We start from the raw sequence: 143527 nt of genomic DNA on the forward strand, positions 1-143527 counted from the left end.
TAATGCACACAGGTTTAAAACAACACGAGGATGAGTAAATGATGAAAGAATTTTCATTGAACTATCTCTTTAAGTTGTGCCTTCAGTTGTGTAAAGGATGTTTAAGTCGTCATCATATCAGCTCTGCAAGCCTGTAAAGCAAAAAATGAAATAAATTGCCATTGACTTCCATAGTAGGAAAAAAATATTTTGGAAGTATCTTGATAAATGATGAAGAAAATATTTTGAAAAATTATAATTAGATTATAATTAGCACACAGTTGATGGTACCTATAAAATTCCATCATTTTTTATTCCTACTATGGGAGTCAATGGTTACTATCTGCTGTGGTTTTACCATCATTCCTCAAAATATTTTCTTTTGTGTTAATCAGAAAAAAAACTAATGCATACAGGTTTAAAACAACACGAGGATGAGTAAATCATGAAAGAATTTTCATTGAACTATCTCTTTAAGTTGTGCCTTCAGATGTGTTTAGGATGTTTAAGTCATCATCATATCAGCTCTGCAAGCCTGTAAATCAACTAATGAAATAAATTACCATTGACTTCCATAGTAGGAAAAAAATATTTTAGAAGTATCTTTATAAATGATGAAGAAAATATTTAAAAAAATTATAATTAGCACACAGTTGATTGTACCTATAAAATTCCAGCATTTTTTTATTCCTACTATGGGAGTCAATGGTCACTATCTGCTGTGGGTTTACCAGCATTCCTCAAAATATTTTCTTTCGTGTTAATCAGGAAAAAACTAATGCACACAGGTTTAAAACAACACGAGGATGAGTAAATGATGAAAGAATTTTCATTGAACTATCTCTTTAAGTTGTGCCTTCAGTTGTGTAAAGGATGTTTAAGTCCTCATCATATCAGCTCTGCAAGCCTGTAAAGCAAATAATGAAATCAATTACCATTGACTTCCATATTAGCAAAAAAATATTTTGGAAGTATCTTGATAAATGATGAAGAAAATATTTTGAAAAATTATAATTAGCACACAGTTGATTGTACCTATAAAATTCCAGCATTTTTTTATTCCTACTATGGGAGTCAATGGTCACTATCTGCTGTGGGTTTACCATCATTCCTCAAAATATTTTCTTTCGTGTTAATCAGAAAAAAACTAATGCACACAGGTTTAAAACAACAAGAGGATGAGTAAATGATGAAAGAATTATCATTGAACTATCTTTTTAAGTTGTGCCTTCAGTTGTGTAAAGGATGTTTAAGTTGTCATCATATCAGCTCTGCAAGCCTGTAAAGCAAATAATGAAATAAATTACCATTGACTTCCATAGTAGGAAAAAAATATTTTGGAAGTATCTTTATAAATGATGAAGAAAATATTTTGAAAAATCATAATTAGATTATAATTAGCACACAGTTGATGGTACCTATAAAATTCCATCATTTTTTTATTCCTACTATGGGAGTCAATGGTCACTATCTGCTGTGGGTTTACCATCATTCCTCAAAATATTTTCTTTTGTGTTAATCAGAAAAAAACTAATGCATACAGGTTTAAAACAACACGAGGATGAGTAAATGATGAAAGAATTTTCATTTAACTATCTCTTTAAGTTGTGCCTTCAGATGTGTTTAGGATGTTTAAGTCATCATCATATCAGCTCTGCAAGCCTGTAAATCAAATATTGAAATAAATTACCATTGACTTCCATAGTAGCAAAAAAATATTGTAGAAGTATCTTGATAAATGATGAAGAAAATATTTTAAAAAATTATAATTAGCACACAGTTAATTGTACCTATAAAATTGCATAATTTTTTTATTCCTACTATGGGAGTCAATGGTCACTATCTGCTGTGGGTTTACCATCATTCCTCAAAATATTTTCTTTCATGTTAATCAGGAAAAAACTAATGCACACAGGTTTAAAACAACACGAGGATGAGTAAATGATGAAAGGATTTCCATTGAACTATCTCTTTAAGTTGTGCCTTCAGTTGTGTAAAGGATGTTTAAGTCGTCATCATATCAGCTCTGCAAACCTGTAAAGCAAATAATGAAATAAATTGCCATTGACTTCCATAGTAGGAAAATAATATTTTGGAAGTATCTTGATAAATGATGAAGAAAATATTTTGAAAACTTATAATTAGATTATAATTAGCACACAGTTGATGGTACCTATAAAATTCCATCATTTTTTTAATCCTACTATGGGAGTCAATGGTCACTATCTGCTGTGGGTTTACCATCATTCCTCAAAATATTTTCTTTTGTGTTAATCAGAAAAAAACTAATGCACACAGATTTAAAACAACACGAGGATGAGTAAATCATGAAAGAATTTTAATTGAACTATCTCTTTAAGTTGTGGTTCAGTTGTGTAAAGGATGTTTAAGTCGTCATCATATCAGCTCTGCAAGCCTGTAAAGCAAATAATGAAATAAATTGCCATTGACTTCCATAGTAGGAAAAAATATTTTGGAAGTATCTTGATAAATGATGAAGAAAATATTTTGAAAAATTATAATTAGATTATAATTAGCACACAGTTGATGGTACCTATAAAATTCCATCATTTTTTATTCCTACTATGGGAGTCAATGGTCACCATCTGCTGTGGTTTTACCATCATTCCTCAAAATATTTTCTTTTGTGTTAATCAGAATAAAAACTAATGCATACAGGTTTAAAACAACACGAGGATGAGTAAATGATGAAAGAATTTTCATTGAACTATCTCTTTAAGTGGTGCCTTCAGATGTGTTGAGGATGTTTAAGTCGTCATCATATCAGCTCTGCAAGCCTGTAAAGCAAATAATGAAATAAATTACCATTGACTTCCATAGTAGGAAAAAAATATTTTAGAAGTATCTTTATAAATGATGAAGAAAATATTTTAAAAAATTATAATTAGCACACAGTTGATTGTACCTATAAAATTCCAGCATTTTTTTATTCCTACTATGGGAGTCAATGGTCACTATCTGCTGTGGGTTTACCAGCATTCTTCAAAATATTTTCTTTCGTGTTAATCAGGAAAAAACTAATGCACACAGGTTTAAAACAACACGAGGATGAGTAAATGATGAAAGAATTTTCATTGAACTATCTCTTTAAGTTGTGCCTTCAGTTGTGTAAAGGATGTTTAAGTCATCATCATATCAGCTCTGCAAGCCTGTAAAGCAAATAATGAAATCAATTACCATTGACTTCCATATTAGCAAAAAAATATTTTGGAAGTATCTTGATAAATGATGAAGAAAATATTTTGAAAAATTATAATTAGCACACAGTTGATTGTACCTATAAAATTCCAGCATTTTTTTATTCCTACTATGGGAGTCAATGGTCACTATCTGCTGTGGGTTTACCATCATTCCTCAAAATATTTTCTTTCGTGTTAATCAGAAAAAAACTAATGCACACAGGTTTAAAACAACACGAGGATGAGTAAATGATGAAAGAATTATCCATTGAACTATCTTTTTAAGTTGTGCCTTCAGTTGTGTAAAGGATGTTTAAGTCGTCATCATATCAGCTCTGCAAGCCTGTAAAGCAAATAATGAAATAAATTACCATTGATTTCCATAGTAGGAAAAAAATATTTTGGAAGTATCTTTATAAATGATGAAGAAAATATTTTGAAAAATCATAATTAGATTATAATTAGCACACAGTTGATGGTACCTATAAAATTCCATCATTTTTTTATTCCTACTATGGGAGTCAATGGTCACTATCTGCTGTGGGTTTACCATCATTCCTCAAAATATTTTCTTTTGTGTTAATCAGAAAAAAACTAATGCATACAGGTTTAAAAAACAACACGAGGATGAGTAAATGATGAAAGAATTTTCATTGAACTATCTCTTTAAGTTGTGCCTTCAGATGTGTTTAGGATGTTTAAGTCATCATCATATCAGCTCTGCAAGCCTGTAAATCAAATATTGAAATAAATTACCATTGACTTCCATAGTAGGAAAAAAAATATTTTAGAAGTATCTTGATAAATGATGAAGAAAATATTTTAAAAAATTATAATTAGCACACAGTTAATTGTACCTATAAAATTGCATAATTTTTTTATTCCTACTATGGGAGTCAATGGTCACTATCTGCTGTGGGTTTACCATCATTCCTCAAAATATTTTCTTTCTTGTTAATCAGGAAAAAACTTATGCACACAGGTTTAAAACAACACGAGGATGAGTAAATGATGAAAGGATTTCCATTGAACTATCTCTTTAAGTTGTCCCTTCAGTTGTGTAAAGGATGTTTAAGTCATCATCATATCAGCTCTGCAAGCCTGTAAAGCAAATAATGAAATCAATTACCATTGACTTCCATATTAGCAAAAAATATTTTGGAAGTATCTTGATAAATGATGAAGAAAATATTTTGAAAAATTATAATTAGCACACAGTTGATTGTACCTATAAAATTCCAGCATTTTTTTATTCCTACTATGGGAGTCAATGGTCACTATCTGCTGTGGGTTTACCATCATTCCTCAAAATATTTTCTTTCGTGTTAATCAGAAAAAAACTAATGCACACAGGTTTAAAACAACACGAGGATGAGTAAATGATGAAAGAATTATCATTGAACTATCTTTTTAAGTTGTGCCTTCAGTTGTGTAAAGGATGTTTAAGTCGTCATCACATCAGCTCTGCAAGCCTGTAAAGCAAATAATGAAATAAATTACCATTGACTTCCATAGTAGGAAAAAAATATTTTGGAAGTATCTTTATAAATGATGAAGAAAATATTTTGAAAAATCATAATTAGATTATAATTAGCACACAGTTGATGGTACCTATAAAATTCCATCATTTTTTTATTCCTACTATGGGAGTCAATGGTCACTATCTGCTGTGGGTTTACCATCATTCCTCAAAATATTTTCTTTTGTGTTAATCAGAAAAAAACTAATGCATACAGGTTTAAAACAACACGAGGATGAGTAAATGATGAAAGAATTTTCATTGAACTATCTCTTTAAGTTGTGCCTTCAGATGTGTTTAGGATGTTTAAGTCATCATCATATCAGCTCTGCAAGCCTGTAAATCAAATATTGAAATAAATTACCATTGACTTCCATAGTAGGAAAAAAATATTTTAGAAGTATCTTGATAAATGATGAAGAAAATATTTTAAAAAATTATAATTAGCACACAGTTAATTGTACCTATAAAATTGCATAATTTTTTTATTCCTACTATGGGAGTCAATGGTCACTATCTGCTGTGGGTTTACCATCATTCCTCAAAATATTTTCTTTCATGTTAATCAGGAAAAAACTAATGCACACAGGTTTAAAACAACACGAGGATGAGTAAATGATGAAAGGATTTCCATTGAACTATCTCTTTAAGTTGTGCCTTCAGTTGTGTAAAGGATGTTTAAGTCGTCATCATATCAGCTCTGCAAACCTGTAAAGCAAATAATGAAATAAATTGCCATTGACTTCCATAGTAGGAAAATAATATTTTGGAAGTATCTTGATAAATGATGAAGAAAATATTTTGAAAACTTATAATTAGATTATAATTAGCACACAGTTGATGGTACCTATAAAATTCCATCATTTTTTTATTCCTACTATGGGAGTCAATGGTCACTATCTGCTGTGGGTTTACCATCATTCCTCAAAATATTTTCTTTTGTGTTAATCAGAAAAAAACTAATGCACACAGGTTTAAAACAACACGAGGATGAGTAAATGATGAAAGAATTTTCATTGAACTATCTCTTTAAGTTGTGCCTTCAGTTGTGTAAAGGATGTTTAAGTCATCATCATATCAGCTCTGCAAGCCTGTAAAGCAAATAATGAAATCAATTACCATTGACTTCCATATTAGCAAAAAAATATTTTGGAAGTATCTTGATAAATGATGAAGAAAATATTTTGAAAAATTATAATTAGCACACAGTTGATTGTACCTATAAAATTCCAGCATTTTTTTATTCCTACTATGGGAGTCAATGGTCACTATCTGCTGTGGGTTTACCATCATTCCTCAAAATATTTTCTTTCGTGTTAATCAGAAAAAAACTAATGCACACAGGTTTAAAACAACACGAGGATGAGTAAATGATGAAAGAATTATCCATTGAACTATCTTTTTAAGTTGTGCCTTCAGTTGTGTAAAGGATGTTTAAGTCGTCATCATATCAGCTCTGCAAGCCTGTAAAGCAAATAATGAAATAAATTACCATTGATTTCCATAGTAGGAAAAAAATATTTTGGAAGTATCTTTATAAATGATGAAGAAAATATTTTGAAAAATCATAATTAGATTATAATTAGCACACAGTTGATGGTACCTATAAAATTCCATCATTTTTTTATTCCTACTATGGGAGTCAATGGTCACTATCTGCTGTGGGTTTACCATCATTCCTCAAAATATTTTCTTTTGTGTTAATCAGAAAAAAACTAATGCATACAGGTTTAAAAAACAACACGAGGATGAGTAAATGATGAAAGAATTTTCATTGAACTATCTCTTTAAGTTGTGCCTTCAGATGTGTTTAGGATGTTTAAGTCATCATCATATCAGCTCTGCAAGCCTGTAAATCAAATATTGAAATAAATTACCATTGACTTCCATAGTAGGAAAAAAAATATTTTAGAAGTATCTTGATAAATGATGAAGAAAATATTTTAAAAAATTATAATTAGCACACAGTTAATTGTACCTATAAAATTGCATAATTTTTTTATTCCTACTATGGGAGTCAATGGTCACTATCTGCTGTGGGTTTACCATCATTCCTCAAAATATTTTCTTTCTTGTTAATCAGGAAAAAACTTATGCACACAGGTTTAAAACAACACGAGGATGAGTAAATGATGAAAGGATTTCCATTGAACTATCTCTTTAAGTTGTCCCTTCAGTTGTGTAAAGGATGTTTAAGTCATCATCATATCAGCTCTGCAAGCCTGTAAAGCAAATAATGAAATCAATTACCATTGACTTCCATATTAGCAAAAAATATTTTGGAAGTATCTTGATAAATGATGAAGAAAATATTTTGAAAAATTATAATTAGCACACAGTTGATTGTACCTATAAAATTCCAGCATTTTTTTATTCCTACTATGGGAGTCAATGGTCACTATCTGCTGTGGGTTTACCATCATTCCTCAAAATATTTTCTTTCGTGTTAATCAGAAAAAAACTAATGCACACAGGTTTAAAACAACACGAGGATGAGTAAATGATGAAAGAATTATCATTGAACTATCTTTTTAAGTTGTGCCTTCAGTTGTGTAAAGGATGTTTAAGTCGTCATCACATCAGCTCTGCAAGCCTGTAAAGCAAATAATGAAATAAATTACCATTGACTTCCATAGTAGGAAAAAAATATTTTGGAAGTATCTTTATAAATGATGAAGAAAATATTTTGAAAAATCATAATTAGATTATAATTAGCACACAGTTGATGGTACCTATAAAATTCCATCATTTTTTTATTCCTACTATGGGAGTCAATGGTCACTATCTGCTGTGGGTTTACCATCATTCCTCAAAATATTTTCTTTTGTGTTAATCAGAAAAAAACTAATGCATACAGGTTTAAAACAACACGAGGATGAGTAAATGATGAAAGAATTTTCATTGAACTATCTCTTTAAGTTGTGCCTTCAGATGTGTTTAGGATGTTTAAGTCATCATCATATCAGCTCTGCAAGCCTGTAAATCAAATATTGAAATAAATTACCATTGACTTCCATAGTAGGAAAAAAATATTTTAGAAGTATCTTGATAAATGATGAAGAAAATATTTTAAAAAATTATAATTAGCACACAGTTAATTGTACCTATAAAATTGCATAATTTTTTTATTCCTACTATGGGAGTCAATGGTCACTATCTGCTGTGGGTTTACCATCATTCCTCAAAATATTTTCTTTCATGTTAATCAGGAAAAAACTAATGCACACAGGTTTAAAACAACACGAGGATGAGTAAATGATGAAAGGATTTCCATTGAACTATCTCTTTAAGTTGTGCCTTCAGTTGTGTAAAGGATGTTTAAGTCGTCATCATATCAGCTCTGCAAACCTGTAAAGCAAATAATGAAATAAATTGCCATTGACTTCCATAGTAGGAAAATAATATTTTGGAAGTATCTTGATAAATGATGAAGAAAATATTTTGAAAACTTATAATTAGATTATAATTAGCACACAGTTGATGGTACCTATAAAATTCCATCATTTTTTTATTCCTACTATGGGAGTCAATGGTCACTATCTGCTGTGGGTTTACCATCATTCCTCAAAATATTTTCTTTTGTGTTAATCAGAAAAAAACTAATGCACACAGATTTATAACAACACGAGGATGAGTAAATCATGAAAGAATTTTAATTGAACTATCTCTTTAAGTTGTGGTTCAGTTGTGTAAAGGATGTTTAAGTCGTCATCATATCAGCTCTGCAAGCCTGTAAAGCAAATAATGAAATAAATTGCCATTGACTTCCATAGTAGGAAAAAATATTTTGGAAGTATCTTGATAAATGATGAAGAAAATATTTTGAAAAATTATAATTAGATTATAATTAGCACACAGTTGATGGTACCTATAAAATTCCATCATTTTTTATTCCTACTATGGGAGTCAATGGTCACTATCTGCTGTGGTTTTACCATCATTCCTCAAAATATTTTCTTTTGTGTTAATCAGAATAAAAACTAATGCATACAGGTTTAAAACAACACGAGGATGAGTAAATGATGAAAGAATTTTCATTGAACTATCTCTTTAAGTGGTGCCTTCAGATGTGTTGAGGATGTTTAAGTCGTCATCATATCAGCTCTGCAAGCCTGTAAAGCAAATAATGAAATAAATTACCATTGACTTCCATAGTAGGAAAAAAATATTTTAGAAGTATCTTTATAAATGATGAAGAAAATATTTTAAAAAATTATAATTAGCACACAGTTGATTGTACCTATAAAATTCCAGCATTTTTTTATTCCTACTATGGGAGTCAATGGTCACTATCTGCTGTGGGTTTACCAGCATTCCTCAAAATATTTTCTTTCGTGTTAATCAGGAAAAAACTAATGCACACAGGTTTAAAACAACACGAGGATGAGTAAATGATGAAAGAATTTTCATTGAACTATCTTTTTAAGTTGTGCCTTCAGTTGTGTAAAGGATGTTTAAGTCGTCATCATATCAGCTCTGCAAGCCTGTAAAGCAAATAATGAAATAAATTACCATTGACTTCCATAGTAGGAAAAAAATATTTTGGAAGTATCTTTATAAATGATGAAGAAAATATTTTGAAAAATCATAATTAGATTATAATTAGCACACAGTTGATGGTACCTATAAAATTCCATCATTTTTTTTATTCCTACTATGGGAGTCAATGGTCACTATCTGCTGTGGGTTTACCATCATTCCTCAAAATATTTTCTTTTGTGTTAATCAGAAAAAAACTAATGCATACAGGTTTAAAACAACACGAGGATGAGTAAATGATGAAAGAATTTTCATTGAACTATCTCTTTAAGTTGTGCCTTCAGATGTGTTTAGGATGTTTAAGTCATCATCATATCAGCTCTGCAAGCCTGTAAATCAAATATTGAAATAAATTACCATTGACTTCCATAGTAGGAAAAAATATTTTAGAAGTATCTTGATAAATGATGAAGAAAATATTTTAAAAAATTATAATTAGCACACAGTTAATTGTACCCATAAAATTGCATAATTTTTTTATTCCTACTATGGGAGTCAATGGTCACTATCTGCTGTGGGTTTACCATCATTCCTCAAAATATTTTCTTTCATGTTAATCAGGAAAAAACTAATGCACACAGGTTTAAAACAACACAAGGATGAGTAAATGATGAAAGGATTTCCATTGAACTATCTCTTTAAGTTGTGCCTTCAGTTGTGTAAAGGATGTTTAAGTCGTCATCATATCAGCTCTGCAAACCTGTAAAGCAAATAATGAAATAAATTGCCATTGACTTCCATAGTAGGAAAATAATATTTTGGAAGTATCTTGATAAATGATGAAGAAAATATTTTGAAAACTTATAATTAGATTATAATTAGCACACAGTTGATGGTACCTATAAAATTCCATCATTTTTTTATTCCTACTATGGGAGTCAATGGTCACTATCTGCTGTGGGTTTACCATCATTCCTCAAAATATTTTCTTTTGTGTTAATCAGAAAAAAACTAATGCACACAGATTTAAAACAACACGAGGATGAGTAAATCATGAAAGAATTTTAATTGAACTATCTCTTTAAGTTGTGGTTCAGTTGTGTAAAGGATGTTTAAGTCGTCATCATATCAGCTCTGCAAGCCTGTAAAGCAAATAATGAAATAAATTGCCATTGACTTCCATAGTAGGAAAAAATATTTTGGAAGTATCTTGATAAATGATGAAGAAAATATTTTGAAAAATTATAATTAGATTATAATTAGCACACAGTTGATGGTACCTATAAAATTCCATTATTTTTTATTCCTACTATGGGAGTCAATGGTCACTATCTGCTGTGGTTTTACCATCATTCCTCAAAATATTTTCTTTTGTGTTAATCAGAATAAAAACTAATGCATACAGGTTTAAAACAACACGAGGATGAGTAAATGATGAAAGAATTTTCATTGAACTATCTCTTTAAGTGGTGCCTTCAGATGTGTTGAGGATGTTTAAGTCGTCATCATATCAGCTCTGCAAGCCTGTAAAGCAAATAATGAAATAAATTACCATTGACTTCCATAGTAGGAAAAAAATATTTTAGAAGTATCTTGATAAATGATGAAGAAAATATTTTAAAAAATTATAATTAGCACACAGTTAATTGTACCTATAAAATTGCATAATTTTTTTATTCCTACTATGGGAGTCAATGGTCACTATCTGCTGTGGGTTTACCATCATTCCTCAAAATATTTTCTTTCGTGTTAATCAGAAAAAAACTAATGCATACAGGTTTAAAACAACACGAGGATGAGTAAATGATGAAAGAATTTTCATTGAACTATCTCTTTAAGTTGTGCCTTCAGATGTGTTTAGGATGTTTAAGTCATCATCATATCAGCTCTGCAAGCCTGTAAATCAAATATTGAAATAAATTACCATTGACTTCCATAGTAGGAAAAAAATATTTTAGAAGTATCTTGATAAATGATGAAGAAAATATTTTAAAAAATTATAATTAGCACACAGTTAATTGTACCTATAAAATTGCATAATTTTTTTATTCCTACTATGGGAGTCAATGGTCACTATCTGCTGTGGGTTTACCATCATTCCTCAAAATATTTTCTTTCATGTTAATCAGGAAAAAACTAATGCACACAGGTTTAAAACAACACGAGGATGAGTAAATGATGAAAGGATTTCCATTGAACTATCTCTTTAAGTTGTGCCTTCAGTTGTGTAAAGGATGTTTAAGTCGTCATCATATCAGCTCTGCAAACCTGTAAAGCAAATAATGAAATAAATTGCCATTGACTTCCATAGTAGGAAAATAATATTTTGGAAGTATCTTGATAAATGATGAAGAAAATATTTTGAAAACTTATAATTAGATTATAATTAGCACACAGTTGATGGTACCTATAAAATTCCATCATTTTTTTATTCCTACTATGGGAGTCAATGGTCACTATCTGCTGTGGGTTTACCATCATTCCTCATAATATTTTCTTTTGTTTTAATCAGAAGAAAACTAATGCATACAGGTTTAAAACAACACGAGGATGAGCAATTACCGATGTTATGGCTTTGCCACATTAGACTTGAAGTGTCTCTCGAATCGAGTTAGCACTCGCTTACGGCCACACCACCCTGAGCACGCCCGCTCTCGTCTGATCTTGTAAGCCAAGCAGGGTCGGGCCCGGTTTGTACTTGGAGGGGAGACCGCCTGGGAATACCAGGTGCTGTAAGCTTTTAATTAAATAATTATTTATTTATGTAATTTTTTGTAAATGCATCCTTTCTGTACGCATAGGCTGATGGCATGGCGTTGCCACATTAGTCTTGAAGTGTCTCTCGAATCGAGTCAGCATTTGCTTACGGCCACACCACCCTGAGCACGCCCGCTCTCGTCTGATCTCGGAAGCCAAGCAGGGTTGGGCCTGGTTAGTACTTGGATGGGAGACCGCCTGGGAATACCAGGTGCTGTAAGCATTTAATTAATTACTTATTTATGTCATTTTTTCCCATGAACGCGTCCTTTCTGTAAGCGTTCTCCCATGGCATGGCGTTGCCACATTAGTTTTGAAGTGTCTCTCGAATCGAGTCAGCACTCGCTTACGGCCACACCACCCTGAGCACGCCCGCTCTCGTCTGATCTCGGAAGCCAAGCAGGGTTGGGCCTGGTTAGTACTTGGATGGGAGACCGCCTGGGAATACCAGGTGCTGTAAGCATTTAATTAATAATTTATTTATTTATGTCATTTTTTCCCATAATTACGTCCTTTTTGTAAGCATTTACCGATGTCATTGCGTTGCCAAATTAGTCTTGAAGTGTCTCTCGAATCGTGTCAGCACTCGTTTACGGCCACACCACCCTGAGGGCGCTATTGAGCAATCAGGAAGTGAGTTGGCTGCAGTAGAGAGAGGAAGGCTCTCTCATGGTTTATGTTTGTTAGTGTTTGTAGTTTTTATTTTTATATCGATTGAGTTTTGTTTGTTAGTGATTTTTTTGTTTTGTTTAAACCACCTAACAGCAGCTTTTGGCTGGCTGGAGGGTGGTTAAATCGTGATTTTTCGTGGTTTTGTTTGTTTGTTTTTGTTTTTCGTGTTTGTTTTTCATTTGAAATGGATGGACCTACGGCTAATGACCTGGAAATGGCGGCGGAGAAACGGAACGGCAATGACACTGGACCTGAACATCGACCACGAGCTGGAAACCAAAAGGATACAGGTGTTAGGAATTTTGAGCAAAGGAAATACATGAAGGAAGCAACAGTGATTGTAAATGTGGACAATGCTAATGGAGTAAAGGCGGAGGATATAATTAAAGTGATAGCAGAGAAAATTGGAGAAGGAAACGTTCTGGCAGTAAGACCAAGACAAATTAAGGAATATGAACTGACCCTGGAGAAGGAGGAAATGTGTGATGAGTTAATGGATGGACTAATGATAAAAGGAACAAACTGTGAGGTGAGGAGATTACAAATCAGAGAATATGTCGTTTCCTTCATGCATTTGCCGGTTTACCTGGAGGATAACGAAATTTTAGAAAAATTGCAAGGTTGGGGCGTTTTGCCAATATCAAAAATTAAAAGAAGGCTGTATCCGGGCATTGGAATCGAGGACGGGACAAGGTTTGCGAGAGTGAGGTTCCCCAAGGAAGTGGTTTCACTCCCATACAGCACGAAGCTGGAAACAGCGGAAGGGCCGCAATATTTTAGGGTGATGCACAGCCATCAGTTGAAAACCTGTCGGCTGTGCATGAGCCCAGACCATCTAATGAAAGATTGCCCTGATTTTAAGTGCTACAAATGTGAGGAGAGGGGACATTTCGCAAGGGACTGTAACACTGTTAAGTGCCCGGACTGCCAAGACTATTTAAATAAATGTGAGTGTTGGATGGATGGAGGAGAAGGAGGATCACAAAAACAGGTGGACAGTCAAATGCATGAAGGGAACGATGGAGATAAAAAATGAAAATGAAGAACAACAACACACTGATGGAGCAAATGAAATGGAAAAGATAATAACCATAGAGGAACAGACAACAGAGGACATAGAAGTGGAAAATGAGAAGGACAATTCACAAGGAGATGATGGTACATGGACACCAATTGATATTTCTGCAAGTTTTACAAGTCTTTTAGATACGATGGACAAAGAAGGACAAAATGAGATAGTAGAGAGCAGCGGGATTGACAATAAAGAAATGGAAGAAGCAGCAGTATTGGAGAAAAGCAGAGACGGAAGAGCACAAACAAGAAGAAGAGCATTAAAGGTAACACCAAATGTACAGTTTGCTAGGAAAAAAGTGATGAAAAAAGGACAAAAGAAATGTGTAAATAGGTATGAAGTTTTAAAGGGCCTGGAGGAGATGAAGTGAGACAATGGTTTTTAGGTATTTAATTTTTCTTTTAATGGTTTTAAGTTGTGTGACTTTTAATGCAAGAGGACTGCTGGACATGAGAAAATTTGAAAAAGTAATTGAAAGATGTAAACATGAAGATATCATTGCACTACAAGAAACGAACTGGAAAGAGAATGTGATGAAGGATTTTCAAAGGAGATGGGCTGGAGGAATTTTATATAACAATGGTAATGGAAGATTTGGAAGAGGAGTTGCTTTTTTAATGAAAGAGGAGGTTTTTAAAAAAAGCAAAATTGTATATAAAGACAATATAGGAAAATGTATGATTGTAGAGACAAAATATGACGAAAAGGAAATGGTTATAGTAAATGTACATGCACCAACAGAAGAGAAGGAAAAAAAAGATTTTTTTATGTTTTAAGAGGTTTTTTAAAGAAATATAAAGAAATTGTAATAATGGGGGATTTTAATACAGTTTTTAGTAAACAAGATATGGCAGAGGGAATGGTTTTTAAAAGTGATGCGGGGAGAAAAGAATTAAAGTTTTTAATGGAAGAAAATAAAATGATTGATGTATGGAGAGAAAGGAACGAAACTAAAAAAGAGTTTTCAAGACGAAATAAGTGGGACAGTTTGTGTGCAAAACAAGAATTGATTTTATTTTATGTAATAGGAATGTGGAAAATGTTATTGAAAAGATTAAGTATGAAGAAACAAGTTTAAGTGATCATAAGTTCTTATTTTTTAAAATTGATTGGGACAAAATACAAAGAGGGCCAGGGGTATGGGTTTTAAATACAGAGATTCTTAAAAATAAAGATTATGTTTCAGAAATCAAACAAATTATAGAAAGAGAAAAGGAAAGTAAAATGTATGAAGAGAGTAAGACAATATGGTGGGAAAACGTAAAGTTTTTAATAAAAAAATTCTCAATTAAATACTGTAGTCTAATACAAAAATGTAAGAGATATAAGAAAAAAGAAATGAAAACAGACTTAGAAAAAGAACTAGCTAAAGAAAACAAAGACATACAAAAGATAAGAGAAATTGAGGAAAGATTAAAGGAAATAGAGGAAAAAGAATATGAAGGAGCAAAATTAAGAAGTAAAGCAAAATATATGGTGGAGGGTGAGAAATGTACAAAGTTTTATTTTGACCTAGAGAAAAAGAAAGGAAAAGCAGAGATTGTAAAGGAGATAAGAGGGAAAAATGGGGAAATCGTACAAGGAAATGAAAATATTCTAAAAGAAATAAAGGCCTTTTATGAGGACCTTTTCAGTACTCAAGGTGAAGAGGAGAAAGAAAAAAAACAATTATTAAATCTAATAAAAGCAAAATTAAGTAAAGAAGATAAAGATGTATGTGACCATGATTTCAGAGAAGAAGAGATTGAACAAGCAATAGATCAACTAAACAGAAAGAAGAGTCCGGGAATAGATGGTTTGGGGAGTGAATTTTACAAATGTTTTAAAGGGGTTTTAACAAAGATTTTAAAGGAGGTTTTTAAGGAAATTTTTGAAAAAGAGGAAGTAAATGAAAGGATGAGAATAGGTTTGATGAAAATTATATATAAAAGGAAAGGGGAGAGGGTAGACTTAAAGAACTATAGACCAATTTCAATGTTGAACACAGATTTTAAAATTATAGCAAAGGTTTTAGCAAATAGACTGAAGGAAGTGATGCCAACTATAATAAAAACAAATCAAGCATATGCAGTCAAAGGAAGAGACATAGCTGACATAACAATGAGTATAAGGGACATGATATGGTACATAAAACAAGAAAATAAGGATGGGTACATAATCAGTTTAGATTTTGAAAAAGCTTTTGATAGGGTGGAACATGGTTTCTTATTTGATGTTTTAAAGAGTTTTGGTTTTGGGAAGAATTTTATCAAATGGATTAAAATCTTATACAAGGGGGCTTTGACAAAAATTAAATGCAATGGGTTTTTAACTGAATGTTTTAAAATTACGAGATCAATACGGCAAGGTTGTCCACTCTCGGCACTGTTATATTCACTTGTATCAGAACCACTGGGATTAGCTATAAAGGAAAATACAAAAATAACAGGAATTGAGATTGAGGGAATAATGTCTGAAGGGAAAGTTTTTCAGTATGCAGATGACACAACAATAATTGTAAATAGGAAAGAAAGTGTACAAGAGGCCATGAATGTTGTCAAGAAATTTTGTAAAGCATCAGGAGGTAAAGTTAATGAGGATAAAACAGTGTACATGAGGTTTGGCAAAGCTGTGCTTTTAAATGATTATTTTAATTTTAAAGAGGTAGAAGAAATTAACATTTTAGGACTTTTATTGGGGAAAAATGAGAAAAAAACAAGAGATGAAATGTGGGAACAACTGATATCAGGAATAGAAAGAAAAATAAACTTTTGGAAATTAAGAACTTTAAGCTTGAAGGGGAAGGTTTTAACTTTGAATGTTTTAATGGTTTCTAAATTGTGGTATGTTTTATACTTATCTGAAATGCCAATATGGATAGAAAAGAGGTTGAAGAAATGTTTTCTTGATTTTATTTGGAACGGCAAACTGCCAAGAATAGCTTACAACACGATTTTAGGGGATATAGAAAAAGGCGGTCTAGGATTAATGGATGTAGAACAAAGGAAAAACAGTCTAAGAGTAAAATTAGTTAAAAAGTATTTACAAGAAGAAAACAAGGCAGAATGGAAGAAAACAATGAAATATTTGTTAAACAGATGTGAAAATTTTAACATGAGGATGGAATTTTATGGATGAAAACGAAAAATTGGATGACAGAGAGAATACCTGGATTTAATAGAGAATTGCTTAGTGCTTGGGGGAAGATTTTAACAAATATTGAATATGACCCACGAGGAAGAGAAAACATTTTAAATCAACTTCTGTTCTTGAACAACAAGGTTTTAAAACAAGACAAAGTCATTTATTTTAAGAAATGGATGGAAGTGGGAATAACTTAAGTAAAAGATGTAATGTATGAAGTGAAAGAGGGTTTCTTACCTGTACAATGTGTGTATGATGCAATGGATGAGGCAAAAGAGGAATACAGCAAACAAGAAATTATAATCAAGTATGAAGTAATTAAACAAGCTATACCCAAAGAGTGGATTAAAAGAATAGAAAATATGGAAAAGGAAAAAGAACAGAAAGACATTCAAGTGATTTTGGGTGAAAAAGTATACACTCTCAAAGAATGCAGTATTAAGATGTTTTATTGCTTTTTCAGAGACAGTGTTTTTAAAGAACCTATTGTAAATCGCTTCTGGCTACATAAATTTGTGAATTTAAAACAGGAAGATATATGGAGAAACATGAGGGGGAAGATGTGTAGAAACAAGACTGGAGTCCTTGGAGTACACAATAAGACATAAAGTGGTATTTACTGATGTGATTTTAAACAAAATAGGAATGGAACAAAGTGCGATGTGTAAAGTATGTCACGAAAGAGAAGAAGGAATTGTACATTTGTTTTTGAACTGCAAAGAATTGGACTCTTTTTTAAACAAATGTAAGGACATAATCAAAGAATTGGACGAACAATGGAATGAGAATGAAATGGAATGGAATAGATTGGTGATGTTTGGTTGGAAAAGGAAAAGTCAAAACATGAAATTTATTAATTTATGTGTAATGTTAATGAAAAGTGCAATATGGGAACGACGAACTGCAGCAAAAAAAGAAAAAATTGTAATTGATGTATGGACTGTTTTTAAAAGAAAAACTGAAATGTACATGGAAAGATTGTATGCCTATTTTAAACATGAGAATATGTTAGAAGCTTTTTACAATGTTTTTACGCCCAAGGTTTGCAGTATTTTAGAGGGTTTAAAGTGGAGATTGCCAGATGTTACGGGACACATTTTTAAATAATTTTAAAGGTTTTCTTTCTCATTGTTCTTTTATGTAACTATTTAACTTCATGGTAGTGTATATTTGATGTTTTTTTGTGTAAAACAAATGGTTTTGTATGAAATGCTTTCTAATTGTTAGAAAAATTATTCAATAAAAAAAAAAAGCAAAAAAGCACTCCCGCTCTCGTCTGATCTCGGAAGCCAAGCAGGGTCGGGCCTGGTTAGTACTTGGATGGGAGACCGCCTGGGAATACTAGGTGCTGTAAGCATTTAATTAATTATTTATTTATGTCATTTTTTTCCCATGAATGCGTTCTTTCTGTAAGCGTTCACTGATGTCATGGCGTTGCCACATAAGTCTTGAAGTGTCTATCGAATCGAGTCAGCACTCGCTTACGGCCACACCACCCTGAGCACACCCGCTCTCGTCTGATCTTGGAAGCCAAGCAGGGTCGGGTCTGGTTAGTACTTGAATGGGAGACCGCCTGGGAATGCTAGGTGCTGTAAGCATAGAATTAATTAATTATTTATTTATGTCATTTTTTCCCATGAATGCGTCCTTTCTGTAAGCGTTCTCCCATGGCATGGCGTTGCCACATTAGTTTTGAAGTGTCTCTCGAATCGAGTTCGTACTCGCTTACGGCTACACCACCCTGAGCACGCCCGCTCTCGTCTGATCTCGGAAGCCAAGCAGGGTCGGGCCTGGTTAGGACTTGGATGGGAGACTGCCTGGGAATACCAGGTGCTGTAAGCTTTTAATAAATTTTTTATTTATTTATGTAATTTTTTGTAAATGCATCCTTTCTGTAAGCGTAGGCTGATGGCATGGCGTTGCCACATTAGTCTTGAAGTGTCTCTCGAATCGAGTCAGCACTCGCTTACGGCCACACCACCCTGAGCACGCCCGCTCTCGTCTGATCTCGGAAGCCAAGCAGGGTCGGGCCTGGGTAGTACTTGGATGGGAGACCGCCTGGGAATATCAGGTGCTGTAAGCTTTTAATTAATTAATTATTTATTTATGTAATTTTTGTAAATGCATCCTTTCTGTAAGCATAGGCTGATGGCATGGCGTTGCGACATTAGTCTTGAAGTGTCTCTCGAATCGAGTCAACAATTGCTTACGGCCACACCACCTTGAGCACGCCCGCTCTCGTCTGATCTCGGAAGCCAAGCAGGGTCGGGCCTGGTTAGTACTTGGATGGGAGACCGCCTGGGAATACCAGGTGCTGTAAGCAATTAATTAATTAATTAATTAATTATAAAAATAAAAAAAAGCACGCCCGCTCTCGTCTGATCTCGGAAGCCAAGCAGGGTCGGGCCTGGTTATTACTTGGATGGGAGACCGCCTGGGAATACCAGGTGCTGTAAGCTTTTAATTAATTAAATATTTATTTATGTCATTTTTTCCCATGAATGCGTTCTTTCTGTAAGCGTTCACTGATGTCATGGCGTTGCCACATAAGTCTTGAAGTGTCTATCGAATCGAGTCAACACTCGCTTACGGCCACACCACCCTGAGAACACCCGCTCTCGTCTGATCTTGGAAGCCAAGCAGGGTCGGGTCTGGTTAGTACCTGAATGGGAGACCGCCTGGGAATGCTAGGTGCTGTAAGCATAGAATTAATTAATTATTTATTTATGTCATTTTTTCCCATGAATGCATCCTTTCTGTAAGCGTTCTCCCATGGCATGGCGTTGCCACATTAGTTTTGAAGTGTCTCTCGAATCGAGTTCGTACTCGCTTACGGCTACACCACCCTGAGCACGCCCGCTCTCGTCTGATCTCGGAAGCCAAGCAGGGTTGGGCCTGGTTAGTACTTGGATGGGAGACCGCCTGGGAATACCAGGTGCTGTAAGCTTTTAATTAATTAATTATTTATTTATGTAATTTTTTGTAAATGCATCCTTTCTGTAAGCATAGGCTGATGGCATGGCGTTGCGACATTAGTCTTGAAGTGTCTCTCGAATCGAGTCAACATTTGCTTACGGCCACACCACCTTGAGCACGCCCGCTCTCGTCTGATCTCGGAAGCCAAGCAGGGTTGGGCCTGGTTATTACTTGGATGGGAGACTTCCTGGGAATACCAGGTGCTGTAAGCATTTAATTAAATATTTATTTATGTCATTTTTTCCTATGAATGCGTTCTTTCTGTAAGCGTTCACTGATGTCATGGCGTTGCCACATAAGTCTTGAACTGTCTATCGAATTGAGTCGGCACTCGCTTACGGCCACACCACCCTGAGCACGCCCGCTCTCGTCTGATCTCGGAAGCCAAGCAGGGTCGGGCCTGGTTAGTACTTGGATGGGAGACCGCCTGGGAATACCAGGTGCTGTAAGCTTTTAATTAATTAAATATTCATTTATGTCATTTTTTCCCACGAATGCGTCCTTTCTGTAAGACTTCTCCCATGGCATGGCTTTGCCACATTAGTTTTGAAGTGTCTCTCGAATCGAGTCTGCGCTCGCTTACGGCCACACCACCCTGAGCACGCCCGCTCCCGTCTGATCTCGGAAGCCAAGCAGGGTCGGGCCTGGTTAGTACTTGAATGGGAGACCACCTGGAATACCAGGTGCTGTAAGCATTTAATTAATAATTTATTTATTTATGTCATTTTTTCCCATAATTACGTCCTTTTTGTAAGCATTTACCGATGTCATTGCGTTACCACATTAGTCTTGAAGTGTCTCTCGAATCGAGTCTGCGCTCGCTTACGGCCACACCACCCTGAGCACGCCTGCTCTTGTCTGATCTCGGAAGCCAAGCAGGGTTGGACCTGGTTAGTACTTGGATGGGAGACCGCCTGGGAATACCAGGTGCTGTAAGCTTTTAATTAGTTATTTATTTATTTATGTAATTTTTTGTAAATGCATCCTTTCTGTAAGCGTAGGCTGATGGCATGTCGTTGCCACATTAGTCTTGAAGTGTCTCTCGAATCGAGTCAACACTCGCTTATGGCCACACCACCCTGAGCACGCCCGCTCTCGTCTGATCTCGGAATCCAAGCAGGGTCAGGCCTGGTTAGTACTTGGATGGGAAACTGCCTGGGAATACCAGTTGCTGTACGCATTTAATTATTTATTTATTTATTTATGTCATTTTTTCCCATGAAACATTTTCCCTTTTTGTAAACATTCACGATGTCATGGCGTTGCCACATTAGTCTTGAAGTGTCTCTCGAATCGAGTCAGCACTAGCTTACGGCCACACCACCCTGAGCATGCCCGCTCTCGTCTGATCTCGGAAGCCAAGCATGGTCGGGCCATGTTAGTACTTGAATGGGAGACCGCCTGGGAATACCAGGTGCTGTAAGCTTTTAATTAATTATTTATTTATTTATGTAATTTTTTGTAAATGCATCCTTTCTGTAAGCGTAGGCTGATGGCATGGCGTTGCCACATTAGTCTTGAAGTGTTTCTCGAATCGTGTCAGCACTCGCTTACGGCCACACCACCCTGAGCACGCCCGCTCTCTTCTGATCTCGGAAGCCAATCAGGGTCGGCCCTGGTTAGTACTTGGATGGGAGACCGCCTGGGAATTCCAGGTGTTGTAAGCATTTAATTAATTATTTATTTATGTCATTTTTTCCCATGAAAGTGTCCCTCTGTAAGCGTTCTCCCATAGCATGGCGTTGCCACATTAGTTTTGAAGTGTGTCTCGAATCGAGTCACCACTCGCTTACGGCCACACCACCCTGAGCACGCCTGCTCTTGTCTGATCTCGGAAGCCAAGCAGGGTCGGGCCTGGTTAGTACTTGGATGGGAGACCGCCTGGGAATACCAGGTGATGTGAGCATTGAATTAATTAATTATTTATTTATGTCATTTTTTCCCATGAATGCGTCCTTTCTGTAAGGGTTCACCAATGGTATGGCGTTGCCACATTTGTCTTGAAGTGTCTCTTGAATCGAGTCAGCACTCGTTCACGGCCACACCACCCTGAGAGCGCTAGAGAGCAACAAGGAAGTGTTTGGCTACAGTAGGGAGGGAAAGACTCTCCCAACAGTTTGCTTTATTCGGTTTATTTTCAAAATAAGTTTTCTGTTTGTCCTTAAATATAGTTGCATATTTCTTTTTGTTTGAAAAGATTTGTTACAGCAGCTCTGAGCTTAGCTCAGAAGCTGACTAAAAAGGCACTTTTGTGCACAATGGATGGACTACCTGGCAAAGACTTGAACATGGAGGAAGAGAAACGTATGGAGAAAGAACAAGGAACAAACAAAGGACTAAGTGAATTTCAGAATGGCCAACACAGTGAAGATGAAGGTTTGAGGATGCATGGATTTGGATTCAAAAAATATTCCAAGGAAGCAACATTGATTGTCAATGCGGCTCAGGTGAAAGAAGTTAAAGCTGAAGATGTCATCAATTCTTTGAAAGAAAAAAATGGAGTTACAAACATTTTAGCTGTGAGACCAAGAGCAAACAAGGAATATGAAATGACACTGGAAAATGAGGAAGTATGTGAAATTCTTAAAGAAGGTCTTATTATCAAAGAAATTTTGTGTGAAGTAAGAACCTTACAAACAAAGGAATGCATTGTTTCCTTCATGCACCTGCCTGCTTATATTTCTGATGAGACTATGGCGAGTAAGCTATATTTATGGGGAGTAACACCAAATTCAATAATCAAAAGGAGATATTATCCAGGAACACAGATCACAGACGGCACCCGTTATGTGAAAGTAAAGTTTCCTAAAGAAGTGCCATCACTCCCTTACAGTACACGATTTGAAACAGCAGAAGGGGAGCAGTATTTCAGGGTAATACATGATCGTCAGATAAAACTCTGCAGATTGTGTATGGGACCTGGACATATAATGAAGGACTGTCCGGAGTATAAATGTCATAACTGTGGAGAGACGGGGCACTTCGCCAGGGAATGTGATGCAGTGCGCTGCCCAGATTGTAAAAAGGTGCTAGTGAAATGTGAATGTTGGTGGAAACAAGAAAATGAAGCAGGAAAAGAGGCGGAGGATACTAAGGATGTCCAAAATGATGATGAATACGAGGAGGAATATACAGAAGCAATGGAAGAGGAGTTGGAGGAGGAGGGAGAACAAAAGGGAGATACAGTGGAAGAGGATGTGGACAATGAAAATGAGGATGAAGGATTAAAGAGTAAAGAAGCCGAACAAGAACTATCAAAAATACAAGAGGAAGAAGATGAGATGGACAGAGATGAAAGAAGTGACATTACAAAAGACTGGGAAGAGGTGACAAGAAGAAGAAGACAGATAAGGGTAAGCCCAAATATTGAAAAGACTAAAAGAAGACACTTAATGAGAATAAAAGTTAAAGAAAAAGAAATTAATAGAAGAGGACAAAATGAGAACAGCTTTGAAGTGTTGGACTATGAGAAATTTGAAAAGTTAAAAGAATTTTGTAAAGGGCAAATATCTTAATGATTCAAGAGACAAATTGGAAGGAAGAAGTAATGAATAATTTTAAAAAGAAATGGAAAGGGGAGATCTTTTACAACAATGGGGATGGGAGAAAAGGGAGAGGGGTAGCAATATTAACTAGAAAATGCATTTCGGGACGAACTGCAAAAGTGTGCTTGCTCTGGTGTGGTCACTAACGTGATTTGTGAAATGTAAAATTTTAGAATATTTTTTTATCTTGTGCATCCTTGTATTGGAAATCAAATCCTCGCATTGTGAAAGCATTGCTGAGACACACACACACACACACACACACACACACACACACACACACACACACACAAATGTACACAGGCTTGTAACCAGGGGCGTTTCCAGCATTGAAGGACATCCGGGGCTTAGCCCAGACCATTTTATGTAAATACAGGGATCAGTAGCCTACATCACCTGCTCTAGCTAGCCTAGAACCAATTATAATGGCTGTGCTGCACATGTTCAGTGTTTTCTTATAAAAATAAATTAGAATTGAAATTTAAATAATTTTAATTTTGGGTGAACAATCCCTTTAAAGTGCTCTATTTTCACACACTAGTTTTGTACATAATATACCAAAAATTCTTCTTTAGTACTTAAAGCTCCACTGTGTACTTTTTTTTTTTTTTTGAGTTAATTCTTAGCAAAAACCCATGTTTTCTTTCAAAAGTATGTGCTCATTTATGTGTAATTATTTCCACCCACTAATCAAAGTATTCTCGCAAGTGTAGAATCTTGTATTTAAAATACATACGGTCGAGTCGCTCGACTGGCTGAATCCATGTTGTGCTCAGTTCACAGCTCACCCCTTGCTTTTGAAATGCATAGAGAAGCTACGGTAGCCACCACCAGACAAACATGTCATGATTGGAGACAACGTAATAAAAAAGTTTGTCCGTTAAGACTGTAGAAACATGGTGGCACAAAATGGCGACTTCCATGGAGGGGGACCCTTGGTGTATGTACATAAAAGCGTCTCATTCTAAAGTAATAAAAACATAACGGTTCATTATGAAAGGTCTTTATACACCCCTGATAATATAGTTTTGTATATTATTTTGCATTTCTGTCAAGAGATCCTTCTAAAAATTACACACTGCACCTTTAATGTAGGCCAGAGTTCACGTCACCAAAAGCAGCAGATAAAAGCTGCATTTTATTGATCATAAGCTCATTTTTAAAATAAGCGATAGGAAAGAGCGACAGCAGCACTGATAGCCTAATATCATTGCATTTCTTTACTATTTATGAATATGATTGTGTGTTGAGCGTCTAAGACAGGGCTGTTCAATAGTGTGTCATGGGGGCCAGAGTTATATCAGTGATGATGACTACATATACATTTAAACATACTCATGTTGTATTTTGAAACTGCATAACAACAAAATCAGTGCATTGTACAATATACTTTTTCTACAAACATGTATTTTCAAACTGCATACAACAAAACTTGTTGTATGACCAAGTAGGCTTTATCTACATCCAGACATGTTCGTATTTTGTATTTTAAAACCGCATAACAACATAAGTGCATTGTAAGATACCCGAGTAAGCTTTATTCTACATTTAAAGGGGTAAATAAGAGCCATATCACACTCATTGAGAATTTAATTTATTTACTCACAAGCACACATAACCAAAAGTTTATAATATGGAACATAACATTGTTTTATGCAGTTTTTTGTCAATGCAATTATTTCACGACCTCTATTTAAACTACAACCGCCATCTTAATAACTGGCAAACATTAAGCTAGCTTCTAATAAGAGAAATTATACTTTTAGATTTCGTCAGGGCAGTTAAATCAGGTGTATGTTTGTCAGCGCGATACGCATACAGTGGTGCAGGTGCTGGGCTGTGAGCAATAGGCGATTAACTTACTCATTTAAATTGCACTCTTGTGTGAGAACAATGACTCACATAATATTTGAGCCTTCTGGAGCCTTTGTCTGCTTTGAACTTCGGAGAAACGCCAGCTAGTTCACAAAAATCGTTTCCTTTATTAAGACGTCTAATGTCATTGTGGATAAGCAAGTGTGGGATTTTTACGTTGTTTTATTAATCAGTATGTCATGTTATAATTGATATGTGCCATTATGCTTTCTGTGCTGAGATATGTGAGAGACTGTCTGTGTGTAAAGTTGAGAGGCTGTGGTTTCGGTTGGGGGAGAAACCAGCAAACGCTGATAACAAAGCCCTGAAGGGAAAACACGCAGAACAGATGGTTTCAATAAACAAGTTGTTTGCTTTATAACTATGTTATATTTAGAGAAAGTGAAAATTAGTATGTTTAAAGCAACACTATGTAGTTTCCATGTAAAAATGACTTACAGCTCCCCCATGTGGTTGAAAAGCGCAACAGTGCCTGGTATCAGACACTCTTCTGCAGGCAGGGGGAGTGGCGAGGCTGTGTTTCCTACCCTCCACGGCCACTTTCAGAGTGTGCTTGTAGCAGCTAGGAGGCTGCTCAGGTTGCAGCAACAGTACAATTTGTCCAGTTAAAAGTTGTTCTATCACTGAAATTATTTTAGAGACATTATTTAAAGGTAAAAAAACTACATAGTGTTGCTTTAACCAATGAATGCATTTAACTAATTCATGAACAATGGAGTACTGTTGTGTTGTTGAATAATTATGTTTTACATATTTACTGCCTACATTTCATGCTGATTGCTAGAAGTGTTAAAGTTACAAAGATGTCCAAATAAGGACTGTGGAAATTGATTTTGTTCCATTTTATATTTCTTTAATTAATCATTTTATTCTATAAACATTGTGTGTTTCATATATGCACTGAGCTATTATGTAAAAATGAGGTGTTTATGTTTGAGAGTGGAAAGTTACCAGCTTTTGTGTGTGTGTAAGAAGCTGCAAGGAGGATTAGCGAGGAATTTACGTCTGGAAATTGTTAAGATAAGAGAGAGGCCTGAGGGGGAAAAGTAAACAGGCAACTATGTTATTAACCAATGCTTTAATATTCACAGGATAAAATATGCCATGTATTTCTTACTTAATCAGTATTAATCATTGAATAATTGATGTAATAAATATAAGATGTTGTCTTTGATAAATTTGTATTAACCAATGAAATGAAGGTTGCATACAGAATAACTTAATGGGGGCATGGCAGCTCAACCTTGAAGAACAGAATCTCCTGTGCTTGTTCTGTGTGTGTGTGTGTGTGTGTGTGTGTGTGTGTGTGTGTGTGTGTGTGTGTGTGTGTGTGTTGGTCTTTGTGATTTATGAGGACATTTCATATGAATACACGCCACATTATAAGGACATTTTGGATTACAAGGACATGGCCTGTGTCCTCATAATTCGGGCAATGTAGAAGTCCTCCAACAGCTAGGTGGAGCTGAAATCCAAATTTTCTCCACATGTCTTTATAATTCACATAAACCTGAATTTGTGTATGACGTGTGTATCGGAAGTGCGCCTCTGTAGGCCGGACTTGGTACTGCGCCTCCTCATTGATTATTAATACGTGTGTATGAAATCGCGGCTTCTGATTGGCTGACCGCCAGAAGTCTTCATAATGTCGGAATTTGTCAACCTCAAGCGATGTAAACACTGATCTACGACAACGACGGTATTGGAAATATAATCCAAGTATAAAATAATAGCCATATGTTACATTTACAAAGTTATATATAAAAAGCACTGCACACTGAACCCTTTTCTCCCATCTGACCGATGAATTTTCTCCGTGGATGTCAGACGACGACGATATCACTCATCGCTGTAAGGTAAGTTTAATGATAAGCATAAAGCTACTCTTTATGTTAAAATCTGTTTTAGTTTATAACGATTTAAGTTATTGTCGTTCAAGATCACATTATTCTATAGACAGTGGTTGAGAGGAGTTCCAGGCTATTTTATTCAAAAACATCGAAGTGATTAGTTTGTGTTTAATACTGACGATGCTGTGTAATTAGTTATATCAACAAAAAGATATGTTAACTGATGATTTTTTCCGTGAGTAAGCTTTTTAGTGATTATAAATTTACCTAGATTGTCTGGTAGCTTGTTTACAGTAACGTATACCAAGTCACCCATACCAACTACAACTATCATTGTGATAAGCATATGTGAACTGTAATAAGGCTAATAGATTTACTGTTGTGTGATGGGTTTTGTTCAGTGTGTTTTTATCTTATTTTGGTGACTTGGTTGTAAACAACTTCAAAAATATTCCAGTAAATAAGTTAAATAGTTTAAAAGAAGAAAATGTTGGTCCATTTAGTCAGTTTTTTCATTGAACCAAAGAGAAATAATGAGCATATGGTACAGTCTTCATGCTACACTAATAATAGTAGTAAGGTTTTCTTCTGTTTAACATTACATGTCCTTTATATGTAAAATTTGGCTGTATTATTTGTGTCCCCTTCAAAAATTGCCCTCAAGAAATGTTATGTTTATGTTTATAACTGTATGATTACTTTAATGTTGTAATTTTACTTAGTTTGAGCCTATAGATCACTATGGGTTATTAATTATGTTCTTAAGGTTTCAGGTCTTTAATGTTTCAGCTTCATATATAACCCTCTCTGTTTTCACAGAATGTTTCTTTCATTATGTAATATGTAAGATGATTGTATGTATAAAACAATAAATCACAAAAAAAAATGACTTGCTTTTCTGGACCTTTGTAGAAAATGGCAGGAATAAGGCCCAGGAGATGTAAAAAAAAACCAGAAGAGGAGGCAGTATATTATGCATCAATGTGTAAAGACAATGCTGGATTTGTAGCAAAATATATCAATTCATTCAAAGGTAAGTAACACAGACCTATGGTTAAGTCATGGATTTTCAACCATGCTCTAAATCTTTAGTTAAAACTTTTCTGTGACTAATCAGACTAATTCTTTGTTAGGTCGGGGAGTGTTCACCACTTCTCACTTTCATAGAGGAGATTTTCTCCTTGAATACCGAGGAGAGGTCATAAAAAAAGAGGAATATGAAAGAAGACTCAAATTATATGACAGTTCACTCGAAGTGTTTTTATTTGAATTCCGTTTTAATGGAAAACAATTATGGTATGTATATGGTTTTATTTAATGTACAATGTCTTACGAATATACTGTTATAAGTCAAACTGTATTACTGCAAGTAATAGCAACAGTTATAGAAAACTACTGACTTGCATTTATGTGGTGTGTAATTGAATCTGTTATTATAACTTAAGTTATAGTAGCATTATGTTTTTTGAATGTTTCAGGGTTGATGCTGCCAAAGAAGATGGATCTTTAGGACGTCTTGTGAATGATGATCACGTGAACCCCAACAGCAAATTGAAAATTATCACAGTGGACAAAAAGCCCCATTTGTGTTTATTTGCTAGAAAGGACATTAGTCCTGGGGAAGAAATCTGTTATAACTATGGGGATTCTGAATGGCCATGGAGACACCAGGTATAGATAACAGTTATTTCTTCAATGTTATTTTGCTCTAAACAATTATTCAAACATAAGCTTTAATCATGTTGTAAATTTGTGATCTTTAGTATACTTTGTTGTTAATCTACACAGGTAACTTCGGAGACTGAAGAACCTGCCTCATTCGTCCGTGGAGATGGGCATAAAACATCACAGCCGGTGAGTGTTTATGAAAAGTGAATCACACACAGGTTTCTGTTAAAATGGTTTATCAATCGTGTTGAGAACTTAATTTGTTAATACTTCGTTGTTAATCTACAAAGGTAACTTCAGAGACTGAAGAACCTGCCTCATTCGTCCGTGGAGATGGGCGTAAAACATCACAGCCGGTGAGTGTTTATGAAAAGTGAATCATTTAATCTATATATTCTCATTCAAACACACAGGTTTCTGTTAAAATGGTTTATCAATCGTGTTGAGAATTTAATTTGTTAATACTTTGTTTGTTAATCTACAAAGGTAACTTCAGAGACTGAAGAACCTGACTCATTCGTCCGTGGAGATGGGCGTAAAACATCACAGCCGGTGAGTGTTTAGGAAAAGTGAATAATTTAATCTATATATTCTCATTCAAACACACAGGTTTCTGTTAAATGGTTTATCAATCGTGTTGAGAATTTAATTTGTTAATACTTCGTTGTTAATCTACAAAGGTAACTTCTGAGACTGAAGAACCTGACTCATTCGTCCGTGGAGATGGGCGTAAAACATTACAGCCGGTGAGTGTTTATGAAAAGTGAATCATTTAGGGCCAGATTTACTAAACAGGGCAAATTAGCGCATGAGCGCAATTCCAAAAATGCGCTGATGGGAGTGGTGATATCTGCGGGTTATTTACTAAAAAAGCGCTAATTAAATAACACAGGCGCAACAGCTGATTTCCATAATGACCAACCAAACTACTAAGAGCAGCGCAAATTAGCGCATGGTTGCAAATAAGCAGAGATGATGCTCCTGCAGGTGCATGTGATATACAGGCCGATAAATAAAGGCAGAGAGACGCGTGAACTTATCTGGTAAAATGATCCTGGAAATCCTCTCCCTTCTACCATGCAGTCTCTGATTTCTGCGATGTCTCCTCCTAGCAACAACAATTGCAGCCATTTCGAGCGCAAAATGATTTAAGACATGCTTTTTTTCGGCGTTAAATAGTCGCGCAAATGCCATACATAACACATGCGCAAACATTAGTAAATCGCGTTGCGTGAATCATTTAAATAGTCTCCTCCCAAAATGTTTGCGTCTGAAAGGGAAACTCCTAGAAATGCATATGCAATCAGGTCAGTCGCAAAAAGAACTAGACCACACCTTTTCAGCGCTAATGATCCACTGCGCGTCTTTAGTAAATTCCGACATCGCTATTTACCGCCAAAATGATGGTTTACGCTGGCGCAAGCGCTTAGTAAATCTGGCCCATAATCTATATATTCTCATTCAAACACACAGGTTTCTGTTAAAATGGTTTATCAATCGTGTTGAGAATTTAATTTGTTATTACTTTGTTTGTTAATCTGAACAGGTAACTTCAGAGACTGAAGAACCTGACTCATTCGTCCGTGGAGATGGGCGTAAAACACTACAGCCGGTGAGTGTTTATGAAAAGTGAATCATTTAATCTATATATTCTCATTCAAACACACAGGTTTCTGTTAAAATGGTTTATCAATCGTGTTGAGAATTTAATTGTTAATACTTCGTTGTTTATCTACAAAGGTAACTTCTGAGACTGAAGAACCTGACTCATTCGTCCGTGGAGATGGGCGTAAAACACTACAGCCGGTGAGTGTTTATGAAAAGTGAATCATTTAATCTATATATTCTCATTCAAACACACAGGTTTCTGTTAAATGGTTTATCAATCGTGTTGAGAATTTAATTGTTAATACTTCGTTGTTAATCTACAAAGGTAACTTCTGAGACTGAAGAACCTGACTCATTCGTCCGTGGAGATGGGCGTAAAACACTACAGCCGGTGAGTGTTTATGAAAAGTGAATCATTTAATCTATATATTCTCATTCAAACACACAGGTTTCTGTTAAATGGTTTATCAATCGTGTTGAGAATTTAATTGTTAATACTTCGTTGTTAATCTACAAAGGTAACTTCTGAGACTGAAGAACCTGACTCATTCGTCCGTGGAGATGGGCGTAAAACACTACAGCCGGTGAGTGTTTATGAAAAGTGAATCATTTAATCTATATATTCTCATTCAAACACACAGGTTTCTGTTAAATGGTTTATCAATCGTGTTGAGAATTTAATTGTTAATACTTCGTTGTTAATCTACAAAGGTAACTTCTGAGACTGAAGAACCTGACTCATTCGTCCGTGGAGATGGGCGTAAAACACTACAGCCGGTGAGTGTTTATGAAAAGTGAATCATTTAATCTATATATTCTCATTCAAACACACAGGTTTCTGTTAAATGGTTTATCAATCGTGTTGAGAATTTAATTTGTTAATACTTCGTTGTTAATCTACAAAGGTAACTTCTGAGACTGAAGAACCTGACTCATTCGTCCGTGGAGATGGGCGTAAAACACTACAGCCGGTGAGTGTTTATGAAAAGTGAATCATTTAATCTATATATTCTCATTCAAACACACAGGTTTCTGTTAAAATGGTTTATCAATCGTGTTGAGAATTTAATTTGTTATTACTTTGTTTGTTAATCTGAACAGGTAACTTCAGAGACTAAAGAACCTGACTCATTTGTCCGTGGAGATGGGCGTAAAACATCACAGCCGGTGAGTGTTTATGAAAAGTGAATCATTTAATCTATATATTCTCATTCAAACACACAGGTTTCTGTTAAAATGGTTTATCAATCGTGTTGAGAATTTAATTTGTTATTACTTTGTTTGTTAATCTGAACAGGTAACTTCAGAGACTGAAGAACCTGACTCATTCGTCCGTGGAGATGGGCGTAAAACACTACAGCCGGTGAGTGTTTATGAAAAGTGAATCATTTAATCTATATATTCTCATTCAAACACACAGGTTTCTGTTAAAATGGTTTATCAATCGTGTTGAGAATTTAATTGTTAATACTTCATTGTTAATCTACGAAGGTAACTTCTGAGACTGAAGAACCTGCCTCATTCGTCGGTGGAGATGGGCGTAAAACATCACAGCCGGTGAGTGTTTATGAAAAGTGAATCATTTAATCTATATATTCTCATTCAAACACACAGGTTTCTGTTAAAATGGTTTATCAATCGTGTTGAGAACATCATTTGTTAATACTTCGTTGTTAATCTACAAAGGTAACTTCAGAGACTAAAGAACCTGACTCATTCGTCCGTGGAGATGGGCGTAAAACATCACAGCCGGTGAGTGTTTATGAAAAGTGAATCATTTAATCTATATATTCTCATTCAAACACACAGGTTTCTGTTAAAATGGTTTATCAATCGTGTTGAGAACTTAATTTGTTAATACTTCGTTGTTAATCTACAAAGGTAACTTCAGAGACTAAAGAACCTGACTCATTCGTCCGTGGAGATGGGCGTAAAACACTACAGCCGGTGAGTGTTTATGAAAAGTGAATCATTTAATCTATATATTCTCATTCAAACACACAGGTTTCTGTTAAAATGGTTTATCAATCGTGTTGAGAATTTAATTTGTTATTACTTTGTTTGTTAATCTGAACAGGTAACTTCAGAGACTGAAGAACCTGACTCATTCGTCCGTGGAGATGGGCGTAAAACACTACAGCCGGTGAGTGTTTATGAAAAGTGAATCATTTAATCTATATATTCTCATTCAAACACACAGGTTTCTGTTAAAATGGTTTATCAATCGTGTTGAGAACTTAATTTGTTAATACTTCGTTGTTAATCTACAAAGGTAACTTCAGAGACTAAAGAACCTGACTCATTCGTCCGTGGAGATGGGCGTAAAACAATACAGCCGGTGAGTGTTTATGAAAAGTGAATCATTTAATCTATATATTCTCATTCAAACACACAGGTTTCTGTTAAAATGGTTTATCAATCGTGTTGAGAACATAATTTGTTAATACTTCGTTGTTAATCTACAAAGGTAACTTCAGAGACTGAAGAACCTGCCTCATTCGTCGGTGGAGATGGGCGTAAAACATCACAGCCGGTGAGTGTTTATGAAAAGTGAATCATTTAATCTATATATTCTCATTCAAACACACAGGTTTCTGTTAAAATGGTTTATCAATCGTGTTGAGAACATAATTTGTTAATACTTCGTTGTTAATCTACAAAGGTAACTTCAGAGACTAAAGAACCTGACTCATTCGTCCGTGGAGATGGGCGTAAAACATCACAGCCGGTGAGTGTTTATGAAAAGTGAATCATTTAATCTATATATTCTCATTCAAACACACAGGTTTCTGTTAAAATGGTTTATCAATCGTGTTGAGAACTTAATTTGTTAATACTTCGTTGTTAATCTACAAAGGTAACTTCAGAGACTAAAGAACCTGACTCATTCGTCCGTGGAGATGGGCGTAAAACATCACAGCCGGTGAGTGTTTATGAAAAGTGAATCATTTAATCTATATATTCTCATTCAAACACACAGGTTTCTGTTAAAATGGTTTATCAAAAATGTTGAGAATTCAATTTGTTATTACTTTGTTTGTTAATCTGAACAGGTAACTTCAGAGACTGAAGAACCTGCCTCATTCGTCCGTGGAGATGGGCGTAAAACATCACAGCCGGTGAGTGTTTATGAAAAATGAATCATTGGGTAGAGATCCAGGTTTGGGTTACTACAGCCAGATTGGAATATGTGTGGTGTTTTATGTCCTCATATTTACTGTAGTTGTCATGTTGTGGGGGTAGGGTGAAGATACAGGTTTGGGTTACTACAGCCAGATTGGAATATGTGTGGTGTTTTATGTCCTCATATTTACTCTTCATGTCATGTTGTGGGGGTTGGGTGAAGATACAGGTTTGGGTTACTACAGCCAGATTGGAATATGTGTGGTGTTTTATGTCCTCATATTTACTGTTGATGTCATGTTGTGGGGGTTGGGTGAAGATCCAGGTTTGGGTTACTACAGCCAGATTGGAATATGTGTGGTGTTTTATGTCCTCATATTTACTGTTGATGTCATGTTGTGGGGGTAGGGTGAAGATACAGGTTTGGGTTACTACAGCCAGATTGGAATATGTGTGGTGTTTTATGTCCTCATATTTACTGTTGATGTCATGTTGTGGGGGTTGGGTGAAGATACAGGTTTGGGTTACTACAGCCAGATTGGAATATGTGTGGTGTTTTATGTCCTCATATTTACTCTTCATGTCATGTTGTGGGGGTTGGGTGAAGATACAGGTTTGGGTTACTACAGCCAGATTGGAATATGTGTGGTGTTTTATGTCCTCATATTTACTGTTGATGTCATGTTGTGGGGGTTGGGTGAAGATCCAGGTTTGGGTTACTACAGCCAGATTGGAATATGTGTGGTGTTTTATGTCCTCATATTTACTGTTGATGTCATGTTGTGGGGGTTGGGTGAAGATACAGGTTTGGGTTACTACAGCCAGATTGGAATATGTGTGGTGTTTTATGTCCTCATATTTACTGTTGATGTCATGTTTTGGGGGTTGGGTGAAGATCCAGGTTTGGGTTACTACAGCCAGATTGGAATATGTAATGTGTCTTATGTCCTCATATTTACTGTTGATGTCATGTTGTGGGGGTAGGGTGAAGATCCAGGTTTGGGTTACTACAGCCAGATTGGAATATGTAATGTGTCTTATGTCCTCATATTTACTGTAAATGTCATGTTGTGGGGGTTGGGTGAAGATACAGGTTTGGGTTACTACAGCCAGATTGGAATATGTGTGGTGTTTTATGTCCTCATATGTAAATATGAGTAATCTTCATGTCATGTTGTGGGGGTAGGGTGAAGATACAGGTTTGGGTTACTACAGCCAGATTGGAATATGTGTGGTGTTTTATGTCCTCATATTTACTGTAGATGTCATGTTGTGGGGGTTGGGTGAAGATCCAGGTTTGGGTTACTACAGCCAGATTGGAATATGTGTGGTGTTTTATGTCCTCATATTTACTCTTCATGTCATGTTGTGGGGGTTGGGTGAAGATACAGGTTTGGGTTACTACAGCCAGATTGGAATATGTGTGGTGTTTTATGTCCTCATATTTACTGTTGATGTCATGTTGTGGGGGTTGGGTGAAGATCCAGGTTTGGGTTACTACAGCCAGATTGGAATATGTGTGGTGTTTTATGTCCTCATATTTACTGTTGATGTCATGTTGTGGGGGTTGGGTGAAGATACAGGTTTGGGTTACTACAGCCAGATTGGAATATGTGTGGTGTTTTATTTCCTCATATTTACTGTTGATGTCATGTTGTGGGGGTTGGGTGAAGATCCAGGTTTGGGTTACTACAGCCAGATTGGAATATATGTGGTGTTTTATGTCCTCATATTTACTCTTCATGTCATGTTGTGGGGGTTGGGTGAAGATACAGGTTTGGGTTACTACAGCCAGATTGGAATATGTAATGTGTCTTATGTCCTCATATTTACTGTTGATGTCATGTTGTGGGGGTAGGGTGAAGATCCAGGTTTGGGTTACTACAGCCAGATTGGAATATGTAATGTGTCTTATGTCCTCATATTTACTGTAAATGTCATGTTGTGGGTGTAGGGTGAAGATCCAGGTTTGGGTTACTACAGCCAGATTGGAATATGTGTGGTGTTTTATGTCCTCATATTTACTCTTCATGTCATGTTGTGGGGGTTGGGTGAAGATACAGGTTTGGGTTACTACAGCCAGATTGGAATATGTAATGTGTCTTATGTCCTCATATTTACTGTTGATGTCATGTTGTGGGGGTAGGGTGAAGATCCAGGTTTGGGTTACTACAGCCAGATTGGAATATGTAATGTGTCTTATGTCCTCATATTTACTGTAAATGTCATGTTGTGGGTGTAGGGTGAAGATCCAGGTTTGGGTTACTACAGCCAGATTGGAATATGTGTGGTGTTTTATGTCCTCATATTTACTCTTCATGTCATGTTGTGGGGGTTGGGTGAAGATCCAGGTTTGGGTTACTACAGCCAGATTGGAATATGTAATGTGTCTTATGTCCTCATATTTACTGTAAATGTCATGTTGTGGGGGTTGGGTGAAGATACAGGTTTGGGTTACTACAGCCAGATTGGAATATGTGTGGTGTTTTATGTCCTCATATTTACTGTTGATGTCATGTTGTGGGGGTTGGGTGAAGATCCAGGTTTGGGTTACTACAGCCAGATTGGAATATGTGTGGTGTTTTATGTCCTCATATTTACTGTTGATGTCATGTTGTGGGGGTAGGGTGAAGATACAGGTTTGGGTTACTACAGCCAGATTGGAATATGTAATGTGTCTTATGTCCTCATATTTACTGTAAATGTCATGTTGTGGGGGTTGGGTGAAGATACAGGTTTGGGTTACTACAGCCAGATTGGAATATGTGTGGTGTTTTATGTCCTCATATTTACTGTAAATGTCATGTTGTGGGGTTGGGTGAAGATCCAGGTTTGGGTTACTACAGCCAGATTGGAATATGTGTGGTGTTTTATGTCCTCATATTTACTGTTGATGTCATGTTGTGGGGGTTGGGTGAAGATACAGGTTTGGGTTACTACAGCCAGATTGGAATATGTAATGTGTCTTATGTCCTCATATTTACTGTAAATGTCATGTTGTGGGGGTTGGGTGAAGATACAGGTTTGGGTTACTACAGCCAGATTGGAATATGTGTGGTGTTTTATGTCCTCATATTTACTGTTGATGTCATGTTGTGGGGTTGGGTGAAGATCCAGGTTTGGGTTACTACAGATTGGAATATGTGTGGTGTTTTATGTCCTCATATTTACTGTTGATGTCATGTTGTGGGGGTTGGGTGAAGATACAGGTTTGGGTTACTACAGCCAGATTGGAATATGTGTGGTGTTTTATGTCCTCATATGTAAATATGAGTAATCTTCATGTCATGTTGTGGGGGTTGGGTGAAGATACAGGTTTGGGTTACTACAGCCAGATTGGAATATGTAATGTGTCTTATGTCCTCATATTTACTGTAAATGTCATGTTGTGGGGGTTGGGTGAAGATACAGGTTTGGGTTACTACAGCCAGATTGGAATATGTGTGGTGTTTTATGTCCTCATATTTACTGTTGATGTCATGTTGTGGGGTTGGGTGAAGATCCAGGTTTGGGTAACTACAACCAGATTGGAATATGTGTGGTGTTTTATGTCCTCATATTTACTGTAAATGTCATGTTGTGGGGGTTGGGTGAAGATACAGGTTTGGGTTACTACAGCCAGATTGGAATATGTGTGGTGTTTTATGTCCTCATATTTACTGTTGATGTCATGTTGTGGGGGTTGGGTGAAGATACAGGTTTGGGTTACTACAGCCAGATTGGAATATGTGTGGTGTTTTATGTCCTCATATTTACTGTTGATGTCATGTTGTGGGGGTTGGGTGAAGATCCAGGTTTGGGTTACTACAGCCAGATTGGAATATGTGTGGTGTCTTATGTCCTCATATTTACTGTAAATGTCATGTTGTGGGGGTTGGGTGAAGATACAGGTTTGGGTTACTACAGCCAGATTGGAATATGTGTGGTGTTTTATGTCCTCATATTTACTGTTGATGTCATGTTGTGGGGTTGGGTGAAGATCCAGGTTTGGGTTACTACAACCAGATTGGAATATGTGTGGTGTTTTATGTCCTCATATTTACTGTAAATGTCATGTTGTGGGGGTTGGGTGAAGATACAGGTTTGGGTTACTACAGCCAGATTGGAATATGTGTGGTGTTTTATGTCCTCATATTTACTGTTGATGTCATGTTGTGGGGGTTGGGTGAAGATACAGGTTTGGGTTACTACAGCCAGTTTGGAATATGTGTGGTGTTTTATGTCCTCATATTTACTGTTGATGTCATGTTGTGGGGGTTGGGTGAAGATCCAGGTTTGGGTTACTACAGCCAGATTGGAATATGTGTGGTGTTTTATGTCCTCATATTTACTGTAAATGTAATGTTGTGGGGGTTGGGTGAAGATCCAGGTTTGGGTTACTACAGCCAGATTGGAATATGTGTGGTGTTTTATGTCCTCATATTTACTGTTGATGTCATGTTGTGGGGGTAGGGTGAAGATCCAGGTTTGGGTTACTACAGCCAGATTGGAATATGTGTGGTGTTTTATGTCCTCATATTTACTGTAAATGTAATGTTGTGGGGGTTGGGTGAAGATCCAGGTTTGGGTTACTACAGCCAGATTGGAATATGTGTGGTGTTTTATGTCCTCATATTTACTGTTGATGTCATGTTGTGGGGGTTGGGTGAAGATCCAGGTTTGGGTTACTACAGCCAGATTGGAATATGTGTGGTGTTTTATGTCCTCATATTTACTGTAAATGTAATGTTGTGGGGGTTGGGTGAAGATCCAGGTTTGGGTTACTACAGCCAGATTGGAATATGTGTGGTGTTTTATGTCCTCATATTTACTGTTGATGTCATGTTGTGGGGGTTGGGTGAAGATCCAGGTTTGGGTTACTACAGCCAGATTGGAATATGTGTGGTGTTTTATGTCCTCATAATTACTGTAAATGTCATGTTGTGGGGGTTGGGTGAAGATACAGGTTTGGGTTACTACAGCCAGATTGGAATATGTGTGGTGTTTTATGTCCTCATATTTACTGTTGATGTCATGTTGTGGGGGTTGGGTGAAGATACAGGTTTGGGTTACTACAGCCAGATTGGAATATGTGTGGTGTTTTATGTCCTCATATTTACTCTTCATGTCATGTTGTGGGGGTTGGGTGAAGATACAGGTTTGGGTTACTACAGCCAGATTGGAATATGTGTGGTGTTTTATGTCCTCATATTTACTGTTGATGTCATGTTGTGGGGGTTGGGTGAAGATCCAGGTTTGGGTTACTTCAGCCAGATTGGAATATGTAATGTGTCTTATGTCCTCATATTTACTGTAGATGTCATGTTGTGGGTGTAGGGTGAGTATACAGGTTTGGGTTACTACAGCCAGATTGGAATATGTGTGGTGTTTTATGTCCTCATATTTACTGTAGTTGTCATGTTGTGGGGGTTGGGTGAAGATCCAGGTTTGGGTTACTACAGCCAGATTGGAATATGTGTGGTGTTTTATGTCCTCATATTTACTGCTGATGTCATGTTGTGGGGTTGGGTGAAGATACAGGTTTGGGTTACTACAGCCACATTGGAATATGTGTGGTGTTTTATGTCCTCATATTTACTGTTGATGTCATGTTGTGGGGGTTGGGTGAAGATCCAGGTTTGGGTTACTACAGCCAGATTGGAATATGTGTGGTGTTTTATGTCCTTATATTTACTGTAAATGTCATGTTGTGGGGGTTGGTTGAAGATCGAGGTTTAGTTTACTACAGTCAGACTGGATGTTATATTTACTCATAATTTACTGATAAAACCTACATTGGTTATGATATTTAATTAATTTAAACCCCAAACCTTTTAGTTAAACTTTTAACATCTTTTTGAAGTTTACTTCACTTTAGATGGGTTAATCAGATTCATTTTAATTCAATTTTTTAATAGATTTTGTTATTGTTATTATTTTTTTCAACAGATTTGCAAACATGACATCATTCTTTCAACCGTGTCAAGCTTGGATAATTGTGCCAGCTGTAGTGGGCCGTATTCTGCATTAAAATGGATTGGTGTAAAGTGTAAGAGTAAGTATCATGTTTTAACTAAGATACTCTAATGTGTACAGTAATGTGTTACCAATCTCTATTGATTTATTAATTTCCCAACCCTTTTGGTAGATACAATCTAATTTAGAGCAAATCTCAGGATCTAAACTTGTATTTACTATTCTGTCTAGTTTGCTCATGTTTCTGGCATAAATCTTGCTACAACAAGAATGTGATGCCTTACCTTGACTCATTTGAACCAGTAAGTGAATTTTATCAAATAATCTTTAAAATAATAGTTCACTAATAATACTTTTTAAAAGTATGTAATATCTATATTTTAATTTAATAAATATTTGTTTTCTATTATAGAATTCTGAAGAAGAATTATTTAAGGAGGACTCAGATAAGGACTATGTTCCCAGTAGTTTTTCAGAGGATTCGGAGTCGGACATGGTGTCTTTAGAACTAGAGTGCCCTAAACCACTCTCCAACATAGACTGCCAAGAAAGCGTCTTAGTAAAAGATTCCCTACCTGAAGATGCAGTCTGCACAGCACAACTGAAAAAGTCATGCAGGAAAGGCGAGCAGGTACCCAACAAAACAGGGATTGATAATATAGGGTCTGAGGATACCACAGAATGTGGGGAAGGTCCATCAGTACCATCCTCTGAAATATCCACTTCAGGACATAAGAATTACTGTTATATTTGTGGAAAGCCCCAATCGAAATTCACAAGACACCTAAAAATTCATGAAAACACAAATATGGATGTTGCTAGGGCTCTGGCCTTGCCGAAGCATTCCAAGGAACGTAAGAAACTGCTGGACAAACTAAGAAATAAAGGAAATTATGAACATAATGCAAGTGTTTTAGCCAGTGGATCGGGGCAGTTAAAACTCAAACGTAAACCGAAGAAAAATTACAATCCAAATGATTATGTGAATTGCATGTATTGCCATGCAATGTTCCTACGCAGAGAATTGTGGAGACATGTACGGAACTGTCCTTCTAAGTCAGGGGATCAGGAACAACCAGGAAGAAATAAGGTACTGGCTTTAGCGACAATGTCTGATTCAGTTCTCTGTCAGCAAATGTCACAGAGTGTTTGGAAACTCCTAACACCAATGAAAGATGATGACATCTCTGCTGCTGTGCGGAGTGATTTCACCATCCTACAGCTGGCACAATCATTTTTCAATAAACATGGCCAAGATCCGTCTAAACATGATTACATTCGGCAGAAGCTAAGAGAGGTTGGAAGACTTTTGTTGGTCCTGAGAAAGCAATTCTCATTGCATACGATTGAGGATGCTGTTAAGCCTGCAAATTTTGAGATGCTTATACAGGCTGTCAAAAGAGTATCTGGGTATGATGCAGCAAAACACACTTACCAGACTCCAAGCCTTGCTCTTAAGCTTGGTCACTCTTTGAACAAGTTATGTGACATCATACACTGTAGAGCGTTAATGGCTGAAGATGATGCAAGGATTAAGTCAACTCAGACTTTCAAAAAGTTGGTTAATTCGAAATGGTCGGAACTTGTGTCTCATGGTGCTTTAACCACTTTACATGAAGGTCATTTTAATAAACCATCCACCCTTCCGTTTACAGAAGATGTTCAGCGTCTTCATCAACATCTCGAAACAGTCGCTGATTTAGCTACTGACAACTTGAAGAAGACTGCTTCAACAAAAGTCTATGGAGAACTGTGCAGATCGACTCTTGCCAAAATTATTCTGTTCAATCGACGACGTGTAGGAGAAGTTGCAAGGATGCAATTAAAATGTTTCCTGGAGAGGGACACAACTCCTCTTCACAAAGATGTTGCTGTTGGCCTTACAGCATTTGAGCAGAAACTTTGCTCACATTTCAGTAGAGTAGAAATTAGGGGGAAAAGGGGGCGTAAAGTAGCAATTTTGCTATCACCAGACATGGTCGATGCTTTAACACTTCTGATAAGCAAAAGACAAGAGTGTGGAGTTCCACAAGACAATACATTTCTTTTTGCAAGACCCAGATGTTTGACTTCATATCGAGGTCAAGACAGTCTACGGATTTACGCAGAAGAGTGTGGTGCCCAGAACCCTGAGCTCCTCCGGTCAACACAGCTGCGCAAGCATGTAGCAACATTATCACAGGTCCTGAACTTAAAAAACCATGAGTTGGATCAAGTGGCAGACTTCTTGGGCCATGATATACGTGTCCACAGGGAATATTACAGGCTTCCAGAGGCTACAACCCAGCTGGCAAAAATTTCTAAACTTCTTCTTGCCATGGAAAAAGGTTCTCTTACAAGTCTTCAAGGCAAATCACTTGAAGAAATTGACATTGAAGGTAAGTCTATTAAAGTTAAAATTTGATTTTTGTGATTTTTGCTGCATGGTTTATAGTATATTTTATTGTAAAGGTTATCAAGTGTATATGCTAAGGTACATACAGACAATATATATTAACCAAAGTAATAGTTTCAGAATTATTTGATACTTTTATTTGCTCCTAACATTTGCTATACTTAAGACTCAAATTGTTTGTTTTTGTTAGAAACCCTAGACTTAACTGATTCAAGTGATGACAGTGATGCTGAGGAGGCAGATCAGCAAACACAAAGTGAAATTGGTAAGTGCATTAATATACAATGGCAAATTATTAAAGTACAGTTTACCATATGATGCAACACTATGTACACTGATCAGTCATAACAATATGACCCCTGACAGGTAAAGTGAATAACACTGATTTTCTCTTCTCCATGGCACCTATTAATGGGTGGGATATATTTGTCAGGAAGTAAACATTTTGTCCAGAAAGTTGATGTGTTAAAATTGTGAAAAATTACTAAGTATAAAGAGTGAGTTTGACAAGGGCCAAATTGTGATGACTAGACAATTGGGTCAGTTCACCTCCAAAATTGCAGCTCTGCAGTATATACCTGATCAGATTAAACATTAATCTTACAAGAATGGTAAAAACTTTGGATGGTAAAACCCTACTTCCCTATTAAAAAGCAGGCCAAAACAGCCACTCAACACTTTAGTCAAGACTAGCAATTATTCTAACAAGACTAGATCAAAGATAATTATAAGACTAGTTGAAAGAATAGTGAGATGAGATCTAGTCATCATCATGGTGTTTACTCTAGTTTATGCTTGTATATAAATAAACATGGGACACCAAAACCTTACTTGTAAACTATATTATTCATACCACAGCACTAAAGCGAGTTAGGGACCTGCCGAGGATCTTCCAGGCACCTCAGATGGTGTGGGCTTTTATCTCATTTGACTAGCATGTTTAGCAAGGTTTGATTCAGTTCATGTAGACCAAGCAGAGCGTTTTGTATGTTACAGTAATTTTTTATCCCTTTCACAGATGATGACCCTGCCTTAGAAAGCACAGCTGCAGGTAAGACAAGACAGAAGTTTTTAACTAATCCATTTTAAGGATATATAAATGCTATTCGAATCTAAAAATCAGTGGCATATGTAATCTAGATTTTGGTCTGGATGACTTTTTGCATTTGCTTGATTGATGTAAATTAGATATACATGTGTTTCTGTTTTTTTTTTAAGCTGTTTACCAAAAAAGTAAAAAGAAGAAGAAGTCCAGCGATAGGGAAGAGCATGAACAAGCTGGTAAAAAACACCAACAAAAATGCACAATGAACACTTTATTAGACAGTCGTGTAGATCATATTTAAACTCCTTTACAAAAATTTTAAAATCTTACCTACATACTTGCTTCCCCAATAAACACAAGCAGGCCAAAACAGCCACTCAGCACTTTAGTCAAGACTAGCAATCATTCTAACAAGACTAGACCAAAGATAATTATTAGACTAGTTGAAAGAATAGTGAGATGAGATCTAGTCATCATGGTTTTTACTCTAGTTTATGCTTGTATATAAATAAACATGTGACACCAAAACCTTACTAGTAAACTATATTATTCATACCACAGCACTAAAGCGAGTTAGGCGACCTGTCGAGGATCTTCCAGGCACCTCAGATGGTATGGACATTTATCTTATTTGACTAGCATGTTTAGCAAGGTTTGATTCAGTTCATGTAGACCAAGAAGTGCCTTCTGTATGTTATAGTATTTTATTATCCCTTTCACAGATGATGACCCTGCCTTAGAAAGCACAGCTGCAGGTAAGACAAGACGGAAGTTTTTATTTTAAATCTGTTTTATTAGTATTTAAAAAAACTGTATATAGTTATACATTTAATGAAAAATTAGAGATCACAAATTAGATGTACATGTGTTTCTGTTTTTTTTTTAAGCTGTTTACCAAAAAAGTAAAAAGAAGAAGAAGTCCAGCAATAGGAAAGAGCATGAACAAGCTGGTAAAAAACACCAACAAAAATGCACAATGAACACTTTATTAGACAGTCATGTAGATCATATTTAAACTCCTTTACAAAAATTGTAAAATCTTACCTTTATATTTGCTTCCCTAATAAACACAAGCAGGCCAAAACAGCCACTCAGCACTTTAGTCAAGACTAGCAATCATTCTAACAAGACTAGACCAAAGATAATTATTAGACTAGTTGAAAGAATAGTGAGATGAGATCTAGTCATCATCATGGTTTTTACTCTAGTTTATGCTTGTATATAAATAAACATGTGACACCAAAACCTTACTAGTAAACTTTATTCATACCACAGCACTAAAGCGATTTAGGGGACCTGTCGAGGATCTTCCAGGCACCTCAGATGGTATGGACATTTATCTTATTTGACTAGCATGTTTAGCAAGGTTTGATTCAGTTCATGTAGACCAAGCAGTACCTTCTGTATGTTACAGTATTTTTTTATCCCTTTCACAGATGATGACCCTGCCTTGGAAAACACAGCTGCAGGTAAGACAAGACAGAAGTTTTTAACTTATCCATTTTAAGGATATATAAATGCTAGTCGAATCTAAAAATCAGTGGCATATGTAATCTAGATTTTGGTCTGGAAGACTTTTTGCATTTGCTCGATTGATTTAAATTAGGTGTTTCTGTTTTGTTTTTAAGCTGTTTACCAAAAAAGTTAAAAGAAGTCCAGCAATAGGGAAGGGCATGAACAAGCTGTTAAAAAAACACCAACAAAAATGCACAATAAACACTTTATTTGACAATCGTGGGGGATCTCAAAGTCTAGACTCAAGTCCGGACCCGAAGTGAACTTGTTCCGGACCTGCGTGCACTTCATATTTCAAGTGCATTAATTTCTATACAGTATGATGAATTAAATGTGTTTTTTTGCTACGTTAAAAACGCATATTAAACAATTTGTCTAGTTTAGTTTTCTTTTTAGATTTAATAAGAGTATTCCTGGTCCAAAAATAAAACGAGTTATTAAAAAATTTCCTGTGTGAAGCTGTAGCCATGACACCCAGTAAGCCTGTGACATACTGACCATTGACGTAATGAGAGCGGAACCGCCACTTCCTTATGGTGTGAGCATTCAGATGGTTGAGGATGCTAGTTTCTAAAAAAGAAAAGTTGACGGAGAAAATAGAGTTTTTAAAGAAGACTGGACAGAAAAGTATGTGTTTATTTTGCCCAAATTTAGCACAAAGCCCTTCTGTTTGATTTGCAGTGAGATTGGAAATAGCAAATGTCACTATGAAATGAAACAGATATTTTGAACAGCACTATCCACAGAATACAGACATACCAAGTGAAACAGGGCCATTTCTCTCACAAGGCTGCTCTGTATTTTTTACCTTGTTATTTTTAGCATAGTTATCGTGTTTCATGTTTATTGCACTTGTTGTTATGAATGTACTTTATCCTTCAAAGTGTCAGGACTGCATCTCCATCACCAGCATCCCCATTCACTCCACCCACTTATTCTCACTTCCCTGAGTTTTAATTATCGTCACCTGGACCTCATCACCCTTACACTTTATATTCAGCTCACTCACTGCCACTCCTTTGTCTGGTCTTGTCAGTGATGATACGACTAAACCTCTCAACTTACCTTCAGGACTTACCTGTCATTCCCTCGCCGCCATCTGTCCCTCGTTCCATTCTTTCTCTTCATCTTCGGATCCTCACCACTTACAACCACTACAACCACAGAGACACTATAAGCTACAGCTAAGTCACCATCTGAAGAACTGTTTCATACTGCTTACCATTATCCATTTGATTACATCTGTGTTTTAATAAACTTTGTCAAACTTACACACGGAGAGACAGACAGTCAGATGGTGTATGTGACAGAAGACCAGACCAACGATGCAGGATTCCTCCGAGTCCTTTCGCGGAGTTGGTTCAGGTAGTCCGTCTGTCACTTTTACCCTCACCTCCAATAAACCCTCCTTTGGTACCCGAAGATATCCTACATGGATATCTGGAATGAGAATATTATGGAATGAGTCAACTCGGATCACCGCCTCTTGTCATGGTCTCAGTCCTCAGATACGTCAACAAATAGTGGTTTACAACGACAATATGGGATTGGAAAATCTGATCCAGAAAACTATCAAGAGTGTCTCAGCGTCTTACAGCCTGTGTCGAATCCTTTACCATTGCTAATCATCCGCCTCAGCTCCCCTCCAGATTCCTCCAGCACTGGAACTTATGCAGATCGACTCTACTCACCTGTCTGCCACTGAATGCTTCCATCGCATCCAGCTCAAGCTCTGCCTTTACTGCAGTGGAGACAAACACCTCATCCGTGAATGCCCCATTCGACCTTTGCACCCGGCAGTAAGTTCCATTCAAATACTCCCTAGAGTTGAAACTCTCAATCGTACCACTGTACATCTGTTAACCTACTGTGTCTGTGTCTCCGTGCAAGGCCTCATCGATTCCGGTTCAGTGGCCAACTTCATTTCCACACAACTCCTTCAAGAATTGAACATACGTAAGCTTTGTCAGCAGAAACTCAAGGTACAAACAATACAAGGGAAACCGCTGGGCCAGGGTCGCATCCCAACATGACTCTTCAGACTGGATGTTTTGATGTTACATAAAGAGGAGATCTCCTTTTTGATGGTGGATGAATCCACCGCTGACGTCATCCTGGGATGCCCTTGGATTATTTAACACCAACCCACATTTAACTGGCGCACCGGTGAGGTCCTCAGTTGGGGAAATTATTGCTTCCAATCCTGTCTTATTCCCATCCAGAAATTTTTAAAATATTCTGTCTTCAACTCTGCTGAAACATTCTACCCCGTCTATTACACATCTGTGAAGAGTCCTTCAGTTTAACACCAAACGGAGATACCCACCGACTACTGGGCATTCCAGGATGTGTTCAGTAAGCAGATAGCTACAAAGTTACCACCTCACCGGCCATGGGACTGCGCCATTAACCTGCTACCTGGACATCAACTATATCTAAAACTGGAGAAATGCGAGTTCCACACCACCAGCGTCCAATTACTGGGTTATATACTCAATCAACAAGGATTACAGATGGATCAACGTAAGGTAGAGACGATCCAGGACTGGCCCTCACCTTCTTCTGTGAAAGATCTACAATGTTTCCTGGGTTTTGCCAACTTCTACAGAAGATTCAATAATAACTATAGTCTAATCAGTCCTCCCTTACCTCTGCATTAAAGGGTTGTCCCAAGACGCTAACCATGTCTCCAGAAACCATCTCAGCATTTGATCTCCTCAAAGAATCTTTCCAATCTGCACCAGTCCTGATCCACCCTAACCCAGATCGCCCTTTCTTTGTTGAAGTTGACACGTTCTCCACCGTAGTTGGAGCTGTCCTATATCAGCAGCAGGGGAATCCTCCTATACTTCACCCATGTGCTTACTTCTCCAGGAAGTTGTCTCCGGCGGAGCAGAACTATGACATAGAGAGAAATGCTCGCCATTAAACTCCTCTCGAAGAGTGGAGGCACTGGCTGGAGAGAGCTAAGCACCAGTTTGGAGTTATCAAGGGCCATCGCAATCTGGAATATCTTTGAGAAGCCAAAAGACTAAACCCCCGACAGGCACGTTGGGACCTCTTCTTCACCCGCTTTAATTTGATTGTTTCCTACTGACCTGGTAATAAGAATGTCAAAGCTGATATCCTCTCTCGCATCCATAGTGCCTCCTCTGAAGACACCTTACCTGAACCCATATTACCTCCCACCGTGTTGTTTGAGTCCCATCGTCTGGGATATCAATGAACAGATTAACCAGAAAAACGTACACCATCCCACTCTGCCGGAGACCCCCGAAGGCCTCAACACCTACGTACTGAACTTCTGGACTCAGCGCACTGTGCTCCGGGCTCTGGACATCCAGGTAGCAGGCGTACCCTCGTGCTCCTCAGTCATCGGTACTGGTGGCCTTCCCTCTCTCAGGATGTATCACGGTATGTCAAGGATTGCTCTGTCTGCGCCATCACCAACACCCCCAGAAGACTCCTGCATTTTAGTCGTTGTGGACCGATTCTCCAAAGGATGCAAATCAATTCCTCTGCCCAAACTTCCTACCATCCTTGAGGCACCTGAGGCCCTCTTTAATCATGTTTTTCGAAATTTTGGTATTCCTGAGGGTATCGTTAGTAAACTATATTATTCATACCACAGCAATAAAACCAGTTAGGGACCTGCCGAGGATCTTCCAGGCACCTCAGATGGTGTGGGCATGTATCTCATTTGACTAGCATGTTTAGCAAGGTTTGATTAAGTTCATGTAGACCAAGCAGTACCTTCTGTATGTTACAGTATTTTTTTTATCCCTTTCACAGATGATGACCCTGCCTTGGAAAGCACATCTGCAGGTAAGACAAGACAGAAGTTTTTACCTAATCCATTTTAAGGATATATAAATGCTAGTCGCATTTAAAATTCAGTGACATATATAATCTAGATTTTGGTCCAGATGACTTTTTGCATTTGCTTGATTGATTTAAATTAGATGAACATGTGTTTCTGTTTTGTTTTTAAGCTGTTTACCAAAAAAGTAAAAAGAAGTCCAGCAATAGGAAAGAGCATGAACAAGCTGGTAAAAAACACCAACAAAAATGCACAATGAACACTTTATTAGACAGTCATGTAGATCATATTTAAACTCCTTTACAAAAATTGTAAAATCTTACCTTTATATTTGCTTCCCTAATAAACACAAGCAGGCCAAAACAGCCACTCAGCACTTTAGTCAAGACTAGCAATCATTCTAACAAGACTAGACCAAAGATAATTATTAGACTAGTTGAAAGAATAGTGAGATGAGATCTAGTCATCATGGTTTTTACTCTAGTTTATGCTTGTATATAAATAAACATGTGACACCAAAACCTTACTAGTAAACTATATTATTCATACCACAGCACTAAAGCGAGTTAGGCGACCTGTCGAGGATCTTCCAGGCACCTCAGATGGTATGGACATTTATCTTATTTGACTAGCATGTTTAGCAAGGTTTGATTCAGTTCATGTAGACCAAGCAGTACCTTCTGTATGTTATAGTATTTTATTATCCCTTTCACAGATGATGACCCTGCCTTAGAAAGCACAGCTGCAGGTAAGACAAGACGGAAAGTTTTTAACTAATCCATTTTAAGGATATATAAATGCTAGTCGAATCTTAAAATCAGTGGCATACAGTGCTCAGCATAAATTAGTACACCCTCTTTAATTAGTAACATTTAATCTCAATTAACACAAAACAATTGTCCAAAATGTTTACAAGACTAAGTTTAATATAGCATCTTTTTAACTTATAACATGAAAGTAAAAATAATAATTTAACTTAAATTAGGGTGATGCCAAATTGAATACACCCCACAACAAGTAGACTATATCTGGTACTTTGTATGGCCTCCATGATTGTTAATGACAGCAGCAAGACTTCTAGGCATGGAATGGACAAGCTGACAGCATTTTGCGACATCCATCTTTTTCAAATTTTCAAGAATGACCTCTTTTAGAAATTGGATGCTGGATGGAGAGTGATGCTCAGCTTTTCTCTTCAGAATTAGGTGTTTGATTGGATTCAGATCAGGAGACATACTTGGCCACTGAATCACTTTTACCCTGTTTTTCTTCAGAATCCACCATTGGCCTTAGATGTGTGTTTAGGATCATTGTCATTTTCATGACAACCAAGGGTGCCTGGCCTTTAGGAGAGGTTTCTTTCATTGATGGCACCCATGCATGGCATTCCTGTGCAGTGTACGCCATATTGTGTCATGGGAAATACTCTTCCATGTGGTGCCATTGCTTACAGCATGGAATGGGATGTAGCCTAACACCTTTTTATAGTCAACTGTCTGCTGGACACCTGTGTAATGAATAATTAGACTCACCTGTGTTTGAATTCTTGTTAAATTAGACATTTGTAGTCTAAAATTTTGCTTTGCTTCAAACACTTTCAGTCGGGTGTACTCATTTTTGCATTACTCTGATTTGAGTTAAACTGAAAAATCTGTATGTTCACTTAAATTATTAACCATACTTTCATGTTATAAGTTGAACAGATGTTATATTAAGCTTAGTCTTGTCAACATTTCGGACAATTGTTCTGTGTTCATTGAAATATTGTTTAAAATGTTACTTTTCAAAGGGAGTGTACTCATTTACGCTGAGCACTGTATATAATCTAGATTTTGGTCTGGATGACTTTTTGCATTTGCCTGATTGATTTAAATTAGATGTTCATGTGTTTCTGTTTTGTTTTTAAGCTTTTTACCAAAAAAGTAAAAAGAAGAAGTCGTCCAGCAGTAGGGAAGAGAATGAACAAGCTGGTAAAAACACCAACAAAAATGCACAATGAACACTTTATTTGACAATCGTGTAGATCGAGCCACTTTAGTATCTGCTTCTATGAGCCGCTATACGCCATTATTCATATTAGAACAGTCAAAGTCCATGACATCCCACTAAACTACACTACTTTTAAACTTTTGCAGTGTATTTTTCTTCTGTGGTTTAAAGGTTAAAAAAATTGCCAGCTGTCTTTAGCATAATAAAGATTTAAAATAAAAATGTAAGGTTATAGTGTTGAGAATAGAATTGTATTATGTAATGTTACAGCGTTCTGGAAACCACGCCAAGCAGGTCTGTGCACAGAGCTGCTGAATGAGTCTGCAGGGGTAGCTATGTCTGTGTATAATGGTCTACATCTGCCGTAGAGTTAAAGCAAATGATTTTTATATGATTATGGTTATCTTTAATGTTAAAAAAATTCATACACAAGCTAATAAAAATAGTGGTAAAAACCCTTTTAAATATTTTTGGTTGATGTTTTTTTTAAACTGCTAAACAGGAACGTTAGCAAACACGACATAAAATGCAATAATTTATAAAGCTTATAACAATCTACGTGCCTGGAGCGCTTGAAGGCGGCATCTAGTTTTATATATATATATATATATATATATATATATATATATATATATAAATAAATATATATATATATATATATATATATATATATATATAAATATATATATAAATATATATATATATATATATATATATATATATATATATATATATATATATATATATATATATATATATATCTATATATATATATATATATATATATATATATCTATGGGCTAGACCAGTGGTTCCCAAACTTTTAGCCTGAAGGGCTACCCCCTCTCTTCCACTTCAACTGCAGTCACACCTTTACCATTAAGGGACAATATTTGCATTTTTGTTTACCTTTTTAAAAAACAAATAAAAAATAATTAATGTTTTAAAGAAAAATGTTAAATAGAGAAAAATGCAAAGATGGTAAAACTAAATAAAACTTTTAAATATTAGCTGCATAATTGTTCTTGAAACACATATGCGTGTTGTAGTTCTGCTGTGGTTTTCATTAGAACTATCATTTCATTGCAAAATAGAGTAAATACTGACAGTACTGATTTTAATGTTATTTTAGAGTAAAATTAACTAGCATTTTATTCGCCTACCCCCTATTGTCACCTCATGTTTGGGAACCACTTGGCTAGACTAAAGATAATTATTAGACTGGTTGGAAGAATAAAAGATGAAATCTAGGCAATGTGTTTATCGTAGGAATCTGTTTTTCTCTTTTGTAGTCGTTCCTGTAAATCCTGCTGAAAAGAAGAATGCCAGAAGGAAACAAAAACAGCAATGGTCTCCAACTGAAATCACAGCAGTAATGAGACACTTTAAAAAACATATTACACAGGGAAAACTTGCTACTAAAATTGATTGTCAGCAGTGCAAGAATGCTGAGCATCCTGCATTGGCTAATCGGTCTTTACAAAATATTAGAGACTTCGTAAGAAATAGGGGTCTGACAGAGAAGAGAAAGAGACAGGCACAAAACATTTAGTGTTCTGATGGTGGTAATTTTGGTTTTATATGTATGAGCAAGGTTATACATTGTTAATTTTAAAGTTCATTGCTTTGTTAATTTTAGGTTCATCAAAGGTAAATGGTACCTCAAGGCATTTTTGGTTATTTTTTATTTTTTTATTTGAAAAAGTAAAGTACACATTAAACTTTGCTACTTGTTACCATACTTGGTGTACTGTTATATGTTCTTGCATTTTATATATATATGTAGGAAAACAAACTATGATTTGAAATAAGTTTTGCCCATTTAAAATCAAAATATTTTGATGTATTATTATTTTAATAAATGTCATTAATTTGCACCAGTCACAGTGACTTGCAGTCCCTGGATAAGGCTTGTGTTTGCAGTTACAACAGACCTGAGAATGTTGTTTTCACTTTGTTAAACTGTCTGTCTTCCTAGTTCACTTTTGTCCTTATAATACACAATGTTTTCAGGCTTGTGTTTGTGTTAAACCGTTTGTCCTCATGGTTCACTTTTGTCCTTATAATACACAATGTTTTCAGGCTTGTGTTTGTGTTAAACCGTTTGTCCTCATGGTTCACTTTTGTCCTTATAATACACAATGTTTTTAGGCTTGTGTTTGTGTTAAACCATTTGTCCTCATAGATCACTTTTGTCCTTATAATACACAATGTTTTCAGGCTTGTGTTTGTGTTAAACCGTTTGTCCTCATGGTTCACTTTTGTCCTTATAATACACAATGTTTTCAGGCTTGTGTTTGTGTTAAACCATTTGTCCTCATAGATCACTTTTGTCCTTATAATACACAATGTTTTCAGGCTTGTGTTTGGGTTAAACCGTTTGTCCTCATGGTTCACTTTTGTCCTTATAATACACAATGTTTTCAGGCTTGTGTTTGTGTTAAACCGTTTGTCCTCATAGATCACTTTTGTCCTTATAATATACAATGTTTTCATGCTTGTGTTTGGGTTTTTCAATATTTCAATTAAAGGTGTTCCTGGGGGTGCATATAAAAATATATGGTTGTCCAAGGATAAGACATTGGAAGGTGAAGCTCACACATTCACACTCAGTGTAAAAGATAAACAGAAAAATAGTTAATCTTGATTCTGATTGAGTTAATTATTGCGTCATTAAATTGTTTTTGCATTGAATTATGTGTATGCTTGGTTAAAGAGATGAGTTTGTAGACTTAAAATGATCAAGTGTGTCTAAATTCTGAACAAGGCTGTGGTGGCTTTCAAAGTTTAGGAGCAAAATAAGAAAACTGTTTACTACCTTTTAAAGTTTTTATTTTCAGGGCATTATTAACAGACCAGAACTTTGTGACCAGAAGGGTTTTACTGACAGTAGTCTCATAAGAGTTCACAAATATATTAAAGTTTATACTATTCATCCTAAGGTCAGCAATGTTATTTTAATATTCAATGCCTTAATTTTGTGTACGTTTAGATATGTCCTATTAATACATGTGTGTCCCTTCAATACATGATAATGGCATGTGTGTGTGTATTATAGCTACTGTCCTCATAATAGAGGTTTGTGTCACAGGCGGGGCTTGCATGTAATTATAATATGTCCTCATAATTATGTATTTTGTCAGGTTGTTACAATATCACTTGTGTTGAGTGTAAACGAATTCTGAAGTGAAATCTGTGTTGTGTGGCTAAAACAAATTTTTTTGATATGCACCACAACTCTGTAGAGCAAGTGGAAAGGGGTGTCCCCCTAATACACCAAAAAACTGGTTTGGGCTGAAGTGTCCTTGTAATACACATAAACCCGTATGTGTGTGTGTGTGTGTGTGTGTGTGTGTGTGTGTGTGTGTGTGTGTGTTTTCTTTCCTAACAGATGGTTTTTAATAATGATTAAAGTGTTTCCTTAGAAGTAGTATTGCAGTAAAAGATTTAATATGTGTTTATCTATCTAAAGAAGTTAATGTGTGCCTAATTCATATAACCAATTTTACGAATAATGAAATGATGTCATGATATTGAAATATGTTTTACATAATAATCACTTTCATCTTACAGCTTATGTTTTTTATAAATGAATGTTTTATTAATGATTTGTTTTTAAGAAAGCATTATAACATGCTATGTGAAGTTAATCATATGTGAAGTGGAGGAGTACTAGAGAGGAACTGCAGGGCTCCCAGGGATGAGAGGAGAACAGTTTGTTTTTTCTTTGTCTATGTGTGTCCATCTTTGCCTACAGGCTAAAATTGGGTTTGGTGATGGAGTCAGATGGACGAGGGGAACGGCCTTTGTGGGTGGAGATTTTCTGAAGAAAGATCGACGTCACATATTTTATAAATATGCATGTTACTTCCTGAGCTGGTTGTTCGCTACTTGAGAGGACCCAGCGCGCTGTTAAACTTTTTCATATCTGATCAATAAATATTTGAACTTAGATATTTGTATCTTTTGCCTTTCCTCTAAATTATGAACATGCAATGGACGCCTTAAAGTCCAACACAAGTCATAATTGAGCCGACATATCAGACAACAACTGTCGGAAAAGAAGTTGTTATTGTAAGCTGGAAATACAATAAATAAAGTTAAAACAGCCATAGAGTTTGTGGTCTCTTAACTCGCCAATGTCAGTCTTCGCATCTTGACGCAGGCAGACCAAAGCGCGAATACATGTGAAGGGGTGACTCGCGCTCTGCATTTCATGCAAAATATGCACGCACATCAAGATTGCGACCCTGTCCTCTTGCTTTCCATGTGAAATCAATGCTTCGCTGAGTGATTGACAGCATAATGATTGACAGCATAATGCAATCGTGTTCCCGTTAGTTAAGCATACGATTTAGATATATAGCTTTTCTTATCTGAAGATTCTGTAAATGGAATATACACAGTCTTCTAGCTGTGGCAAGCTGTGTTTTAATGTGTCATAAATTTCTCAAAGTCATGACTGTTTAAATACACTTGGCATCACATGCATGATTTAAGGTAAAGTGACACTTTTTCGCGTCAATTCACAATCATTTAAACCATGCAGCTGTTATAGAGCCGATGCCAAACGATCACTGTTACGCGAGGACGCGAAACTGACGCGTCTTTACAAACTAATACATTTACAATGTATTACATTGATGAAAAAGGGAATTAAACTTGTCATGCAACATATTACTGAAATAAAAGAAAGGGTTTTACGTCTGAATCCCCGAAACATACCTGTATGTGAGACTGCACATTCTCCAGAGAGCTTGCGTTGATTCAGCCTTCAGAATATAAAATCCATTTGCAGTTTTGTAAACAAACGTATATGAGAAATATTAATATTCCATCGGATTTAGTATCAAATAATCCTCAGTATATATAGTTTTCAATAGGCACGCACTTAGTTTCGGTCTAGTCACGTGTGAAGGCAATTAAACACGCTTGGGCTGCCCTCTACTGGTAAAAGCTAATGACATTTTTTTTACACAGGTTTTAATTGGACATTTTAAAGTGGAAATAACATAATATAGACATGTTTCTGTGTTTGTGTTCTATCCAATATGGTGGAAAAACGACATGGATCTGTGACATCATCTTCTCAAGCAACTTACACCGGTACTGCCCGAACATTTTAAAGTTTGAACGGTGTCTCTGCGTCAAACGGTCTGGTCGCTAGAGCTGACACAAAAAATCTACCCGGGAATAATAATAAGAAGAAGAAGAATTAAACTTAAGAAGAACAATAAGTGTGCTTTTGCAAGCACACTTAATTAAAAAAGGAGTGTGTGAGAATGTGAAGGAGGTTTATAATGATGGTGAAGGTAAATGTATGGCAATAGAAATGAATGAAGAAGCGGATAGATTTGTTTTATGTAATGTTCATGCACCTATAGTAGAAAAAGAAAAAGTAGTATTCTTTAACACATTAAAGGCATTAATTGAAAAGTGGGGAAAGGTTTTAATAATGGGGGATTTTAACACTGTATTTGGCAAAATGGATATGGCAGAAGGGATGATTTTCAAATCGGATAGAGGAAGAAAAGAGCTTAAAAGTTTGATGTAAGAAAATGACTTAGTGGATATTTGGAGAGAAAGGAATGAAGGTATCAAAGAATTCTCACGAGAACAAATAGTTAAAAATTGTATTTGTAGAAGCAAAATAGATTTATGATTTGTAACAGGGACTTTATGAAAGTAGTTGATAATATTTATTATAAAGAAACGTCTCTTAGTGATCATAAATTTTATGGGGACATATGGATCTAAGTGGAGTGAAGAGGGGACCAGGTTTGTGGATTTTAAATACAGACCTTTTAAAGAAGGTGGGTTTTAAGAAAAGAATTAAGGAATTGATAAAAGAGGAACAAAAAACTTCAATGTACAAAGAAGATAAGAGAATATGGTGGGATAATGTTAAATACAGAATAGGGAAATATGCAAGAGACTTGAGTAAATTAGTGCAAAGGGCAAAAACTGCTAAGGAGAAAGAAATAAGAAATGAATTAAAACAGATTGTAAATGAAGGAGGAGAAAACATCCAGAAAACATTAATATTAGAAGAAAAACTAAGAGAAATAGAGGAGAAAAAATTTAAAGGGGCAATGATACGAAGTAAAGCTAAATATATGGTAGAGGGGGAAAAGTGCACAAAGTTTTTCTTTAATCTGGAGAAAAATAGACAGAGGGCTAGTTTGATCAAAGAATTAAAAGGGAGGAATGGGGAAATGGTTAAAGAAACAGGAGTAATTTTAAGAGAAATAATGGAATTTTATAAGAAGTTGTTTAGTAAAGAAGGAATAGGAGAAGATGAAAAATAATTTTTAATAGGAAAAATTAAGAAGAAGTTGGACACAGATGATAAAAAAATTCAGTGACGAACATATTAAAGAGGAAGAAATAGAAGAAGCTATAATGCAGTTGAAGAATTGTAAAAGTCCAGGAAGAGACGGATTGCCTGTAAAACTTTAAGGAAGTGTTGGTACCGATCTTGAAAGAAGTGTTTGATGAGATTTAAAAAAAAAAAAGGAAACAAGTAATCTCATGGGAATAGGGATTGTTAAATTGATTTATAAGAAAAAGGGAGATAAGCATGATTTACAAAATTATAGACCATTAACTATGTTAAATACAGATTTTAAACTTATAGCGAAGATTTTAGCCAATAGATTGAAGGAAATTTTACCTAATATAATAGAAACAAATCAGGCATATGCGATACAAGGAAAGGACATTACAGATACTGTTTGCAACATAAGGGATGTGATGAGTTATATGATGGCTAAAAAGAAAAGTGGGTATGTTATAAGTCTCGATCTTGAAAAAGCATTTGATAGAGTAGAGCATGAGTTTTTATTTGGGATTTTAGAAAAGTTTGATTTTGGAGAAAACTTTATAAAATGGTTGAAAATTCTATATAGTGGAGCCAAAAGTCAATTAAAGTGTAATGGGTTTATAACTGAGGCCTTTAGTATAACTAGATCCATTAGACAAGGATGTCCATTGTCAGCTCAATTGTATAGTCTTGTGGCTGAAATGCTTGGGCTGGCAATAAGAGAAGAAAAGGAAATTAAGGGGATAGATCTAGAAGAAAATGAAGAACTACAAAAAATATACCAATATGCAGATGACACCACATTAATAGTGAGAGATATTGAAAGTGTCAGGAAAGCAATGGAAATTTTAGAAAAATATTCAGGGGCAAAAATAAATATACAGAAAACAGCTTATATGCAAATAGGGGAGGGAGAAAAAATTGAAAGTTTCTACCCATTTAATAAAGAAGAAAGCTTGAAAATTTTAGGGGTAAGAATTGGAAAAAATGAAAAAATTATGAGGGATTTGATCTGGGAAGAAGTGGTTGGAAATATGGAAAGAGTTTTAAATTTTTGGAAACAAAGAGATCTAACGTTAAGAGGAAAAGTATTAGTTTTAGGCAAGGCAAGGCAAGGCAAGGCAAGGCAAGTTTATTTGTATAGCACATTTCATACACAGAGGTCATTCAAAGTGCTTTACACAGAAATGAGAAAACAATATATAAAAAAAAAAGAAAATGTAAAAATAAGATTTACACGATAAGATCACAATAAAGACAAAGATACATGAGAATTTAAAATAACAATTAAAGAAAATAAATGTGATTTTAATAAAACAGTTTAAAATGTTAAAAAGAATAAAACAGGAGTAAAAGTGACTTGAGTTAAAGGTGCAGTCAGTGTGAAGCAGCACAGTGCTCATTCAGTAAATGCAGAGTTAAACAGATGTGTTTTTAATCTAGATTTAAAAGTGTTTACTGTTGAAGCACATCTGATCTCTTCTGGAAGTTGATTCCAGCTAGAGGTGGCATAAAAGCTAAATGCTGACGCACCTTGTTTTGAGTGAACCCTTGGTATTTCTAACTGACCTGATCCTAATGATCTGAGTAATCTGTTAGGTTTATATTCAGTTAGCATATCTGTCATGTATTTGGGTCCTAAGCCATGAAGTGATTTATAAACGAGTAACAATACTTTAAAGTCTATTCTAAATGTAACAGGAAGCCAGTGTAAGGACCTGAGGACTGGAGTGATGTGCTCAGATTTTTTGGTTCTGGTCAGAATTCTGGCAGCAGCGTTCTGTATGAGCTGCAGCTGTCTAATGGTCTTTTTGGGGATCCCAGTAAGGAGACCATTGCAGTAATCCACCCTGCTGGTGATGAAAGCATGAACAAGTTTCTCTAAGTCCTGTCTTGAGACAAAACATCTAATTCTGGCAATATTTCTGAGATGGTAGTAAGCTGATTTGCTTATCGCTTTCACGTGACTACTGAAATTAAGGTCAGACTCTAAAATTACACCAAGATTTCTGACTTTATTTTGTGTCTTTAGACCCCTAGAGTCAAGGTATGTGTTAATTTTGAGAGTTTCATCTTTATTTCCAAATACAATGACTTCGGTTTTGTCTTTGTTTAACTGGAGGAAGTTTTGACGCATCCAACAGTTAATTTCATCAATGCATTTACATAGAGAGTCAATGGGGCTGTAGTCATTGGGTGACAGGGCTAAGTATATCTGGGTGTCATCTGCATAGCTGTGGTAAGCAATTTGGTTCTTTTTCATTATTTGACCAAGTGGGAGCATATACAAATTAAACAGAAGCGGTGCAAGAATTGAACCCTGTGGGACTCCACATGTCATGGATGTCCACTCAGATTTATGGTTACCTATGTTCACATAGTAACCTCTTCCTTGTAAGTATGTTTTAAACCATTTAAGAACCATCCCAGAGAGCCCTACCCAGTTTTCCAGTCTATGTATGAGTATGGTGTGATCTACTGTGTCAAAGGCAGCACTAAGATCTAGTAGCACCAGCACTGATATTTTACCCGAATCAGAGTTTAAGCGAATATCATTTATTATCTTTATGAGCACTGTCTCTGTGCTGTGATGCTGACGGAAACCAGATTGAAAGTTGTCCAGATAGCCATTTGAGTTTAAGAATTTGTTCAGCTGATTGAAAACAACCTTTTCAACGATCTTGCTTATAAACGGAAGATTTGAGATAGGTCTGTAGTTGCTAAGTATGGTTTTGTCTAGGTTACTCTTTTTTAGGAGAGGCTTAATAACTGCTGTTTTTAATGACTCTGGAAAAGTGCCTGTGATCAGAGAGGTGTTTACTATTTTTAAGAGGTCAGTTTCTAAGCAGTTAAGCACCTTTTTGAGAAAAGATGTGGGGATAGTGTCAAGGCTGCAAGTTGATGCTTTAAGATGTTGTACTGTTTCTTCCAAGGTTTTTATATCAATTATGTCAAATTCTGAGAGAATGGCTAATTTCTGAGGTTGTTGCAATGATATCTGACTGACCACAGTACAATTTGAGGTCGTATTGATTGCCATTCTGATATTACTGATCTTCTCAGAGAAAAACTTAGCAAACTCATTGCATTTGTTGTCAGAGAGCATTTCACTAGGAACTTGATTTGGGGGGTTTGTTAGTCTCTCTACAGTAGCAAAAAGAGTGCGAGTGTGGTTTATGTTGTTATTTATAATATTGGAGAAGAAGGTCTGTCTAGCTGTGCCTAGTTCTACATTGAAAGCACGAAGACTGTCCTTATAGATGCTATAATGTACTTCAAGTTTTGTTTTCCGCCACATACGTTCACTTTTTCTGCATGTTCTTTTCATGTGCTGTACTGCTGTTGTGTTTCTCCAGGGTGCTTTACGTCTGCCAGTGATTACCCTGACCTTTACTGGAGCTATATCATCAATAGCATCTTTAACTTTTATGTTAAAGTTTTCAAGGAGAACATCAACAGAGTCTGCGGATATGTTTGGCAACATTGACATAGCATTCATAAATACCTCACTGGTGTTCTCATTTATGAACCTTTTTTTTATATAGACAGATCTAGCATCAGTGGCAGGACAGATCAATAAATCAAAGTAAACACAGAAATGGTCAGATAGCGCTTCATCCTTGATTACAGTGGATGAAATGTTTAGACCCTTGCTAATGAGCAGATCAAGAGTGTGTCCCCGATTGTGTGTAGGACCTTGCACGTGTTGGGTCAGATCAAAAGTGTTTAAAACATTTAACAGTTCAATCGCAGTATTGTTTTCTGAATTGTCTATATGAATATTGAAATCTCCAGCAATAACAAAATAATCAGATTCAGAGGAAATTGTTGATAAAAGTTCTGTGAATTCATCAACAAATGCTGAGGTGTATTTGGGAGGTCTATAAATAATTGTAAACAGAATGCGTGGTGTACCTTTTAGAGCAATACACAAATATTCAAAAGACTGGTAATCACCAAGTAACACTTGCTTGCATTGAAAGGCATCTTTGAATAAAGCAGCTATTCCTCCACCTCTTCTAACAGCTCTACAGACATTTATAAAGGTAAAGTTGGGTGGGGCTGATTCATTGAGGACTGTAGCACTGCAGCTGTCATCTAACCAAGTTTCATTTAGAAACATAAAGTCCAGGTTGTTAGTGGTGATAAGATCATTAACTAAAAAGGATTTGTTCTTTAGTGAACGGATGTTCAGAAGTGCTAACTTAACAGTAACTGGTTTTGGAACTGTATCAATCTCAGAATGACGTATAATAGGCAGTAGATTAGATAGAATTGCTGTGCGGCTGGAGACGGCCTTCATCTTTCTATCACATGTCAGGACAGAGATAGGGAAAGCTAAAGGGACATCGGGCGCCCGCTTGTTCTTAAAATATTTATGATTGTTACTGCTGACGTAGCGGGAACCCAACACACATCAGTTACCAGTGCTGTTTGCAGATGAGGGCTGGTGTGATCCCTGACGTTGAGGCAGAGGTCGGAGTGCTCTCTGAGATGGAGGGGGAGGGCGGGCTGGGCCCGAAGGCTTTGGTGGTTGAGGAGCCCGCCGTTTCTTGGTTGATATTTGGGGACTCGCAGCAATAGAGTGGGAGAGCTTTGTTCCAGCAGATACCAGTTTCTCCATTTTCTCTGAAAAGCCCAGAAGTGGTGATGTTGGAGAGAGGGAGAGAGAGTGTGATGACATCAGCTGTGATTCTGGTGTTCCTGAAGGCTGGGAGGGAGTGTTATCATTCCTCTGGTCATTATCAACAGAAACGTCCTTGGGTGTTGATTCACAATCCAGCTGTAGCGAGGTCTGTGGGCAGGGCTCAGCCTGAGCTGTGTCTGTGAACAGTAGTTGTGACTGCAGAGTTTTATCCTTGTCATCTGAATGTCCATCCAGGTGCTGGTGTAAAATCCTGTGGTCATTTCCGCTGTTCAGTAGTGGACTGGCACACTCAGCTGATGGATGATGCATGGAGAAAAAGATATTGTCTTTAAGCAACCTAGCACCTAGTTTGTTTGGGTGGATACCATCTGTGTTAAAAAGTTGCCTTTGACTCCAGAAGATATTGAAATTGTCAATGTAATTCAGTCCTCTCATGGTGCAGGTTTTTTGCAGCCATGAATTTAAGCTTAGTAGACGAGAAAACATATTTGTTCCTCGGGCTGGAAGAGGTCCACTGATGAAAAATTGAACTTTCAGTCTTGTAAGTGTTTCAAAAAGTTCATTGAAATCCCCCTTAAGGAGCTCAGACTGCTCTTTCCGAATATCATTCTTTCCCACATGTATGACAATCCGACTGACAGACTTATGTTTCATCAGAATGTTGCAAAGTTCCTTGTTAACATCAGAAACCGTTGCCCGAGGAAAACAGTATGTACGGGTAGTCTTGCTTTCAAAGTTTCTGATAATAGAGTCACCCACTATCAGCGTGTTTGGCTCGGCTGCTGTCTGAGCGGAGCGCCGCTGCCTATATGATGTTGAGCGCCTGTTAGCTCTGTAAGCTACTGACTGATGTGATCTATGTCCATTAACATTTGGGGATTCTTCACCCAAACTCATTAGTGCTTCAAATCTATTTTCAAGCCGTACAGGGGGTGGTAGAAAACCAATATTGGCTACTCGAGTTGTACCCATATCTGGGGTAGATGATGCTAATGCAGCAATTTGTGACACTCGTGACAGTCTAATGTCTTGAGCACTTTTGGGTCTCGCACCCTGTTTATGCCATCGGTTTGTGTCCTCAATTTCTTTAGGTTTCTCTGAGCTCACTATGACCTGTTTAAAAGCATTAGGTTCACAGGACTCACCAGCTTTATGTTGAGAAGGACCACGATGAAGCTCCGCTGTATGTTCTGGCAGGGTCGGCAGCGCCACAAGTAACTTTGTTTCGAGAACTGCAATCTTTTGTAAAAGTCTGTGGCAATTTGAGCAGCAGGTGGATTTAGATCCAGAAGAAGGCATTCTTTCTTCTTTTCTTCTGTTTGAGTGTGGGCAGCTGTGTTGTCCTGTTTTAGGATTGTCAGCTGCCGGAAATAGCAGACTGGTAGACCGCTTTGACAAATTCCCCAAGTTGTTGAATGTTCCAAATATCAATATAGTTCCAGGAATTTGTAGTTTTAGTGTGAGTGCCCAATTGTTTAGTTTGAGCACTGTGCTGAACTGCTGGTAGTTGAATCAAAAGATAAAAGCGAAAAAGCAAAAGCAAAAGCGCAAAGCACAGAGCGCAAGTAAAAGCGTCCGAACAGTAGCGAAGCAGGAAGCTGTTGTGCGTTATAAATGCTCTTATGTTGGCTAAAATGTGGTATGTGTTAGGGGTTACACCTTTGCCAACAAACAAAACAAAAAGAATAAAAGCAGCAGTTTTAAATTTTTTATGGGATTCTAAACCATCAAAAATAGCATATGAAACAATAATAGGGCCGGTGGAAGAGGGGGGATTAGGTTTACAAGATCCGGATTTAAAGAAAAAGAGTTTTAGAATCAAAACAATTAAAAGGTTTTTAAAAGAGATAAAAGGGAATAATGAAGAAAACTTTAAGATATTTCTAAAAGAAAAGGGAGAGGACGCCCTTTTTAATCAATGTAATGTTAAGGATTTTTATGTCCTTTTTAGAAAGGAGGCTTTTAAGGAGCCTATAGCTTCACAGTTCTGGGAAAAAGTTTTCAATGATATTGACAAGAACATCTTATGGAAAAATTTGAGAAAATGGTATATGGATGCAAGGATGGAAAAATTGGACTTTTGTATAAGACATAACATTGTATTCTCAGAATTAAAGTTGTATAAAATTGGGATGGTACCAAGTCTCCTATGTAAAGTTTGTTTAGTCAAAGATGAAGGAATTTTGCATATGTTCATATCATGTACAGAACTACAGACTTTTAGGTTAAAGATAAAAAATGTGGTAAAAGTATTGATGGGTGAGAAAAGTGTTGACATCGAGAATGAGCAAAGATGGAATTGTGTTTTTTTATTTGGTGTCAACATAGAATGTGAAATGAGAAATGTGATAAATATATTTTTAAGTGTGGCAAGGTCTACAATATGGTGTAGAAGAAACTTAGTAAGAGAAAGAGGAAAGAAAATGGACCTGTGGGTTAATTATAAAAGAAAATTGGAAGAATATGTAAAGAAGCTGGAGGTGTATTTCGATAATGAAGGTAAATTGGAAGTATTTGATAAGTTAATATTGAAGGATAATCCCTTTGTAAAAAATACATTGAGTGGTCTGGAATTGCAACTGTAAAAACAAGTTACAATGTCTTTCATTTTTATTTTTACTCCTATGTTATGTATTTAAAATGATAATGTGAATACATTGTGTTGTAAACAGAGATTTATTTGAAATAAAATTTTGTAAAAAAAAAAGCACGCCCGCTCTCGTCTGATCTCGGAAGCCAAGCAGGTTCGGGCCTGGTTAGTGCTTGGATGGGAGACTGCCTGGGAATACCAGTTGCTGTAAGCATTTAATTAATTATTTATTTATTTATGTCATTTTTTCCCATGAATGCGTCCTTTTTGTAAGCATTCACAGATGTCATGGCTTTGCCACATTAGTCTTGAAGTGTCTCTCGAATCGAGTCAGCACTCGCTTATGGCCACACCACCCTGAGCACGCCCGCTCTCGTCTGATCTCGGAAGCCAAGCAGGGTCGGGCCTGGTTAGTACTTGAATGGGAGACTGCCTGGGAATACCAGGTGCTGTAAGCTTTTAATTAATTATTTATTTATTTATTTATGTAATTTTTTGTAAATGCATCCTTTCTGTAAGTGTAGGCTGATGGCATGGCGTTGCCACATTAGTCTTGAAGTGTCTCTCGAATCGAGTCAGCATTTGCTTACGGCCACACCACCCTGAGCACGCCCGCTCTCGTCTGATCTCGGAAGCCAAGCAGGGTCGGGCCTGGTTAGTACTTGGATGGCAGAACGCCTGGGAATACTAGTTGCTGTAAGCATTTATTTAATTATTTATGTCATTTTTTTGTCCCATGAATGCGTCCTTTTTGTAAGCATTCACCGATGTCATGGCGTTGCCACATTAGTTTTAAAGTGTCTCTCGAATCAAGTCAGCACTCGCTTACGGCCACACCACCCTGAGCACGCCCGCTCTCGTCTGATCTCGGAGGCCAAGCAGGGTCGGGCCTGGTTACTACTTGGATGGGAGACCGCCTGGGAATACTAGTTGCTGTAAGCATTTAATTAATTATTTATGTCATTTTTTTGTCCCATGAATGCGTCCTTTTTGTAAGCATTCACCGATGTCATGGCGTTGCCACATTAGTCTTGAAGTGTCTCTCAAATCGAGTCAGCACTCGCTTACGGCCACACCACCCTGAGCATGCCCGCTCTCGTCTGATCTCGGAAGCCAAGCAGGTTCGGGCCTGGTTAGTATTTGGATGGGAGACTGCCTGGGAATACCAGTTGCTGTAAGCACTGAGACACTTCAAGACTAATGTGGCAATAAATTATTTATTTATTTATGTATGTCATTTTTTCCGATGATGTCCTTTCTGTAAGCATTCACCGATGTCATGCCGTTGCCACATTAGTCTTGAAGTGTCTCTCGAATCGAGTCAGCACTCGATTACGGCCACACCACCCTGAGCATGCCCGCTCTCGTCTGATCTCGGAAGCCAAGCAGGCTCGGGCCTGGTTAGTACTTGGATGAGAGACCACCTGGGAATACCAGGTGATGTAAGCATTTAATTATTTATTTATGTCATTTTTTCCCATGAATGCGTCCTTTCTGTAAGCGTTCACCGATGGCATCGCGTTGCCACAATTGTCTTGAAGTTTCTCTCGAATCGACTCAGCACTCGTTTACGGCCACACGACCCTGAGCACACTTGCTCTCGTCTGATCTCGGAAGCCAAGCAGGGTCGGGCCTGGTTAGTACTTGGATGGGAGACCGCCTGGGAATACCAGGTGCTGTAAGCATTTAATTAATTAATTAATTATTTATGTCATTTTTTCTCATGAATGCGTCCTTTCTATAAGAGTTCTCCCATGGCATGGCGTTGCCACATTAGTTTTGAAGTGTCTCTCGAATCAAGTCAGCACTCGCTCACAGCCACACCACCCTGAGCACGCCCGCTCTCGTCTGATTTCGGAGGCCAAGCAGGGTCGGGCCTGGTTAGTACTTGGATGGGAGACTGCCTAGGAATACCAATTGCTGTAAGCATTTATTTATGTCATTTTTTTCCCAGGAATGCGTCCTTTTTGTAAGCATTCACCAATGTCATGGCGTTGCCACCTTAGTCTTGAAGTGTCTCTCGAATCGAGTCAGCACTCGCTTACGGCCACACCACCCTGAGCACGCCCGCTCTCGTCTGATCTTGGAAGCCAAGCATGGTCGGGCCTGTTTAGTACTTCGATGGGAGACCGCCTGGGAATACCAGGTGCTGTAAGCAATTAATTAATTATTAATTTATTTATGTTATTTTTTGTAAATGCTTCCTTTCTGTAAGCGTAGGCTGATGGCATGGCGTTGCCACATTAGTCTTGAAGTGTCTCTCGAATCGAGTCACCACTCGCTTACAGCCACACCACCCTGAGCACCCCCGCTCTCGTCTGACCTCGGAAGCCAAGCAGGTTCGGGCCTGGTTAGTACTTGGATTGGAGACCGGCTGGGAATTCCAGGTGCTGTAAGCATTTAATTAATTATTTATTTATTTATGTCATTTTTTCCCATGAATGCGTCCTTTCTGTAAGCGTTTTCCCATGGTATCGCGTTCCCACATTAGTTTTGAAGTGTCTCTCGAATCGAGTCAGCATTGGCTTACGGCCACACCACCCTGAGCACGCCCGCTCTCGTCTGATCTCGGAAGCCAAGCAGGGTTGGGCCTGGTTAGTACTTGGATGGGAGACCGCCTGGGAATGCCAGGTGCTGTAAGCATTTAATTAATTAATTATTTATGTCATTTTTTCCCATGAATGCGTTCTTTCTGTAAGCGTTCACTGATGTCATGGCGTTGCCACATATGTCTTGAAGTGTCTATCGAATCGAGTCGGCACTCGCTTACGGCCACACCACCCTGAGCACGCCCGCTCTCGTCTGATCTCGGAAGCCAAGCAGGGTCGGGCCTGGTTAGTACTTGAATGGGAGACCGCCTGGGAATACCAGGTGCTGTAAGCATTTAATTAATTATTTATTTATTTATGTCATTTTTTCCCATAATTACGTCCTTTTTGTAAGCATTTACCGATGTCATTGTGTTGCCACATTAGTCTTGAACTGTCTCTCGAATCGAGTCAGCACTCGCTTACGGCCACACCACCCTGAGCACGCCCGCTCTCGTCTGATCTCGGAAGCCAAGCAGGGTCGGGCCTGGTTAGTACTTGAGTGGGAGACCGCCTGGGAATACCAGGTGCTGTAAGCATTTAATTAATTATTTATTTATTTATGTCATTTTTTCCCATAATTACGTCCTTTTTGTAAGCATTTACCGATGTCATTGTGTTGCCACATTAGTTTTGAGGTGTCTCTCGAATCGAGTCAGCACTCGGTTACCGCCACACCACCCTGAGCACGCCCGCTCTCGTCTGATCTGGGAAGCCAAGCAGGGTCGGGCCTGCTTAGTGCTTGGATGGGAGACCGCCTCGGAATACCAGGTGCTGTAAGCATTTAATTAATTAATTATTTATGTCATTTTTTCCCATGAATGCGTTCTTTCTGTAAGCGTTCACTGATGTCATGGCGTTGCCACATAAGTCTTGAAGTGTCTATCGAGTCAGCACTCGCTTACGGCCACACCACCCTGAGCACGCCCGCTCTCGTCTGATCTCGGAAGCCAAGCAGGGTCGGCCCTGGTTAGTACTTGGATGGGAGACCGCCTGGGAATGCCAGGTGCTGTAAGCATTTAATTAATTAAATATTTATGTCATTTTTTCCCATGAATGCGTTCTTTCTGTAAGCGTTCACTGATCACCTACAAAGCTTTAAATGGCTTAGCACCCTCATATCTTAGAGAATTACTATCAGAATACAATCCATCACGCACACTACGGTCGCTAAATTCTGGCCTATTGATTATACCTAGACTATCAAAAGTGTCTAAAAGTGGAAGATCCTTTTCCTACTTAGCCCCTAAGCTCTGGAATGATTTACCAACCGATGTCCGAGAATCAGACACAGTCGATCATTTTAAATCTAGACTTAAAACTTTTCTCTTCAACAAAGCATTCGCATAATATGTCTAGTAAAGGTTCTTAACTCGCAATAGTTAGTTTCACGGAACAAAGCACTCACGGTCATAACACAGACCAACCAAATAAATAAATAAAAACCTTTTCTACATGAACACTTAAAATGAATTGCATTAAATAGTTTGCCACCGTTTGCCACTGAACCTGCATTAACGACGACAGTGGGGCTTCCGGCCTTAGTCAAACGGTTTGGCACGTATGGTCGGGTTGCGATTTTGGTGCTTTCGTGTGTCTTGTGAATAGTATGCCATACAGACCCGTTTGCCACTGAACCTGCATTAACGACGACAGTGGGGCCTCCAGCCTTAGTCAAACGGGTTGGTATGTATGGTCGGGTTGCGTTTTTCGCGCTTTCGTGTGTCTTGTGAATAGTATGCCATACATACCCGTTTGCCACTGAACCTGCATTAACGACGACAGTGGGGCCTCCAGCCTTAGTCAAACGGGTTGGCACGTATGGTCGGGTTGCGATTTTGGCGCTATTGTAAGTCTTATGAATAGTATGCCATACATACCCGTTTGCCACTGAACCTGCATTAACGACGACAGTGGGGCCTCCAGCCTTAGTCAAACGGGTTGGCACGTATGGTCGGGTTGCGATTTTGGCGCTATCGTAAGTCTTATGAATAGTATGCCATACATACCCATTTGCCACTGAACCTGCATTAACGACGACAGTGGGGCCTCCAGCCTTAGTCAAACGGGTTGGTATGTATGGTCGGGTTGCGTCTTTCGCGCTTTCGTGTGTCTTGTGAATAGTATGCCATACATACCCGTTTGCCACTGAACCTGCATTAACGACGACAGTGGGGCCTCCAGCCTTAGTCAAACGGGTTGGCACGTATGGTCGGGTTGCGATTTTGGCGCTATTGTAAGTCTTATGAATGGTATGCCATACAGACCCGTTTGCCACTGAACCTGCATTAACGACGACAGTGGGGCCTCCAGCCTTAGTCAAACGGGTTGGTATGTATGGTCGGGTTACGTTTTTCGCGCTTTCGTGTGTCTTGTGAATAGTATGCCATACAGACCCGTTTGCCACTGAACCTGCATTAACGACGACAGTGGGGCCTCCAGCCTTAGTCAAACGGGTTGGCACGTATGGTCGGGTTGCGATTTTGGCGCTATCGTAAGTCTTATGAATAGTATGCCATACAGACCCGTTTGCCACTGAACCTGCATTAACGACGACAGTGGGGCTTTAGGCCTTAGTCAAACGGGTCGTCAGGTTTCATTTTCTCTTAAAGATCGGAAGGTGACCCTTATTTACCATATATACCCTCGCATTGGGCCCCCAATTTGCTAAATCCTCAACTGTGGATAACATAATTATGCCGCAATATTTAGTCTGTCTGGAACTAAGCTGAGTTAAACCACATCACTGTGTGACACTTCAATACATATGAACGGCCGCTACGCTAATACGATTTTGTCGACCCGAGGACGAGACAAACAGACCCAGTCCCGGCAGATGTGAAAGTCGGCACACCTCTGATCTACTGGCTGTCCTTCAACGTTATGCCCAGCTGATACCTGACCAACGATCACCGGCAGAACCGCTTAATCTCCGCTAAATCTCCATTTCCGTTCTCCCAAGGGTTTTTCCCTCCTAGGACTTATTTTTCCTCGGATAAAAGCCCGGGGTTTTTTTTCTCCTAGGGGGTTTTTCACCCCGGGGAGGCAGCCTTTTTGGGCTTTACCTAGCTTCCTCTTCTATACGTTGCTTTAGTAATACGTGCAATTATAATATTGAGTCATAGCCGCAGCAAATTTAACTGCTCATGCTATCATGTATTCTGTTGTGCTATCTGTCGTTTTCTGTGCTTTTCACTGCTTCTATTTATGTAAAGCTGCTTTGAAACAATTGACTTTTGTGAAAAGCGCTATATAAATAAAATTGAATTGAATTGAATTGAATTGAATGTCATGGCGTTGCCACATATGTCTTGAAGTGTCTATCGAATCGAGTCGGCACTCCCTTACGGCCACACCACCCTGAGCACGCCCGCTCTCGTCTGATCTCGGAAGCCAAGCAGGGTCGGGCCTGGTTAGTACTTGAATGGGAGACCGCCTGGGAATACCAGGTGCTGTAAGCATTTAATTAATTATTTATTTATTTATGTCATTTTTTCCCATAATTACGTCCTTTTTGTAAGCATTTACCGATGTCATTGTGTTGCCACATTAGTCTTGAACTGTCTCTCGAATCGAGTCAGCACTCGCTTACGGCCACACCACCCTGAGCACGCCCGCTCTTGTCTGATCTCGGAAGCCAAGCAGGGTCGGGCCTAGTTAGTACTTGAATGGGAGACCGCCTGGGAATACCAGGTGCTGTAAGCATTTAATTAATTAAATATTTATTTATGTCATTTTTTCCCATGAATGCGTCCTTTTTGTAAGCGTTCTCCCATGGCATGGCGTTGCCACATTAGTTTTGAAGTGTCTCTCGAATCGAGTCCACACTCGCTTACGGCCACACCACCCTGAGAACGCCCGCTCTCGTCTGGTCTCGGAAGCCAAGCAGGGTCGGGCCTGGTTAGTACTTGGATGGGAGACCTCCTGGGAATACCAGGTGCTGTAAGCATTTAATTAATTATTTATGTCATTTTTTCCCATTAATGCGTTCTTTCTGTAAGCGTTCACTGATGTCATGGCGTTGCCACATAAGTCTTGAAGTGTCTATCGAATCGGGTCGGTACTTGCTTACTGCCACACCACCCTGAGCACGCCAGCTCTCGTCTGATCTCGGGAGCCAAGCAGGGTCGGGCCTGGTTAGTACTTGGATGGGAGACCGCCTGGGAATACCAGGTGCTGTAAGCATTTAAATGATTAATTATTTATGTCATTTTTTCCCATGAATGCGTTCTTTCTGTAAGCGTTCACTGATGTCATGGCGTTGCCACATATGTCTTGAAGTGTCTATCGAATCGAGTCGGCACTCGCTTACGGCCACACCACCCTGAGCACGCCCGCTCTCGTCTGATCTTGGAAGCCAAGCGGGGTCGGGCCTGGTTAGTACTTGGATGGGAGACCGCCTGGGAATACCAGGTGCTGTAAGCGTTTAAATAATTAATTATTTTTTTATGTAATTTTTTCCCATGAATGCGTCCTTTCTGTAAGCGTTCTCCCATGGCATGGTGTTGCCACATTAGTTTTGAAGTGTCTCTCGAATCGAGTCAACACTCGCGTACAGCCACACCACCCTGAGCACGCCCACTCTCGTCTGATCTCGGAAGCCAAGCAGGGTCGGGCCTGGTTAGGACTTGAATGGGAGACCGCCTGGGAATACCAGGTGCTGTAAGCGTTTAATTAATTATTTATTAATGTCATTTTTTCCCATAATTACGTCCTTTTTGTAAGCATTTACCGATGTCATTGTGTTGCCACATTAGTCTTGAACTGTCTCTCGAATCGAGTCAGCACTCGCTTACGGCCACACCACCCTGAGCACGCCCGCTCTCGTCTGATCTCGGAAGCCAAGCAGGGTCGGGCCTGGTTAGTACTTGAATGGGAGACCGCCTGGGAATACCAGGTGCTGTAAACATTTAATTAATAATTTATTTATTTATGTAATTTTTTCCCATAATTACGTCATTTTTGTAAGCATTTACCAATGTCATTGCGTTGCCACATTAGTCTTGAAGTGTCTCTCGAATCGAGTCAGCACTCGTTTACGGCCACACCACCCTGAGCACGCCCGCTCTCGTCTGATCTCGGAAGCAAAGCAGGGTCGGGCCTGGTTAGTACTTGAATGGGAGACTGCCTGGGAATACCAGGTGCTGTAAGCATTTAATTAATAATTTATTTATTTATGTAATTTTTTCCCATAATTACGTCATTTTTGTAAGCATTTACCAATGTCATTGCGTTGCCACATTAGTCTTGAAGTGTCTCTCGACTCGAGTCAGCACTCGCTTACGGCCACACCACCCTGAGCACGCCCGCTCTCGTCTGATCTCGGAAGCCAAGCAGGGTCGGGCCTGCTTAGTACTTGGATGGGAGACCGCCTGGGAATACTAGGTGCTGTAAGCATTGAATTAATTATTTATTTATTTATGTCCTTTTTTCCCATGAATGCGTCCTTTCTGTAAGCGTTCTCCCATGGCATGGCGTTGCCACATTAGTTTTGAAGTGTCTCTCGAATCGAGTTCGCACTCGCTTACGGCCACACCACCCTGAGCACGCCCGCTCTCGTCTGATCTCGGAAGCCAAGCAGGGTCGGGCCTGGTTAGTACTTGGATGGGAGATAGCCTGGGAATACCAGGTTCTGTAAGCATTTAATTAATTAAATATTTATTTATGTCATTTTTTCCCATGAATGCGTCCTTTCTGTAAGCGTTCTCCCATGGCATAGCGTTGCCACATTAGTTTTGAAGTGTCTCTCGAATCGAGTCCGCACTCGCTAACGGCCACGCCACCCTGAGCACGCCCGCTCTTGTCTGATCTCGGAAGCCGAGCAGGGTCGGGCCTGGTTAGTACTTGGATGGGAGACCACCTGGGAATGGCTCATGACCCCCGCAAGTCCCTATCCTGGGTCCCGATCATCTTGGAAAATTCCAAGTAAACAGATCAGCAGGACGGTGGAGGGAGGACATGTGTTAGATATGGGAGGGGCCAAATAGAGGTCAATGTTTTCTCACTTCAGAACATCAATACTAAATTTACTAAGTAAGACCATGAAGACTAGAATCTTTGACTAGAATGTTTTATTAAGTATAATATGATGTCTGTCACATAATGTAACATAATGCTTTAATGAAAACAATAAAAAACAGGCAATGTAAAACATGTTTTTGCTCATATCTATGTGAATTATGAATTAATGCACTTTACAAATACACTTGAGACTTTTAGTTACAATGTTTGCAAGATCACTGAAAAAAATTAAAAAGCTATATTAGGCTACTTGAACAAAGTGTAATTTGCTCATATCTGAGATATTATTCACTCTATATGCCCTATTCACCCTCTAGGGAGCATGAAAAATGTACACATAAAACGGCCTTAATGGAATTTTAGAAAAATACTGTATCTTTACCATACTGGTAAGTAACTCAGCCTCTGTTATACTCAATACAGTTTCATGTGACAGTCTTTACCTCTATTAAGTGGACAAATAGAGAACAAGAGAGAGGAATCATATATTTGGATTTTTATTTGTTCAACAATTTATATCTATAGAAATAAATAAACAACACAACAATAATAAGAATAACACAGGTAACAATGTAAACAGAATAGAATTTACATTAATTATTAAGTAATTTAGCAGAAAATAGCTAAATAGGTACTAATAAGTTATTATTTACAGGATTCTTGTTAAGATTTATACATGTATACATTGAACAATATACAATATAAGTACAATCAGTGTTGGGGAAGTTACTTTCCCCAATACTGTGTACAATATATACAAGGGGATGAGGTAAACTAGGTCTAATCCAGGTCTGAACCAGGTACAAACCATACCCCAGAAATCTGCTATTGTGATTTGGGGGATGTAGTTGGCTCTTCATTTTTAGTTCCTCATCTACTACACTTTTGAAGTGTTCAAAACTGTTGAACACAACACCTTCAAAACCTGAAGTGGTGGACTTTCTAGTTGCTGGGCAATACGTAAAAATGTTTTGGCTTCTTTCAGCAGCCTTGTCTTTGGACGGCGTGTAGCCCACTACACTGGGGAACTTGGCAGGCCCCACAAGGCTTCGTGGATTTATGAGGCTTGATTGGTCTGGATGTCAGCGCAGGAGTGGGTGCGAAAGGTATGACCCTTGACTGCTGGATGCCCCACAGAGCATCATGGATGGTCCCTTTGGCTATGCAGGAACCACTACAAGGACAGGTGCTTTTGACGCTCTGGATGGGATGTACGTGGCCACAGGGGGTTTAGGTTGAATGGGCCGGTTCACAAACTCTTCCACATCCATCCTGCAAAGATAAGTCATACATGCGATGATGAGTATAATTCATAAGAAATAATGGGTATGACTATCAATTTACATGGTTTGTTGTGTTTAAGTTTAAACCATTCAGCTGATGAATTCAGATATCATGTAAGCAATAAGGTATGAGAGGCTGTGCTGTATCGTGAATAAGTAACGGCTGAAGGGGTTGCAGGCACTCCGCTTAGTGTTACTTGTTCACGACACAGCACTCTCCTCAAGTACCTTATTGCTTTTATAAAACAGTTACCAAACAATATTAAAGTTAAAAAATGTATTGGTGCAACTTTCATGAAGTTAAATCAGTAAAAGCATTTCTTCCGCTAGAAAAAATAGTCCCTGACCGTGAACAAGAACGTTCCAATGTGTAATATGCATGAAAGCTCAAATTAAAACAACAAACTGTTCTCAAACTTTGTCTCATTCTGTTTATGTTTAAACGTGTGGTTGCTAAGGGTTTTACAGCTTACCTCCGCTTCTGACAATGCCTTTTTCCAGCTGCATGACATGGGCTCTGGCACTGAACCTGAGGTCGATCTGGAGCTGGAAGGGATTCTGACAAAGTAGGAGCTGCTGGCATTGGTTCTTCTGACAGCACTCGTTGGTGGGGTTTCACCTTTGGCATTACGGTTGCCCTGTAGTTAGCCTTGGCATTCAGATTGGGCAGTTGAGGAGCATCATATCGTTCTTGTTGTAGGCCAGCACTGCACCTGCAAGGGCACTCATAAACACCCCATAGTTGGCATGGCTCTGTTTGATGACAACAGCATCCCAGCGGTGCAGCCAGTGTCGGAAGTCCAGTCGGATCACAGTGCCATTCTGCACCCAGTCCCTGAACAGATTCTCCAGGAAGGACGAAGCACTGTCACAATAAAAATTTTCAGCATGTGTTCTTTTTTTTGTTGCATTAAATGAATGACAAATTTTATCAGGGTATATGTATGTGTTATTACCTACCGACAACAGTTGTTATCTGCATACATGACAGCTGGTGCAGGAGCCCTAGCTCGTTCAAAGCGGGCCATCAGACCTTTGGCCATACGTCTGTAGCACCCCTCAGACTCAGCTGTCACCACCACTGTGGTCAAGAACTGCCCCCATTGTTCAGCACACTGGTGATATACTGCATGGTGCCCTGGCCATCACCATATATCTTCTTAAGGACCTGGAAAACACAAATTCATTTGATAGTTTCTATCAATAACCTGTCTGCCCAATATAATTTATATGAATTACAATGCATGTACATTTTGTATCTATCACATTTGAACGCTGAACAGTGAGGCCAAAGTCCCTTATTCAAAACAATAGGTTGGCTCAAGTCATTTTAAAGTGACTAAACAAATATTAAGTCTGCTGAACTTCATGAATTGATACAACAGAGATGGGCACTCGAGTCAGTGACTCGGACTCGAGTCGCACTCGAGTCGCATTTTTAAGGACTTCAGACTCGACTTCAGACTCGAACTGAAATGACTTCAGACTTGACTCGACTCGACATAAAAGACTCGTGAATATTTTAAAATCAACTCGAGTCTTTTATCCTTAACTACTGATTTCATTAAAAGGATTATGTGTGTTTTTTTGTGTATGCTGTACTGCAGTAAACGGGATCGGACCGGACCCTTATTATAGAATTCAATGACGTGCGGCGCGTAAAATCTGAAATGTGATAAGAGTCTCATAAAGATGGCGGGACCGGCAGTGCCATATGTTCTATCGTTCGGTTTTTTAAATGTTTTAGACGGCATTTCTGGAAGGACAGCCACATGCAAAGAATGTGGAAAAACCATAAAGGATACTGGGACAACAACTTCGAACTTTATTAGACACCTGAGAACACACCCACAAAGGTTAGTCACGTTAACTCTGCTCGCCCCATTTGGTTTCCATCACCATAATTTTATGCTCATTTTGAAGTATTGCATCAAAAACGATTGATGGAAATGCCAAATTTCGAATAAAAATCCCTTAATGCGCAAAAAAGTTTATACGCTCGCTTGAGGTGGTTTTTGATTTATGACAAAAAGAGTAAATGCGAGTAAAGGGAGATGGAAACGCATTTGTTGAATTCACTCTGATGTAGCGAACATTAAATGTGACTGACCATCTAGCTGTTTCCGCTGGAGTTGTCTTTACCATATATGGGTCTTGGCGTCGTCGTAATATCCTTGTTGCTAGTGCCTTCGTCAAAAAAATGCGCATTCCTTCTTCTGTGTACTGTACAGGCAAGCATTAAGTTTAGGTAATTACAAGCTGCACGGCTAATACATTAATAACTTGCTCCATTGTGATTACATGCAGTTATGTCTCAATTTACCACACGAACCTTGTTTTGTTTACTGCTGGTTACTAGGTTACCAATACCACCATCATTCGCTCGCTCGCTCGATCGAGAGAGAGAGAGAGAGAGAGAGAGAGAGAGAGAGAGAGAGAGAGATTACAACCCGCACGAGGATGTAGGCGTCCTAAAGCATTCTTTATTTACATTAATTCAGTTACTGTTAGTTTAAAATGTATTTACCTCAAACAACTATTCATCATTATAGGCTTACAGCAAACACCCTGTCAAATTTAATATTTTTGAAGTGCAATACTGTTTTAGAGTAGTCACTATTCAGGTGGACAATCACATGCTTAAACATACCAGTTTAATCACTATGTCACCTAAAAACATAAGATTTTTTTTCATGTTATTCTCTTGTTGTGCAAACCCTCTTAAAAGCTTAAACCGTTGAGTGTAAAAAATAGGTTTAATCTCAAGGTAAAGTTTGATTAGTTTTAACTAAATAAAAGTGTACTTTTACATGTGTTTTACATGTATATTATGTACTGATAACTCTTTTGTCTAAATAAAAAAGAGTATTTACAGAATTTTTAAATGGACCTTTTTTCCCCTCGGCAATGCATGAAATGACTCGAGACTCGACTCGGACTCATGACAAAAGACTCCAGACTCGACTCGGACTTCAGTGATAAAGACTCCAGACTTGACTCGGACTCCAGCTGAAAGACTTCAGACTCGACTCAGACTTCAGATGAGAGACTCGTGAACATCTCTGTTATGTACTGATAACTCTTTTGTCTAAATAAAAAAGAGTATTTACAGAATTTTTAAATGGACCTTTTTTCCCCTCGGCAATGCATGAAATGACTCGAGACTCGACTCGGACTCATGACAAAAGACTCCAGACTCGACTCGGACTTCAGTGATAAAGACTCCAGACTTGACTCGGACTCCAGCTGAAAGACTTCAGACTCGACTCAGACTTCAGATGAGAGACTCGTGAACATCTCTGTGATACAATACACATACCTTTTTTGTGCCATCAATGCAGAGGATTTCTCCAGTCACACTGAGGATTGAGGCTCTGTACACAGGCATCTTCTCCATCTCCATGATCATGTGCGCACGCCTCAGCACACATGCACAAGGAAGGGGAGTCCGGGGCAGAGGAGGGTACCAGCAGCTTTGACAAAGGCCAGGATGCTCTTCTGAGACGATGCAGATCCAGCTGTGTGGGCTTCATAAAGGAGAGTCTGGTACAGGGCACGGCGCTCCACATACCACTCATCATGTCCCTGCTGCAGCAGTCTCTGGACTTCGTTCATGGACACACTGTTGACCCTGTCATTCAGAAGAATAACACGCCTTTGTCAATAGCACGCTTCCCACATAGTATGGCAGAAAACATGCTTCTGATGGCCAGGGCCAAGTTCATCAGAATCTTTGGACTGTGTGCCAGCCAAATGTACTGCTGAACATGATGACTGTCCTTATCTTCACTGTCTGCGTCACTATGTGTCTTACTCACTGCCCGCCTCATCTTTTCATAATGTGAACACTTCAGCTTCTCCGTCAACAGGGTGTAATAGTACTTTCACATTTCCCCTCCAACTTCCAGGTGCTGTTTTTGGTGGCTGCTCAGCTGCTGTTTCAGTGCGAAGCTTTTCCCACACACTTCACACACATGTTCCTTTGGACCATGAAGCTGCATGTGCCGAGTCAGGTTGGACTTCACAGAGAAACTCTTGTCACACACACTGCACTTGTGTCCCTCCACATCCATGATTTCTATCTGTTGTATAAAAACAGAAACGGATTCAGATTAGTTTCTTCTTTTCAAACTGTACAGGGGACTAAACACTGGAAAACCAGGAGATGCAAAACGTGTACACAAGTAACAGTACTGCTAATACTATTACTTAAAGTAGAAGTAAAAAGGTATTTTGTAAAATAATAATCATAAAAAAACTACACAAGTACTGAGTAATCTTTATTGATGTTATCAGATTTACTTTTTAATGTGATATTTCATATGATTAGCTGAAATTTCAAAAGGTAACGGTTTTATAAGTGCTTTAACATGTTATTGACTGTTAATGGATTATCATATTGTACAGTATGTAGTCAGTCAATTCCAACAGGAAAAACTGGCATTAGTATTACTAACAATAAGTAAATTCTACCTGTATTTGGATAGTAAGGCTAGTCTTAATGTCCAGCCCTGATTGTGTTTGGGTATTTCGAAAGTATTTAATTTGAGTAAAATATTACAAAGACTCGAAGAACTGCAGTTTACGATACACGTTAGCAGTTAACTTAAATGGGCGATTATATTTTCCCTATTAAAGCTTTTAAAACTTCAATAACTTTGTAATTACTGCACGTAAATCCACGCGAATCCATACAAAAAACGGTTAGAAAGCATTTATATGAATATACTGGTAAATATACTGGACTTACCTCTTGTTTGCTGAAACCGATCTCAATCAAATGATGATAGTAGTGTTATTATTTACGTTTGTCACTCACTTAATATTCAAAGCTTCGGTGCCATCCGATTGGTGGGTTGAGGAAGCGACCTGCTCAACAGAGCTCAGTGATTGGTTGGTTGAGCAGCTCAACTCGCTCAACGGCGCTCAATGATTGGTCGGCATAGGGACTTGGAGGAGAGAATGCCTGGGAATACCAGGTGCTGAAAGCATTTAATTAATTAATTATTTATGTCATTTTTTCCCATGAATGCGTCCTTTCTGTAAGCGTTCACCGATGTCATGGCGTTGCCACATTAGTCTTGAAGTGTCTCTCGAATCGAGTCGGCACTCGCTTACGGCCACACCACCCTGAGCACGCCCGCTCTCGTCTGATCTCGGAAGCCAAGCAGGGTCGGGCCTGGTTAGTACTTGGATGGGAGATGGCCTGGGAATACCAGGTTCTGTAAGCATTTAATTAATTAAATATTTATTTATGTCATTTTTTCCCATGAATGCGTCCTTTCTGTAAGCGTTCTCCCATGGCATAGCGTTGCCACATTAGTTTTGAAGTGTCTCTCGAATCGAGTCCGCACTCGCTTACGGCCACACCACCCTGAGCACGCCCGCTCTCGTCTGATCTCGGAAGCCAAGCAGGGTCGGGCCCGGTTAGTACTTGGATGGGAGACCGCCTGGGAATACCAGGTGCTGTAAGCATTTAATTAATTAAATATTTATTTATGTCATTTTTTCCCATGAATGCGTCCTTTCTGTAAGCATTTACCGATGTCATGGCATTGCCACATTAGTCTTGAAGTGTCTCTCGAATCGAGTCGGCACTTGCTTACGGCTACACCACCCTGAGCACGCCCGCTCTCGTCTGATCTCGGAAGCCAAGCAGGGTCGGGCCCGGTTAGTACTTGGATGGGAGACCGACTGGGAATACCAGGTGCTGTAAGCTGTTAATTAATTATTTATTTATTCATGTCATTTTTTCCCATGAATGCTTCCTTCTTGTAAGCATTCACCGATGTCATGGCGTTGCCACATTAGACTTGAAGTGTCTCTCGAATCGAGTCAGCACTCGCTTACGGCCACACCACCCTGAGCCTGCCCGCTCTTGTCTGATCTCGGAAGCCAAGCAGGGTCGGGCCTGGTTAGTACTTGGATGGGAGTCCGCCTGGGAATACCAGTTGTTGTAAGCATTTAATTAATTAATTATTTATTTATGTCATTTTTTCCCATGAATGCGACCTTTCTGTAAGCGTGCTCCCATGGCATGGCGTTGCTACATTAGTTTTGAAGTGTCTCTCTAATCGAGTCCGCACTCGCTTACGGCCAAACGCCCCTGAGCACGCCCGCTCTCGTCTGATCTCGGAAGCCAAGCAGGGTCGGGCCTGGTTTGTACTTGGATGGGAGACCGCCTGGGAATACCAGCTGCTGTAATCATTTAATTAATTAATTATTTATGTCATTGTTTCCCATGAATGCGTTCTTTCTGTAAACATTCACTGATGTCATGGCGTTGCCACATAAGTCTTGAAGTGTCTATCGAATCGAGTCAGCACTCGCTTACGGCCACACCACCCTGAGAACGCCCGCTAGTTGGTACGTTCCAGGAAGTGTTTGGCTGCAGTAGGTGAGGAAGGCTCACCAATCGTTCAGATTTATTTTGATTTTGTTTGTTTAAATCAGTGTTTATTTTGAATAGTTAATTTTTATTTTTGTTTGTTTAAATCCCTCCTGGCAGCATACCCTGTTCGGGGGGAGTTTAAGTTTGCCACATACGCTTTTTGTTTTGTTTGGTGAAAATGGACGGACACATGGAATCAACCTCGGAAATGGAAGGAGAGACACGAATGGCAAATGAAAATGGAACGGATGAACAACAACGGGATGGCAATGAAAGAGACAAAGAACAAAGAAGGTACAATTCACGAAAGGAATACTTAATAGAAGCTACGATTACAGTGGATACTACAAATGTGAATGCAAAAGCGGAGGACATTATTACGGCAGTATCGGGGAAAATTGGAAAAGGGAAAATCCTGGCGGTAAGACCCAATCAAAACAATGAATATGAGCTGACTCTAGAAAATGTGGTTGATGTTGAATTGCTAGAATATGGAATAAGGATAAGAGTAGTGGAATGCGAAGTAAAGAGACTCCAAAAAAGAGACTATGTCGTCTCGTTTATGCACCTGCCCGCTTACATAGACGATCACGATATTATAAATAAACTTGAAGGGTGGGGAGTTACCCCTTTGTCTAAATTAAAAAGACGTTTGTATCCGGGCACGACCATTGAAGATGGCACACGGTTCATTAAATCTCGCTTCCCTAAAGAAGTTGCATCTCTCCCGTATAGCACAAAGTTTGAAGCAGCTGAAGGCCTGCTGTTCTTCAGGGTGATGCACAGCCATCAGGTTAAACTCTGTCGGCTGTGCATGTGCCCAGACCACATCATAAAAGACTGCCCTATGTTTAAGTGCTACAAATGTGAGGAGAGAGGACATTTTGCAAGAGAGTGCAAGGCGGTTAAGTGCCCGGACTGTGACAATTTTTTAAACTTGTGTGAATGCTGGTTTGGCAACGATGAGACTCATGTGGGCGGGAAGGTGCATGAACGAGACAACATGGTAGAAAAACAACAGAACGACACGAGAGAGGCGAAAGACGGCGGACCTGTAATTGACGTTGACAATGGCGAACAAACAGAACAACAAGAGAAAGTACAACAGGACATAGATAATAAAACACAGAGCACTACAGATGAAATGGCAGAGGAAGAAATGAATGAATTAGCTAAAAGACAAAGTAAAGTACAAAATGAGGATTCTAAAGAACAGACGGAACAAACTGAACAACTTAAACAGGAGGAAGGAACATGTACACCACTTGACACTTCTGACACCCTGGAAGATGAGATGGATCAAGATGAAATGGATCAAGATGAGGATTTTAACAAGGATGTCAACACAATGTCTGAAGGAAAACCGAAAGTGGAGAGAAGACGACGAAAAATTAAGGTAAAGCCATGTTTGGAAGGAATAAGGAAAAAAACAACTAACAAAGACTTACTAAAAGATAAATATGTACTGCTTAAAGACTTGGATGGTATGAGCTAAAGAAATGGACTCAATGAGTGTTTTTATTTATTTCTTTTTTATGGTTTTAAGTTTGGTAACTTTTAATGCCAGAGGACTTTCAGACTTTAACAAATTTGAAAAAGTGAAAGAAATGTTCAAGAATGAAGACGTGATTGTATTGCAAGAAACAAATTGGAAAGAAAAGCACATATGTGAAATAAGGAAAAGATGGAACGGTGAGATTTTATACAATAATGATGATACAAGGTTATGGCAGAGGAGTGGCTTTTTTAATAAGAGAAAATGTGAAAACTGTATGCAAGGTCATCTATAAAGATGATATTGGGAAATGTTTAGCAGTAGAAATGGAATATGAAGGCAAAAAACTGGTGGTGATAAATGTACATGCACCTACGGAGGAAAAGGAAAAGAGAGATTATTTTAATGATTTAAGGTCACTTTTAACTAACCAACAGAATGTCTTGTTAATGGGGGATTTTAATACTGTGTTAAGTAAATTAGATATGGCAGATGGAATGGTTTTTAGAAATGATATGGGAAGGAGAGAGTTAAAATCAATAATGGAAAGCAATAACTTGGTGGATGTTTGGAGAGAAAGGAATGAAAGAAGGCAATACTCAAGAAGACAAAGGGTGGGGAATTTCATGTGTCAAACAAGAATCGATTTTATTTTGTGTAAGAGGAATTTAGAGGTTTTTATTGATAACGTGAGATACGATGAAACAAGTTTAAGTGATCACAAGCCGTTATATATGCAGATTGACTGGAGTACGTTAAAGAGAGGTCCAGGCGTGTGGGTTTTAAATGCTGAGGTTTTAAAAAGTGAAGGGTATATTTTAGATATAAAGACGCTAATTTAAAAAGAAAATGCAATGTATATGGAAGATAAAAGATTGTGGTGGGAAAATGTAAAATATTTAGTTAAAATTCATACAATAAAATTGTGCAGATTAATTGAGAAATGTAAGAAATACAATGGACAGGAAATAAGAGAGAATTTAGAAAAAGAGATAAATCAGGGAAATAAAGACATGTTAAAGATAAAAGAATTGAAAAATAAACTTAAAGAAATGGAAGAAAAGAAATATGAAGGTGCAAGATTAAGGAGTAAAGCTCAGTTTCTTGTTGAAGGTGAAAAATTTACAAAAATTTTCTTTGATCTAGAAAGAAGAAAGGCGAAGGCTGAAATTATCAAAGTAGTTAACAAGGAGAATGGAGAAGAAGTAAAGAGTAATGAAGGAATTTTAAAAGAAATGAAAAGGTATTATGAAAAATTGTTTGCAACTGAGGGAGTGCAGGATGAAAAAGAAGAAATGTTATAGCAGATAACAACTAAAATGGACAAGGAAGATATGAAGGATTGTGACAAAGAGATAAGTGAAGAGGAAATTGAAAGAGCGATAAATGAATTAAACAAAAACAAAAGTCCTGGAATTGATGGGTTGGGGAGTGAGTTTTATATTGTTTTTAGGGATATGTTAACCAGTATTTTAAAGGAAGTGTTCGATGAGATCTTTTATAAAGGGCAGATGAATCTAAGAATGGGTATGGGTTTGATGAAAACAATATATAAGAAAAAAGGAGAAAAAACTGAACTAAAGAATTATAGGCCGCTTACGATGTTAAATACCGAGTTGAAAATTTTATCAAAAATCTTAGCAAACAGACTGAAAGAAGTGATGCCGAGAATAATAAAGACAAATCAAGCTGATAAGCATTAAAGATACAATTGGATACATGAAGGAGAGAAAATTGGAGGGATATGTTATAAGTTTAGATTTTGAAAAGGCTTTCGACAGGGTGGAACATGAATTTTTATTTGGGATTTTAAACCGTTTTGGATTTGGAGAAAATTGTATAAAGTGGGTGAAAATTTTATATAATGGACCGGTAACTAGAATTAAATGTAATGGGTTTTTAACGGAATGTTTTAAACTAACAAGATCCATAAGACAAGGGTGTCCCATGTCAGCACTATTATATTCTTTAGTCGCAGAACCCTTGGGGTTGGCTATGAGGAAAGAAAAAGGAATAAAAGGTATTCACATAGAAGGGAACGTGGAAGGAGAAGCAATATTTCAGTATGCGGATGACACTACGCTTATTTGATAGACAGGGAGGGAGTTGAATGTACAATGAAAATTGTACAACAATTTTGTAAAGCATCAGGAGGAAAAATTAACGAGGATAAAACTGTGTATATGAGATGTGGGAATGTGCAAGCTTTAACAAGTGATTTTGCTTTTAAAGAAGTGAATGAAATCAAGATTTTAGGAGTTTTAATGGGGGACGATGAAAGGAGAGCTATTGAAACAATGTGGGCAACTATTTTAGAAGATATTGAAAGAAGGCTACATTTTTGGAAATTAAGGACATTATGTCTTAAAGGGAAGGTTTTAATTTCAAATGTTTTAATGATGTCTAAGTTATGGTATGTCTTATATGTGTCATCTAAGCCTCTGTGGATTGAAAAAAGATTAAAGAGATGTTTTTTAGACTTTATATGGGAAGGGAAACCCCCAAGAATAGCATATGACACTTTGATTGGAGCTGTAGAGAAAGGTGGGATGGGCCTTATAGATGTAGCACAAAGAAAAAATAGCTTAAGAGCTAAAATGGTTAAAAAGTATCTGGATGATGGGAATGTAATGGTATGGAAAAAAACAATGCAATATTTTTTAAACAAATGTGGTAATTTTAATCTGGGAGAAGACATTTTATGGATGAAAACTAAAGCTTGGATGACGGAAAAGGTGCCAGATTTTTACAAGGAAATTATGAGTGCATGGGGGAAAGTTTTAACTTGTGTACAGTACATGCCTAGTGGAAGAGAGTGTATTTTAAACCAACCATTGTTTTTAAACAAGAACATTGTAAACCAAGGTAAAGAAGTGTTTTTAAAAAGTGGTGGGATGTGGGAATTACAAAAGTGAGAGATGTTTTATACGAGTTTAAGGAGGGATTTTTACCTGTGCAGTACATTGTGGACACTATGGAGGAAGCAAAAGAAGAATATAGTAGACAAGAAATTGTAAATAAGTTTAAGATAATAAAAAGTGCAATTCCTGATGATTGGATCAGGAAAATTGATAATAAAGAACAAGGGAAACAAGAGAAAGATGTGTATGTCATGTTGGGAGAAAAAAAAAATAAGTTTTTAATGTTTTTACTAAGGATGTGGGTATAATATTTGAAGATTTTAATTGGAAAATGCCTGACGATTATGGTTGATCTGTATAATATTTTAAATATGTGGAAGAGACAGTTTTAGTGTGGAAAAAAAATGTTGAACTTTCAAATGTTTTTAAAATATTTTATAATGATGTTTTTTTTCTTCTTTTTGGTGGGATTTAAGATTGTGCCTGCCAAAAGACTTTTGAAGAAGTCTTTCTGTTATAAAAGCACTCTCACTGTGTTATATGTAATGTTAAACAATATATAGAAATTATGTAATTGTGTGAATATGATTGTTATAATAATAAAAAATAATAATAAAAAAAAAGAACGCCCGCTCTCGTCTGATCTCGGAAGCCAAGCAGGGTCGGGCCTGGTTAGTACTTGGATGGGAGACCGCCTGGGAATACCAGGTGCTGTAAGCATTTAATTAATAATTTATTTATTTATGTCATTTTTTCCCATAATTACGTCCTTTTTGTAAGCATTTACCGATGTCATTGCGTTGCCACATTAGTCTTGAAGTGTCTCTCGAATCGAGTCAGCACTCGCTTACGGCCACACCACCCTGAGCACGCCCGCTCTCGTCTGATCTCGGAAGCCAAGCAAGGTCGGGCCTGGTTAGTACTTGGATGGGAGATCGCCTGGGTTCTGTAAGCGTTTAAATAATTAAATATTTATTTAATTAAATATTTATTTATGTCATTTTTCCCATGAATGCGTCCTTTCTGTAAGCGTTCTCCCATGGCATGGCGTTGCCACATTAGTTTTGAAGTGTCTCTCGAATCGAGTCTGCACTCGCTTACGGCCACACCACACTGGCCACGCCTGCTCTCGGAAGCCAAGCAGGGTCGGGCCTGGTTAGTACTTGGATGGGAGATCGCCTGGGAATACCAGGTGCTGTAAGCAATTAATTAATTATTTATGTCATTTTTTCCCATGAATGCGTTCTTTCTGTAAGCGTTCACTGATGTCATGGCGTTGCCACATAAGTCTTGAAGTGTCTATCGAATCGAGTCAGCACTCGCTTACGGCCACACCACCCTGAGCACGCCCGCTCTCGTCTGATCTCGGAAGCCAAGCAGGGTCGGGCCTGGTTAGTACTTGGATGGGAGACCGCCTGGGAATACTAGGTGCTGTAAGCATTTAATTAATTAATTATTTATTTATGTCATTTTTTCCCATGAATGCGTCTTTTCTGTAAGCATTTACCGATGTCATTGCGTTGCCACATTAGTCTTGAAGTGTCTCTCGAATCGAGTCTGCACTCGCTTACGGCCACACCACCCTTGTTGTGGTTTTCTTTTTCCTCCAATGAAACAATCTTCAGTCTTAGGTTTTGATTTCAAGAGATAGACTTTTATTTTCCAGACAAAATAAGAAGCCGAGACTCCCCTGGTTAATCCCCCCAGAACCAGAGTCCTGGGAGGATTCCCCAAATCAGTCTGGCCCTCTGAGCCATGGCCTGGTAATATATAGGTTTTGGTTCCCCCCCTCCTCCATGCTTAAAACAATATGTTTCTGTTCAGGCAGGAACCACATGACATTCCTCAGACCAGTGTCTTCTTCCCGTGACCTATTTGACCCTGGCCATTCACTTACTTAAACCCTTTGTGCCCTTTGACATGAAACACACACAGCTGGGTTGCAATAGCAATCCCATGGCAAACTCCTGACTTACACACAGCATAACACATGACACAAATACTGCATAACTTCATGGTAAACAAATTGCATGTGATTATAATGGTAAACTCATATTCATGTAGATTGGGATTAAAATAAACTTCTTCATAATCCCCGCTCTGAGGCTTAATTTAGCCTCACTTTTCCTGTTTATATTAGGTTGTGCCTTCAGTTGTGTAGAGGATGTTTAAGTTGTCATCATATCAGCTCTGCAATCCTGTAAAGCAAATAATGAAATAAATTAGCATTGACTTCCATAGTAGGAAAAAAATATTTTAGAAGTATCTTTATAAATGATGAAGAAAATATTTTGAAAAAATATAATTAGCACACAGTTGATGGTACCTATAAAATTCCATCATTTTTTATTCCTACTATGGGAGTCAATGGGCAATATCTGCTGTGGGTTTACCATCATTCCTCAAAATATTTTCTTTTGTGTTAATCAGAAAAAAACTAATGCATACAGGTTTAAAACAACACAAGGATGAGTAAATTATGAAAGAATTTTCATTGAACCTATAAAATTCCATCATTTTTTATTCCTACTATGGGAGTCAATGGTCACTATCTGCTGTGGGTTTACCATCATTCCTCAAAATATATTCTTTTGGGTTAATCAGAAGAAAACTAATGCATATAGGTTTAAAACAACAAGCGTATGAGTAAATTATGAAAGAATTTTCATTGAACTATCTCTTTAAGTTGTGCCTTCAGTTGTGTCGAAGATGTTTAAGTCGTCATCATATCAGCTCTGCAAGCCTGTAAAGCAAATAATGAAATAAATTACCATTGACTTCCATAGTAGGAAAAAAATATTTTGGAAGTATCTTTATAAATGATGAAGAAAATATTGTGAAAAACTATTATTAGATTATATTTAGCACACAGCTGATGGTACCTATTAAATTCCATCATTTTTTTATTCCTACTATGGGAGTCAATGGTCACTATCTGCTGTATTTGTGTTAATCAGAAAAAAACTAATGTATACAAGTTTAAAACAACACAAGGATGAGTAAATTATGAAAGAATTTTCATTTAACCTATAAAATTCCATCTTTTTTTATTTCTACTATGGGAGTCAATGGTCACTATCTGCTGTGGTTTTACCTTCATTCCTCAAAATATTTTCTTTTGTGTTAATCAGAAAAAAACTAATGCATACACGTTTACAACAACACGAGGATGAGTAAATTATGAAAGAATTTTCATTGAACCTATAAAATTCCATCATTTTTTTATTCCTACTATGGGAGTCAATGGTCACTATCTGCTGTGGGTTTACCATCATTCCTCAAAATATTTTCTTTTGTGTTAATCAGAAAAAAACTAATGCATACAGGTTTAAAACAACACGAGGATGAGTCAATGATGAAATAATTTTCATTGAACTATCTCTTTAAGTTGTGCCTTCAGTTGTGTAGAGGATGTTTAAGTTGTCATCATATCAGCTCTGCAATCCTGTAAAGCAAATAATGAAATAAATTACCATTGACTTCCATAGTAGGAAAAAAATATTTTAGAAGTATCTTGATAAATGATGAAGAAAATATTTTAAAAAATTATAATTAGCACACAGTTGATTGTACCTATAAAATTCCATAATTTTTTTATTCCTACAATGGGAGTCAATGGTCACTATCTGCTGTGGGTTTACCATCATTCCTCAAAATATTTTATTTTGTGTTAATCAGAAAAAAACTAATGTATACAGGTTTAAAACAACACGAGGATGAGTAAATGATGACAGAGATTTCATTAACTATCTCTTTAAGTTGTGCCTTCAGTTGTGTCGAGGATGTTTAAGTCGTCATCATATCAGCTCTGCAAGCCTGTCAAGCAAATAATGAAATAAATTACCGTTGACTTCCATAGTAGGAAAAAGTATTTTGGATGTATCTTGATAAATGATAAAGAAAATATTTTGAAAAATTATAATTAGCACACAGCTGATGGTACCTATTAAATTCCATCATTTTTTTCATTCCTACTATGGGAGTCAATGGTCACTATCTGTTGTGGGTTTACCATCATTCCTCAAAATATTTTTTTGTGTTAATCAGAAAAAAACTAATGTATACAGGTTTAAAACAACACGAGGATGAGTCAATGATGACATAATTTTCATTGAACTATCTCTTTAAGTTGTGCCTTCAGTTGTGTAGAGGATGTTTAAGTTGTCATCATATCAGCTCTGCAATCCTGTAAAGCAAATAATGAAATAAATTACCAATGACTTCCATAGTAGGAAAAAAATATTTTAGAAGTATCTTGATAAATGATGAAGAAAATGTTTTAAAAAATTATAATTAGCACACAGTTGATGGTACCTATAAAATTCCATCATTTTTTTATTCCTACTATGGGAGTCAATGGTCACTATCTGCTGTGGGTTTACCATCATTCCTCAAAATATTTTCTTTTGTGTTAATCAGAAAAAAACTAATGCATACAGGTTTAAAACAACACAAGGATGAGTAAATTATGAAAGAATTTTCATTGAACTTATAAAATTCCATCATTTTTTATTCCTACAATGGGAGTCAATGGTCACTATCTGCTGTGGGTTTACCATCATTCCTCAAAATATTTTCTTTTGTGTTAATCAGAAGAAAACTAATGCATACAGGTTTAAAAAAACACGAGGATGAGTAAATTATGAAAGAATTTTCATTGAACTATCCTTTAAGTTGTGCCTTCAGTTGTGTCGAAGATGTTTAAGTCGTCATCATATCAGCTCTGCAAGCCTGTAAAGCAAATAATGAAATAAATTACCGTTGACTTCCATAGTAGGAAAAAGTATTTTGGATGTATCTTGATAAATGATAAAGAAAATATTTTGAAAAATTATAATTAGCACACAGCTGATGGTACCTATTAAATTCCATCATTTTTTTCATTCCTACTATGGGAGTCAATGGTCACTATCTGTTGTGGGTTTACCATCATTCCTCAAAATATTTTTTTGTGTTAATCAGAAAAAAACTAATGTATACAGGTTTAAAACAACACGAGGATGAGTCAATGATGACATAATTTTCATTGAACTATCTCTTTAAGTTGTGCCTTCAGTTGTGTAGAGGATGTTTAAGTTGTCATCATATCAGCTCTGCAATCCTGTAAAGCAAATAATGAAATAAATTACCAATGACTTCCATAGTAGGAAAAAAATATTTTAGAAGTATCTTGATAAATGATGAAGAAAATGTTTTAAAAAATTATAATTAGCACACAGTTGATGGTACCTATAAAATACCATCATTTTTTTATACCTACTATAGGAGTCAATGGTCACTATCTGCTGTGGGTTTACCATCATTCCTCAAAATATTTTCTTTTGTGTTAATCAGAAAAAAACTAATGCATACAGGTTTAAAACAACACAAGGATGAGTAAATTATGAAAGAATTTTCATTGAACTTATAAAATTCCATCATTTTTTATTCCTACTATGGGAGTCAATGGTCACTATCTGCTGTGGGTTTACCATCATTCCTCAAAATATTTTCTTTTGTGTTAATCAGAAGAAAACTAATGCATACAGGTTTAAAACAACACGAGGATGAGTAAATTATGAAAGAATTTTCATTGAACTATCCTTTAAGTTGTGCCTTCAGTTGTGTCGAAGATGTTTAAGTCGTCATCATATCAGCTCTGCAAGCCTGTAAAGCAAATAATGAAATAAATTACCGTTGACTTCCATAGTAGGAAAAAAATATTTTGGAAGTATCTTTATAAATGATGAAGAAAATATTTTGAAAAATTATTATTAGATTATATTTAGCACACTGCTGATGGTACCTATTAAATTCCATCATTTTTTTTATTCCTACTATTGGAGTCAATGGTCACTATCTGCTGTGGGTTTACCATCAATCCTCAAAATATTTTATTTTGTGTTAATCAGAAAAAAACTAATGTATACAGGTTTAAAACAACACAAGGATGAGTAAATTATAGGGATGTAACGGTATCAAAAAATCACGGCACGGTAGTATTTCGGTATGATGCCCACGGTACGGTAATTATTGAAACATTTGCAGGAAGAAAAAAAAAACAAATGAAGACTTGGAAAAACTCCCATAAGTGTTTATTAAACAAGACTGAACATTACAATGTACAAAGTGTAGTGAAGTGTTTACAATTTTCATAAAAAGGACAAAAAAAAATAAGTTTCATTTAAGTTTGTCGACTTTAAACAACTCCCAATCAGTCAGGTTTTAAGAATTGAGTGACTCCCTCAATTGACCTAGTTTTAATTATTATTAAAATTAATGCTAATGCTTGGTACTCCTATGAAAGCAACGGTTGTGATTGTAGAATTAAGAAAAGATGATGGGTTTTAAGATGGGTCAATTCCTGAAAACAAAAACAACCCAGTAAAAAATGAAAATTGCTTACTTATTGTAGCTGGACTTAGAGCTGAGGTCAGCTCACTTAATACAGGGGCGCGTTTCCCAATCGGAAGTCTGCAGCCTCTATGGGTCGCATTTGTAGGCTGCATACGTAACGAAGACCGTCTTATTTCAAAATATTAACATTTTTCAAGTTGACTATTATTCTTATTTAATCGTATATTATTGTAACACGCTTATGACTTGCGAATGTAATACTCAGTTAACTTAAATACACCAGGCGTTTAATGACGGATGCAGCCTGCATATGCGACCTAAGGAGGCTGCAACCTTCTAATTGAGAAACGGCATACACACTCTGCTCATTCACTGATTTACTCACTCGTTTTTTGAATGTCCATCACATTTTGTCCTTCCTCATTTCTTGTCACAGCGAACGCGAACTTTTTCGACACATCAGATTTAAAATCCGTGTTTCTTTTGCTTCCACCATTGCCGCTCCACTTGTAGAGAGGCGTCAGAGTAGCACGCATGGGATTATGGGAATTGTAGTTCCCGCGTCCCTCCACTCGCTTTACTTGACCGGAAAAAAACTACACGTGTTGCCCGGAAGACCTTACGTTTTACCGATCATGTGACCACGGTGGTACCGAGAAAATCTTCTACCGCAATACCACGAAATTTATAATACCGTTACATCCCTAGTAAATTATGAAAGAATTTTCATTGAACCTATAAAATTCCATCATTTTTTTATTCCTACTATGGGAGTCAATGGTCACTATCTGCTGTGGGTTTACCATCATTCCTCAAAATATTTTCTTTTGTGTTTATCAGAAAAAAACTAATGCATACAGGTTTAAAACAACACAAGGATGAGTAAATTATGAAAGAATTTTCATTGAACCTATAAAATTCCATCATTTTTTTATTCCTACTATGGGAGTCAATGGTGACTATCTGCTGTGGGTTTACCATCATTCCTCAAAATATTTTCTTTTGTGTTAATCAGAAGAAAACTAATGCATACAGGTTTAAAACAACACGAGGATGAGTAAATTATAAAAGAATTTTCATTGAACCTATAAAATTCCAGAGATGGGACCAAGTCACACATGTGCAAGTCTCAAGTAAGTCTCAAGTCTGAACCTTCAAGTCTCAAGTAAGTCCCAAGTATTTTTTTTCGTGGGCAAGTCAAGTCAAGTCGAGTCACAGGCTATGTCAAGTCAAGTCAAGTCAAGTCCTGTAGTAGGTCAAGTCAAGTCCAAGTCAAGTCACCTTATTATTGTAATTTTACCTGCAGAATCTGATCTTAATAAAGTGACAAGATATACAGTAAGTAACTATCAGTAAATTACAATAATTTGGATTTGCATTGTAAATACTCATGTTCAGTAAAATACATCTTGGAATCAAACAAAATTGTAACTTCATAAATTATTTAACAAATAAAACAAATAACAGCTTAACATCCAACAGACCCCTCTCTGAACACCTCCCTCTCTCTCAAACACAGTTCACGTACAAAATTAAACTTTGTTACATTTCTCCCCTCTCTCTCTCTCTCTCTCTCTCTCTCTCTCTCTCTCTCTCTCTCTCTCTCTCTCTCTCTCTCTCTCTCTCTCTCTCTCTCTTTCTCTCTCTCTCTCTCAAACATGTGCCCAGAAAAAACAAGCACGTCGCACCTCTTCCATTCGCGCGCCTAAATTTGAAATAACGAACTTGAGCGCACAAAAGACGCAACATGTGAACCGCCCCTAACATTGTAGAATCAAGTAATTTTTCTCTGTGTGTGTGTTCAGGTGGCAAACTTGAAAAAGAAGTATTCAAAAATAAGTATTTAAAAAAATAAATCAAAATTATTTTGCCCACATTTGTCCCCAACACAGTATGCTACGTTACACAGGGCTACATTAGCTATTATTACCAGTGTTGGGCAAGTTACTTCCAAAGTGTAATACATTATATATTACAAATTACTGTCATTTGAAAGTAATTAGTTACATTACAATATTACTGACTCTGAACTGTAATGAGTTACACTACTTTTGCGTTACTTTTAGTTACTTTCATCAAAATAACAGAAGTATGACTAGGCATTATAAAATGTTAAAATGCAGTTTATTGATGCTTATAAATCTAGAAGTTATGTGTTGGCCCTCGAGCTTTGAATAGGCACAGTGAAGACTTATGGCAAAAAAACAGTAACAATGACTGTCAGAGTCATAAACATAGACAAATGATCTGGTAAAAGTCTGGTAAATTATGGTAGACATACCAAACACAATAAAGCTAGAGCCCACTGTAATGCAAACTATAGACTAATAACATGGCAAGACATGCAACCTCTTTTCATTTCTATTCTTTAATTCACTTTTAATTCAGATTCACAGCACAAACCTGGCATGCATTGGGTTGACACAACTTATCAAAAGTGCTATTGGAGGATCAGGCCTCAAGGAAAACAGCTCATTTCAGTACAATATAAGGATTACATGTAGACTAGCATATAAAACATAGACAAACAGAGGAACACTGCTTTTTGCCAAACATTGCATATACAGTAGGCTCCCATACAAAGGCTGGTAAAAACTTTAAACAGTGATGTTTAAATATACTATTAAAATAACCATGTTTAAGTCTACATTAATGTTATGTTGTAGTTTAGGTTGCTGTTTGTAATAAAACTGTAGATAGCATAGGAATAGCCTAGCAATCTATTATGCATATGGACTGTAACCATAGCAATGTTAGCTTACCTTATCATTGCTGGTGTGGTGAAATGGATTTTACTGGCAAGATTTTTAAAAGTCTCTTTACTTCTGAGGTTCAAGCAGCACAGGAGACCGATAGAAACGTTCTGTTGCTTTTTGCTCTCATTCGCAGAATTTTGCGTGTGCGGCGCTACCGGACCTGATTGCGACCACTTTAGTCAATGCTTATACAGCGCGGACTTCCCAGATTCGGCTCTTTAAGAAACGCGTCAAATACAAAATTAAAGTAAAAATGAACATGCTGCATACAGCACCTGGAAACAGACATACGCTGCGTCCCAAACCGCCTACTTCCATACTATATAGTAGGCAAAGAGTACGAGAAGTAGGGCTGTTTGGGACGCAGCCATTATTTTACCCGCAGCTTTTTCCTGTGTGGATGCTGGTCACGGGCATTGGTCAAAAAAAAATAAAAAAAAATAACACGTCTATTTTTGAAATGCATTGTTGTAACGCGCTCGTTACTAAGACTGTAACGAGTAAAATATTACCAAAATTTTATTAGTAATGCGTTATATTACTGCGTTACAGCAAAAACTGATATATTACTGTAATATATTATATTTTGTAATGCGTTACTCCCAACACTGATTATTACATAGGCTAACTACCAACTAACCAGATATTAACAAATTGACAAGCACTTACTGGGCATAATGGCTCTTTAAATGACGACCAAAATTGGAGGTTGCCGTCTGGTGACCCTCCGTACCCCTCCGGCTGACATGTTGATATCTGATCTAAGTGGGCGTGGTGTGCGTAAGGTACGAGAGGGCATGACGAATGATAGTGTCGTGATTCAGTCATGACAACGCCATTCTCAGCCTGCGCTCCAGCTGGGTCGACTTTATTTTTTTAAATAATTTATATATTTTATATTTAAACTAAAAACATGATGTGATTAACACTCAAGTCATTCAAGTCATCGTGTCTCAAGTCAAGTCAAGTCCCGAGTCTTTAACTTCCAAGTCCGAGTCGAGTCTCAAGTATTTTATTTTTTGTCAAGTCAAGTCACAAGTCACAAAAATAGCGACTCGAGTCGACTCGAGTCCAAGTCACCAAGTCACAAGTCCCCATGTCTGTAAAATTCCATCATTTTTTTATTCCTACTATGGGAGTCAATGGTCACTATCTGCTGTGGGTTTACCATCATTCCTCAAAATATTTTCTTTTGTGTTAATCAGAAGAAAACTAATGCATACAGGTTTAAAACAACACGAGGATGAGTAAATTATGAAAGAATTTTCATTTAACCTATAAAATTCCATCATTTTTTTTATTCCTACAATGGGAGTCAATGGTCACTATCTGCTGTGGGTTTACCATCATTCCTCAAAATATTTTCTTTTGTGTTAATCAGAAAAAAACTAATGCATACAGGTTTAAAACAACACGAGGATGAGTCAATGATGACATAATTTTCATTGAACTATCTCTTTAAGTTGTGCCTTCAGTTGTGTAGAGGATGTTTAAGTTGTCATCATATCAGCTCTGCAATCCTGTAAAGCAAATAATGAAATAAATTACCAATGACTTCCATAGTAAGAAAAAAATATTTTAGAAGTATCTTGATAAATGATGAAGAAAATATTTTAAAAAATTATAATTAGCACACAGTTGATGGTACCTATAAAATTCCATCATTTTTTTATTCCTACTATGGGAGTCAATGGTCACCATCTGCTGTGGGTTTACCATCATTCCTCAAAATATTTTCTTTTGTGTTAATCAGAAGAAAACTAATGCATACAGGTTTAAAACAACACGAGGATGAGTAAATTATGAAAGAATTTTCATTGAACTATCTCTTTAAGTTGTGCCTTCAGTTGTGTCGAGGATGTTTAAGTCGTCATCATATCAGCTCTGCAAGCCTGTAAAGCAAATAATGAAATAAATTACCGTTGACTTCCATAGTAGGAAAAAAATATTTTGAAAGTATCTTTATAAATGATGAAGAAAATATTGTGAAAAATTATTATTAGATTATATTTAGCACACTGCTGATGGTACCTATTAAATTCCATCATTTTTTTTATTCCTACTATTGGAGTGAATGGTCACTATCTGCTGTGGGTTTACCATCAATCCTCAAAATATTTTATTTTGTGTTAATCAGAAAAAAACTAATGTATACAGGTTTAAAACAACACAAGGATGAGTAAATTATGAAAGAATTTTCATTGAACCTATAAAATTCCATAATTTTTTTATTCCTACTATGGGAGTCAATGGTCACTATCTGCTGTGGGTTTACCATCATTCCTCAAAATATTTTCTTTTGTGTTAATCAGAAAAAAACTAATGCATACAGGTTTAAAACAACACGAGGATGAGTAAATTATGAAAGAATTTTCATTGAACCTATAAAATTCCATCATTTTTTTATTCCTACTATGGGAGTCAATGGTCACTATCTGCTGTGGGTTTACCATCATTCCTCAAAATATTTTCTTTTGTGTTAATCAGAAGAAAACTAATGCATACAGGTTTAAAACAACACGAGGATGAGTAAATTATGAAAGAATTTTCATTAAACCTATAAAAATCCATCATTTTTTTTATTCCTACTATGGGAGTCAATGGTCACTATCTGCTGTGGGTTTACCATCATTCCTCAAAATATTTTCTTTTGTGTTAATCAGAAAAAAACTAATGCATACAGGTTTAAAACAACACGAGGATGAGTCAATGATGACATAATTTTCATTGAACTATCTCTTTAAGTTGTGCCTTCAGTTGTGTAGAGGATGTTTAAGTTGTCATCATATCAGCTCTGCAATCCTGTAAAGCAAATAATGAAATAAATTACCAATGACTTCCATAGTAGGAAAAAAATATTTTAGAAGTATCTTGATAAATGATGAAGAAAATATTTTAAAAAATTATAATTAGCACACAGTTGATGGTACCTATAAAATTCCATCATTTTTTTATTTCTACTATGGGAGTCAATGGTCACTATCTGCTGTGGGTTTACCATCATTCCTCAAAATATTTTCTTTTGTGTTAATCAGAAGAAAACTAATGCATACGGGTTTAAAACAACACGAGGATGAGTAAATTATGAAAGAATTTTCATTGAACCTATAAAATTCCATCATTTTTTTATTCCTACTATGGGAGTCAATGGTCACTATCTGCTGTGGGTTTACCATCATTCCTCAAAATATTTTCTTTTGTGTTAATCAGAAAAAAACTAATGCATACAGGTTTAAAACAACACGAGGATGAGTAAATTATGAAAGAATTTTCATTGAACCTATAAAATTCCATCATTTTTTTATTCCTACTATGGGAGTCAATGGTCACTATCTGCTGTGGGTTTACCATCATTCCTCAAAATATTTTCTTTTGTGTTAATCAGAAGAAAACTAATGCATACAGGTTTAAAACAACACGAGGATGAGTAAATTATGAAAGAATTTTCATTAAACCTATAAAAATCCATCATTTTTTTTATTCCTACTATGGGAGTCAATGGTCACTATCTTGATAGTATCTTGATAAATGATGAAGAAAATATTTTAAAAAATTATAATTAGCACACAGTTGATGGTACCTATAAAATTCCATCATTTTTTTATTCCTACTATGGGAGTCAATGGTCACTATCTGCTGTGGGTTTACCATCAATCCTCAAAATATTTTCTTTTGTGTTAATCAGAAGAAAACTAATGCATACAGGTTTAAAACAACACGAGGATGAGTAAATTATGAAAGAATTTTCATTAAACCTATAAAAATCCATCATTTTTTTTATTCCTACTATGGGAGTCAATGGTCACTATCTGCTGTGGGTTTACCATCATTCCTCAAAATATTTTCTTTTGTGTTAATCAGAAAAAAACTAATGCATACAGGTTTAAAACAACACGAGGATGAGTAAATTATGAAAGAATTTTCATTGAACCTATAAAATTCCATCATTTTTTATTCCTACTATGGGAGTCAATGGTCACTATCTGCTGTGGGTTTACCATCATTCCTCAAAATATTTTCTTTTGTGTTAATCAGAAAAAAACTAATGCATACAGGTTTAAAACTACACGAGGATGAGTAAATTATGAAAGAATTTTCATTGAACTATCTCTTTAAGTTGTGCCTTCAGTTGTGTAGAGGATGTTTAAGTTGTCATCATATCAGCTCTGCAATCCTGTAAAGCAAATAATGAAATAAATTACCAATGACTTCCATAGTAGGAAAAAAATATTTTAGAAGTATCTTGATAAATGATGAAGAAAATGTTTTAAAAAATTATAATTAGCACACAGTTGATGGTACCTATAAAATTCCATCATTTTTTTATTCCTACTATGGGAGTCAATGGTCACTATCTGCTGTGGGTTTACCATCATTCCTCAAAATATTTTCTTTTGTGTTAATCAGAAGAAAACTAATGCATACAGGTTTAAAACAACACGAGGATGAGTAAATTATGAAAGAATTTTCATTGAACTATCCTTTAAGTTGTGCCTTCAGTTGTGTCGAACATGTTTAAGTCGTCATTATATCAGCTCTGCAAGCCTGTAAAGCAAATAATGAAATAAATTACCGTTGACTTCCATAGTAGGAAAAAAATATTTTGGAAGTATCTTTATAAATGATGAAGAAAATATTGTGAAAAAATATTATTAGATTATATTTAGCACACTGCTGATGGTACCTATTAAATTCCATCATTTTTTATTCCTACTATTGGAGTCAATGGTCACTATCTGCTGTGGGTTTACCATCAATCCTCAAAATATTTTATTTTGTGTTAATCAGAAAAAAACTAATGCATACAGGTTTAAAACAACACAAGGATGAGTAAATTATGAAAGAATTTTCATTGAACCTATAAAATTCCATCATTTTTTTATTCCTACTATGGGAGTCAATGGTCACTATCTGCTGTGGGTTTACCATCATTCCTCAAAATATTTTCTTTTGTGTTAATCAGAAGAAAACTAATGCATACAGGTTTAAAACAACACGAGGATGAGTAAATTATGAAAGAATTTTCATTGAACCTATAAAATTGCATCATTTTTTTATTCCTACTATGGGAGTCAATGGTCACTATCTGCTGTGGGTTTACCATCATTCCTCAAAATATTTTCTTTTGTGTTAATCAGAAGAAAACTAATGCATACAGGTTTAAAACAACACGAGGATGAGTAAATTATGATAGAAATTTCATTAAACCTATAAAAATCCATCATTTTTTTTATTCCTACTATGGGAGTCAATGGTCACTATCTGCTGTGGGTTTACCATCATTCCTCAAAATATTTTCTTTTGTGTTAATCAGAAAAAAACTAATGCATACAGGCAGGGCAGGACTTAACAGGGTGGAGGCCCCTGGGCTTGAATAAATTTTGGGCCCTACATTATCAGAACAAAAGGTACAAAAGCTGTCACTGGGACGGTACCCTTTAAATGGGTCCTAATATTTACCATTTAGGTACAGATATAGGTAAATTTTTACCCATTATATGCACTCTTTAGGTACAAAGGTGTACTATTTGAAAGGGTACCACCCCAGTGACAGTTTGTGTAAATTATCTTCTGAGAGTGCACATACAGTAAACAACCTAAAATAAAAAATATATCATAGAACTACATTTTAGGGAAGTTTCCCGACAGGGTTAAGATTAATCCAGCACTAGGCCTATTGCTAGGTTATATTAGGGCATTCAAGTAGTTTTTACAAACAAACCTTACAAAAACATCACTGGTGTGCGTCTTGAGACAAAACAATGGCAATGATATATGTTAAGATATATCAGTGCAAAATGTGTTTAAATTAAGACAGATCAAACATGCATTTTAGTCTTGGACTAGGATAAGACCTGACTAGGAAACTGCCCCTATATCTCTAAAGCAGAACATAAGCCCAGTCTAAAATTAAATCATGTATTTTAGGGATGTCACAAATCCAAATTAATCATGCACATTAAAAAATGCCCCATAACAACATTTAAAATCATTATGTTAGACTTAGCTTAAGAAGAGAATGATATGTTTTGATTAACATTCACCTTATTACACACCATATAATGTTATAAACATAATCAACAAGCGTATTTTGTGCATATAGCCTAAGTGGTGCAGTGAAAAGAAAATATTTTAGGATGTAATTTAATAATTATGACAAGACCATCATGTAATATTAGACACCAAAAACCAAAGTGGAGAAGATGATCATTAATTAATTTTGCGTCTGATATGAACGTAATACATTAATACTTTGAACGTAGATATAAAAATGAACACTTTTCAGAAGTTTAAACTGTGATTCTGTTAGCAAACATGCTGAAAGAGAAACTACAGGAAAGTTAGTCTAGCTAGCTAGTGGATTATATCAAAAAGCATCAGGACATCAACATGGCCATGATTTAGTGAATCCTCACCTCCAGATGAAGTAATAAACTGGACTGATGATTTAAATGTTGATATAATCATGTGCGTTGTTAACTCTCCGGATTTTGTTATGTTTCGTAGCCCTGCTCCACTCGTTCACTTTTCCACAGAAACTGTTTGGTTACAGGGTCGTGTGAGCTGCAGACTTCGAGCAGATTGTATTTCATTTGGCGCTACGCAGACCGCTTGGTGATGATGTCGAAGTACCGCGAGAGCGATTAGAAAGCAGACTTCTCCGTGTGAACTCTCGCGGTACTCTGATGTAATTTTGTGGCTGTTGTTGAACCACGTGAATACACCCGTCTGCTTTACAATCACTTTTGCGCCGTGATAATTTGATTTCATATAATGATCGCGCAGTGCCGCATGAAGTTAAATGTACCAAATATCAAATAGCGGACTCTATATGAGGTTCAACCCGCCAAAGTAGCAAGTGGAGCATGCGAATGGTGAGTGATTCAGATGTCAATTTATGAATGAAAGAGTCAAGGGTTTGTCACACACTGTTAAGTATTTTCACGCTTTTTTAAATGGGTATACGGAAATCCTTGACCATTACTAGTGGATATACTGCTTATACCTGCTGCGTATCACGTTAGATTACAAACAAACAAGAAAAAACAGAGTTACAAGACCTACTCTAGTAATCTTTCATACGGAGCGCTTCATTTTCGCGTTGCTCTTTCTCGTTATCTGTAAAGCTTATTTATGACTCTCATTTCGCGTATTCGCTATTATACTAGCATCTATGGGTTTCAAAAGCAGGAAACGCAGGGCGTCATATTCAGCACCAAGATGACTGACATATATATATATTAACGAATTAAATGCAGCACCAAACAATTCCGCACCAACCAATAGGCTGTAAAATAATAAATGAAAACGACTGAACAAATCAAACGAACGCAAGCCGGCACGGAGGCCCCTATTGGCCGGGGCCCCTGGGCTCAAGCCCAATCAAGCCCAATGGTAAGTCCGGCCATGCATACAGGTTTAAAACAACACAAGGATGAGTCAATGATGACATAATTTTCATTGAACTATCTCTTTAAGTTGTGCCTTCAGTTGTGTAGAGGATGTTTAAGTTGTCATCATATCAGCTCTGCAATCCTGTAAAGCAAATAATGAAATAAATTACCAATGACTTCCATAGTAGGAAAAAAATATTTTAGAAGTATCTTGATAAATGATGAAGAAAATATTTTAAAAAATTATAATTAGCACACAGTTGATGGTACCTATAAAATTCCATCATTTTTTTATTCCTACTATGGGAGTCAATGGTCACTATCTGCTGTGGGTTTACCATCATTCCTCAAAATATTTTCTTTTGTGTTAATCAGAAGAAAACTAATGCATACAGGTTTAAAACAACACGAGGATGAGTAAATTATGAAAGAATTTTCATTGAACTATCTCTTTAAGTTGTGCCTTCAGTTGTGTCGAGGATGTTTAAGTCGTCATCATATCAGCTCTGCAAGCCTGTAAAGCAAATAATGAAATAAATTACCATTGACTTCCATAGTAGGAAAAAAATATTTTAGAAGTATCTTGATAAATGATGAAGAAAATATTTTAAAAAATTATAATTAGCACACAGTTGATTGTACCTAGGGCTGGGCCGATCCGATATTCTGTATCGATATTAGTCCGATATTTGCGAAAATGGCCGGATCGAATATTATAGAAATGGGGATTACAATCCGATCCGATACCAACACGGACGTAAAGTGGCGCAAAGTGTCGTAAAACGCGACTTGCTGAGAGCAACATGCCGTAAACCGCATCATAAGCAACATGCGCTTTGCGTGCGAGTAGTAATGGCGGCAGCAAGCATACGCAATAGATGAGAGAGACCTGTCCGTCATGTCCGCAGTTTGGAGTTATTTCACAGTCAAGGACGAAAAAAACAAAGCCGAGTGCAACCAATGTAAAGTAAGCGTTTTGAGAGGTGGCTGTGGTAGAAACTTAAACACAACTAACTTGATAAAACACTTGCAGAAACATCACGTGAAGCAGTATGAGGAATTTAAACAGACAACTAGTGCAAAGAAGAAAAGTGTTCCGCAACAGCAACAACAAACTTTGCGCGAAGCCATTGAGAAGCGTGAGAAACTTGCACCTGAAAGCAACAAAGCAAAGCTCATAACGGAGAAAGTGACTGAGTTCATTGTGCTGGATGACCAACCACTTTCTGTTGTCGAGAATGTTGGTTTTCGACGTTTAATGGAGTGTTTGGAGCCTCGCTACATAATGCCAAGCCGATATTATATCTCCGACACGGCTGTGCCAAGTAAGTACAAGCAAGTGTGTGAATTCATTTCGAAATGTTTGGAAAATGCCGCGACAATTAGTTTCACAACTGACATTGGGAGCTCAGATGTGTGTCCTATGTCATTACTAAGCCTGACTGCACAGTGGATAGACTCGAACTTTGAATTAAAAAAAGCAGTTCTGCATGCTAAACACTTTCGTGGATCACACACAGGAGAATCTATTGCTGCAGCAATGGAGATGATGTTAAACACATGGAAAATAGATAAAAGTAAAGTCCATGTCGTTTTAAGAGACAATGCTACCAATGTAATTAAAGCAATGAATTGCCTTGGAGTTCCCAGTTTGGGATGCTTTGCTCATACCCTACAACTTATTGTGAACGAGGGGCTGCTTTCACAGCGCAGTGTAAGCGATACAGTGGCTATTGGCAGAAAAATTGTGGGTCACTTCAAGCACTCACCACTTGCCTATTCGCACTTGGAAGACATTCAGTTGGAACTGAATATGCAGCCCAAGCGTTTGCAACAAGATGTACGAACGAGGTGGAACAGCACTTACTATATGGTTGAGAGCCTCATTGCACAGAAAAGGGCCCTTTGTGCGTATACAGCAGAATATGACCTGCCCTACACATTGATTGCAACCCAGTGGGGGCTACTTGAAAAGATCATCACAGTTCTAGCACCATTTGAAGAGCTAACAAAAGAGGTGAGCTCTTCATCTGCCTTTGCGTCTGATGTCATTCCCAGTGTCAGTGTCCTTAAACGCATTCTCACACAACAAAATGAGGCAGACGAGGGAATTAAAACCATGAAGAGCACCCTCCTTGAAGCTGTAAACAGACGGTTCAGAGACGTGGAATCTACACCACTCTACTCGGTTGCAACGCTACTGGATCCTAGATATAAAGACAGGTATGTGGGGTTTCTGTTAACTTTTTTTATTATGGTATTTTTTATTATGGTTTTTGAGTTCATGTGTATTTTTATTGATACAGGTACTTTACAAATGCAGAAAGCTCAAGACATGCAAAGGATGCATTATTGGTACAGGCAAGGAAGATGGAGGAAGTGCTGGGGAGGACTGTATCAGATGCCTCACAGGCAGCAGAGGGGACCTCATCTGAATTGGCAGCTCCAGAGCCAGCAAAGATTTCACGGGTGGAGGCTACAAGCAAGAGCAGACTTGGAAACATGTTTAAAGAAATCTTGGAAGAAAGCACAGTAGAATCAGTTCCTCAGTCAACCACCACAAATGCATGCATTGAAATTCAAACCTACCTCATCAAACCAACTATTCAGCGTTCAGATAATGCACTGCTGTACTGGAAAGTGAACAAACTTAGATTCCCCTGTCTGGCAGCCACAGCAACTAAATTCCTTTCTGCGCCTTCCACAAGTGTGGAGAGCGAGCGACTGTTTAGCTCAGCCTCCATTATTATTGATGAAAGGAGGAACAGCCTCTCAGCTGAGAAAGCTGAAATGCTAATTTTTCTTAAGAAGAATTTGCCCACCATGTTTAAGTAAACACTCTTATTTATTTTTTATTTTTTTGTGGCAGTTTTAAGGTCAGGCACCTATTGCAATCTCTTTGGGACACTTAAACCAAATATGTTACATTCAATTTACATTCCTAGTCTCTTTTCATTCAGGAGTTAAAGAGTTAAACATTCAGACAGAGTTAAATCCATTATAAATGCTTAGTTTCTACATGTTTATACATGTGTTTTACAGTTTTATGGTAATCATAAGTTATGGTTTACTTTATAGATGCATGACTACATTAAGGTTTCCGTTACATCCAGTACGTGATACTGGAATTATAGGTCTCTGAATTTGCACTTTAAATTTTGCAAAGTTACACTTTACATTTTGCAAAGTTGCACTTAAAATTTTTGCAAAGTTGCACTTTAAATTTTGCAAAGTTGCACTGTAAACTGTGCACAGTTGCACTTTAAATTTCATTTTGATGAAAGCATGGTGCTACTAGTATGTTGGAAAAATTTAAATAAAAATGAAGCTACAGTATTGCACAGAGTTTCATTGAGTCATGAATTTGCACAGTAAAACATTTGAGCTCTGTTTTAGCATGATGCTTTTTGTATGGCTAACAAATGTCTTTTGCTGCATACTTAACTAAACGGGCGATAGAGGGTGTTATTGGATCGGGATCGGGATCGGCAGATACTCAAGGTTGTGGTATCGACATCGGTATCGGACATGAAAAAATGGTATCGGCCCAGCCCTAATTGTACCTATAAAATTCCATAATTTTTTTATTCCTACAATGGGAGTCAATGGTCACTATCTGCTGTGGGTTTACCATCATTCTCAAAATATTTTATTTTGTGTTAATCAGAAAAAAACTAATGTATACAGGTTTAAAACAACACGAGGATGAGTAAATGATGACAGAGATTTCATTAACTATCTCTTTAAGTTGTGCCTTCAGTTGTGTCGAGGATGTTTAAGTCGTCATCATATCAGCTCTGCAAGCCTGTAAAGCAAATAATTAAATAAATTACCGTTGACTTCCATAGTAGGAAAAAGTATTTTGGATGTATCTTGATAAATGATAAAGAAAATACTTTGAAAAATTATAATTAGCACACAGCTGATGGTACCTATTAAATTCCATCATTTTTTTCATTCCTACTATGGGAGTCAATGGTCACTATCTGTTGTGGGTTTACCATCATTCCTCAAAATATTTTTTTGTGTTAATCAGAAAAAAACTAATGTATACAGGTTTAAAACAACACGAGGATGAGTCAATGATGACATAATTTTCATTGAACTATCTCTTTAAGTTGTGCCTTCAGTTGTGTAGAGGATGTTTAAGTTGTCATCATATCAGCTCTGCAATCCTGTAAAGCAAATAATGAAATAAATTACCAATGACTTCCATAGTAGGAAAAAAATATTTTAGAAGTATCTTGATAAATGATGAAGAAAATGTTTTAAAAAATTATAATTAGCAAATTCCATCATTTTTTTATTCCTACTATGGGAGTCAATGGTCACTATCTGCTGTGGGTTTACCATCATTCCTCAAAATATTTTCTTTTGTGTTAATCAGAAGAAAACTAATGCATACAGGTTTAAAACAACACGAGGATGAGTAAATTATGAAAGAATTTTCATTGAACTATCCTTTAAGTTGTGCCTTCAGTTGTGTCGAACATGTTTAAGTCGTCATTATATGAGCTCTGCAAGCCTGTAAAGCAAATAATGAAATAAATTACCGTTGACTTCCATAGTAGGAAAAAAATATTTTGGAAGTATCTTTATAAATGATGAAGAAAATATTGTGAAAAATTATTATTAGATTATATTTAGCACACTGCTGATGGTACCTATTAAATTCCATCATTTTTTTTATTCCTACTATTGGAGTCAATGGTCACTATCTGCTGTGGGTTTACCATCAATCCTCAAAATATTTTATTTTGTGTTAATCAGAAAAAAACTAATGCATACAGGTTTAAAACAACACAAGGATGAGTAAATTATGAAAGAATTTTCATTGAACCTATAAAATTCCATCATTTTTTTATTCCTACTATGGGAGTCAATGGTCACTATCTGCTGTGGGTTTACCATCATTCCTCAAAATATTTTCTTTTGTGTTAATCAGAAGAAAACTAATGCATACAGGTTTAAAACAACACGAGGATGAGTAAATTATGAAAGAATTTTCATTGAACCTATAAAATTCCATCATTTTTTTATTCCTACTATGGGAGTCAATGGTCACTATCTGCTGTGGGTTTACCATCATTCCTCAAAATATTTTCTTTTGTGTTAATCAGAAGAAAACTAATGCATACAGGTTTAAAACAACACGAGGATGAGTAAATTATGAAAGAATTTTCATTGAACCTATAAAATTCCATCATTTTTTTTATTCCTACTATGGGAGTCAATGGTCACTATCTGCTGTGGGTTTACCATCATTCCTCAAAATATTTTATTTTGTGTTAATCAGAAAAAAACTAATGTATACAGGTTTAAAACAACACGAGGATGAGTAAATTATGAAATAATTTTCATTGAACTTTCCTTTAAGTTGTGCCTTCAGTTGTGTCGAAGATGTTTAAGTCGTCATCATATCAGCTCTGCAAGCCTGTAAAGCAAATAATGAAATAAATTACCGTTGACTTCCATAGTAGGAAAAAAATATTTTGGAAGTATCTTTATAAATGATGAAGAAAATATTGTGAAAAATTATTATTAGATTATATTTAGCACACTGCTGATGGTACCTATTAAATTCCATCATTTTTTTTATTCCTACTATTGGAGTCAATGGTCACTATCTGCTGTGGGTTTACCATCAATCCTCAAAATATTTTATTTTGTGTTAATCAGAAAAAAACTAATGTATACAGGTTTAAAACAACACAAGGATGAGTAAATTATGAAAGAATTTTCATTGAACCTATAAAATTCCATCATTTTTTTATTCCTACTATGGGAGTCAATGGTCACTATCTGCTGTGGGTTTACCATCATTCCTCAAAATATTTTCTTTTGTGTTAATCAGAAAAAAACTAATGCATACAGGTTTAAAACAACAAGGATGAGTAAATTATGAAATAATTTTCATTTAACCTATAAAATTCCATCATTTTTTTATTCCTACTATGGGAGTCAATGGTCACTATCTGCTGTGGGTTTACCATCATTCCTCAAAATATTTTCTTTTGTGTTAATCAGAAGAAAACTAATGCATACAGGTTTAAAACAACACGAGGATGAGTCAATGATGACATAATTTTCATTGAACTATCTCTTTAAGTTGTGCCTTCAGTTGTGTAGAGGATGTTTAAGTTGTCATCATATCAGCTCTGCAATCCTGTAAAGCAAATAATGAAATAAATTACCAATGACTTCCATAGTAGGAAAAAAATATTTTAGAAGTATCTTGATAAATGATGAAGAAAATATTTTTAAAAATTATAGTTAGCACACAGTTGATGGTACCTATAAAATTCCATCATTTTTTTATTCCTACTATGGGAGTCAACGGTCACTATCTGCTGTGGGTTTACCATCATTCCTCAAAATATTTTCTTTTGTGTTAATCAGAAGAAAACTAATGCATACAGGTTTAAAACAACACGAGGATGAGTAAATTATGAAAGAATTTTCATTGAACTATCTCTTTAAGTTGTGCCTTCAGTTGTGTCGAGGATGTTTAAGTCGTCATCATATCAGCTCTGCAAGCCTGTAAAGCAAATAATGAAATAAATTACCATTGACTTCCATAGTAGGAAAAAAATATTTTAGAAGTATCTTGATAAATGATGAAGAAAATATTTTAAAAAATTATAATTAGCACACAGTTGATTGTACCTATAAAATTCCATAATTTTTTTATTCCTACAATGGGAGTCAATGGTCACTATCTGCTGTGGGTTTACCATCATTCCTCAAAATATTTTCTTTTGTGTTAATCAGAAAAAAACTAATGTATACAGGTTTAAATTAACACGAGGATGAGTAAATGATGACAGAGATTTCATTAACTATCTCTTTAAGTTGTGCCTTCAGTTGTGTAGAGGATGTTTAAGTCGTCATCATATCAGCTCTGCAAGCCTGTAAAACAAATAATGAAATAAATTACCGTTGACTTCCATAGTAGGAAAAAGTATTTTGGATGTATCTTGATAAATGATAAAGAAAATATTTTGAAAAATTATAATTAGCACACAGCTGATGGTACCTATTAAATTCCATCATTTTTTTCATTCCTACTATGGGAGTCAATGGTCACTATCTGTTGTGGGTTTACCATCATTCCTCAAAATATTTTTTTGTGTTAATCAGAAAAAAACTAATGTATACAGGTTTAAAACAACACGAGGATGAGTCAATGATGACATAATTTTCATTGAACTATCTCTTTAAGTTGTGCCTTCAGTTGTGTAGAGGATGTTTAAGTTGTCATCATATCAGCTCTGCAATCCTGTAAAGCAAATAATGAAATAAATTACCAATGACTTCCATAGTAGGAAAAAAATATTTTAGAAGTATCTTGATAAATGATGAAGAAAATGTTTTAAAAAATTATAATTAGCACACAGTTGATGGTACCTATAAAATTCCATCATTTTTTTATTCCTACTATGGGAGTCAATGGTCACTATCTGCTGTGGGTTTACCATCATTCCTCAAAATATTTTCTTTTGTGTTAATCAGAAGAAAACTAATGCATACAGGTTTAAAACAACACGAGGATGAGTAAATTATGAAAGAATTTTCATTGAACTATCCTTTAAGTTGTGCCTTCAGTTGTGTCGAACATGTTTAAGTCGTCATCATATCAGCTCTGCAAGCCTGTAAAGCAAATAATGAAATAAATTACCGTTGACTTCCATAGTAGGAAAAAAATATTTTGGAAGTATCTTTACAAATGATGAAGAAAATATTGTGAAAAATTATTATTAGATTATATTTAGCACACTGCTGATGGTACCTATTAAATTCCATCATTTTTTTTATTCCTACTATTGGAGTCAATGGTCACTATCTGCTGTGGGTTTACCATCAATCCTCAAAATATTTTATTTTGTGTTAATCAGAAAAAAACTAATGCATACAGGTTTAAAACAACACAAGGATGAGTAAATTATGAAAGAATTTTCATTGAACCTATAAAATTCCATCATTTTTTATTCCTACTATGGGAGTCAATGGTCACTATCTGCTGTGGGTTTACCATCATTCCTCAAAATATTTTCTTTTGTGTTAATCAGAAGAAAACTAATGCATACAGGTTTAAAACAACACGAGGATGAGTAAATTATGAAAGAATTTTCATTGAACCTATAAAATTCCATCATTTTTTTATTCCTACTATGGGAGTCAATGGTCACTATCTGCTGTGGGTTTACCATCATTCCTCAAAATATTTTCTTTTGTGTTAATCAGAAGAAAACTAATGCATACAGGTTTGAAACAACACGAGGATGAGTAAATTATGAAAGAATTTTCATTGAACCTATAAAATTCCATCATTTTTTTTATTCCTACTATGGGAGTCAATGGTCACTATCTGCTGTGGGTTTACCATCATTCCTCAAAATATTTTATTTTGTGTTAATCAGAAAAAAACTAATGTATACAGGTTTAAAACAACACGAGGATGAGTAAATTATGAAATAATTTTCATTGAACTATCCTTTAAGTTGTGCCTTCAGTTGTGTCGAAGATGTTTAAGTCGTCATCATATCAGCTCTGCAAGCCTGTAAAGCAAATAATGAAATAAATTACCGTTGACTTCCATAGTAGGAAAAAAATATTTTGGAAGTATCTTTATAAATGATGAAGAAAATATTGTGAAAAATTATTATTAGATTATATTTAGCACACTGCTGATGGTACCTATTAAATTCCATCATTTTTTTTATTCCTACTATTGGAGTCAATGGACACTATCTGCTGTGGGTTTACCATCAATCCTCAAAATATTTTATTTTGTGTTAATCAGAAAAAAACTAATGTATACAGGTTTAAAACAACACAAGGATGAGTAAATTATGAAAGAATTTTCATTGAACCTATAAAATTCCATCATTTTTTTATTCCTACTATGGGAGTCAATGGTCACTATCTGCTGTGGGTTTACCATCATTCCTCAAAATATTTTCTTTTGTGTTAATCAGAAGAAAACTAATGCATACAGGTTTAAAACAACACAAGGATGAGTAAATTATGAAAGAATTTTCATTGAACCTATAAAATTCCATCATTTTTTTTATTCCTACTATGGGAGTCAATGGTCACTATCTGCTGTGGGTTTACCATCATTCCTCAAAATATTTTCTTTTGTGTTAATCAGAAGAAAACTAATGCATACAGGTTTAAAACAACACGAGGATGAGTAAATTATGAAAGAATTTTCATTGAACTATCTCTTTAAGTTGTGCCTTCAGTTGTGTCGAGGATGTTTAAGTCGTCATCATATCAGCTCTGCAAGCCTTTAAAGCAAATAATGAAATAAATTACCATTGACTTCCATAGTAGGAAAAAATATTTTAGAAGTATCTTGATAAATGATGAAGAAAATATTTTAAAAAATTATAATTAGCACACAGTTGATTGTACCTATAAAATTCCATAATTTTTTTATTCCTACAATGGGAGTCAATGGTCACTATCTGCTGTGGGTTTACCATCATTCCTCAAAATATTTTCTTTTGTGTTAATCAGAAAAAAACTAATGTATACAGGTTTAAATTAACACGAGGATGAGTAAATGATGACAGAGATTTCATTAACTATCTCTTTAAGTTGTGCCTTCAGTTGTGTAGAGGATGTTTAAGTCGTCATCATATCAGCTCTGCAAGCCTGTAAAACAAATAATGAAATAAATTACCGTTGACTTCCATAGTAGGAAAAAGTATTTTGGATGTATCTTGATAAATGATAAAGAAAATATTTTGAAAAATTATAATTAGCACACAGCTGATGGTACCTATTAAATTCCATCATTTTTTTCATTCCTACTATGGGAGTCAATGGTCACTATCTGTTGTGGGTTTACCATCATTCCTCAAAATATTTTTTGTGTTAATCAGAAAAAAACTAATGTATACAGGTTTAAAACAACACGAGGATGAGTCAATGATGACATAATTTTCATTGAACTATCTCTTTAAGTTGTGCCTTCAGTTGTGTAGAGGATGTTTAAGTTGTCATCATATCAGCTCTGCAATCCTGTAAAGCAAATAATGAAATAAATTACCAATGACTTCCATAGTAGGAAAAAAATATTTTAGAAGTATCTTGATAAATGATGAAGAAAATGTTTTAAAAAATTATAATTAGCACACAGTTGATGGTACCTATAAAATTCCATCATTTTTTTATTCCTACTATGGGAGTCAATGGTCACTATCTGCTGTGGGTTTACCATCATTCCTCAAAATATTTTCTTTTATGTTAATCAGAAAAATACTAATGTATACAGGTTTAAAACAACACGAGGATGAATAAATGATGACATAATTTTCATTGAACTATCTCTTTAAGTTGTGCCTTCAGTTGTGTAGAGGATGTTTAAGTTGTCATCATATCAGCTCTGCAATCCTGTAAAGCAAATAATGAAATAAATTACCATTGACTTCCATAGTAGGAAAAATATTTTAGAAGTATCTTGATAAATGATGAAGAAAATATTTAAAAAAAATTATAATTAGCACAGAGTTGATCGCAGAGCCGGCCCAGCCACTAAACGACACTTGCAATTGCAAAGGGCCTCGTGGCCAGCAGAGGGCCCCCTAAAGTCACTTAGCTAGTGGTCGAAAAAAATAATTCATCAAAAGTAACATAAAATAAATATTCATTATTTATTATTATGGCAATGTAAAAAAAGGCTGTTACTTGTTATTATAGTTATTATGAAAGTTCGCTAATAAATAAGATCTCTTTCTTGCCGAGATTGATTGACACACAACATCCAGCGCAGCAGCCAATCAGTGCCCGCGATCTATGTGCAGGCGAGCATCCCGCCCACAGAACGCAATGTTGAGTTGAGCCGGATCCCTGATACAGACGCAAACTTTTGCTGTTGCTTTAAGGACAATTTCTTTAATGTTATGTGTGTTTGTGCGTAAATGCGAAGTAAGTGGATTTTATTTGACTTCGGTAATGACCAAACCTGTGTTCTGTTTGACTTCTCTTTCTTATATTAGCCATCATAACGTGAATTGGTATATTAAGCTTAATAATTAATATTTAAACGGTTTAACGTGGTAAATTAATTCTATTACGCATATATATCACGTATGCCATTGTCATTTCTACATATGTATGTCATTAGTGTAATTATATTGTTAAACGTCTGAATTTAAAGTGTTTTATGTGTAAGAGTAAACAAACTCATGCGCATATGCGTGGTGGTACATGCCCAGACAGCGCACCGTTGTTAAATCACCTGCTAGCCTTTGCAAAAGTGTATAATGTCACTGTTCAGTGTTTAATATTTAAACTATAGCAATGCATATGACATACCGTAGTCAGCTTTGTTAGATTAATGTTATGAATGCAATGTTAATTGTTAATCTTCAATTATTAATATTATTTGCAAGTTAATTGTTATTATCCACAAACCTATGTTTGTGTCAGATTTTGCTCATCTCAAACAAGCCTATTAACTTTTGTTATGCTATTTACGTAAGGGATAATATAGTGAGGCGGTTGTTATAGCGAATGTTAGGTACTATTAACCTTGTTTGTGATGTTTTAGATATTATTGTTACTTTTGTTTATTTGAAAAATTTAAACATTTAAGTGTTATATTTATTATTTTATATAATATTTTATTTAAATGTTATTCTATTTACTCTATTTCGTTTAAATTATACATAGGCTGTTGTTTGTGCCTTTTAAACTCTGGTGTCAATTAAAAATGTTTCTTTGATGGTCAGTGAAAAGTTTTTTATTCAGCAAGTTCATCATTGTGTGTTTATTGCACTGCACTGCCATTTCTGTTAGACATCAAACATGGAACTCAAATCAAGAACTCAAGGGGGCAGTTTCCCTGACAGGAATTAAACTAGTCCTAGACTAAAATAAAAGAAGGCTAAGACCTGTCCAAACTGAAAAAAGCTTGCACTGACATATCTTAAAATACACCAGTGCCCTTTGTTTTGCCTCAAAATCCACACAAATAATGTTTTGAGTAAGGGAAATAGCAACCTTTCCCTTTCATTCAACCAGTGAGCCTGCACCCTCCCACCAAAGCTTTTCTGTTGAAAAGGAGGGCGGGAGCCCACTGTTAAAGACATCAGCCTACATCCCTGAACCTCTCACTTCTACAGAGGGGTGGGGACAAACAAATTTCCTGAGGTCACCTGCAGACATGCCCGGCGTGGCACCCAAAGACCTCGACAAGCTTGCTAGAAATATCCCAACATTTACCCCAGAGCCTGCAGGTGGCCATGATATCCACTCTTACCTGCAGGACATTGACTTTTATTTGCAAACACTGCCAAATGTAACCACAAGAGACAAACTGTATCTGCTACAGGTTACTTCCAGTCGTGAGGTGAGGAGTTTCGTTGACCGGCAGCCAGAAAACGTCAAGATGGATTACGAGCAGCTGAAAAAGGCTTTAATAGAAGAGTTTTCGGATCCAGAGTCAGAACAAGGACTTGTTACGGCGATGGACCTCAAACAGAGCAGAAACGAAACTCCACAGGCCTACTACAACAGACTCAGGCGAGCTTACTTTGGCTCACGGAATGAGCCAGGAATGGAGGAGGACTTTAACTTCAGGACCCTTTTCCTGCGAAATCTTCATTTCACAGTAAGCCAACACCTAGGGATTATGGCCTGCCCTCGCACGATGACAACCAGGCAGTTGCGGGACTTGGCCCATAAAGCTTATGGTAAACAAAGAGCGGCCTCTGAAAAGACTGTTAAAAACCCTGTCATTCTCCCTGTCTCTGAACTGTACCCTGAACTACCACTGGAGGGCGCACAACAGCGCCACAGTGAAAGACCTTTCAACAGAGGGCCAAGAGGATCAAGAGACTTTACAGCCAACCAGGAATGGTACGGCCATGAAGGGGCTCGTCCCAAGCACCAAATGGGACGCGCCGAGAGGTCATGGAGCCGGCCAAACTCATCAGACAACCAGAAGGGTGGCGGCTCGTGGGAACCTGGCCGACGACCTAGAGGTAACCGTCCTGCACCTGGCAGATCAAATACTGGTAACAGTCAACAGAGAGATCAGTCTCGATACACACAGAGCAAGGTTAAGCCTGAACTACCCCAGAAACAGAGTGACACAGAGACGTCTGATTCAGCAGAGATTCTGAGAATATTGAAGGAGTTAATCCAAAAGAGGCCCCACAAGCAGGACCACGAAGACAAACCCGACTCCTTATTCATTTCACAAACCAAAGACTTTGGCGTACAAACAATATCTCAGACACCAACCAACCAAAGCCTGCAAGTACCAGAGAGTGCTGTGTTAACTGTCTCCTTTTCTACAGAGTCACAGGAAACCAGTTTTAACTGCCTTCTCGTTAATACAACAGCCCCAGTACCAAGCCTCCTGGGAAACCTGATCGAAAGAGGAGAAGCAAAAAAGCTATATCTATCCATCACCTTGGAAAATGAGGTCGAACTAGAAGCCCTCGTCAACACCGGAGCTGACCTAACGCTGATGTCATCCCAGCTTTTCACCAGACTCCAGAACAGAGCTAAGGCCCAAAATCTGACCCTTAAACCCCAAAGGTGTATGCTGAATGTGCAGTCTTACAGCCAGACTGAAGTTCAACTGCAACAGGTGATTCCCATCCACCTTACAATCGGTCCTATGAGCATCATACACCCTGTGTACATCTCACCAATGGACTCATATCCTCTCCTCATAGGCAAAGACCTGCTAGACCGCTTTGAACCCTTAATGGACTTTAAACAGTTAAAAATTTGGGCTCAAGTGCGAGAACCTTTACCTTTTCAATCAGCCAGATCATCTGAGGTAAACTGCCAGGTCACACAGGTCATGGACGACCCCCCAGCCAGCCGCAGGAACTTCGTCTCAGACCAAAACTCCAAAAGTTCACTGCTCTGCCCTCTGCATCCAGCCAAAGACTCAGAGCCATACCCAGGATTTGAGGCACAAGTTCAACAAAATTTAAAAGATGCAGATGCCATGCAGGATGATGCAGATCATCAGAAACTACAAGCCTTTAACATAGCTACCCAAGCTATGTTAAACCACCTCTCAGACCCCTCCACCTACCCTATCACAAACTCTGACATGTTTGCTGCTCCAACCCGCAAACGTCTCAACGATGTCAGGCACCTGCTGCGCATACAACAAAACATCCTCTGGTATGTCCCTGATGACCGCACTACACCTGCGCTTGTGGTTCCTCAGGCCCATAGGGGGGTCCTACTGAAATGCAGCAGGATGTAGCACAATACATCAAGGGATGTCTGGTTTGCTGCCAGTTCCATCCGGCTAACCCAAACCAATGGGCACCACTGCAAAAAAGAGGTGTCAACTTCCCATTGTCAGACCTCCAGATAGACTGGGTTGGACCATTACCCAGGTCAACGAGGGGCAACGAACACTTTCTCACGGTCATCTGCCAATTCACAAAGTTGGTAGAATGCTTTCCAGCACTCAATGACACCACCCAGACCACAGCATACACCACTCACCAGTATCTGGATGAACTTCATCTGGGAACGACCTTCGCTTTTCAAACGACCAAGATCTGGTACTACAGTTTCGCCCTGCCAATTCAGACAGCTCACCAGCAGCTGTCAAAGAAATTTCTGCCACACTGGACAGGACCTCATGAGATTGTGGACAAACTCTCTCCCGTTGCATACCGGATCAAGATGGGTAGGAGTCAGAAGGAACCAATTTTCAGAGGGGTCCACCGGAACCAAGTCAAGAGACACTCAACATTGTGGCATGACAGTAGAGGGGGGACTAGCACTAACCAGGCCAAACTCCCTCCACACTGCCTCATCACTAGAACTCTGCCACCTATGGAACAGCCACTAATGAAAAGAAAGAGAGCTGTCCTGACCAAACAAGGACCTGTAGCGCTCACCTATTGTTCTTTCTCTCTCTCTCTCTCTGTCACCAGGATACTGCTGTGGATCACTGTCCTGTACATCAGCCTACAAGGGGGGTGGTCGCAACCTGAAATCGTGTCGCCGGGTCCAGCCTCAGGCATCGTCCTAAAAGAGCAACCTTTACTCCTGATCACGAACTGCAGAACACATAGCCAAAAAGTTTATGTCCGACTCAACCCCCGTGATGTCTACAGAGCACACTACACAGCATCAGCACCAGAAACCAGTTGGGCAGGAGAACGATGGGCGCAGAACGCTATGTTTCACGCAGAGGCCGACATCAAACACATGCTGTACCAACTTCAGAAGATGACTGTCACACAAGCAGATCTCAGCAGACAAACTAAGCGCCTCAAGCGGTTCCTGGGGGCCCTACTCGGAGCCGCCGCAGCAGTCGGAACATTGTTCAACATTGGAGTCACCAGTGTCAATGCAGTCAGCATAGCCATGGTGATACGACATGTGAATGAGATCCAGGAGGAAATACCTCAACTGAGAGAACAACTGACAGCTCAGAGCAAATCACTGCAAACCATGGGAAAATCCTTAAAAGATACTGTCGTAATTCTCAACACACACAGTGTCGCACTGAAACAAACAGTGAACTCTTTGAAACAGATTTTCTCAGTACTGCAGGTGGATCATGCCTATTCTCAACTGGTCACAGCTCTGATGTCAGACATGCTGCGCGAGGTGAGCTCCTCTGTGGACAGTCTAGCCATGGGTAGAATTCCACCCTACCTGGTACCCCTAAGCCTGGTACAGACCATTTTATCCTCTGCCACTGCAGGGCCAACAAACACTCTGCAGGCGCATCTGGCCTACTCCCTAGGTAGCGCAATTCCCTTAAGCATAGCCCCTGAACAAGGCAAACTTGCTTTTCTGATAAACCTGCCAATCATTGAGTCACACAACATCTACAGACTCAAAGACATTGTCAATGTTGGCTTCTGGCAGGGAAACACCCACATCAGAATACGCACCCCCGACGTTGTGGCTTACCATGACAGCAATGAACAGCTGTACCTTGCACCAAACCTGCGCATGTGCAGCCTCATTAAAGACATTCATTATCTCTGCCCCAGCAAACCTTTCCTTCGGGACAACACTGACGGCATCTGTGGGCTGCGGCCCATGAAGATTGACTCTCGTTGTCCTGCCTCAGCTAAACCACGAGCCGAGGTCACTAACACCCAAGCAGAAATCGTAGGTGACCGATGGCTGGTCAACACTCCAGCCAGCACAGCCATTTTGACCTACGACCAACACGACACAGCCACCCGCATCAGTCTACCAAACCAGACGATGTGGATTCAAGTTCCAAAGGATGCGATTCTTCACATCGATGAACTCGCACTCTATCACCTTCCCAGTGAGGAGTACCACACCGAACTGGAAATTTCAACTTTCTTCAGGGACCACAACTTCACTTTAGACCCTGAACTGGAGATGAGGATTGCAGAAGGGGGGACCCAACTAATCGATGTCACGCCCATCGACACTGCCCTCCAGGCACTTGCTCGGATGCCAGCTATGCACAGCCTCCCTGTTGTCCGAGCCTGGACCGCCGCTGACACGGTACTGTGCCTCTCCACAGGAGTAGGATATGCCCTTACTCTTGGCCTCGCTTTCATCCTGTACCGAAGAGTCAGCGGGATGCAGGAAACAGTGAACAAGTGCACAGCTGCCCTCCCTCGAGCCTTCAAGCGGAACCGTGGGAAGCAAGACACACAAGCCGAGCAAGAGCCCAACCTCATCGAAATCACCCCTCTGCAGGCACGCAGAAGCGCTGCAGAAAATTAAGATACACCTGCCATCCAGACCAAATGACCTGTCCAACCATCGCCTATTGAACCATCGCCCACCAAAGTCTCTCAAGACCCTGGTGGCCATGAAGGGGGGATATGTAGCAAATGGCTCGGAGTCAGATCGGGGCCATTTGGCATCTGGATTTCAACAGCCCTAAAATTGTGATAATTAGATAACCCTGTCTCCTCTATCACCTATCAAGGCTGTAAAGTGGGCGACAATTAAAACAAATGCCGTCGTAAAAGGAGGTTCAAAGGAGTTCAATCAGAGCCGATCGAATGACGACCGCCAGAGACACAGCAGGGGGCACAGACTATATGTCTGTGATGAAACCACATTTAAAGATCACAATGAGCTGTTTAAATGTATATATATTTTATATCCCTTTACTGCATGATCATGTATGTGTGATGTAACTGTGTGTTAACACTTTAGTTAGATTTTGTTCACTGGTTCATATCTTAGGTATGAAATTATTATTCAACGTGATCTTAACCCCATGTCTTGTCTAGTATCAAATTAATCTACTTTCTATTTCCTAATCATTGCTATGTATCATATTACCATCAGCCGCAGCAATGTCATTTAATATCGATTTGAAGAGTTATGGAAACAAACTTTTATCATTATGCAATTACGCAAATGTGATGTCTAAAAGAACAAAGGCTTGTTTCCCGCGCGATCGAACACTTCGCACATTGGTCATTCACCTAAATGGGCTGGGCGTGTGAAAGGTCAAAACGGCCTATCGTCCAAGCCATCGTTGCTCAGTAGCTCAGAAACTCAATCGCTCAATCACTCAGGAGCGCTCAGTCACTCGGTTACTCAGGTAACCCGTCAGCGCAGTTTGGAAACTCGCTGAGACTCACCCAGAGTCCCTCGGATTCATCATTTTTTCTCTGAGCCCTGTCCTACTCTTCGGGACAGTAATTTCCTGGCTTGCACTTTGCACTTCGAGTTCGGACACTTTACGCGGAACAACCCGCCATACGGAACAACCAAACGGACTTACGAACACACCTGGATTCTCTCTCTCTCTCCCTGCTCGCACCCGCGCGCACCAGAAACTTCGTACTACATCACAAAGAGCCAAATGCAAGTATTAACCTTGTTCTACTTGCTGATGTTTAAGCTTTACCCCTTATGAAAATTAAGGCGATCCTTAGAGATTTTCCGATGGTTTGTGCAGATGTTAAGCAATAGTGCTATTGCCAATCTTTTACTCTCTCTCTAGCTTTTCGGTCTTTTCTTTCTCATCTATGTTTTATGTTATTGTATATGTGTATGTTTAGTTAGTCGTTGTGTGTACTTCGTTTTGTAGTCAATAAACCGGTTTTGTATTTTCACAATTGAATTGTTTCTGTGTTCAATGCTCACGAAATTAAAGTCACTATTTCTGCCTTTTGATCCAGCTACACGCTGCGAGTAGCACTGTATATCAGTAAGAAGGTTAATTTTAAAGGCCATGAAATTAACATTTCTTACCCCGGATTTCCACCGACTGCGGAGCAGCTGCAGATCAGCTCCGCTGCGTTACGTCTCCGCACTCTGCCGTCCGCCAATACCCACCAGTTCCGTTTTTGTTGCAGAGCGGCTGTGTGCTGAAGTGACGAGGTCTCGCAAATTCACGTGATGATCGCGCGATACCTAGTTCTGTCTCTGCCCATTATGCCATTGAATTATGACGTTTTTACAAACCAGCCCAGATCACAACACGAGATCTCGCATAGACAGAGCAGTACATCAAATCCATCCAAAATTCAAAAAATAAGAAGGCTGCTAAAACATTTATATATGCTTTATCTTTAATGTATTTATTTGAAACTCCCCCGGCTCTGTTCCTGTCTATTATTTGTTGTTTCTGTATTAATGACTGACTTTATTTGTGTGTGTTTGTAATGTTTGTATTGCAAAGATTTAATAAAAAACACGAGTTCTCGTGAATTCAGGTATGATCACGCGATAAAGTCATGGCTCCGCCCTGCGGAGCTGTCCGGCATCCGTCAAAAATAGAAGCTCTGCGTATTTGTGCCGGAGGGCTGCGGCTGGCCGGAGCTGTGACGGATTCGGAGCGCAGTCAGTGGAAATACACACATTGACTTGAATGGAAACCAATTGACTCCGCCGCCGTTCCGCAACGGATCCGCAGCCGTTCCGCAGTCGGTGGAAATCCGGGGTTAGACGTTAATATACGATTATGGATATATGTCTTCGGTGGACGAACATATTAATTAATTGTTATTATTAATTCTGCTAAGCCAGGTAAAACCTGATAAACTTGTATAATTAATTACAGTTAGTTATACATAATATTCCCTTTTGAGCTAAAATCTAAGATTCCCTTGGGAATCCCCGTAGTATTACAGTCGGAGGTTTATAGTGTTTCAAATAACTTTATTCCCCTCCTCCCGCTGAATCGCTACAGTGCCTATTAAATTCCATCATTTTTTTATTCCTACTATGGGAGTCAATGGTTACTATCTTGCCTTCAGTTGTGTCGAGGATGTTTAAGTCGTCATCATATCAGCTCTGCAATCCTGTAAAGCAAATAATGAAATAAATTACCATTGACTTCCATAGTAGGAAAAAAATATTTTAGAAGTATCTTGATAAATGATGAAGAAAAAAAAATTATAAATAGCACACAGTTGATGGTACCTATAAAATTCCATCATTTTTTATTCCTACTATGGGAGTCAATGGTCACTATCTGCTGTGGGTTTACCATTATTCTTCAAAATATTTTCTTTTGTGTTAATCAGAAAAAAACTAATGCATTCAGGTTTAAAACAACACAAGGATGAGTAAATTATGAAAGAGTTTTCATTGAACCTATAAAATTCCATCATTTTTTTATTCCTACTATTGGAGTCAATGGTCACTATCTGTTGTGGGTTTACCTTTATTCCTCAAAATATTTTCTTTTGTGTTAATCAGAAAAAAAAACTAATTCATACAGGTTTAAAACAACACGAGGATGAGTAAATTATGAAAGAATTTTCATTGAACAATCTCTTTAAGTTGTGCCTTCAGTTGTGTCGAAGATGTTTAAGTCGTCTTCATATCAGCTCTGCAAGCCTGTAAAGCAAATAATGAAGTAAATTACCATTGACATCCATAGTAGGAAAAAAATATTTTGGAAGTATCTTTATAAATGATGAAGAAAATACTGTGAAACATTATTATTAGATTATAATTAGCACACAGCTGATGGTACCTATTAAATTCCATCATTTTTTTATTCCTACTATGGGAGTCAATGGTCACTATCTGCTGTGGGTTTACCATCATTCCTCAAAATATTTTATTTTGTGTTAATCAGAAAAAAACTAATGTATACAGGTTTAAAACAACATAAGGATGAGTAAATTATTAAAGAATTTTCATTGAAAATATAAAATTCCAATTTTTTTTTATTCCTACTATGGGAGTCATTGGTCACTATCTGCTGTGGGTTTACCATCATTCCTCAAAATATTTTTTTTGTGTTAATCAGAAAAATACTAATGTATACAGGTTTAAAACAACACGAGGATGAGTCAATGATGACATAATTTTCATTGAACTATCTCTTTAAGTTGTGCCTTCAGTTGCGTCGAGGATGTTTAAGTCGTCATCATATCAGCTCTGCAATCCTGTAAAGCAAATAATGATATGAATTACCATTGACTTCCATAGTAGGAAAAAAATATTTTAAAAGTATCTTGATAAATGATGAAGAAAATAAAAAAAAAATTATAATTAGCACACAGTTGATGGTACCTATAAAATTCCATCATTTTTTTATTCCTACTATGGGAGTCAATGGTCACTATCTGCTGTGGGTTTACCATTATTCCTCAAAATATTTTCTTTTGTGTTAATCAGAAAAAAACTAATGCATACAAGTTTAAAACAACACAAGGATGAGTAAATTATGAAAGAATTTTCATTGAACCTATAAAATTCCATAATTTTTTTCTTCCTACTATGGGAGTCAATGGTCACTATCTGTTGTGGGTTTACCATCATTCCTCAAAATATTTTCTTTTGTGTTAATCAGAAAAAAACTAATGCATACAGGTTTAACCCTATAACTGTCACTGCCCCTTTTGAGTGGGGGGGTGAAAAGGTGATCTGCACGTTAAAATTACTATAACTCTGGCATTCTTTGGTTTAGAAGCAAAATCTTGGTTTCTTTTTTAAGAAGACAATTTATAGTTTTACACTGAGGTGTTTGAAGTTGTAAATATTAAATGACAAAAAAGTTATACCCGTTTAAATTTATTTTAAATAATAAAAATAATGCAATAAAGTATATACTCTCTAATCAAATGTATATAAAAATTAAAATGTTTTACTCTCAAAACACCACACCAATAAAGACACAAGTCTCAACTAGTTCTGAACCAAATTTTAGGTGAAAATAACAAAAAATGAAGTTTCTGTCACACTTTTAGTGGTTTTACCAACCAAGGCCACTAGGTGTCAACGGTTAGTTGCAATATCTTGTCACAAGTTAATAAATTACTGTCTCTGCATTGTGTTTAATGCAAAAAGGTTTTGAAATATGAAAACTACATTCTTAGTGCTTTCCAACGATATATAGTTTGTCAAGATTTTTGAAGATTCATTTATTCATTTTGAAGAATATTAGAATTATGAATATATACGAATTCATATGGACTCCTACAGGGTCACTGACAAATAACAAAATGACTCTCCCTACTAAATTTCCATCATCAAATGGCCTTGAAATATGAAAACTACATTCCTAGAGCTTTCCAACAATATATAGTTTGTCAAGATTATTTCAAGATTATAGGGTATTAGTGTTATAAATATATAATCATTTATATGTATTCCTATGGGGGGAGTGACATTTAACAAAATAACTGTCCCTATACAAATTCTATCATCAAATGGCCTTGAAATATGAAAACTACATTCCCTGAGCTTTCCAACAATATATAGTTTGTCAAGGTTATTTCAGGTTAATGGGATATTTACAAATAAATATGTAATAAAATTTTGGGGCCACCTGTTGGTCTGTGACATTTTAGAAAATGACCCTTACTACATACTTTTTTTTTCAATATGGTGTTGATATATTAAAACTACATTCTTAGAGCTTTCCAACGGTATATAGTTTGTCAAGATTGGTGTAGGTTTAGACTATGTAAATATTGTTTTAAATATGTAATGCCAAACGTCCCACCTGTGGGACAGTGACAGCTATAGTTAAAACAACACAAGGATGAGTAAATTATGAAAGAATTTTCATTGAACCTATAAAATTCCATCATTTTTTTATTCCTACTATGGGAGTCAATTGTCACTATCTGCTGTGGGTTTACCATCATTCCTCAAAATATTTTATTTTGTGTTAATCAGAAGAAAACTAATGCATACAGTTTTAAAACAACACAAGGATGAGTAAATTATGAAAGAATTTTCATTGAACTATCTCTTTAAGTTGTGCCTTCAGTTGTGTCGAGGATGTTTAAGTTGTCATCATATCAGCTCTGCAAGCCTGTAAAGCAAATAATGAAATAAATTACAATTGACTTCCATAGTAGGAAAAAAATATTTTGGAAGTATCTTTATAAATGATGAAGAAAATATTGTGAAAAATTATTATTAGATTACAATTAGCACACAGCTGATGGTACCTATTAAATTCCATCATTTTTTTTATTCCTGCTATGGGAGTCAATGGTCACTATCTGCTGTGGGTTTACCATCATTCCTCAAAATATTTTATTTTGTGTTAATCAGAAAAAAACTAATGTTTACAGGTTTAAAACAACACAAGGATGAGTAAATTATGAAAGAATTTTCATTGAACCTATAAAATTCTATCATTTTTTTATTCCTACTATGGGAATCAATGGTCACTATCTACTGTGGGTTTAATATCATTCCTCATATATTTTCTTTTGTGTTAATCAGAAAAAAACTAATGCATACACGTTTAAAACAACACGAGAATGAGTAATTATGAAAGAATTTTCATTGAACAATCTCTTTAAGTTGTGCCTTCAGTTGTGTCGAGGATGTTTAAGTCGTCATCATATCAGCTCTGCAAGCCTGTAAAGCAAATAATGAAATAAATTACCATTGACTTCCATAGTAGGAAAAAAATATTTTAGAAGTATCTTGATAAATGATGAAGAAAATATTTTACAAAATTATAATTAGCACACAGTTGATTGTACCTATAAAATTCCATATTTTTTTTATTCCTACTATGGGAGTCAATGGTCACTATCTGCTGTGGGTTTACCATCATTCCTCAAAATATTTTATTTTGTGTTAATCAGAAAAAAAATAATGTATACAGGTTTAAAACAACACGAGGATGAGTAAATGATGACAGAGATTTCATTAACTATCTCTTTAAGTTGTGCCTTCAGTTATGTCGAGGATGTTTAAGTCGTTATCATATCAGCTCTGCAAGCCTGTAAAGCAAAACAAGAAATAAATTACCATTGACTTCCATAGTAGGAAAAAATATTTTGGAATTATCTTGATAAATGATGAAGAAAATATTTTGAAAAATTATAATTAGCACACAGCTGATGGTACCTATTAAATTCCATCATTTTTTTATTCCTACTATGGGAGTCAATGGTCACTATCTGCTGTGGGTTTACCATCATTCCTCAAAATATTTTCTTTTGTGTTAATCAGAAAAAACTAATTCATACAGGTTTAAAACAACACAAGGATGAGTAAATTATGAAAGAATTTTCATTTAACCTATAAAATTCCATCATTTTTTTATTCCTACTATGGGAGTCAATGGTCACTATCTGCTGTGGGTTTACCATCATTCCTCAAAATATTTTATTTTGTGTAAATCAGAAAAAAACTAATGCATACAGGTTTAAAACAACACGAGGATGAGTAAATAATGAAATAATTTTCATTGAACAATCTCTTTAAGTTGTGCCTTCAGTTGTGCCGAGGATGTTTAAGTCGTCATCATATCAGCTCTGCAAGCCTGTAAAGCAAATAATGAAATAAATTACCATTGACTTCCATAGTAGGAAAAAAATATTTTGGAAGTATCTTTTTAAATGATGAAGAAAATATTTTAAAAAATTATAATTAGCACACAGTTGATTGTACCTATAAAATTCCATAATTTTTTTATTCCTACTATGGGAGTCAATGGTCACTATCTGCTGTGGAATTACCATCATTCCTCAAAATATTGTATTTTGTGTTAATCAGAAAAAAACGTCACGGTTACATATGTAACCCTCGTTCCCTGAAGGAAGGGAACGGAGACGTCACGTTGTGACCGACGAATTGGGAACCGCTTTGCGGGTGACCTATCTGCTTCAAGAAACCTTTAAAATGCCAATGAACTTGGCATGCAGATAATTGCATCTGCCGGCGCCGCCCCGCCACACAGGTATTTAATGAGCGGCAGGTGCAGTTATCAAATCAGCTATTTTTTGCTGAGAAAGCTGGACAGAAGGAAAGGGTCCGGCCGATATCAGCAGTGGAACAGCAAACTGTGGCGACGGGACGTGATGTCTCCGTTCCCTTCCATCAGGGAACGAGGGTTACATATGTAACCGAGACGTTCCCTTTCAGTCGGTCACTACGACGTCACTTCGTGACCGACGAATTGGGAATCCCTACCAAAGCGCCACTGAAGCTGACCCTTCCAGTGCCTGAATAAACCCTCCGACTCTCCTCTTTAAGGGAACGGAAATGGGGTTGAAGCAGAGGCTGGTCACTACTTGTTCCTTAACCCACGATAGTGACTAGGCGAACTGGGAAGCGAACTCGTCAGGCGGGACTAAGATCGCTGCGGAAAGAAAACCCTCTAGGGGTCTACCACTTAGGTGATGGATAAAAAGACACGAGGTCTATAAAAAATACACTCTCTTAGCAACACTAGAGAGGCGCGGAACGAACTCCGCTAAGGGAAACATGGTAAATCAGAAACTTTCCACGGAAATACTCACAAAGAAACCACTAGGGGGCACAATGTGGGCGCTAGCCTCACCCAGATAGTGAAGGATACATCTAGTGAGAGGCTGGCAGCCGATGCTCCGCAACATCGGCCACCAAGCGGTGGAGAAGACAAAAAACATTTTTTGTAACGTTTTTGCCTTGATGGCCTTCCATAATGGTGCGGTTTTTGCGCAGCACCAAAAAGAAGGGCTCCAAGCCGACACAGGAGCCGTTCCTCGATGTTCTCACTGATCTGACGAGAGAACTCGAGAGGATACCGGCTCAACACCAACACTATAGAATCTAGTGAACGTATTAGGTGTCGCCCAGCCAACAGCTCTACAAATATCTGAAAGCGAGGAACCACGAGCCAAAGCCCAAGATGAAGCCACGCTTCTGGTTGAATGGGCTCTCAACCCAAAAGGGCAAGGAATGCCCTGTTTCTCATAAGCCAGGGCGATTGTGTCTACAATCCAATGAGACATCCTCTGTTTAGTGACAGCTTTCCCTTTCTGCTGACCACCGTAACAGACAGAGAGCTGTTCTGAGGTCCGAAAGCTTTGAATGCGATCCATATACACACGTAGTGCACGCACAGGACATAACAAAGCCATGGCTGGGTCTGCCCGAAGGCAGCGCTTGTAAGCTCACCACCTGATCTCTGAAGGGAGTGGTGGGAACTTTAGGCACGTAGCCCGGCCGGGGTCTCAGTGTAACGCTGGATTCAACCGGCCCGAACTGAAGGCACGAATCGTTGACCGAAAATGCATGAAGATCCCCTATCCTTTTAATAGAAGCCAATGCGAGGAGCGTCCAAGGTTTCATAGTGAGAAACCTGACGCTCACCGTCCGCAGAGGTTTGAAAGGGCAGTCCTGAAGGGCTTTCAGCACCATGGACAAGTCCCAAGGAGGAATAGAGGGAGGGCGCGAAGGATTCAGCCTCCGTGCACCTCTTAAAAACCTAATGACCAGATCGTGCTGACCCACAAATCTACCGTCTATGGGTACGTGATGCGCGGATATTGCTGCGATATCTACTTTAATGATAAGTGGTGACAGCCTAAGCACAATACTGATCGAGCATTCCCGGGGGTCCTCTCGTTGAGAAGTACACCATACAACAAACAGGTTCCATTTCAGCGTATACGCCTGCCTCATAGACGGCGCTCGCGCTACAGTGATGGTGTTAGATATCGCCTGGGGTAAATCACCTAAAACCTCCGCGCCCCGTCCAGAGACCACACATGGAGGTTCCACAGATCGGGGCGAGGGTGCCATAATGTGCCAGGGAATCAGCCAGGGAGGGACTGTCGCGAGGAGAGTGAATTCTGTAAAACCAATTCCTAGTTGTCCTGTACGGCGCAACTAATAGAATGCGCTCCTCGTCCTCCCTGACTTGCACAGTGTCTGCGCAATAAAGCTTACTGGGGGGAAACCCCGCGGCCAGCTGTGTGCCAGTGCATTCACGCCGAGTGTTCCCTCGGATAATGAATAAAACAGGTGACAATGGGTTGTCTCTGAAGAAGCACACAGATCTAACTGCTCTGCCGAAACATTTCCAAATCAGCTGAACCGACCGGGGGTGGAGCCGCCACTCGCCGGGGCGCGCTGCTCATGAGAGCGCGTCTGCCGCTGTGTTCAGCGACCCCGATATGTGAATGGCACGAAGAGACCTCAGATACTTCTGACTCCAGAAGAGGAGAGACGGGCGAGATGCGACAGGTGACGAGAGCGCAGACCGCCTTGGCGATAGATATACGCTACAGCCGCAGTTTTGTCGGTGCGCACTAATACATCTTAAGCATCGAATCACGTTGATGAAACGGACGAGCGCAAGATATACAGTGCACAGCTCGAGGCAATTTATGCCAATGTCGCTGGAATGTCGACCAGACCCCCGAAGAGACGAGTCCGCCGTACGTAGCTCCCCACCCCGTTGTAGAGACATTTTTGCCAACAATAGCATGCCTGGAGACCTATCTCAGTGGCATCCACACCCTGAGAAACGCTGGGTCTGACCACGGGGTGAAAGTGTGACGGCATCTCGATGTAATTATAATACTGTGAAAGCCGGTGAGCCACGCTTTCCTCGGGACTCGGTCATAAAGCCAACACTGAAGCGGTCTCATATGGAGCAGCCCGAGCGGTGTCACAGCCGCAGCTACTGCCATATGCCCCAGAAGTTTTTAAAATTATTTTAGTGGAACCGCAACCCTGCCTTTAAATGTTTAGGCAAGTCAGAATTGACTGAACACGCGCTTCTATGAGACGTGTTAAATCGACCAAATCCCGTTATATTCCGAGAAAAGAGATCCTTTGCACGGGGCAAAGTTTACTCTTTCCCCAGTTGACCTGAAGACCGAGACGAGCGAGGTGTTTAAGTACACGATTTATGTGTGTGCACAGCATCTGACGAAACTGGGCTATTATGAGCCAATACGCCAAAACGCAAACACCGCTCTCTCTCTCAGGGGCTGCAGTGCGCCCTCCGCAACTTTCGTGAAGACACAGGGAGAGAGAGAGGAAAGCCCAAACGGTGAGACTTTGTACTGATATGCCCACCCCTCGAACACAAAGCGGAGAAACGGCCTGTGTCGGGGAAGTATGGAGACATGAAAGTACACGTCCTTCAGGTTGAAGGCTGCAAACCAATCCTGTGGGTGGATGCATTAAAATATGCTCCTCTACGTAAACATTTTGAACAGCATTCTGTGAATGTGAATTCTGTGAATTCTCGACTCAGTACGCAGATCTAGGATCGGACGCAACCCGCCACTCTTCTTGGGTACAATGAAGTAAGGGCTGTAAAGCCCCGACTTTATCTCGGCTGGAGGGACCGGCTCGATCGCGTCCTTCGCCAATAGGACAGCAATCTTCCGCACGCAGGACGTGCGCATCGGCAGCCTTCACCGTGGTGAAGCCTGAATATTTGAGAGGTAGCTGGGCACATTGAATGTATAACCGAGACGGATCGTGCGTAAAAGCCAACGCGACGGGCTGGGAAGCTCTTTCCAGGCCCCCAGATACCGAGCGAGAGGAAATTAACGGCACGATGTGTACCCGTGGCGAGCGGAGACGGGGAACTCAACGACGCGTGCTCTTTGGCTGCATTGTGAGATGTTGTGTGTAATGAAACACTCACCTGAAACCGCTGATGGATGCTGAGCAAAGGTGCTCCCTTGTAGATGTCCCGCTCGATACATCCGCTGGCGAATGAGGAAGAGGAGAACGTAGGGTTTTGAGCCCGTCCGAAGCTCCTATATGCCTCCAGGGACCTAGAGAAAGAAGAGGAATTCGCTCTTTGAGGTTAGTGGGTGCCGATTGAAGTCGGCGGAACACAAAACGAAACCAAGGATTCCCCACCCGGCCCTCCTACGGGGTGGGGGGGGGGAGAGTGATGTTTTCACCATCTCCTGACGAGCAATCCTCTCCATCTTCAGGTCGCCCGACTCAGAGCCGCTAAGTTTCATTTTCCACCTTTGTAGCGGGCTGAGTGGGCGGGTGAACAGCTTACGACAGGTTCCTCAGAACTGCCGGGATGAAGGAACGAAAAAGCCGTAGCAGGACACCCTCGGCGAAAAGCAGACCAATATACTGACGTAACGGAGGGGGCAGCTAGGCTCCGACGTGGCATGAAGCCTCAGTCTGCTCTAAAGCGGCCGATCATTGTTGGACACTCTCAGCCGCGTCGCCGAAATGGCTGGTCTAAAAAGGAACATTAGGGCGATTATTAATGACCTACTTAATGCCCGCAAGACACAACCAGAGATGGCGTCCCTGGACCACCGGGGGGTGGGCATAGTACGTCCGGCGGCCTGTGGGGTGAACCCAGTCGCTCGTAGCGCCAGGTCAGAGCCACACAGGATTCTTTAGTTGCCGGACCGTGACCTCGCCTGTGCAGATCCTTCAGTGCCGTAGCCTGGCGGACCTGCATCGCGCCATGGCGCGCACGGCAGAGGCCGCCTCTCACAAGCCCGTGGGTCTGTGAGGGGAGGGAGGCTGGTCTCTTGGAGCAGCATAACCCTTAGCGGCCCCGCCGTCAGGAGAGGTGAGAGGTGATGGCTGAACGGTCGGTTCCTGGAGGAAAACGAGTTTTCCACGACCGTGTCAACCAACATGCACCCCGGGAAGAAAGGCACAGAAGGTTGGGGCTGTTCTTGCAGTCCTGAAGTGCCAATCATCTAGGCGGGACGGTGCGGGTGGGGGAGGAGCTCTCCGCTCAACACAGACCGTCTCCGCGCTCCTGAGCGTACATGGCCGCCACTCGGGGTCGAGCACGGGAGCCCCTACCCAACCCGAAGGCGGGAGTGGGTCCGAGTCGGCGACCGAATAGACGACCCCCTCTCCGATGCTGTGACAGACATAGAATCCTCGTGAGGACTGAAAGAGGACGAGAGCACGTAGAACACGCGCCACCCGTCTCTTACGGCACCTCTGGCTGTGGATGGGGGTGCTGAGAGTCACTGGACGAACCAGCTAAACGATTCAGCACCGTTTATACGGAGATAAGATTTCCGGAGTTTTGCCACCGCACCTTTAACGGGGCTCCGCAACGGAAAAAAGGGGGTGACGTTCCCGGAGGTACGAAACCCGTCTCCGCCATCCAAGAGGTTCACACTCTCTTAGGAGTATGAACCCTCCACGAACGCCGCCTCAGCATGCACTCTTGCGCACGAGAGAGGACGATCGTGGCCACCCGGGGACCCATACATTTGCCGCATCCAGAAACACGGACAGAAAGACATCTTTAAAAAGAACCTCCTGCCTCAGTGCAAGTGAAATGCTGTCTTTAAAAAGACGCAGAACACCGCAATACTCTTTTAGAGGAAACACTCTTTTAATGTGCTGATGTTGATGAAGCACACAGGGGAACGGCTACGCACACACTCAACTAAGAGTGAGAAAAAAATTAAAAAGAGAGGTGGAACACCCGCGAGCCTCCGCTGAAATGCCTTTGCCCAACCAAATCAAACACGCAGAGTTCTCCAAAGAGCAGAGAGTAGCTTTTCGTGAGCAGTCAGTCTGCCAGCTTTCGAAGCTAAAAAGCTGATTTGATAACTGCACCTGCCGCTCATTAAATACCTGTGCGGCGGGGCGGCGCCGGCAGATGCAATTATCTGCATGCCAAGTTCATTGGCGTTTTAAAGGTTTCTCGAAGCAGATAGGTCACCCGCGAAGTGGTTCCCAATTCGTCGGTCACGACGTGACGTTGTAATGACCGACTGAAAGGGAACTAATGTATACAGGTTTAAAACAACACGAGGATGAGTAAATGATGACAGAGATTTCATTAACTATCTCTTTAAGTTGTGCCTTCAGTTGTTTGAGGATGTTTAAGTCGTCATCATATCAGCTCTGCAAGCCTGTAAAGCAAATAATGAAATAAATTACCGTTGACTTCCATAGTAGGAATTTTTTTTTGGATGTATCTTGATAAATGATGAAGAAAATATTTTGAAAAATTATAATTAGCACACAGCTGATGGTACCTATTAAATTCCATCATTTTTTTATTCCTACTATGGGAGTCAATGGTCACTATCTGCTGTGGGTTTACCATCATTCCTCAAAGTATTTTATTTTGTGTTTATCAGAAAAAAACTAATGTATACAGGTTTAAAACAACACAAGGATGAGTAAATGATGACATAATTTTCATTGAACTATCTCTTTAAGTTGTGCCTTCAGTTGTGTCGAGGATGTTTAAGTGGTCATCATATCAGCTCTGCAAGCCTGTAAAGCAAATAATGGAAAAAAATTATCATTGACTTCCATAGTAGGAAAAAATGTTTTGGAAGTATCTTGATAAATGATGGAGAAAATATGTTGAAAAATTATAATTAGCACACAGCTGATGGTACCTATTAAATTCCTTCATTTTTTATTCCTACTATGGGAGTCAATGGTCACTATCTGCTGTGGGTTTACCATCATTCCTCAAAATATTTTATTTTGTGTTAATCAGAAAAAAACTAATGTATACAGGTTTAAAACAACACAAGGATGAGTAAATGATGACATCATTTTCATTGAACCTATAAAATTCCATATTTTTTTATTCCTACTATTTGAGTCAATGGTCACTATCTGCTGTGGGTTTACCATCATTCCTCAAAATATTTTATTTTGTGTTAATCAGAAAAAAACTAATGTATACAGGTTTAAAACAACACAAGGATGAGTAAATGATGACAGAGATTTCATTTACTATCTCTTTAAGTTGTGCCTTTAGTTGTGTCGAGGATGTTTAAGCCGTCATCATATCAGCTCTGCAAGCCTGTAAAGCAAATAATGAAATAAATTATCATTGACTTCCATAGTAGGAAAAAATATTTTAGAAGTATCTTGATAAATAATGAAGAAAATATTTTTAAAAATTATAATTAGCACATAGTTGATTGTACCTATAAAATTCCATCATTTTTTATTCATACTATGGGAGTCAATGGTCACTATCTGCTGTGGGTTTACCATCATTCCTCAAAATATTTTATTTTGTGTTAATCAGAAAAAAACTAATGTATACAGGTTTAAAACAACACAAGGATGAGTAAATGATGACATAATTTTCATTGAACTATCTCTTTAAGTTGTGCCTTCAGTTGTGTAGAGGATGTTAAGTTGTCATCATATCAGCTCTGCAATCCTGTAAAACAAATAATGAAATAAATTACCATTGACTTCCATAGTAGGAAAAAAATATTTTAGAAGTATCTTGATAAATAATGAAGAAAATATTTAAAAAAAATTATAATTAGCACACAGTTGATGGTACTTATAAAATTCCATCATTTTTTTATTCCTACTATGGGAGTCAATGGTCACTATCTGCTGTGGGTTAACCATCATTCCTCAAAATATTTTCTTTTGTGTTAATCAGAAAAAAACTAATGCATACAGGTTTAAAACAACGCAAGGATGAGTAAATTATGAAAGAATTTTCATTGAACCTATAAAATTCCATCATTTTTTTATTCCTACTATTGGAGTCAATGGTTACTATCTGCTGTGGGTTTACCATCATTCCTCAAAATATTTTATTTTGTGTTAATCAGAAAAAAACTAATGTATACAGGTTTAAAACAACACAAGGATGAGTAAATGATGACAGAGATTTCATTAACTATCTCTTTAAATTGTGCCTTCAGTTGTGTCGAGGATGTTTAAGCTGTCATCATATCAGCTCTGCAAGCCTGTAAAGCAAATAATGAAATAAATTATCATTGACTTCCATAGTAGGAAAAAAAATATTTTGGAAGTATCTTGATAAATGATGAAGAAAATATGTTGAAAAATTATAATTAGCACACAGCTGATGGTACCTATTAAATTCCTTCATTTTTTTATTCCTACTATGGGAGTCAATGGTCACTATCTGCTGTGGGTTTACCATCATTCCTCAACATATTTTATTTTTTTGTTAATCAGAAAAAAACTAATGTATACAGGTTTAAAACAACACGAGGATGAGTAAATTATGAAATAATTTTCATTGAACCTATAAAATTCCATCATTTTTTTATTCCTACTATGGGAGTCAATGGTCACTATCTGCTGTGGGTTTACCATCATTCCTCAAAATATTTTATTTTGTGTTAATCAGAAAAAAACTAATGTATACAGGTTTAAAACAACACGAGGATGAGTAAATGATGACATAATTTTCATTGAACTATCTCTTTAAGTTGTGCCTTCAGTTGTGTAAAGGATGTTTAAGTCGTCATCATATCAGCTCTGCAATCCTGTAAAGCAAATAATGAAATAAATTACCATTGACTTCCATAGTAGGAAAAAAATATTTAAGAAGTATCTTGATAAATGATGAAGAAAATATTTAAAAAAATTATAATTAGCACACAGTTGATGGTACTTATAAAATTCCATCATTTTTTTATTCCTACTATGGAAGTCAATGGTCACTATCTGCTGTGGGTTAACCATCATTCCTTAAAATATTTTCTTTTGTGTTAATCAGAAAAAAACTAATGTATACAGGTTTAAAACAACACAAGGATGAGTAAATGATGACAGAGATTTCATTAACTATCTCTTTAAGTTGTGCCTTCAGTTGTGTCGAGGATGTTTAAGCTGTCATCATATCAGCTCTGCAAGCCTGTAAAGCAAATAATGAAATAAATTATCATTGACTTCCATAGTAGGAAAAAAAATATTTTGGAAGTATCTTGATAAATGATGAAGAAAATATTTTGAAAAATTATAATTAGCACACAGCTGATGGTACCTATTAAATTCCATCATTTATTTATTCCTACTATGGGAGTCAATGGTCACTATCTGCTGTGGGTTTACCATCATTCCTCAAAGTATTTTATTTTGTGTTAATCAGAAAAAAAACTAATGTATACAGGTTTAAAACAACACGAGGATGAGTAAATTATGAAATAATTTTCATTGAACCTATAAAATTCCATCATTTTTTTATTCCTACTATGGGAGTCAATGGTCACTATCTGCTGTGGGTTTACCATCATTCCTCAAAATATTTTATTTTGTGTTAATCAGAAAAAAACTAATGTATACAGGTTTAAAACAACACAAGGATGAGTAAATGATGACAGAGATTTCATTAACTATCTCTTTAAGTTGTGCCTTCAGTTGTGTCGAGGATGTTTAAGCTGTCATCATATCAGCTCTGCAAGCCTGTAAAGCAAATAATGAAATAAATTACCGTTGACTTCCATAGTAGGAATTTTTTTTTGGATGTATCTTGATACATTTTTCTCCTAGGGGGTTTTTCACCCCGGGGAGGCAGCCTTTTTGGGCTTTACCTAGCTTCCTCTTCTATACGTTGCTTTAGTAATACGTGCAATTATAATATTGAGTCATAGCCGCAGCAAATTTAACTGCTCATGCTATCATGTATTCTGTTCTGCTATCTGTCGTTTTCTGTGCTTTTCACTGCTTCTATTTATGTAAAGCTGCTTTGAAACAATTGACTTTTGTGAAAAGCGCTATATAAATAAAATTGAATTGAATTGAATAAATGAAAAAAAAAAAACTAATGTATACAGGTTTAAACAAACACGAGGATGAGTAAATGATGACATAATTTTCATTGAACTATCTCTTTAAGTTGTGCCTTCAGTTGTCTAAAGGATGTTTAAGTCGTCATCATATCAGCTCTGCAATCCTGTAAAGCAAATAATGAAATAAATTACCATTGACTTCCATAGTAGGAAAAATATATTTTAGAAGTATCTTGATAAATGATGAAGAAAATATTTTGAAAAATTACAATAAGCACACAGCTGATGGTACCTATTAAATTCCATCATTTTTTTATTCCTACTATGGGAGTCAATGGTCACTATCTGCTGTGGGTTTACCATCATTCCTCAAAATATTTTCTTTTGTGTTAATCAGAAAAAAACTAATGTATACAGGTTTAAAACAACACGAGGATGAGTAAATGATGACAGAGATTTCATTAACTATCTCTTTAAGTTGTGCCTTCAGTTGTGTCGAGGATGTTTAAGTCGTCATCATATCAGTTCTGCAAGCCTGTAAAGCAAATAATGAAATAAATTACCATTGACTTCCATAGTAGGAAAAAATATTTTGGAAGTATCTTAATAAATGATGAAGAAAATATTTTGAAAAATTATAATTACCACACAGCTGATGGTACCTATTAAATTCCATCATTTTTTTATTCCTACTATGGAAGTCAATGGTCACTATCTGCTGTGGGTTTACCATCATTCCTCAAAATATTTTATTTTGTGTTAATCAGAAAAAAACTAATGTATACAGGTTTATAACAACACGAGGATGAGTAAATGATGACATAATTTTCATTGAACTATCTCTTTAAGTTGTGCCTTCAGTTGTGTAGAGGATGTTTAAGTTGTCATCATATCAGCTCTGCAATCCTGTAAAGCAAATAATGAAATAAATTACCATTGACTTCCATAGTAGGAAAAAAATATTTTAGAAGTATCTTGATAAATGAAGAAAATATTTAAAACAATTATAATTAGCACACAGTTGATGGTACCTATAAAATTCCATAATTTTTTATTCCTACTATGGGAGTCAATGGTCACTATCTGCTGTGGGTTTACCATCATTCCTCAAAATATTTTCTTTTGTGTTAATCAGAAAAAAACTAATGCATACAGGTTAAAAACAACACGAGGATGTGAGTATATTATGAAAAATTTTCATTGAACAATCTCTTTAAGTTGTGCCTTCAGTTGTGTAGAGGATGTTTAAGAACCTTTACTAGACAAATTATGCGAATGCTTTGTTGAAGAGAAAAGTTTTAAGTCTAGATTTAAAATGATCGACTGTGTCTGATTCTCGGACATCGGTTGGTAAATCATTCCAGAGCTTAGGGGCTAAGTAGGAAAAGGATCTTCCACTTTTAGACACTTTTGATAGTCTAGGGATAATCAATAGGCCAGAATTTTGCGACCGTAGTGTGCGTGATGGATTGTATTCTGATAGTAATTCTCTAAGATATGAGGGGGCTAAGCCATTTAAAGCTTTGTAGGTGATTAGTGATATTTTAAATTGGATGCGATATTTAACTGGTAGCCAGTGTAAAGATGCCAGAATTGGGCTTATGTGGTCATACTTCTTAGATCGAGTAAGTACCCTTGCAGAAGCGTTTTGAACTAGCTGAAGCTTGTGACCTGATTTGAATGGCATCCCCCGAGTAGCGAGTTACAATAGTCTATTCTAGAGGTCATAAAAGCATGAATAAGCTTCTCTGCGTCAGATGTAGACAGTATATGGCGTATTTTTGAGATATTTCTAAGATGGAAGAATGCTGTGCGGCAGACGTTGGCGATATGACTATCAAAGGATAAGTTGCTGTCGAACATCACACCTAAGTTCCTAACCGTGGAAGATGGCACCACAGTACAGCCATCTATGTGCAATTTGTAATCTGACATATTATGTTTATAGCGATTTGGTTCAATAATAAGTACCTCTGTCTTATTGGAGTTGAGCTTAAGAAAGTTATGTGCCATCCAGTCACTAACATCGCTAATGCAGTCTTTTAGCTTAGAAAACGTGTGTGTTTCGCTGGTATGCGAGGAGATGTAAAGTTGGGTATCATCCGCATAGCAGTGAAAACTTATGTTATGTTTCCTGATAATGTCTCCTAGGGGTAACATGTATAACGAGAACAGGATAGGACCTAAAACTGATCCCTGCGGTACACCGTATTTAACCAGGGAGTGATATGACTCTTCCTCATTTACATAAACAAAGTGATAGCGATTGGTTAGATATGACCTAAACCAGGCTAGCGCCTGACCACTGATACCAACATAGTTTTCTAGTCTATTGAGTAAGATTCTGTGATCTATTGTGTCAAAGGCTGCACTAAGGTCTAGTAATATAAGAATTGAGATTTCACCCCGATCGGATGTTAATAGGAGGTCATTTGTAACTCTAAGCAACGCTGTCTCTGTGCTATGGTGGGGCCTGAATCCTGATTGGAACTTTTCATATGTACTATTATTTGTCAAGAATGTGCGTAACTGGCTTGCCACTACCTTTTCTAATATTTTCGAAAGAAAAGGGAGATTTGAGATTGGTCTAAAGTTATAAAGTTCTCCTTGGTCAAGCTGTGGTTTTTTAATCAGCGGTTTAATAACTGCTAGTTTGAAAGCTGTTGGAACGTATCCTATTTCTAGCGATGAGTTAAAGATATTTAGAACCGGGGTTGACACTACAGGGAATACCTCTTTAAGTAGTTTTGTGGGAACGGGGTCTAATATACAGGACGATGATTTGGATGATGTGACTAGTTTAGAGAGCTCATCTATTGTAGTAGGTTTAAATGAATCAAGATGTTCGTATGGTAGTCTAGTGTTAAGTGAACTAATGGGTAGAGTGGTGGCTGCCTGGGTAGCTACGATGTTTTCCCTAATAGCCGAAATTTTGTTAGAAAAGAAGTTCATGAAGTCGTTACTATTGTGTTGAAGTTTACTATTGGTTTCTGTTTGTTCTTTGTTTCTAGTCAGTTTCGCAACTGTGCTAAAGAGGAAACGAGGGTTATTATGATTCTCACTTATAAGCTTGCTAAGATATGTAGATCTGGCGGTTTTAATAGCCTGTCTGTAGTGTTTAACACTCTGTTTCCATGCTGCGCGCCATACTTCTAACTTTGTGCTTCTATAATTTCTTTCCATTTTTCTAGCTGCCTTTTTAAGGGCTGCGGTGTGATGGTCATACCATGGAGCTGGCGGTTTTTCTTTGAATCTCTTTTTTCGAATGGGAGCAACGGCATCCAATGTGTTAGAACAGACATTGTTTAGGTTTTCTATTACAATATCTAGATCGTCACAGTTATCTGCTACATGTTTCATTTGGGACAGGTCTGGAAGAGTGCTAATAAAGCTATCTTTAGTGGTGGAAATTATTGTTCTGGCTAGTCGGTAGCATGTTGTGGATTGAGTGATCCTATCTAGAAGTACAGTGTATGACACAAGGTAATGGTCAGAAACTGCATCACTCTGAGGTGATATTTCGACGTCATTAATATTGAGTCCGAGTGACAGAATTAAGTCTAATGTGTGCTTACGAGTATGCGTTGGCCCTGTCACGTTTTGTCTAATATTGAGAGAATTTAGAACATCTATAAACGCACGTCCTAATGCGTCTTTTGTGTTATCCACATGGACATTAAAATCACCAACAATAAGAGCTTTATCTACAGTGACTACAAGCTCAGATAGGAAATCTGCTATTTCATTAAGGAAATCTGCATGGTGGCCCGGTGGTCTATAGATTGTCGCTAAGGCAAAAGAAAGCTGTTTGCGGTTACGATCAGTTATTTCCATATTTAACAACATTACTTCAAATGATTTAAATTTTAGCTCAGATTTTTGGTTTACTTTAAAAATTGTGTTGTATATTGTAGCTACACCACCCCCTCTCCCCTTTAATCGAGGTTCGTGTTTATAATAATAGTCTTGTGGGGTGGATTCATTTAAACTAATGTAGTCGTCTGCTTTAAGCCAGGTTTCTGTTAAACAGAGTACATCTAAGTTTTGGTCTGTAATTATTTCATTGACAATAGGTTCTTTATTGGTAAGCGATCTAATGTTAAGAAGGCCGAATTTTAACATTCGAGATTTATCTGTTAATGTATTGTTTTCTAATTTTATAATAATCAGATTTGTACCTGATGTAACAAGCGGTGCCCTGTATTTATTTGTTCGGGGAACAGATACAGTTGAAATGTGCTGATATTTCGGTAAGATTGACTCGAAGTGCTGGGTTAGAAGTGGTCTTGACATATCACGGCAGTTAACAGATGGACGGTTAAGCCGATCCGTCTGTTTCCTGACCTGGGCCCTGGATAGTCAGACTATATCAGAATTAAGACTATTGATCAGATTTCTAGTGAGTATAGCACTTCCTTCCGATGACGGATGAAGGCCATCTCGGGTTAGGAGGAATGGTCTTCCCCAGAAATGCTTCCAATTGTCTATAAACCCTACGTTATGCTGAGGGCACCACTTTGACATCCATCCATTGAGAGACACTAATCTACTATGTGTTTCATCTCCCCGGTAGGCGGGAAAGGGACCAGAGCATATTACATTGTCTGACATTGTTTTTGCAATTTCACACATCTCCTTAATATTATCTTTGGTGATTTCCGACTGGCGGAGCCTGGTGTCATTCGTGCCGGCGTGAATAACAATCTTAAGAAAACTTCCGCTTAGCATTAGCCAGCACTTTAAGTTTGGATCTAATGTCAGTAGAGCTGTAATCGGGCCTTAAAAGTTAGGCCCGAAATGTCCGGAGCCCGACAGAATGCAGCCCGAACCCGAACGTACATTTAGATTGACAGCTTTTTAAAAGCCCGAACCCGTTTACAGCCCGACATTATTTAAATGTGCGCACACACACAGCTTTTGTCAAGAATGAGAAATTTACACAGGTTTTAACATTATTTATTCATGACTAATAATCTACACGCCACTTGGAAGTTGAAACAAAGAAATAAGTAATCTGTAACATTGTAACATCTCATTCTAAATAGGCTTATGCAATACACTATAAATATGCCAATAAAATTATTATTTCTTAACGAATTAAATTAAGATAATACAATACATTCTGAATTAAGATGGGTATTTGGCAATAACGAAATTAAGAGGCAGGCTCCGCGGGATTTGCGTCGGCACTTCTCTCCATTACTGCCAACATTAGTCTATATCCTCTGTCTAAATTATGTAAGACTCGATTCATATTTAGTTATACATTGAAAAACCTACTCACCAAGATTAGGCTACATGTTTTTGATGAGGAAAATCATTAAATCCACTGTAAATGAATTCAGCGCGATCCTGCGCTACTGATTTGAACTTGACCGCTCATTTACCTCACAAAGCCGGAGCGGAAGCCCGAGCCCGCCCCGAGCCCGTGTAAAATGTTAGAAATGAAGCCCGAACCCGCCCGAGCCCGTCGGGTCCCGACGGGTTCCGTCGGGTTCGGGCAAAGATCTTCAGCTCTAAATGTCAGACGTTCTGGCTCCCGGTATACAGTCGACTATGGTTTTTGGTGCCTCAATGTTAGTGTTCCTGAGTATAGAATCTCCAATGACCAGGGCACTTCTAAAAGGTGTTTCAGCTGGTGTACTCCTTAGGGGATCGAATCTGTTAGAAATTGTCGTTACGTTATGGGTCTTAGAAGGACGCCTTATATGAATATGCCGCCTGACAGTCACCCAGTTTGACCGCCGACTTGACTCTGATGTCGGAACCGAGCCATGTGTATTTTGATAAACACTATGCGCTCGATACAGTATTTGTAATATTTACATTAGCATCTGATGTCGGAACCGAGCCATTAGTCTTTTCGCTCGATAGATTATTTGCAACAATAACATTAGCGGTTTTGCTATCGTCAACTAGCGTTCGGATGCGCGATTCTAGTTCAGCAACCTTCTCAGTTAACCTTAATACTTCAATACACTTAGTGCATGTAAACCCCTCTATGCTAACAGCAGAAGCTAAACTATACATGTGGCAAGTAGTACATGTTACAATAACAAGCGGAGTCTTATCGCTTTCATGCTGGGCGATGGCGTCTTCGTTTACCCGAACGCGGTCCCCGGAGCTGCATCGCGTGGGGTGTTCGGTTGTGACACGAACGTCTGGGGCCAGGGTGATGTGGGGCTTGCTGAATCTGCGAAGGCCGGGCAGCGGTTCCTCCACAGCTTCCCGATCGCTTTCATGTCGTTCACGGTCCGTGAAGCTGCATCGCGTGGAATGCTCGTTTGTTGCGCGCCTCGATCGCTTGTGGACGTCGGAAGGCAGGGTGAAGTGGGCGCTGTACCTCGCGTTGGATCTGCTAAATCCGGGAAACAACTCCTCCACAGCTTCCCGCTCAGGTGAGGACAGGTCAGAAAAGCATATATCAGATGAATCCGCCATTAGATCGGAAAATGCTAGCTTCAGCCTCCACCGTTTGTGGATGTGGATGCTAGCGGGCTATATGCTAACACTGGGTGTTTATTAGTGATAAATAGTTTCACGTGGTAGTACTGCTCAATAATCGTCACGGTAAAGTATTCCTATGTAAAACTAATAAGTTATATTATATTAATAGGAATAAGATGGTAAAAAAAAGGATTATAGAAGGATTTTTGATGATGAACTCGCTGGAGCTACGATGCACGATCTGTTCAGCGTGACGTCACAAACCGGATGTGGATTGGAAAGACAGGAGGAAACATGGTTGTAAATCACGCTGTAAGCTACAGCTTATGTCATTTTTGTTGTTTAGGCTATATACCTCATGGATTTAAAATTACATTAATTTTATAGGATAATGCAGCTGTTGTGCCAAATGCATTAATAACACAATTAAACAAGTCATTAAACAAAACAGTAATAAACAAAACTTGCCGTTTCAGATGTAAATATTATGCCAATATGTCATTTTTTCGATTGAATAGTATTTGATATAAAAGTTAGTCAACCCTTTTTTTTTTTTTAGGTTTTTGCATGAAGGCAGTAACTCAGATTGTTAGAAAAAAATGCATGACACCCCTGGAGTACTCGAATCATATAAATGAAATAGTTATTAAATCACAAATCAAATAAAATTACATCAAGCCGGATATTAAGCATCCCACACCTTCACAATTTATATATATAATATATATATATATATATATTTTTTTTAATGACCATAATACGAAGCTTACCTTTAATTGCTAAAAACAATTTCTTGTCTTCAAATTTAATTTTTTCTTTTTTGCCCTTCCCCTTCATGTTGAACAGGGTCATTAGTTGATTGGTGAAGACCCTAATCCAAACCACAGGGAGATAAACGTATGCATTTTAGTTTAACTTAACTCGGTCAACCACCAAATGAAAACAAATTGGGGACAAGCAGCGCTATACTAACATGATCAATTGTTCTGGTCAAATGCCTAAAGACCTGTCTGTTAAGTAAATGTGTAAATAAATACCTGTCCAGCACTTTGTGTGTGCAATCTTTAACATCTTTCCCCCCCACTCTTGCCAGCTGACAAACCTATAATAAAAAAACAAAAATATTCAGGGTAAAAAGGTGAGAACATTTTACGGACAGAAAAAAAACAAAGTTCCACCAAGTGGAGTTCAGTTTTAACAATTATATGCATCTAACTGGTCTAGGCTTGAGAAAAGAAAGATTTGTTTTTTACCCTAAATATCACATATTTTCCAATACACTCGGACATTCTCTGCTTACACGTCCATTGAAATGCATTGCTGTTAGTCAGTTTTCATTCGTTTTTATGTTTTTTCTTGTCATTTTAAGTTTAAAATGGTCAAAAGGTGTGCATGGGGTACATGCAACTCCGACACAAGGTATCCCGAGAGGCTGGGCAACGTTGTGTATTTTTTCAAACTTTTCCAAGCCTCATTTCAACCGATATAATGTTAAGTGTCTTCTCTGGATTAAGTTGCGGTAGACCACACCACCAACTAAACGTGGATAAATTAAACAAGGATGTCTACATCTGTTCTAAGATAAGTCAACAACGTATTTGAACATTATCTTTAACATCTCTAACGTAACGTTAGCCTAACATTAGATAACGTAAACGTTAGCTTCTAGCTGCGTTGTACATCATGTCACTTAGCTTCATTAACTCTTTCACCGCCATTGACTAGATATCTCGTCAATCAAGAGAAAACGCTTCCCTGCCAATGACGAGATTTTCCGTCTTTCCATTCCGCAACTTTTTAAACCCGGAAGTATTGCCCTATGGCAAGCGGCTGCATGTCCGTGTCTGTTTTAAAGATCGCTCTGAATGGGATCTCTATGAAAAGTCCGTCACAAAATGGAATTATCTCTGCTTTTTGCTCAAAATGTGGTGTTTTTGCAGAAACCTACCCATATTCAAAAGCTGATTACAAAAGAACAACTGAAGGTAGGATGAAATGTTTTTTTTTTTTTTTGAAAGCAGAGGGTCTGTTCTTTCATTTGGTATGTTGTATGTTTATATATTTAAAAAAGAACACTTTCTGGAAGGCAACTTTATTAAAAACGCTGGCGGTGAAAGAGTTAATTTATCTGTAAATAACCGAGATTTGTAATAATGTTGTGCTGAATGATTCATGTCAATACTGTAGCCTGTACTGAAATGTCGCCTACTGTGACAGCTGCCATAGCGTCTATCACCGAATGTTGATTTTTTTTGTCCTAGTGAGTGGAGGGGCCGCGGCTAAGCCATAGGTCAATTGTTAGAGGTTGAAAATGTCTTACCAAGGATTCAAATTTAGTTGCTTCCTGAAGAGAAGCCTCCTCCCGCTCGAACTCCTCCAAGGTGTCCATCCTTGTGATTTCAATTGCATAGTGAGGCACGCTCCTCTGCATTTTTTTACCTCATCGTTGAGAGTCACCAGCTTTGTCAGAACTATTTTCTGGAACTCTGGCAATAATGAGGAATTAAGAAAAAAATAATCACACACTATAATCATCTCTGATAAAGGCAAGCATTCCAG

The 143527-nt window shown here is 37.6% G+C and overlaps 2 protein-coding genes, 17 non-coding genes and 31 pseudogenes across 19 annotated transcripts; all 50 read left to right on the forward strand.

Moving 5' to 3' along the window:
• Window positions 1-11797: 11797 nt before the first annotated feature.
• LOC135752927 (5S ribosomal RNA) lies at window positions 11798-11916 on the forward strand (annotated as a pseudogene).
• Window positions 11917-12038: 122 nt separating this feature from the next.
• LOC135752867 (5S ribosomal RNA) lies at window positions 12039-12157 on the forward strand. Its single transcript, XR_010533356.1, has one exon. It is a non-coding gene; the product is annotated as a 5S ribosomal RNA (ribosomal RNA).
• A 121-nt stretch (window positions 12158-12278) lies between these two features.
• On the forward strand, window positions 12279-12397 carry LOC135752903 (5S ribosomal RNA). Its single transcript, XR_010533386.1, has one exon. It is a non-coding gene; the product is annotated as a 5S ribosomal RNA (ribosomal RNA).
• Window positions 12398-18280: 5883 nt separating this feature from the next.
• LOC135752920 (5S ribosomal RNA) lies at window positions 18281-18399 on the forward strand (annotated as a pseudogene).
• Window positions 18400-18524: 125 nt separating this feature from the next.
• On the forward strand, window positions 18525-18643 carry LOC135752919 (5S ribosomal RNA; annotated as a pseudogene).
• Window positions 18644-18765: 122 nt separating this feature from the next.
• LOC135752937 (5S ribosomal RNA) lies at window positions 18766-18884 on the forward strand. The gene has a single exon (XR_010533391.1). It is a non-coding gene; the product is annotated as a 5S ribosomal RNA (ribosomal RNA).
• A 121-nt stretch (window positions 18885-19005) lies between these two features.
• Window positions 19006-19124, forward strand: LOC135752896 (5S ribosomal RNA). The gene has a single exon (XR_010533379.1). It is a non-coding gene; the product is annotated as a 5S ribosomal RNA (ribosomal RNA).
• Window positions 19125-19385: 261 nt separating this feature from the next.
• LOC135752917 (5S ribosomal RNA) lies at window positions 19386-19504 on the forward strand (annotated as a pseudogene).
• Window positions 19505-19629: 125 nt separating this feature from the next.
• Window positions 19630-19748, forward strand: LOC135752926 (5S ribosomal RNA). Its single transcript, XR_010533390.1, has one exon. It is a non-coding gene; the product is annotated as a 5S ribosomal RNA (ribosomal RNA).
• Window positions 19749-19870: 122 nt separating this feature from the next.
• Window positions 19871-19989, forward strand: LOC135752912 (5S ribosomal RNA; annotated as a pseudogene).
• Window positions 19990-20110: 121 nt separating this feature from the next.
• LOC135752915 (5S ribosomal RNA) lies at window positions 20111-20229 on the forward strand. Its single transcript, XR_010533389.1, has one exon. It is a non-coding gene; the product is annotated as a 5S ribosomal RNA (ribosomal RNA).
• Window positions 20230-20354: 125 nt separating this feature from the next.
• Window positions 20355-20472, forward strand: LOC135752911 (5S ribosomal RNA; annotated as a pseudogene).
• Window positions 20473-20597: 125 nt separating this feature from the next.
• LOC135752910 (5S ribosomal RNA) lies at window positions 20598-20716 on the forward strand (annotated as a pseudogene).
• Window positions 20717-20838: 122 nt separating this feature from the next.
• LOC135752938 (5S ribosomal RNA) lies at window positions 20839-20957 on the forward strand (annotated as a pseudogene).
• A 127-nt stretch (window positions 20958-21084) lies between these two features.
• Window positions 21085-21203, forward strand: LOC135752922 (5S ribosomal RNA; annotated as a pseudogene).
• A 122-nt stretch (window positions 21204-21325) lies between these two features.
• LOC135752921 (5S ribosomal RNA) lies at window positions 21326-21444 on the forward strand (annotated as a pseudogene).
• Window positions 21445-21564: 120 nt separating this feature from the next.
• LOC135752923 (5S ribosomal RNA) lies at window positions 21565-21683 on the forward strand (annotated as a pseudogene).
• A 6016-nt stretch (window positions 21684-27699) lies between these two features.
• Window positions 27700-52614, forward strand: LOC135752863 (uncharacterized). The gene is made up of 40 exons (XM_073815845.1): window positions 27700-28080; window positions 28181-28343; window positions 28526-28718; window positions 28836-28901; window positions 29006-29071; window positions 29202-29267; window positions 30262-30327; window positions 30456-30521; window positions 30649-30714; window positions 30842-30907; window positions 31035-31100; window positions 31229-31294; window positions 31425-31490; window positions 31621-31686; window positions 31815-31880; window positions 32010-32075; window positions 32205-32270; window positions 32401-32466; window positions 32596-32661; window positions 32791-32856; window positions 32986-33051; window positions 33181-33246; window positions 33377-33442; window positions 39375-39480; window positions 39633-39703; window positions 39814-41779; window positions 41987-42061; window positions 42815-42847; window positions 43015-43077; window positions 43403-43453; window positions 43564-43596; window positions 43729-43791; window positions 44117-44167; window positions 44278-44310; window positions 48149-48181; window positions 48349-48405; window positions 48731-48781; window positions 48892-48924; window positions 50084-50146; window positions 51458-52614. The coding sequence occupies exons 1-40, from the start codon at window positions 27963-27965 to the stop codon at window positions 51715-51717; spliced, it is 4836 nt and encodes a 1611-aa protein (XP_073671946.1). The 5' UTR covers window positions 27700-27962; the 3' UTR covers window positions 51718-52614.
• Window positions 52615-64064: 11450 nt separating this feature from the next.
• On the forward strand, window positions 64065-64183 carry LOC135752904 (5S ribosomal RNA). Its single transcript, XR_010533387.1, has one exon. It is a non-coding gene; the product is annotated as a 5S ribosomal RNA (ribosomal RNA).
• Window positions 64184-64309: 126 nt separating this feature from the next.
• On the forward strand, window positions 64310-64428 carry LOC135752930 (5S ribosomal RNA; annotated as a pseudogene).
• Window positions 64429-64548: 120 nt separating this feature from the next.
• LOC135752928 (5S ribosomal RNA) lies at window positions 64549-64667 on the forward strand (annotated as a pseudogene).
• A 120-nt stretch (window positions 64668-64787) lies between these two features.
• Window positions 64788-64906, forward strand: LOC135752935 (5S ribosomal RNA; annotated as a pseudogene).
• Window positions 64907-65055: 149 nt separating this feature from the next.
• On the forward strand, window positions 65056-65174 carry LOC135752934 (5S ribosomal RNA; annotated as a pseudogene).
• A 117-nt stretch (window positions 65175-65291) lies between these two features.
• On the forward strand, window positions 65292-65410 carry LOC135752913 (5S ribosomal RNA; annotated as a pseudogene).
• Window positions 65411-65535: 125 nt separating this feature from the next.
• LOC135752939 (5S ribosomal RNA) lies at window positions 65536-65654 on the forward strand (annotated as a pseudogene).
• A 110-nt stretch (window positions 65655-65764) lies between these two features.
• LOC135752918 (5S ribosomal RNA) lies at window positions 65765-65883 on the forward strand (annotated as a pseudogene).
• Window positions 65884-66005: 122 nt separating this feature from the next.
• Window positions 66006-66124, forward strand: LOC135752929 (5S ribosomal RNA; annotated as a pseudogene).
• Window positions 66125-66249: 125 nt separating this feature from the next.
• LOC135752868 (5S ribosomal RNA) lies at window positions 66250-66368 on the forward strand. The gene has a single exon (XR_010533357.1). It is a non-coding gene; the product is annotated as a 5S ribosomal RNA (ribosomal RNA).
• A 121-nt stretch (window positions 66369-66489) lies between these two features.
• LOC135752897 (5S ribosomal RNA) lies at window positions 66490-66608 on the forward strand. Its single transcript, XR_010533380.1, has one exon. It is a non-coding gene; the product is annotated as a 5S ribosomal RNA (ribosomal RNA).
• Window positions 66609-66733: 125 nt separating this feature from the next.
• On the forward strand, window positions 66734-66852 carry LOC135752898 (5S ribosomal RNA). The gene has a single exon (XR_010533381.1). It is a non-coding gene; the product is annotated as a 5S ribosomal RNA (ribosomal RNA).
• Window positions 66853-66977: 125 nt separating this feature from the next.
• LOC135752941 (5S ribosomal RNA) lies at window positions 66978-67096 on the forward strand (annotated as a pseudogene).
• Window positions 67097-67212: 116 nt separating this feature from the next.
• LOC135752906 (5S ribosomal RNA) lies at window positions 67213-67331 on the forward strand (annotated as a pseudogene).
• A 2324-nt stretch (window positions 67332-69655) lies between these two features.
• Window positions 69656-69774, forward strand: LOC135752905 (5S ribosomal RNA). The gene has a single exon (XR_010533388.1). It is a non-coding gene; the product is annotated as a 5S ribosomal RNA (ribosomal RNA).
• Window positions 69775-69899: 125 nt separating this feature from the next.
• LOC135752914 (5S ribosomal RNA) lies at window positions 69900-70018 on the forward strand (annotated as a pseudogene).
• A 125-nt stretch (window positions 70019-70143) lies between these two features.
• LOC135752889 (5S ribosomal RNA) lies at window positions 70144-70262 on the forward strand. The gene has a single exon (XR_010533375.1). It is a non-coding gene; the product is annotated as a 5S ribosomal RNA (ribosomal RNA).
• Window positions 70263-70379: 117 nt separating this feature from the next.
• Window positions 70380-70498, forward strand: LOC135752916 (5S ribosomal RNA; annotated as a pseudogene).
• A 121-nt stretch (window positions 70499-70619) lies between these two features.
• On the forward strand, window positions 70620-70738 carry LOC135752902 (5S ribosomal RNA). Its single transcript, XR_010533385.1, has one exon. It is a non-coding gene; the product is annotated as a 5S ribosomal RNA (ribosomal RNA).
• Window positions 70739-70863: 125 nt separating this feature from the next.
• Window positions 70864-70982, forward strand: LOC135752933 (5S ribosomal RNA; annotated as a pseudogene).
• Window positions 70983-71103: 121 nt separating this feature from the next.
• On the forward strand, window positions 71104-71222 carry LOC135752901 (5S ribosomal RNA). Its single transcript, XR_010533384.1, has one exon. It is a non-coding gene; the product is annotated as a 5S ribosomal RNA (ribosomal RNA).
• Window positions 71223-71347: 125 nt separating this feature from the next.
• Window positions 71348-71466, forward strand: LOC135752908 (5S ribosomal RNA; annotated as a pseudogene).
• A 125-nt stretch (window positions 71467-71591) lies between these two features.
• Window positions 71592-71710, forward strand: LOC135752909 (5S ribosomal RNA; annotated as a pseudogene).
• A 125-nt stretch (window positions 71711-71835) lies between these two features.
• LOC135752925 (5S ribosomal RNA) lies at window positions 71836-71954 on the forward strand (annotated as a pseudogene).
• Window positions 71955-78729: 6775 nt separating this feature from the next.
• Window positions 78730-78848, forward strand: LOC135752924 (5S ribosomal RNA; annotated as a pseudogene).
• A 125-nt stretch (window positions 78849-78973) lies between these two features.
• LOC135752878 (5S ribosomal RNA) lies at window positions 78974-79092 on the forward strand. The gene has a single exon (XR_010533366.1). It is a non-coding gene; the product is annotated as a 5S ribosomal RNA (ribosomal RNA).
• Window positions 79093-79217: 125 nt separating this feature from the next.
• LOC135752900 (5S ribosomal RNA) lies at window positions 79218-79336 on the forward strand. Its single transcript, XR_010533383.1, has one exon. It is a non-coding gene; the product is annotated as a 5S ribosomal RNA (ribosomal RNA).
• Window positions 79337-79461: 125 nt separating this feature from the next.
• On the forward strand, window positions 79462-79580 carry LOC135752932 (5S ribosomal RNA; annotated as a pseudogene).
• A 125-nt stretch (window positions 79581-79705) lies between these two features.
• LOC135752931 (5S ribosomal RNA) lies at window positions 79706-79824 on the forward strand (annotated as a pseudogene).
• A 5635-nt stretch (window positions 79825-85459) lies between these two features.
• Window positions 85460-85568, forward strand: LOC135752936 (5S ribosomal RNA; annotated as a pseudogene).
• A 117-nt stretch (window positions 85569-85685) lies between these two features.
• On the forward strand, window positions 85686-85804 carry LOC135752899 (5S ribosomal RNA). The gene has a single exon (XR_010533382.1). It is a non-coding gene; the product is annotated as a 5S ribosomal RNA (ribosomal RNA).
• A 15907-nt stretch (window positions 85805-101711) lies between these two features.
• Window positions 101712-103816, forward strand: LOC135752862 (zinc finger BED domain-containing protein 4-like). The gene is made up of 2 exons (XM_065271234.1): window positions 101712-103073; window positions 103157-103816. Exons 1-2 carry the CDS (start codon window positions 101749-101751, stop codon window positions 103683-103685), a joined length of 1854 nt encoding a protein of 617 aa, XP_065127306.1. The 5' UTR covers window positions 101712-101748; the 3' UTR covers window positions 103686-103816.
• The last annotated feature ends 39711 nt before the right edge of the window (window positions 103817-143527 follow it).

Source organism: Paramisgurnus dabryanus, chromosome 9, assembly GCF_030506205.2.
Source record: "Paramisgurnus dabryanus chromosome 9, PD_genome_1.1, whole genome shotgun sequence".
Lineage (NCBI taxonomy): Eukaryota > Metazoa > Chordata > Actinopteri > Cypriniformes > Cobitidae > Paramisgurnus > Paramisgurnus dabryanus.

Coding starts and splice junctions, on each gene's coding strand:
- LOC135752862 (XM_065271234.1), top strand. CDS start 101,749: ATGTCCGCAGTTTGGAGTTATTTCACAGTCAAGGACGAAAAAAACAAA. Junction 103,074..103,156: donor GATCCTAGATATAAAGACAG/GTATGTGGGGTT, acceptor TTATTGATACAG/GTACTTTACAAATGCAGAAA.
- LOC135752863 (XM_073815845.1), top strand. CDS start 27,963: ATGGCAGGAATAAGGCCCAGGAGATGTAAAAAAAAACCAGAAGAGGAG. Junction 28,719..28,835: donor AATGGCCATGGAGACACCAG/GTATAGATAACA, acceptor TAATCTACACAG/GTAACTTCGGAGACTGAAGA. Junction 31,295..31,424: donor GGCGTAAAACACTACAGCCG/GTGAGTGTTTAT, acceptor TAATCTGAACAG/GTAACTTCAGAGACTAAAGA.